Genomic DNA, 113,030 nt, shown 5'->3' with positions numbered 1-113,030 from the left:
ATTAAGTTAATATAGATAGTCATAAACAGTTATATATTATATTATGTATAGCCGCACAAGATATACAAATGTACACGATAAAAATCTCATGTATATTGTATATTAAGTATATATAACGCGATCATAATTTGTATATATACTTTTTATATAGACTTGTTTAAGTTAATTTTATCCAAAATCAAATGTTATAGGTTTGAACTTATGAGTTATAACTTTAAATTTGAAGGAAAGTTTCACCTGCATATATTGTCTCTGTCAAACCTTTGCGTTCAGCTAAACCAATTTTCTATTATTAATTTTAATGTGAATATTAGACTAATATAAATATGACCTATTACTATTAAACTTGATAAAATTCAAGTCTAAATCCGAACCTTTAAAATCATAACTCGATATATGCATAAAACAAGACATGTTTTCTATAAATTGTATTTATTTATTTATTTTTTTATTTTATAAATAAGCAAAAACTTAAAATTATAAGGAATTTAAATAATTAATGATCTTCTATTTGTCATCAAGTCTTTTATATAAGTATAAATAACAATAGTTATCGAAACGAATTAATTACTTAGTGATTAAACTGTTTTAATTTTTATTTCTATGCATACATCTTAAAACCAAATAAATTAATTTAACGACTTAACTTTTTTTACCTCTTTATTCATTTGTAATTTACTTACTACTTAGATTTTTATTTAAAAAAATAAGTAATTAGCTATTTATTTTTTCTTGGGTTTTAAGACTCGATAATAATCAATATCCTTTTAGAAAGCTTTCATAAATCATAACTATAGATATTATTATTATATAATCATATTTTTTGTTGGTAAATACTTATAACTTAGTATAGTGATAGTTAGTGACTTATGAAATTTTAAAATAAGTGGAGACTGTAGACTGGAAAAATTGATACATTATATTCGAATATAAACTATGTAATACAAAAATTGAAAAATTAAATTTCTGTTTCAACATTTTAAATTCTTAAAAATACTACAAGAATAACTACATTAAACAATTATAATTTTTTTGTTTTAGAATTAGCATGATTAAAAATATCATCATTTTAGATATAATTAACTATTAAGTAAAAAAAAATGAATTATTTTATAGAAAAAGTGAAAGAAGATCCGTAAGGCCATCCCAACCATCAAATAAAATTAACCCTATAATATAGACTTTGGCTTAAACCAGAGATTCCCAATGTATGCCGTGATATGCCGATATATTATCTGATATAATAAGAAATTGGAGACTATAAAAAGATAAAAAATGCTGCGAGTTTTTTATGATTAATAATTCTTTGGTTTAAAAAAACGTTTGGGAAGCGTTTAATGTAATAATTTATGCTACTTGTATTTTTAATCATTGTGCAAAGATTAAATTATTATCTACATATTAGATATTTCTAAATTATTTAGTTTAAACTTTTAAGTTAGGTATCAAAATTTACGATAAAAATTAAATTAATAATTTAATGATAGTTTAAAGTTTGAACTTAAAAGCTATTATATAGGTTAATAATGTAAGTACAAGTTATAATAAGGAACAAGTTTATTAGAAAGGTTCATTATTTAGGTATTTTAATTTATTTTAATACTGTGAATCCAAAGAGATTAATATTTAATACAATCTTTAAACAACAGAATTATTAGCTTTAATTTTTATATAGATTTTAAGTTTTAACTATTGAAGTCTTTTAAGTATATCTAATATTTCATCAATATACACAGCTAAAAAAATTATTTTTTCATAGATATGTTTCTTTCTAAACCAAGCTTCTTTCAAATAATTCTACAGAAACATTTAAAATATATAAATTAATATAAAAAGGGGGAGGGAAAGTAGGTAATCGTTCTGTTGTAGGTTACTATAACTAGTCGACACCTAGTCGATTGTAACTCGTCATTGAGTAAATCACTATAACGTATGTGTGAAATTTGAATTTAATATTTGTGTGCGAAGACGGTCTGTCAGGCTATAATACTGAGTATTTAATGATGTGTTTTTTGATATTACTATATAAGTAATTTTTTTCCTATTAGTATTACAGTAAAATACTTCTAATACAGTATAACAGTAGGCTAATTAAATTTTTGCCGAAAACAGCATAAAATCTTTAATTATTATAATGTTATATATATATATATAGGTACCTAATTATTGTTGTTATTAGCTTTTAAGTCAATACTACCTTACCGTAAAACAGTACGAATAGGTACGTGATATAGGCAATAGCTTAAAATTAATCTTAATACTCATATTTTTAAAACGACTTTGTGTATAGAAAATATAATAATGTATGTAAAAATTGCAAGTTAACATGAATAATATTTTACAGTAAATTAATTAAAATTGTTATTCTTCAATTAAATATTTAATATCGTCAAAATTTAAACTTTAAATGCCTATAAAAAAACGCGCCTGTTTATTTGAAATATTTTTGAATAAATAAAATAACATTGTATTAAATTTTCAAGATTTTCGACCAAACGGAATTTTTTTTTATCGATATTTAAAAAATGTCAAATATATTAAAAAGAGCAAAAAGTATTTTGAAAACTATAGTATGTATAGAAAATACTAAAATAAAAATTTGATAATAATGTCAAAGCTTATACAATTATTGTTTTAAGTTACTTAATTAGATACAAAAAAAAAAATCGATACTGTCAAAATTTACATTTGTTTAAAATTATCATTTTCTTGTCATTTGATATTTTTATTTTCATTTTTATCGAGTATTAAGAAATATACTGGACATTTTTAGAGTTTTACTGTCCCCCTCCAAAAAAAAAAATTGAAATTAATTGAAAATCCAGCTTTTTACTGTCAAAAGGTGATGATAGGCATCACATGAAGATGACACATCATTGTAAAATCAATACATTCATAGCTTTTCCCAAACTCTAAAATTATTAAAAAAAATTCTTGTTTTTTTTTTTACAGATAATACAACTTATTAAAAGATATCCTGCATTTAAGAAACTTAGTACAAATCAAATTATATAATTTATTATAATTCTATATGCATTGTCTACACTACAACACGTCTTTATAATTTATTTACAAATGCAGAATGCTTACACAAAAGACACTAAAATAATTATAACAACTTTTGATATTATTCTGTCTTATATTAGAGGTACACAAAATACAAATAATAATTAAGTTCTTTTTTTCTCTTTTAGGTTAATTGAAATAGGTATGATAATTTAAAGAACTAAATTTATGTTTTTTTTTTTTTTACTTACAAATGACCTAATTACATTATTTAATTATTTCTATTATATACTGTACGTCTGAAGTATATATTGTACAAGTTTATTAATTCTACGATTATTGTTATTAAAATTCTAGAATAATAATATCTACTACCATTTGTTATATTTTTAATCTCGATTCTCAGCGTCTACAGTTTGCGAAATTATTATGAATTTTACTTGCTATTTTACTTGACTAACTACGTCCGAGGAGGGTATATTTGTATCTGTATAGAGTGCATTATAACGCTCTCGAAAAATGTTTTATTGCCATTTTAACGATCCTCGCGGTCATAACGATGCATTTCACATATAGTATGGTTATAATTTCACACATATATAATGGTGCATAGTTCTTATGGACCAACTCGTCGAGTATACAGAGTGTTTGTCAATTGGTGGAATTGAATTTCAAGTAAATCGACACCATCGGAGTAGCTGCAGGTTATAAAGGTATACTATATATATTATATTAACGTTTCGAAATAATCGTCACAGCTTATAATATATTACGATATTATTATGCGCGCGTATATAACCACGTCCAAACAACGAAGTCGTATTCGGCGCGCACAGCAAACTAGGGGTTAAAACGAATTCACCACAATCGTGATACATAATATTAAAATAATTAATATGTAGGTATGCTAAGAAAAAAAAAATGCAGCACATAATAATAATTGTATTATTATAATGCATGGCATACATTAAGAAGTAAAAATGAATTAAACCCGTCATATTATACACATATACATATTATATTGCACTGTATCATAGCGTAATAGTATAATAATATATGTATATATAGCTAGTGCCTATACGACGTTCGATTGTACTTTGTCGTTTTTTAATTATTATTATTATTATTATAATAAAGATGATTTACATAATATCAATTATAAACGTGTACCCGACTGTCGACGGCGGCGACGTAATTATTATTCGTTTTAATTGTGCGCACAATTGGTTTGCGTGAATTGTGAATATTTTATTATTATTATTATTATTATTATAGATCGGCGTGCGGACGTCATCGAAGAAAACCATCAAACGACACACGCTACTCGACGTTCATACGGTGCGCGTTTACTCTTTCAAAACGCACGCGCACGCACTGCGCGGTATATCACGCGCGTAGCAGTATGGACTTGGGGCGGCCGTCGCGCGCCGGATTATCGGCCGTACGAGACGGCCGGACACGTATAATCCGTACCGTTTAGAGTTGTTGAATATAATAATATTCGACTTGTACACACATAGTTAACGCGTTACCAACATTTTATTACCCATACGGAACACGGCATCACGGTGCAGGGCGAACCGGACTTTACCGATATCAGTTGTTGTATAGTATATTGATGTATATTATATAATTGTTAAGTACCAATATGATCATAGGCGTAACTAGGGGGTCATCACCCCCCCCCCCCAGAATTGTTGGGTAAATTTACGTGTTTATAAACATGTTAGTATTGACTTTATTTTTGCCTACAATAAGAAAATATATATATGAACTAATAATCATTCAAGTCAGTTGTAAACACCATTAGAAACAATATAAATATTCATTTAATAATAAAAAAAATTTGCTATAAAACATTTTTAGGAATCTAGCCCCCCCTCCCTTAACTTAAAAGACTATATTTTACGCCTATGAATATGATTATTACTACAGCCTGCGGTGTTCAAAGGTCCTGCAGGCGCGTCATTCGAGAGACAGTACAACAGCAGACGGTGTGCATTTGAACGTGTTTTGTAAAAATCCTTTTTGGCCCGCCGAAAATGAAATCAAAACGCCGATATTATGACGCGTCTTAAATCTGATAGTCAGTCGGTATAGGTTCATGTTTTTTTCTAAACATCTTTGCTGTAGTTGAACAATTTTGCGCGCAATTGCCAAGATAAAATTGTTAACACTATAGTCACTAAGTCAGTATAATAATGACTAATCGATGACATATTATAAAGAATAAATAATAATAATAAGATAGCCGTCCACAACGTTTTCGCTTGTACTACGACTTCAATTTTACAGAGAGCGGACTAAAAGGTCTTAATGATTAAGTCGTGATAACAAAAAATCACAACGGTTTTTAAAATTTTCCATCAAATTTTGGCGTCAACAATATTGAAAAAACTGAAATGTTGACTGCCCGGGTTCACACCTCATCGTACCGTGTTCCGAATTCGTACACGGGTTACAAAATGTTGGTAACACGTTTTACCTATACAACTAATGCAAGTAGAACACATTTTTCGATTCCTACACGCGCTACGACACGGTGTAGTGAGAACCCGACTCGCTTGTTTTTTCTGTTGCGTACACGAAATACGACGTATTTTCGACAAACGCCAAACACTATAATAATATGATCATCTATTGCCGGCCACGACACTAAAATATCATTATTATTATTATATTATGTTACAATAACAGACGCACACGAGAGAATTTCCGACACACAAACAGTTCAACGGTAGCGAAAAACAAAACAATTCACGGTCTTAGCTGCTCGGCGGTGAGGACGTGAGGTCATTTCAATACGGTATACAGTATTGTATAGGTATATTATGTGTTTCAATGCAAATAAAACCGAGTCATACGAGGTTGGTTAAAATCGATAACACAATATGATTATACTATATTATGCGTCGTCGTTCGCGATGGATACAATATTTAATAACATTTTCTCGCGTGTAAATATACTACACGTTCATAAACAAGGACTGAGACGAGTCGTTTAATGACGTGTGATGTGTACTACAGCCCGAGACTCGTTCGCGTATTATTAATTATTATTTAACTTAACCTACGGCGCACGTGTACCACGACCATACACGTATATGGTATAATCCAATATCATACCTACCTATATATGTATATATATATACATATGAGGTACGAGCGAGTTGGCAAAGTAGGTACCCACCGTAGTTGTCCGCGACAAGAAACCCGAAATAGTAAGATACACTGAATACTAAATGGATCGGTTATACTACAGTATTTTACTAAACACATTTTTCAAATATGATAATAATATTAAATACAATTAATTAGTGTTTAATAGGGGATATTTACAAATATATTTGTATTAAAATATTTAAAAATCTATATTTTTCAACTTCGAAATGCTTGCAAATGTCTATGAACAATTCACGCATAAGTAGCAGTAGTCGATTCGAAAATTATTGACAGGTTTGCGCTCTTTAAATAAAAAGTGTTTTTATGGTATTATATAAGGAAAAAAGTACAGACTGTTAGAATTAACATTGTTTTAAAATAATAACTATGTTATATATATTTTGTTTCAAATAATGGACCTGATTGTTTCCCAGCGCATAATATTCATTTTATTTGTTCTTGTTATGTCTATCAGACACCAATTACCATTGTATGAGCTCTTATATGTCATTTGTGATTTATCTCAATCAGTTAGTTGTTAGATGGACCCCTTTGCAGCAGCACGCCGTGAAGTAACCATATTTATGCTATATTGTCGATCGTTTTACATTAAATAATAGGTACAGAAATTATACACGGACGACATGCTATCCAAACTGATGGAAATAATTAATTTTTTTCAAAATATATGCTTACAAAAATTTTACGAAAAAGGTACCGAGTTAGCACGAATATACAATAAATTGTCCATCATCTCTACATCAAATAATTTTACTATCACCGAACAGTAATAATAAAGTAGTATAACGGGCCATTTTTACTCTGATATATTTTTTTCCACAGTGAAATTGGTATGCCAGTAAGCTACTATTACTCATTGGTGGTAAGAGTTATTGAGAAGTTAGCTACAACTGCTACAAGGTAGCGATCTTTCACCATTACTCAGAATACAATTCAATTCAATACGACATTCCCAAAATACTACTTAAGCTACCTACGCCGACCTACGATATAGTAATCTTGGTGTAATAATGATCTCTTTATTGTAACTGAACAAATACAACACCACCTCGATTTGATATTCTCCAGGACTATGAAATATAAAATTTAACTAAACGAAGCCAAATAAACTCAAGCTGCACACACTTCACTGTAAATCAAAAATAATGTTTTAAACATTAATTATCACTCGCTAAACTCGAACTTAATAAAATAACTTAGAATAACTATCGACAAAAGACTCAGTTGAAAAGATTTTTGTACTAAAAATAAAAGAAAACAATATTATTCATGCCTTTATATTCTCTGTCCAACCCTTAAGTCTAAATTTAGCATCAAAAACAAAATGCTTATCTAACAGCTAATTCGCATATAGCTTCCATTTGATTATATGACAGTCAACTCTATAGGGACAAGAAAACGACCCAACATTCGCCCATTAGAATAAGCATTTTGGTGATAAGTATACGACTAACTACAAGATGCTGATAATAGGTATGTCTTTGACTTTAATTTACACAATAGCCTATACAATCCTCACACTCAAAAAACTAACCCGCAAACACTATAATAGATTTCACAACAAACTTAGTACTTACTAATCACAAAAATTCTTTTATCTCCCAAATGACATTCTAGCTATTTGAAAAAACACATTAGAAAGCTAAAAAGAATTTTGTCACTCTTCAATAAAAAACAAAATATGAATGCTACTTAAAGGTTTTCCCCCTTCTTTTATGTCTTTATGTACTTATATTATTCTCTGTTTATTATTCATCTAATTTACCTCACTATATTATTAGTATAGATTGTAAATATTCTTTAAAAAAAATTATTATTACTTATTTTAACTGTTTAATAATTCACGACACCAGGCTCTTCTCTTTAGACAACGCCGAGGGTGGGTATGAATTGGATATAATATAATATTGGGAAAAGAAGTGCAAGTGACTTTTTAAGCAAATGCGTTGACATTTAACAACAGATAATGTATAAATTCGCACAATGGCTTTGCGGGTAATTAAAATGATTATTATTATTATTTTAATTGTTCGATATTTTTTTTCAAAAATAAGACTAGAAATATCCATATCTTAGAAATGAAAAAAAAATTTGAACATATCCTATTTGGGTTAGGAACATCACTGTCCACTGTACGTACGTCGTATCGCATGTACAAAAAGTAAGTCGCGCGTCTTCTTCCTTTAACATGACTCTCATTGCCACGAATGACGAATACTGTTTCGACTGACTATATTAGGTCCGACAATTATTTTTTTAAATTTCGAGTATGACATCAATACGCATCACATGAATATTCTCAGCCACCAATGCGATTATAGGAACATATTATTACAAATGCCTTTACATTTATAGGCCTCAGCGTAATCTCCATATAATAATATAATAGGCACATAGCTTCTGCTTCTGCAAGTATTACAGTCGTATCAAGATTCATGATTTCGGTCAAATCGTTCTGGTGATAGAACATAATATAATGCGCATCTGCATCTGCCTGCCCGTAATATATAAATATAAATATTTTTTTTTTCTATGTACCTATACCTACATAATATTCCAAATATTTGTGCGACTGTACGGGGTCCTGGTGGCCGGTGCGTGCTGCGGAACAACTACAGTAGTGACAAATGATAACTGGTAACAACTCAAGTCGTAGCGTTTGTCCATATAGGTACTCACGAGATGCGAAAAATAATAAAAAAAAACTGCAAATAAACAATAATAAAAATCAAGTTTAAAGGGTCCGATTACTCCAATTTACGATAAATTTTATTGTATCAAAATAATATTATTGACCGAATATTGATTATGTTTAAGGTATATTCGGTTAATATATTAAAAATATCAAAGTAGTTTTGATATTTTTTTGATACCATAACATTTTTTATCGTCAATATATATTTACATTGTATACGTTTATAAATTATTTTGGTGTTTTTAATGTTTTTATAGTAAAATTAATAATTATTTATCTGGAAAATCCATATCAACAAAAACTAACGTAAAATTATACCAAAATAGAAACCATCTACCTCATAATAAACTACAAATCAACACCAAATAAATTCTTAACTCATGTTACACAATAACTCAATAATCTGAGCGTTAAATCACCTATGCCGCCCAGACAGCCTTTCCCGTAAAAATTTAAAAATCTAAACCCTTCAAAACAAATTCTCACGGGATAAGTTTAACGGGTCCCACCGTGGTTCATGATCATATTCAACGATATGGCAATTCCATTTATTCGAGAATGGATTAAAACCCAATTGGAAATTTCCATAAAAGACTCAAAACGCTAGAAGGAGCATGGCACTATATACGCACTGGGAAATAATACAAAAAATAGATATGTATGACCCAGGCTGACACAGGACGTAGGTACTCCTGGAAGACTTCTAAAACTCACGACGATGAATAAAAAAAAAAAATATATTTGCACACAAAACCTATTGTATTTGTATATTTATTAATCTCATATCTATTGTCACGTATAATCAATACTGCAGAGGCGTTATTTCGATTTTTTTTGTCGGGTGTGTGAGCTTTTAGGCAGGCCAATTATTTTACGATTTCACCAGGTCATTTAATAATTAATATAGGTGTATATAATTATAGGCGCGTAAATATTGTATATCAAACAGATGTACCTACGTCATATGCATCGATAATAATACCAATACGACACGATTAATTAGGTGTTCGTGACATTTGGTGCGCGAACCGCGTATATATAAATGTATTTATATAATAATATTATAAATATTTAAATTCATAGATACTTTCATATTATTACCATTCTACTCTGTGATATTGTATTAAGTGTTAATATTCGCTGTGATTTCGTTTTGATAACGTTTAGGTACATAAATAATAACTGTTGTGGAGCCGTGTAGGTATTATTATTTGTATTTTACAATAATATTATTGCGTATTTGCTCGCAACAGAGCATCGCGTACGGGAAACACTTGTGACATATTTAATTCATCGTTTCCGCCAGCGTATCTGTACAGTATTATATCATAATATTATACCGATCGGAAAAAATAAATTGTTCCAAAGTATTCAATATTCATAGCCCATAAGTATTACATTTAATAATAACGTTATATTTTGATAACCGTCTTACACTCCTACCCTACCACAACCACCATCAGAATTATTGGGAAAATTGTTGGCAATCGCGGCTGCGGCGGCCGACTCGACAGTGTCAAGATGCATTATGCGCGATATTATACTGTTATTCATAATATAATTTTAGTACGTGGGAAATTACGTGTAAAATATACCTGCGTTATGGTAATCGTTCCAACGGTCATTAATATAGCCAGTACCGGCCAGAATTTTTACGAGTTACAACATTTCACATATTTATACGAGTCCCGACTTGACAAAACTACGCGTCTAATTAGCGTACGATTCCAATGAAGTGGATACGAAAAATAAAAATAAAAGAAATTTATTAAAAATATGATACCAAACGATATTCTCGATCAAACAAGAATAATATTATGAATAATTACTGCTGCCAACAACTCTATCTTGGTTTACAATCATTATAGATACCTACGTTTATGAATATACGATATTATCATATTATAATTAATAAATATAGATTATAGCTAACGATTATAACATTTATAACGTATGCCATCTATTCAGTACTCACTTGATCCGTTGCTGTAACGAGTACGGATCTTTGGTCGATCGGTCGGTAATTAATCGATTCGTTAAAATATGCAAATAATAATAAAACATAATATTATATTATATTATTTATTTATAATTATTTTAATGGTTGGCCTTTTTTTTACACGGATGTGTTTAATTTGTTATTAGTTTAATTAAAAACAGCAACCTTAATATAATATAATATGGTTAAATTAATATTTACAAACATGCTGTAAAATAAGTAAAACAGTATTTAAATAATCATAATAATATAATTAAAAACAGAATTTTAAGTTTGAAAATTAAAATTATAATAACTTTAAGTATTAATAAACGTAAGCAAACGTTTAATTAAAACGTAAGTAATATGTATGGAATATAGTATTTTATGGTATGTTTAAAACATTGACTAACAAAAAAGTTGAAAACATGTTAAAGGCTCTATTGTAGAGATGCGATGCTGAAAAAAACGAATAAAATAAAATTGAATCGAAATAATGACAAACTAAGAAGTGATATGTTCAGTAAAAGAAAAATTAACTCTGTTCAACAGTATAAGATTAAGATGATGACGTACGATAGGTCATACGCTGAGATACGTTCGACTAGGAACTCCACAACATCATAGCAGTCTAGAAGCCTTTTAGTAGAAAATGTGGTATGATAGTACTATGATTGAAGTCTGAAAGACAACGTGGAAAAGGATGACCGAGACACGTTAAAATGTTCAATATTTTAAAAGTCGAATAATTAAAGATATACGAGTCGACTCGTTCAGACAACTTAAGGATAAGGTATACGCGAGTAAATTTTGGTGAGATCATATTTTTATTGTAAATCAATCTACGGATTAAAACCTAAAACATTAACATAATATGTATTATTATGTATTTATGTTTATGATATATTGAATTTGAACACAATCGGCATTCTATGGCGAACAGATCATTGACAAATTATGTCAAACGCAATGTACGTTTTTTCTAACTTATACAGATCGTTATTAAACGTGATATTATTTACAACATTGTACACGATTAAAGCAACATACAAAAAAGAAACAAATGACAAAAGCATTATGTTTTTCTGTGTATTTTGAAAATTATTTAAGCCAATGCCATCCTATTATTTGCACAATTGATAATAATATAATATCATTATTATTATTTTATGTGTTGGTAAAATACCTACTAAAATAGCGTTTGGTAAAATAACAAATGATATGGAAATGATGTTGCATAAAATTCGAAAAATAAGAGAACAAGACCTTCGTTTCGTTGGTGTCAAAAAAGTAAATAAGAATTACTAAAGATAATAACGACGAACGGAAAACGATTAGGACGCTACAACTACGAGTACTGTGATTGCTGATTGTTCATTATTATTATCTGAAACCTTTTGAAAAATAATTAAACTACACGTATCAATGTAATAATTATTATGGAAATTGTTTGTGTAATGACTGGTCCCTGGTGTGAACTGCGAAGCTGGGAAAATGTATCATTATAAATTAAAATACTAGTTTTTTTTTTTTGTCAATGTCAAATTTTATACCGCAAGATTAAAATCCTTGATTTGAATATTTATAAATAATATTATAAACAAGAAAAATAGTCAACTGAAGTAAACTTTCTTCTGAATATAAAGTACAGTTATAAGTATGTATATGTGTAAAAAAAAATACCTAAAAAAATTGAAATACATATAAAAATGAAGTAAATAATAAAATCATTAAAATCTCTGCATAAAAAATAGACATACTTATAATTATTCAGATATAACTAGTATGCTTATTTTATTTAAAATCCAAAAATACTTATAAAGATTATTCCTTTCCCTATCAGCTGTATTATTGGTATGTTTTAAAATGTATTCAACTTTTGCATTACAGTTTACATTGAAAAATGAACTTTTATAACTACTATAGGTATAGGTATACCTAAATATATTCTCATAATATAAACAGTATGTTACTGCACATATATTTTAAAAAATGTATTGATAATAGTGATACGGTTTTATTGTTAGAATTTTGTTTCAACAAATAACATTAGGTAATAACAACAATGGTCAAAATTATTTTTTTACGCATCCTTTATTATATTAACACAAACCAATAAGCAATAAAGAATTAACACACGAGCATGAATACAATTTTAAAATTCTATAATATTATAATATTATAAGCATAAGCACCTATATATTTCTAGTGGTAACAATGGTTTATTATATTTTAAAATTAAGTCTATATTGTTTTAGGTGTATTGCAATGGTTGGTATGCCTACAAAATACAAAGGGTTGGTATAAAGGAACTGATGCATCTTTTTTTAAATAAAAATGGTAACCAAACGATAAAAGTAATCCTAAATGAACATATGTTTATTGTTCTTATGATTATGATTATTATTATTATTGTAGTTTTTTTTTTTTTAGGGTAAACTGATGACCTATTTGAATAATTTCCATAATAATGCGGATGTGGTTAAGCCAACATTAGAAAAAAATAACGTTGACATTATAATATACTGCTCACACAGTCATATCTCAAATGAGTTTATTACTACAGGACTTAAACATAATATTATTCCCGTTTTAAATTAACTCATAAATCCTTCCACTTATTATATAGATGTGCATGAGTATGGTTTATAAGTTATAACAGGGGGGCCAGAATTTAAACATCCGTTTCAGTATACAATATTTTCTTTAAGACCGTTCAACGTTTTAGTAAGGATTTAAGATTTGTAGTTATCATATTACACAAATTCATTAGATGGATTTACAAAATAATGTAACTATAATAAACTTTAAAAATTGTTTCGTTTAGAATAAATTCAATAAAAACTTTTATATTTATTTAAATTGTTTTTTTCAAACACAATTGTTTGAATTGGTTTGCTTGTTTTAAGCTTGGCATACAACTATATTTAGAGAAAGCTACAAACATACACATATTATATAGTTATTTATGTTAATAACAAATACCTACATGGCAAAAATAAAATTAATTTTATTATTAAACATAATAATTAAACGAATAATGGCTGTACATACAGTTTATTTAATAATTATTTTATTTATATAGTATGTTAGGATATTAAAATATAAAAAAATTTAATACGTTTTTATTTTTAATTTTTTAAATGTTTTCTTTTAAAATCTAATTGCATTCCTCTGTAAGTATCTATAGTCTATACATTTTATACTAGATGATATTGTACAGCGTTGTCCATGAAAAATTAAATGCCCATGGATTTACTCCTTCTTATACTCCATTAAATGTAAACCGCAGAGATTTTTAACACAGTTATTTGAGTTGTCTTAACAAATATAAGTATACAAATTAAAATTATATCCGATTATAATAATTAAGTATTTTTTTTTTTTGTAATCAATGGTGACAATGTATAGATTAAATAAGAAAGATAGTTTTTGGTCTTAAATATTTTCAAATTTGAAGTGTTGAAAATTAAAAAGTATAAGTAGTACTTATTCTTTCATAACCTAACCTATGACATTGTGGATCTTGTTAAATCTATTGACAAAAATGTTATGAATATTAGTCGAAAATTGTTGATTTATGAGGTTTTAATTTGAAAATGATTAAGTATGTAATGATACTACTCGTATTTCTTAGATATTATTTTGAATCTTATATTTTTTCTACTATTTAAAATTTTTTCTTTGATAATGATTACTTTTTTGTCTTTCAGCAATAAAAATTATTATAATTTAATACAAGAATTCTCATGACTTGTTTTTATTGCAATAATAATTAATAAATATCGAAAATACATAGTAACAATTTTGTTAATAAGCGTTTAAAATTATAATATTTACGAAATTCATCAAAATCAAGAAAATATGTAAATTATTTTGTTGCTGAAACTTCAAACAATTTTTAATTCTATTTCAATCTTGAAAACAGAACAAAGTTCATCATAAGTTTCTCTTACGTCGACCAAAACATCTTAAAGATAATATTATATAATACATAAAATATATGTATACAATTTTTTTTATAGAAATTTCAGTTCAAATTTACGGAATTCGGTATAGTCAAATAATAATTAATTGTATAAAATGTTTTTATGTAATTTAAAAATAATTTCAAGAAATTTATTTTAATTATTTCTTATTACGTATATTATTATTTACTAAAGGTATAGAATGATATTTTCAAAATATTTAAGTAAAATTTTAAAACAATTTAAAAATATTATTCATTTATTATTATAGTTATATACCTATACTTACCTACTACTATCAAAACGAAACAATTTAAAATTAAAAAATATATATAACTGGTATAATTTTTAAAGAGATTAAAATAAAAAGATAAATATATAATATAGTTGTGAAAAATTACATTTTTAATATTAAATAACAAAATATCATCGAGACTTTGGTGTGATAGTCAATTAAAAAGACATGTTTGTAGATTAAAAATGTATTATTCAATGATTGTTTTATAAATTATTAAAATGACGATACTTGTCTTGAAATGACATTTCGCATAGAACCTATTAATTTTGTCGAATACATTTAATTACAAAATATACCTTTTAAATAAATTATATGATATAATATGGTACCTATATTATAATCGATATTTAGATATCATATATAGAATATACATATACAATTTACATCAACGTTATAAATAGTTTGGTAAAATATTAACTAATAATATTATTACATAATACAAGTGTGGAAGACTGTGTTTAAGACCCTACGTGACCCTTATTATTCTGCAGAAATAAGGAATTTGATGAAAAACGGAATGTATACACATCCTATTGTTGCAGACATTGAATAAAGAAACCATACGCATTGAATAGTGCTGCTGTCTGCGGGAGTGCGGGACTCTTATAGGTTCCTACAATCGTCGCAACCCTATCCGTATGCGATACCATTACCTACCATCATGAGCAGGTGTATTGAGGTCACTATATACAACAACGACCCTGTTTTTGTGTTTGCTTAGAAAAATGTGATGTTACTCTAAATTTTATTTACAAATAAAATGTTTAAAGATGAGTGGTGTTCAAATATTCATTTTTTATGCAGAATTCCAGAACGTATTTCTTTTCTTTTACTCAACAACTTAGGTGTTTAAGTTATGATGTCATTCATTCGGCGTAGTCATAAACGATAGATTATAAACATAGGTAAAATTATAATTTTGTTTCAACACGACAAGAAAGCGACGTTTTATAAAAAAAAAAAAAAAATACATTACATAATTATGAGTTATCTATAAGAAACTTGAAACAGTTTCCTAGTAGTCAATTAGTAATTTTGTCTACATGTCTGTTTTTTATATCAATAATTAATAATAATATGCGATTTACAAACAATAACATAAAAACGTTTTAATTTTTAAATGTAATATTTCGAAACTAATATTTTTTCAAACCTAACTATATTAAATATGTTAATGCGAGACGCTTATATTCAGTTATCCCGTGTACACAATGTACAGCGACGTACTACCCGATTTCTTTATTGTGTTCTTACCGTCTTCGACGATGTGATCATATTATTTGATTTTTATATTAGAATAATTAGCATAAAAAAGAATATTGAACAACAACTGTATTGCTATCAATATGATTTTGAGAACGCAATAATTTAATCAATATATCGTAACATTTTAGGTATATTTTTAGGGACATTCTATTGTAATGAGAAACGTCAGTCTAACATGTAATATATATTAGTAATTTAGAACTCATTGATTTATTAATTACTATGCAATTACTTTTAGATCAATAGGCGTTCACTGTACACTATCCTACGACTTGAGTCGACAGACTCGATTATAATTTAAAATATAATATAGAAAAAATTAAAATAATTATTTCAAAGCGTTTGAAAGTTTAACCTATAAGTATTGTTTTATAATGTTTAACGCATGTATCGATGTTAAGTGATAATATCATATTAAATTGCTGTTAAAAACTAAAATATTCTAACTGTCTTTTATTAAACAAAACATTTAAACTAACGTCGTCATATTTTTTTTTCATTGATAGTTATTGTTTACAAGAATATAGTTAGAATTTAATAAAATTTTAAATATTAAATTAAAATAAACATAGCTACTTTATATTTTTGTTTTATGTCATTTGTTATTCATAATTTGAATATTTCACTGGAAAAATGTATTTTTAAAAAAAAATTCAACAAGAAAATGTCCAAAAAATGTACATAATTGCACTATATTATTATATTATTTAAGCGTTTAGTATTTATTATTGACGTATTATTTTTATTTTTATCGTAAATTAACATTTTGAGTATTGTTCCAAAACCTAATTATAGAAGTGGAGGTCATCATAGTTTTGAATAGGTAGGCACGGTCGTTAAGGACATTTTCTATCAAATTGTTTATTGTTTTTATTCCAATAGAATTATTAATAATAAGCCTAATGATTAAAATCAGGTAATCAGTCATTGTCTCGTTTTAAAATAAATAATTAATTGTGTTTAAAACGCTTATTTGTGTATTTTAAAGTGAACTATTGTAATATTGTCAGATATTTAAAATCGTTAAATTCAAAGCCATTAAACATCTCAAATTGTTCAATCACTCAAGTGCTGTAATTAAATATATTCAAAAATAATATATTAAGTACAATTTAATATTTGATAATGTTTGATTATGAATCATTGTGTTTTTAATATTCACATAGTTAATATAGATTTAATACAATAATCACAACACCTAAACACCAATTAAATACATTATACATAATGTTCACGAATACAGACGCGGGTATAGGGACGCATACCAGGTAGATACAATTATACAAAATATTACGCGTATACAACGCACGCGGATAGAGTTAGACCGTATACCTGCGCGTAACAACACGGTAATTATCAACAATTATTAATTACGTTTAAACCCGATGACAGGTGTGTTTTTATTATTATTTTTTTTTTAAAATAAAAATCGTTTAACGTTTGAAGTTCGACACTTATACTTATTATACCACCGTACCGTCCGTTGCAATGAGATACAATAACATGACGTACCATATACTCGGGTACCATAAAAAATGTGATATTATGAAAGCAGCGTGGCATAGCAACTATGTAATACGCACGGCGAGCACAATATTACTTTTTGTAGTATCACGGCAGCTATTATAACATTATAATAACGTCTGTTTGCTCACACAGAGTGCGCCGTGTTATCGCTTCTGCGCTCCCGGTCGCGATGGTTTTTACTTTATTTTTTTATGCTTCGATCGGTTGCCGGGCGGGCAGTAATGAATAACGATATCATGTACGGGTGTACCGTGCACGTCATAACGTTATTACAACGTCGGTGTTTCGGCTGGAAGAAGCAAATTTTCGACAAAACCAAAAGTCGTTCGCTACAAACTGCCTCCGCGCGTAGGCGGTGTTGTTCCGTGTATGCAATACACAACGTATTATACCGCTCAGTTGATTCGGGTCGGCGGAATTCGTACACGTTTAGTATAACAGTATTGCAAACAATAACGGACGGCAGAGAGTTGTTTTAAAACAAAATGCGTATCTCTATTCTCTCCGCTCTAAACCCATACGCGAACAGATGACATACGCCTATACCGTGTAGTGTGCACCACGACGGTTCGCCGCCGTCATCGATTCGTCCAGTATACGTGTACATTATAATAACGTAAAATATTCTATCCAATAATACCATATCATGTGAATTGAGTTTGCAGGCGTTGTCGTGAAAAATATGAAATCGCACGGAACGTCGTCGCCAGAAGACAATAAAAACGAATATTAGTCTTATCGTCTTATAACATTAATAATAACGCAATACTTATAAAACACACCGTACAGTGTCCGATGTACGATATTATTCTTCCTATCATAACCTATTGCATTACGTTGTTATTATATCGTAATACCAGTTACAAAGAATAATATTAGTCATTCTTTGTGTTTGTATAATAATGTTTGTATAATGGGCGCCGCCTCTCGACGATATAAGGAATACGCACCACACGACGTATGTCATATCATTATTTTGTGTGCAGCGTAGAGACTTTGTCCAATGATTTTTGACCCTTTGGAGCGGAAGCAATCAATATCGCTAGCTCGACACAGTCGGTCGTTATCTATAATAATTGGTTACGAATAAACGAATAACGCGATACTATGCAGTATAATATTATACACCGTTGCAGTCGATAAGAAATAATCAAATACCGACGAGTATATTGATTGTCGCTTTGCAGGGTCAGGTAACCCGCACGTAGAAACACACGAAAAATTCAAAATCCGCGAATAAGATTCAACGACCCGTCGTGGGGTAACCAAAATCGACGGTAATATATCCGGAGGCTCTCCGGAGTCGAACGAATGAGACATGATGTGTAGGCGGGTAATGGACGCGTATACATCATTATAGTATACGATAGCCGAACACATCGCATACGAATATTACGAGTATATAATAGTCGTGCGTAAATGCGTAATAATAGACGAATGACATGCTGAAAATTGAGATTTCCATCATTGCAGTAAGCAGAGTGTGACGTACTGACGTGGTTATTACAGTTTATTACGATTTAGTATTTACAACCGTCGCCTGCCTGCCTATAATATAATATTATATACACACTCACGACGGACAATAATTATTACGACACACATATTATTATTATTGTTGTACGCAGTGTAGATCGTACCGGTAGGGTACAGCAATAAATGAGTGAGAATAATATACGATTTGCGCAACGATGCCATGCCGGTTCGTCCGAGATGATTGAGTGGCAGAGTTTCCGCTGATTTTTATTTATATAGGTTGATTGTTATTATCGCCGAGCCGACATAAATAATTCGAAATATCGTTTGGGATTTGGCGCGATACGAATACGTGTATTATGACGTACGGTATTTTGTTATTGTAATTTTGTGGAGCTCCGCAACATTATGTTATGACAATTATCGTTGTACTACTTGTACTATTAACACATATTATAGATTGTAGCTGGGGACCGGGATTTTATAGTTTTACATATTATTTTTAGTGAGACTATGCGATATCACTTATTGGGTGAGGTTTCTCGAAGTTTCATTCTACGACAAAATATGTACAAACAATATTATATATTTTGCATAAAAATGCAGTTGACGTTAGAGAATATTTTTTACATAATGACGTGTTTTAGAAACACTTCTCCTATTCTAACAATAAAACTAAATAACAAGGCAATTTTAAGAAAAATATTGTAAAGGAAATAGACATTTTTTATTACGTTTTAAAAGTAGTATTTAGTAGTATTGGTGCGAACGTCTTTGCTTTCACGACAGTTCGTGGTCATTGATCAAAATACATAATGTTAAAAGTTTAAGTCGAAGTTATCGTGAAGACTGAATTTTGTAAAAGAGATGCATGTAAATAAAATTGTTTTCTTTTAGTTGGATTTTTTTATAAAACATGTGATTAAACTGTTAATTTTTAGATTCTGAATGGAGCAATGGATGTATTGATTTTAAAATTTTATTCGGTGATTGTTTTTTGTATTTGTCAACACCTTTTGGAGCAGTGAAAATGTAACTTTAATATTTTTTCTGGTAGGAAAGTGGATCTAGTCGGTACTTCGAGAGGGTCACATTAATTAGGACATACATTTTCGTTCTCCGTTTATAACACTATATAACACTCGTAATTCTATAACATAGAAAACGAACGGACAACTATATAATAATATTATAAGTATACGTTCCTTCGCTTCGGGCACGCGCGCCTAACACGTCGCGGTAGTCAACTATACGTATAAATAATGTACCTATGTGAGATATTTAAATGTTATATATTATGTACAAGTATGGTATTACTTTCAACAGATTTCAAGTTTTCGACCGACAAAATATTCAATACAAAACGCATAGTCAACATTATCATTACGATTTTGTAATAATATTGATAATATTATATCATCCGCGGTGGTGACTGACCGGAATAAGTCGGATTATACATGCCTATCTAAAACTATAAAATTAAATGCAAGTAAGGGCGCAATAAGGCTCGGTTGTTAGAATTCTATATAGCCAACTGCAGAGGTGAATTATCAATCGAACATAAGTAACTATAAAGCTACTCAGTGGCGGTTTTAAGGAAGGGGGCCAAAGGGCCTCGCCCCCCCCCCCTATTGGCATAAGTTAAATACGCATTTAAAATTATTGTCTATTTGTATGTATTTGGTAATTACTGAAAAAATTTAAGATTTGCGTTTTGGACTATGCCCCCCTCCCCAAATTAAATCCTGGATCCGCCGCTGAAGCTATTTTATAATTATCATTAGAGCGCGGATTTCAATGCAATTGCATATTTTTTTTCTTTTAATATTTTTGGATTTTTGTCAGTTATTTCCACGTATCATAATTTGAAGCTATTGGTGAATTTTTTCTGCATATTTCTGCATATTTAAAGGTTATTGAATGTTTTTACATATTTTGGCGAAATTCAAAATTTATTGCATATTGAAGCGAAAATTTAAAAAAATGTCTACAATAATATTTTGTGAAGTAGAAAAATTAAAACTAAATTTCATAGTCACTAAATAATAATTTATGTATATTTAGTTATAAGATAAATAAACGATTACGACGTAAACTTCTAATATGTCCCAATAACTTCGGTTGACGTCGAACGTTCGTTCTCAGTCTTTAAAAATATGTCAATCGATAAACGACACAGCTTCACAGAAGAAAAACTTGAAATGCATATGATTATTCATTTCATTAATAAATACAATTTTAAAAATAAATTAAGTTCAGAAAATGTCTTAAATTTTTTTTATTAAGTAATTAATTATTATAAGTTTTACTGTAAATTTTAAATAAATAAAAAATTCTTGCATATTTTTGCATATTTTCATGATTTTTACTGCATATTATATGGCACATTTCGATACTTTTAAGTACATAAAAATCCGCGCTCTAGTTATCATGCATTGTAGCTCAGCTTCTTAAAATACAATCACGGAAAATTATGCTGTTATAATAATATCCTATCTACTAGATGGAAAGGATAAAAAAAAAAAAAAATCTGCATAAAAACGCATCCTAACAATGTACTCGTTTAAATTCAATCAAAAAACGGTAAACGCGTATCGTATAGTTATCAGTTTATCACGGGTCAGGAGCACGGCCTCTGCGACGGAGACAACATAATAAATAGGATATCTGTTAGAAACGCTGTGTCCGACGACGAGGCCGTCCGGCCGTTGGTTATCTATCCGACGGGTCGTCCGAGTAGTGCGAAATGACACGATGCCCACTGTCGCAGTGTCGTGTAATAATAATAGTACTTTAAAGTAGGTAACGGTCGTCGCCTTATAGGCTGTGGTAGCTACACAATTACACCGTCACAATAGCGCATAATATTATACCGTACCCACACATAGTGGTTATCTATTATTATTATTGTTTTTATAATTATTAACTTATTATGATATTCATAATATACGTTAATACATTATTACGTGTACGTTATTCGGGTATGGTATTTTCACATGTCTTCCGTCACCGTATATTTCCATTATTATTATTGACGCCGAAACTTTATCGGAATACTACGTCATCGCGATCCACGTCGGAGGTTAATGAATCATTATACTGTATTACGAGTACACGACGTAGCCACGTAGGTATACCCACCAGTCTCATATGGGTGTTATTTTCGTTGGACGGACAGGCAGTTATTTATGATGGACATCTTACTATCTGAGTATGGGTGTTTTACTGAGTAAGGTCGTTCGTTAAGTCGATTTTGAAATTTAAAGTGATGGACAGTAATTCTTTACCTGTAAATTCGTTATCTGTATATTATTATATAACATTTTTACGATATATTTTACTACAATTTTAGATTATTGGAAACACGTAGCGTACAACGATAGTACGTTTTAAAATAACACTGCGAGATTCGAAACGGACTGTTTTTCATGCTACAAAAAAAACTTATTTACAATCTATATAACGTTCTGAATGCAGAATGCTAATCAATTTAATTGAACGATATGGATTTTGAAAACAAACCCGGATTCATCATCTTGTTTTATTTAGATTTTACTAAAGATTACTATTTTTTTTTTTTTTACTGATTTTTAAACAACTTTACTAATGAACATTTGATTTTAAAAATGTACAAAAGTAGTGTATACATTTTTGTATATTATTCAACAATTACAACGAAGCTTTTTAGGACGAAAACGGAATAAGTTGTTCATTGGATCTAAACCATATTAAGACGTTTAAATCCGTTTTCAATATAAAAATGCATAAAATGTTTAATTTTAATATCTAAGGCTTGACAATGTAACGCAAGATTCCTCTATTTGATCTTACTGGAATTTAAAAAAACTTTAACCTAAGCCTTAAAGCAACACGGCATGCTTGTCATATTATATCGTGGGTGGCAATTGCAGGTTGTCCCCGTACACTGTATACTGCAAGTATAGTGGTAACCATCCGCTTCCCCTAAAATCCGACGTGTTGACGGCAATTGACCTAGATTCTACATTATCGTCGATCGTTTATTCAAACATAATAATTTCTAACCTACCCGTGTACCAAGTACCTACGACTTGCCTATTAATAGCTATTATCGTGTAAAACGGTATGTCGCTCCGAACCGTACGTTTGCATGACAATACATCTAATTTATTAGTGGATGTTCGCAATCAATAGTCATTATCGAAATTGATCGTCAATGTACGATGGGGACCATAAAAAATATTGTTGTCAATCGAGTGAATAGTTCAAAACGAACACATCCATGTTGTGACCGCATATTTTGTCGTGGTTGGTGCTGCAGTACCTATTATATATACGGAACAGTCGTGTGGCAGTTCTGGATTGATTGACAAATGCTTCTCGCATTTGAAAAGTGTTCGAGTTCACGTTTAAAACTGTAACTACGGTATAAAACATAACGTTTGTGCGAGGAAATCGCAACGCGCGAATCCTGTGAGAAAGAAATGAATAAATCATTGTTTTATACAAAAATTAATGCGACGGATGGCATTTCATGATATCTTACCTGTATAGATCGATTTGTACAAAAACGACTGTTGCGGACGAGACCTTTAATATATAGAGGTCGGGGAAAAAATAATAATTTAAAATTATTATACAAAAGAAAAAATACGAATAAAACCTATACACCTTGCAGTCGTTGTGGTTCGGAAAACACTGGACGCAAATCTTCCGAATGTCACAACAGCATGTCGTCGCGATGAAACTTATACGATTCGCCTTTCATATTACATTATTGCATGTAAGTATATTGCTCGTACACCTGATGGCAAGCCGTACGTTACGGCGAGATTTCAATATACCTAGGTAATATTGTAAATAAATACAAATCTATACAAATACGATGCAATATTTTCTATGACTCATATGAGGTTTATCGAATACAGGGCCGTAGCAAAAACTAGTAGCGCTCCCGGCAGAATGCCAAATCTGCGCCACCTCATCCAATTTTTTTTTCTTTTATCACAAAAAATATAAAATTCTCATTTTCTCACGAGAAGCGTATTGCGTTTACGCTAAAAACAAATGACATATATTTATTTTTGTAAGCTATCATATTTGAATTGATAATGCCACTCGATGAAATTGAGCCTTTTGTAAAATTAAGACCCTGGAAAATGCCCTCTTGCCAGTGCCTAGCTACGGCCCTGATCGAACACCTCCGAGACGGGGATCACATGCCCGCTGGAGCTAATGCTGACTGCGTGTTGACTGAGCATTAAGAGGTATTCTTGTTATCACACACAGGCGCAGTATAAATTGTAAATTTACACAGATAGGTATTGTTTCCTGAGTGTATTTCAGATATTATTCGACAACTATATATCTTTTATTCTGAATGAAAAACATCAATTAAAATAATGAAAATAAAAGTTAAAAAAAGTTAAAAAAAACTAGATCACTGCTAGCATTGGGCCAACGGGAAGATTTATTGATTTTAAAATTAAAATAAAGTCTTGCCAATAATCTATAGATTTAAATTATCGCATATTGTAAATCTGACGAGATTTCAAGTTTATTTAACAAATATATTATTTGTTAAATCAAAAACTCTTATCCTGATTGTATTTTTTCTATTGTAATTAATTATGTTAATCTTACACAGGTAATACTAGAAGTACATACACGATTATACAAAGCAAATTTAACAAATTTTAATCAGATTAAGATAAGAGTACGAAATAATCAATTTCATAAAAATAATACATGCATTATGCACTATGGCCCACGGGTCATATTATTTTTGAAATGCATTTTTGTTGACTGTTGTTTATTATGTATTTGTATATTTTATTTAACGTAGATAAATTATTGTTAATTAGTTATTAAATATTATGCAAAATACGTACCTAATGAGTATCTACTACAGAATATGATCAACTCTAAATCTAAATCAATGCCCAACACTACGCACGTAGATTCTAACATCACGTATACATGATGGAATGGTACGGCCAATGGCTGTTACATCGGTAGACATCCGAAATCCCCATCACGATAAGGATAACCACCAGATGTCGATAAAAAGATCGTTTTTGATTATCCGAATTCCGGTGTTTTTAAAACAGTAGTCATCACTATCGAAATAGTCTGGCGATCGTAAAATCGTAAAAATGTGTTCGGTCAAACTAGTTTTCGCAGATTATAGAATAGAACGCCAAGAAAATCTCCTTGTACGGTATAATCGCATAACAATATTGTCGGTATATTATTATATACATAACTTTCAACTCGCCCACCGCTTTTAAGATCAAAAACGCCAACGTCAATTCGTTTATCGTTTATTCTTCACCACAGGCTGGTGTTCGTCGGTTCTAATAAGTTGGTAATTCTCGCAACATTGTTATTATATACTGTTTAAATACTTAGAATTTAAAATAATATAAGTTTAATATTAATATTATATTAATACGATATTATTACTTATTATATTTTATTTTATATTACTAGCGATCAGTGGCCTTGGTTAGGTCCTACACACAGTAGTCAATGTGGTTGTGGGTTTGAGGGAAGGGGGTAATTGCATTCCACTACTTTTTAATTTTAATTTTCCATCCTACCACTTATTTTATCATAAACAACGCATTTACATTAAAAAAATTGTACTTTTTAAGTGTGTGTATACTGTATTGTAGTAGTTTTAATCAAAACAGTATATTAAAATTGATATTATTATTATTATTATTGACTTGAAAAACAATACATTGTTAATGATTATACAATTTTCAATTTTCTTACAATCTGATTCTATATATTTTATATCCATTATCAAAGTATTATGTAATTTTATGTACAATCATTTATCTTATATTTGTTTTTATTATTCAGTTATTATTTTTAAGATATAATATTATAAGTTTAAAAATGTATTTGTATTATCATTCATCAGAATATATGAATATTTTTTTATCTATTAAACCTATATTAACTTAACTATAAATTTACAAATAATATATTCCCAGCGTTTGTAATATTATACCACAGTTCATGATTGTAGATGTATTTATATTTTAATTTATTATTAAATAAATTTATAGTTACGAAATGAATGTTTTTAAATAAACTTTGATGACGATTTATTAGATATAATTTTATATAGAATAAAATTAAAGTAGATAATATGTTATATATCAACATATATTGTTATGTATAAACAAGTTTTTTTTGGAGTTCATTTTTTTTTATACTTAACATATGTAACGGTGCCATTTTGGAAGAAGGGCATAATAAATGGACATAAATGAGGGCTTTCAAGGCTTAGCTTCTCCAAAAATTTCGGATTACGGACCATGTAAATTGTAAGTATGGTATAGGGGCTGTTGAGGTTAGTTGAGAGGCTGGCCATTTTTCTTTGAATAATGCTACTTAGTGAGGTTTTGCTAGCCCATCCAAAAATACAATAAAGTTCGTACATTGGGTCTCGGGAGAGAGGAAAGCTCGGGTTTATGCTCCAGATATGAAGTCTATAAATAGTATAATACTATTTCATTTTCATAATGCATGGCGTTTATAGTTAATTATTTCTTATGAAGGTATTTATAAATAAATACATATAGATAATAGATACTATAACTCTATTCAGGATAAGAACGATTTTGCGCAGTGACCAGTTTTAACCTAAATAAAGGCTTCCAGCGAAATAATTAGTAGCTATTATATCAGTGGTAAAATTTCATCATATAGGTATTCGAAAAATGATTCGCACCAAAAGTATAATTCTTAAATATTGCTATTTATACTTAATAAGCTCAAAATGCACATATGACATATCAATCGTTGAAAAATGTTTAGTAAAATTTAAATAATAATTTTATATATAAAGCTGTAGTGTCGTGATACTTAGATTCTTGAGAGTATGATTTTAAATATTTGGGGTATTTTGTACCACTAAATTTTATTCTTTTAAAGACTTATTTGAGAACAATCCTTTTGATTAGAACGTCTGTATAGAACATAGTATAAGAATATATTTCGTTTTCTGTTTGCTTTTTTATTAATAAAACAGAGAAAAATATCAACTAAAATATAAAAATATTCATGCAAATATACAGTTTTATAAAAGAAATAAATAGTTTTTTGTATTATCATATTCAAAATCTTGAAATAAAATTAGATTCTTAATTCACGAGGTCAATAAATTGAAACGAAAAAAAGGTTAGAGTTTAAAAAATATATCAGCTAGAGAATTGGGGTGCGTGTATAAAATAAAAAATGTAAAAGTAAGTTGGGTTGTAGTTCATATTTATGAATAATTTACTAATCATATAAAAATCACCTATGTTAAACCTAAGAAAGATAAGTCATCCGCTAAACGAATGCCTTCTATTCAATTTATTATTGCCCTATAGGTACATCATAAATATTAAATTATTTGTTCGTTATACAGAACAAGGCGAAGCCTGAAATTTGCAATAATTTACTTTACATAACTTAAATTGCTATAATAACAGAACTTAATCTGAAAAACAATAGTAATTTAGATAAAGTTAGAGAATAGCGGGGCGTTCGTTGGCAAGATGCACCATATAGTACGGATTGTGGATTGGATGGTTATACGGACCAAGTTCGTGGTATGTTTGGCGTAACAAAGGGAGCATTGACTAGTAAGGAGCACGGAATACCCTAAAATGTAGTTGTAAAAAGAGTAACGGTTTAGTAGTGGTCATACGCTGTGCAATGTGCGTGCTTATTGCTTATATACACTTCGAAATCTTAATTTTATTATTATACATTGAATATAATATAATGAACAATACTGTTTTATGGCACTATTGGTGCCAACTATCAATTTCCAATGATTGTTTAAGATATGGTTTTGCTTTGATTTTATATTATACAAATTAGTTTATGTTGCAATAACACTCGTCTAGGTAGCATATAGCTATCGATATTCAATATTATATAACATCTGTTTAATAACCTATAAAACATCTGCAGTATGCATTTTTGTGTTCGTATACACGTATATGCAATATGTGATTTAGGTCGGTAGTCGATTTAAAATATTTCTTATCGTTAAATAATTGCAACCAGGACGTAATATAGAATGCTCGTTGATTCGTCGTGTGTTCATGACTATAGTGTATGTGGAGTGCGAGTTCAATATTTCATAGGTACGCTATCTACCGCCCACACATTGGTTAGGTTACGACCGCGTATTACATCGTATTATTTTAAGAATGTAATTTTTGAAAATGGTGTTGTAGAGGGTCGATTTTTTGTATTGAAAATACTCAACGCGCATATGAAGGATGGTGCATGAATAAAACCATTGATCCAATTTGTCCAAACATTTTAAGCTAGCGGACACCTTTCTATTTGCTGACGTACTTTAATCTAATGTAGCTTATAGTTGTGCTGAGGGTAGTCGATGTCAAAAAAGAGAAAAACCACTTGTACTTGTATAATAATTAGTATATTTTAATCCAACTCAGATATACTGAGTGAGTGAAGGGGTCCCATAGTAGAGATAAAAACTAAAATTTTACATACCAATGGAACTTTAGTGGATAATAAGATTATATATTTATTTAAACGTTTATTGCATATATACAATGGCTATTTTGTTATATTTTCCGAATTTCAGATGTAAACTTCAAAGTGATTACCTAAAGGCACATAGGCTTTATGCTTTAATGTAAAAAGTAAGCAATGTTGTATTTGAATTGTATATTTTATTTATTTTAATATCAGTAAAGATTACAGCTGGTCTCGCTGAGTTTATAACTCGTGTGGAGGTCCAGGAGTTATCCCGTTTATAACATGTTTTCAATTAATATAGAAAATAAAATAAAATTAAAATTAAAAATATAATGTTATAACAGCAAAAATTAAATAAACAGTTAAATACGATTGATAATTTATAATGTAAGCATTTAAGCATGATATATAGGTTTTGTTGTATCGTATTCACGGAGAAGCCAGAGGGAATTTTATTTTTTGAACATTGGTAGGGACATATTATAGCCACTTCATAAGTCATTAAATTATGTATCCGAATTCCAACGAAATCGAACATCTTGCGACATCCTATTATTTTAAGTCATTTTAAGGAAAAGTTGTTAGCTACTACATACCTAGTTTTGACATAATGTTTTATAGGGCAGGGGTGGCCAACTTTAATAGACTTGCGATCGACCTCCGAGATTTTCTAGGTTGTCGACCATATAAAAAAAAAGGTTGTCAATAACCAAAAAATATATTATATATGTACATGTGTGTTACACTTTATATTCGCAATCTGTGTATAATCTATATTCGTGAGATGTACAAACATATACAAATATACAAACGAGGTAATTAGATAAAAAAAAAAAACGACTTCTCATCGACTATCTTCAACGATCGAGTACAGGGAGAATTAGATATGTAGTTAGTGGAAGATAAAGGAATACGAAAAGGAGCAGTGTTTCTAGTTGAACGTGTAGAAACTCTGAAGCTAATTTTCGCAAGTTGACTTGGGGAATCAAGAATGTTATGGACAGTAGTTTTGAAAGAAATTAATGGTTAGCCGAGAGTCATGGATCCGCGAGACTATTTAGGCGTTTTATCTAATGGTGTGTATAGTCATAGGGTGGGCATGGGATATTTAAAATGAAGAAAGCTCTACGAAAAAGTATTCTCCGGACAAAATAAATTATAAGTAGGTCATAAGAGATATGCGGATCCCAAATTACGAAACCATTCTCTAGTAAAGGTCTGATTAGAGCGCAGTAAAGGATTTTAAGAGAGGCAGTATAAGCTTAAATTGACGTGCGATTTTTAATACAAAGCCAAGCATTTTCAATGCCTAGAAGCAAACATCTTAGATGTACAGACTATAGAATTGAAATTATACTTCAATGGTGAAACCCGAGATCCCGAACACAATGTTATAAAATGAATGGTATAACGAAACTAGGGCAACATTAAGCTGTAAGTGCTTTACCTCAGTTTACCAAATATTCTTAACGGATTATTATGATTTTAATAGCAAAATCGTGTATATATAAATATTAATATGAAAAAAAAAAAATGGGAAGTCAATCTGCTATATAGTAAGTTTTAACTGTTTTGAGTGTTCCCTACGTTATTAAAATATATGTATAAATAATACGAGTAAATTCATAAATACGAAAAACGATTCTGAACGGAGATGATGTTTCACTGTATAAGGATATTTTATAAATTATTTATAATATATATTAGTATATTGCTCTTAATAATTTAGTAGGTGAAATACATTTTTGATAAAAACATCGTATGTATAAATATTATAACATAATAATAGTTACATAAGTTTGCTAAGTTTACTATTTATTATTGATACTAACTTTTGAGTCAATATCGTACAAAGGTGTTTGTCGTATAATAATAGTGCAATTTGTGTAAATAGCTTAAAACTATTAGAGATGTTTTGAAAATGTCATTGTTTAGAGAAAATTATTATTAGAGTAATAGCGAAAGGTTTTGATTGTTTCAAAGTTCCTACGACTTATAAAACTAATGAAAATCGTTTGAATAAAAATCATTATTATTAAAACTAAAACAAGTCAATAACTATAAATGTTTTTATAAAAAACACAAAAGAAACCAATATATTGTATCATATATAGAAAATTCTATAATTATTAAGCATTAGGTGAAATTTCGAGTTTCTATAGTTACTTATTAGTTATTCATCGTTTTTTAATTACAACAAAAACACAAAATCGATTTTGTCAAAAACCAATTTCGCGTAAAAATGTTAGTTATTCCCTATATTCCCCCCACTCTTTTATTAAAAGAAGTATTTTACTTTTTACTTTTGACTCTATGTATTAACTAGATACAATTTGTAACCAGAAATCATCTTCAAAAGGTCATAATAATAGACAAAAAATTGTATTACATAGTTTATTATAATTTATCGTTGCCATGATATATGATGGACGGTAATTTTAACACACACTAATAATTGCCAATTAATTATTATTTTTATTTTTTATAACATGCTTATTGGTGTTTGTACATAATTTTCTGTAGAGATTGAGCTTGTTTTATTTTTTAAACGATAGAAAAAGGTTGAATAAATTATAATCGATTTAGAAATGTTTATAAAAAAGTATGTGTTTGAAAATTCTAGATATACCTCAAAGTGAACATGATTTTAAATAATACATTTATGTTGGGCATACTATTTGTTATTTTCAAGAAAAATTTATCAAGTATAGATAAGTGCAAAGTTAAGTTATATATGACGTGTGACCTTATAACTATATTTCTGTCTGCATGCGAGTAGTTAAACATTTATTAAGTGGCTGTACTCTCATGTACACTACCGATATATATATGCATACTACTTGTTATTATTATATTTATATCAATGATCACTACGTTGCTTTTATTCGAGTGAGTTATTAAAAAACAAAAACAATTTGTATGTATTGTATTGTATAATTTGTCTGGTATATATATGCAATTAGTGAATGTCAGATTGTGTAACAAAAATGTTTATAATTTAATCTGACTATAACAGCTGATACCTGTTTAACTCATAATGTAGGCAACTGCTAATTATTTATTATCATTTTGAAATCGACAATAATATAATCCTACTGCAGTGTAAACGCTTTCTATGTCAAAGTGCATAGAACTAATGATACGTGTATGCTTAACATTATGCTGTATTGTTATATAATATAAAATTGGTGCATGTTCTAACAAAAGACTAATATCTAACTATCAAATATTTCCAGATATTATGTTACAGAGTAAAGTTTGTTATAAAAAAAGTTATTCGAAACTAGTGGTTTATTATTTGATAATCATTTTATATATTTATGATTATTGTGATTTATGAATATTAAACTGTAAAAATAACGAATATCTATACAAATTAAAAATGGTTGAATAATGCACATGCCATTTTCATCAAGTTTAAATTAGTAAAATAATATTCGTGGGAGTTTTATACCCACTGTATAAACACACGTGTTAAGGATTTAGTACTTTGATAATAAGTTTTCCAATTCGAAAATCTCTTTATGTATGAACTAATTTTATATATATTACTATATCGTTGCTAACTTATATTTATTAACACACATTACATAATTTAATAATAATCCAATATTTCAGCCATATTGCTTAAGAAAAAGAAAAAAATTAAATTTTATCAACATAAAAAATCACGAATAGGTGACCTAAACGGACAGACCTATTTCATAAAAAATGTATACAGAATGATCACTTCACACTTACAAGTTACAATACTTATTAGTTAACATGCATATACAATTATAGGGCAATAAGTCCAATTGTCCAAGTGTTCAATTAAGTGTTAAAAAAAATGTTTTATTGTATCATACTAGATTAATGTCGATTGTTGGTATATCGGAAACTTTATCTTGTAATAATATTCATTACATTAGTTTGTTATGCATCGTCACATATATACTACAAATACCATCATGTTTAATTTATTATTTGGCATTGAAAATATCAAGTATATAAAAATAATCCATTTCTATTGTTATTAAAATAAATACTAAAATTGCAATAATTGCAAAATGTACTAACTACTTACAATAATGTTTAATGTAAACTTCCTCATAAGCAGTTTTTACTGAAACCTAAAAATATAATGTCATAGTTTTTTTTATAAACATTTGAAGTTTATATTTTGACATTGCCAGGATATAAAACAATGAATAATTATTTTAGTTATTTTGCTGGAATTCCAATAATCTATTCGTCGGGATCTAAAATGCTACTTTATTGTTATTAAATTATATTTTTCTATAAGCAATGGCATTTTTAAAATATTTTAGATTATTTTATTGCCTATTTATACCATATTGCTAATAGTTAAATATATTTTGTAATGACAATATAAATAAAATATACCTAGCAATATAGGCTAACAGCGGCAGTCTGTTTCTACTCTGATCAGAATCGTTTTTCGTACGCAATGATGATTTATTATTGAATTGAAATATACTATTCCAGTGTATTTTAAGTGTATAGCAGAAGTTACCTACTTGCCATTTTCATTTTTTAAATCGTGTCCAATTTTTTAAGAAAAGTTGGTTTTAATTTTCGTAATAATTAAAAGTAGTCGGAACAATATTTTTACTCGTGGAATATGATGTAAAATTCATGATCAAAATAAATTTTACCAAAAAATATTTTTTTGATTCAGGTGTTTTCAAAATGTTTAAAAACTATCCATTTTTTTAATTAAGATTTTATCGATTTTATTGTTTAAAATGCGTTTTATCCAGAATATAATTTTTTTGTATTTTCGATATTTTTTAATTTTCCATGAATGTGATTTACGTAAATATATACGTTATATACTCATATGGTATAGTAACTATGTATTTATAATACTTATATATATATATATATATATATATATATATATATATATATATATAATCAAGGATTAGAATTCTTAGAATCAATTTTTGTTGTAAGAATTATATTATTTCTTGAATTGTTAGTATTAATATTTAATATTCAAAAGAATGTTAATGAACTGTTTCCGTTAAATTTAAAATTTAGATAAGTTTTATGTCGTATTTACTTGTACATCAGTATTAAAATTTAAAACTGTAAGAAGATCCGAAATCAATGAAAAAAAAATATAATCGATCCATTCCTAATAAAAATGAAATTAATCATATTTCTTTTTAATTAATAATAACTTATTCCTAATTATGTTTTTAAGTATGATGTATTTATATAGTTTAATTTAAATGTTTTATTAATCTTCATAGTTAAAACATTATTGAATATTCTATATATGCATTATGTATTTTAAATAAAAATATACATCCTTACGATTTACATTAATAGCTTTAACAAAATGAAGTAAAATGTAATTATATGTATTTATAGGTATATATAGTTTAAGAAATAATTAAATCAACGTCATCACTATTGTAATTTAATTAACTTATTTAGCCGGACGTGTTATGATTGGTGGAGGGGGATGTTAGTTCAATGTTAAAAAGTTACGACAATAGGTATAAGAAATTTGAACGGGCTGAGACTTTAGATATCAAAGTTCACCAAACATAATAATTATATATTATGTATTACCGTTCTTGCCATAAACTTTGAATTTAGCTAGTGGTAAATTAAAACAGACATATTATAACAATGCTGAATATATTCAATAGTAATATAAACATATCAGTGGCGTCCCTACAAAGTCAATGGATCAATTTTAAGGGTAGATTGACTTAATGTATACATTATACATGAATTATTTACCAAAAACAAAAGGGATCATAAGAAGTGGGACGATGCCTACTTAACTCATTCCCCTAGTAAGCTTCTGGATATAATACGGTGGATATATTATTATGGCTAATTATTGAACGTAGTTCAACATTTCTGGACGGATGCCGTCTATGAAGTCCAGTGAGGTATAGAAGTTTGTCAATCGTCATGTTTATACGTGTAATTCAGTATTTCACCTTGGTCTTAGATGTTGAAAATTGGATTTTATAAGGCACCTCCGCTCGATTTACGTAATCATCTAGGACCTATAGATTCTAGGTATACAAATACATTTCGCGCAGGCGTATCATTGTTTTGAAATCAAATGTGACATTTATTGAATTCTATAAATAATCTCGTATGAAATTAGATTAGATACTTACAAATTGTTAAGGCTAAAAACATGCGAGTTGGTTAATTGGTTTATATCCCTGTATAACATTTTCCCAGTTTTATTCAACAATGAGATTTCAGAATGATGATACTCCCTGAAAATTCCCTGTTGTAAACTGAAGAATCGAAAATAAGTTATTGTAGATTGGAAGGGGAGGGGCGGTTCACTCAAATAGTCAAATTCCATTATTGACTTCCACGTTGGTTTCTATGAAAAAAATTATTTATTTAATGATTAAATTCAATATTTACGTTTAATATAATATATGTTACAATCCCGAGTGTCGTTAATGGATGACTGCTCTATCATGTTTAGGTGAAAAAAAAAAAGTATAAACATTGTTTGTTTTCATATCATTAAATTGTAAAATAAATTTATAATGTGTATATACGTACTGCATTTAACACATTAACTTATTGTGCCAATAAGTATAGATTGTACAACACAAATAAAGAAAAAAAATGTATAAAATATTATTTTACATTATTGACGTTTATTCCTAATTCCTGAGTTTAATTTTTTTGCCAAATAGTTCTTACTAATATTTTTTTTTAAACAAATAACCAAAATGTGTTCAAAATTTTTAAAACGATAGGGTATAAAACTGACATAGCTTCCTGACATCTTTAAGAATCCACAGTGCATGTACAATAAATTGGTTTTAACTCTCTCCGTCATCGTAGTATTTAACAACATAATCGAGAAAGTCCTATTAGAAACATGAATGATATGTGTGCATCTGAGAAACGGTATTGCTTTCAACCGGAAGCCTAACCTCGATATCTAGACACTATTATTAATATAATTTACATACATTGTTTCTATTGACAACCATGTTCAAAATAGTCTATGGAGCACATATATACCACAACGCGACATAACAGTTAACACTTTATTTCATGATTTTCCATCGTGAATAGAAGTTTGTTATTATTGTTATTTAAAAATGTATAATAATAGATGTATTATAAAAGTTGTTACTAATTACCAACCTTGGTGTGTCTGGTAATAAACTCAATTGTAATTTCCGCTTAGCGGTTGTCCTTCTTCATATTCTGAGTAAAATGATTAATTATTGCCCAAACTGCCATAATACGGCATTGTTTATTATCCGATCCATTGAATTTTCCACGGATCAATATAAAAAAAAATGTCGAATATCGAGACGTCACCGTCAGTACTTTAGTTTGTAATCATTGGATAAGCATTTTTTTTTTTTTACAAAATTTAAATCTAACTAGAGTTAATGTGGACATTTAGCAGTTTATATCTATATATTCTAAACTTTAGATAAACGTTGCCAAAAACAAAAAAAATTCAAATATATTATTGTAATACTAAAGTATTTAGGTTAATTGCATTGTATTATGTGCTCACGTCCTTGTAGAGTAATCGAGAATAAAAAAAAAAATTAATGTTGTATTTAAGCATTATAGATACTTATAGGGTGAACAGCAGTGACAGAGATAATTTGCTTACTATGCATACAAACACAATTCAGAACCCAAAAGTATCTTCAATGTAAACCGAAAAAATAAATATTTCCTATAAAAATATGATTAATAACATCACACTTGCCTCTTATAGTATAATGCTTTATTTTGTGACGCATGAGTTGTATAGTTGTAGTCATTATTATTAATTAAAAATAAACAGCGGTCAAAATAAATCTTTTTTTAGGTATCTTAAATTTTATAAAATAATAATTGTAAAAAATGTTCAAGACTTGAAGTAAAATATTAAAATGTTCATCATAAAAACCAATCGTTTGCAATTTTTATCAGTCAAATATCAGTCATTAGACTAAACACAAACCATCGTTGGAACAAAAATAATTGTTCATCGGAACCCATCAAAGTTCTGCAGTCACCAAAGTAATACTTAGTTCAGATAACCTTTGAAGTTAGATGTTTTTAGGATTTTTTTTACGCTCGGATTTAATAATAATTCAGTAATATGTTCTTTGCCCCCGTTAATTCTGATTTTTTTTTTCTAATATCACGACAGTATGATATACCTATACAATTTTTTACGCACCGTGTACGTCTGGCTAAGGTTCCGAGTATTATGTAAACAGTGGCGATGAACAGATACAGAATGTAGATACCAATGGTAATTTCAAAAAATTTATGTGTGGGAAAAACCTATTAATGAGAAATAATAAAGCATTTCACAAATGACATTGAACGGCGGCGTTTGTCTTTTGTGTAATATTTTAATATTTACACGTTTAACTGAACTGGTCGTGCCTCGTACAGTCATACCTGATGTATACAAGACGAGTTACGACCAAATATTAATGATCACAAAGCATTTCGTCAGCACATTTTTTTAAACTCAGTCTACGGTTTATAATAAGGTGTAGCTGTACTATAGGCAATAGCTACAGTAGGTAGGCATAAACATTATGTTAAACAGATATTACAATTTATTATGTTTCTTAAACGAAATAATATTTTGAGGCATCACGTCCTATGCCATTTTTCCCAGCACATTTCAGTTTTAAAATATTTCAATGATCGTTATTACGTAATATTATAATATATACATAATTACTGTGCAAACAAAATGCATACACATTTTTATTTTACAGTTGTTCGTGAAAAAAAAAGTGTTTTAGCTTAAATTAATATAAGTTTACGCCGATTATATCATTAACTGCCGGTAGGTACAAATTCAGTAAATATTACTATTACGTACAGTGTGTACCTACTATACTGTGTCTTGTGTCTACTCAACGAATATGTCATACATTCATGCCCATTAAATGTTTAATAAGTATTATATTATGTGCAATGGCACAGGCTTAAAATTAAATGGAGACGCAGTGACGCAAATGTTATAATATAGGCGCTACACCGAAAATTCACCTTTATAGCACAGACCCCAATTATCTTATAGTTGTATAATATCAATATAGGTACAACTCGTCCATTTGCGCTACAGTGTTTCCCAACTTATTGGGTCACGACCCAAAATTGAGTCGTAAAATATTTTTGATTGGTCACTGTTCACGAAGTACGAGTAGTAACGAGTCGAAAAATATTAGTTAAAAAAAATAAAAAAATAAAATTAATGTATACTATATTATAAAACGAATTTTTGCAGTGAATCGATTAAAAATTCTTAAGTAACGCCTTATTCGAGACATCTAGGTATAGATATAATAATGTGAAATATATAACTAGCGTAGGGCATAGGTATCAATTATATGTATAATAACATTTAATTTATTTAAGGAAATTTGTTGCTTTATGGGTAAATACACTATAGTGACTCGATGGATCGTTGTGTCATAGGTGTTCATATATAGCCACATTAATGTCGATTGTCCATACAGAGCTCGAGTAGTACACCGAGACTACAAGTGACTTAGCTAAATTAAATTACGCCAAAATATTTAAATTTAAAAAACATTTTTATGTTTAACTAACACAATAAAGTATTTATATTATTTATATTATATTTATATTGCATTATAATACAATAAAATATGATAATATTAATATGATAAAAGTGATTATAACCGTTACTATGTTATGGTTTATTTAATTTTTTTTATGAGGAAAGGGTGTGATTATCCAATAAAGAGTAAATTTGTTTATAAATTTTAAAATTTCGTTAACTACTCTAGATTGAAAGGGTATCAATTGAAACGTTTTGTTAACACTACTGTAGTACCTAAATACAATGTTGACGTTTACACATTAAAGACATACTAAACAGTTGAGTATAGAAACTTAAATAATAACCGTGTTAGTTGGTAGAACTAAAATTTATTTAATCTGATAAAGTTCTAAGCATAAAATCTGGTTCAAATGCCAATATTTGTCAATACAATAGAAAATTTAATACATTTTACCTATATTCTATTTTAATGCTTAAATTATCATAAAATACGTTAAATCTTTTTTCAATTTCAATTTTATCTATACTAAAAATACTAATTATTAATTAATAATTAATATTCATAAACGCGGTAAATATGTGTTTAAGCGTTTCAAAATCGATTGAAACAGCATTTCCAGTTATATTTAAAATAAGGTTTAAATATATTTTCTATGACTTCTGAGAGAGAAAATCAATCGTCGAGTTCATTTTTACTAAAAAGTCAAAAAGTCAAACAATTTTCGAACAAAAATATTGATCATGTACTCACAGACACAGTGATGTATTATACATTTATACATATATGCGTTATTATAGCTTATATATTTTATAAGGTTTAAAAACATATAGCTTTATATTATAAGTTGAGTGGTACTACTGAATACCTTCCCACTCTGCAATTTCCCGTTTTTAAGCTATTATAAAGTTACTTATTGCACAAACATTAATGTATAGATTGTAATTACGCTTTTTAATAAAATAAATAAAATAAAAATACCTATACATTAGACAAGTACCTATTTATTTCGATTATTATTATTAAAACTTATGTAAACATTTAGAATTATTGTTATTATTATAATTCATTACAGAAAAAAATTAAAATCTTATAATATTTGAAACAAGAATCAAACTCTGCAGCTAATCGTTTAGTAATTCAATACATGAATAAAAAAACCAGTCAGAATTGTAAGACCTCGGCTCGGGACGGTGGTGCATTCTTATTTCTCACCAGCATTTGAAAATTCAAAATAAAAAACATGAACTATTGTTGATAGTAACGGTACGAAAAATGATTTTGAACGGACGCGGAGTTGGATTAACATCGTAATTAATTGTTAATATTTTTCAAGTTTTTTAATAAATATCAATGGTTATATTATAGTCGTGTTACAGGCTTAGAGAAACTACTTAGAAAACTGAAGAACACCTCTTTTAAGTACTTACCATCTTCATAAGGTGTGGCCAACCGGCGTTCCGCTTTGGATAATTTTACGGCATGCAAGATTTATCACTCTTACAGTTTTACAAAATATGTTTATTTTTAAAAGAGATAGTTATATATAATATAAATATTAAATATACATATATATTTTAATTAATTAGCAATTAAATCTTGCCTACATTCAGAAATTAAACTGTCAGCTATTTGACAAAAAACTATAATAGTTAAAAAAAAAAAATATGAAATGTAATAATTAATAATACTATAAAATTCTTGGAAAAAGGAAAATATTTTTTTCAATCAAAGTTCAGATTTACTTATATACAATGTGATGGTTCTCTAAAATCATAATGGAAAAATATTTTTTTATTTATTATATTTTTTTTTTTAAATATTGACAAAGTTAAGCATTAACTAGTTAGTTTTAATACATGATAATTTTCCAACTTAATAGTTATATAATAATTATTAAATTATTTTCATAATAATATTGTGTACAATATTATTGTAATACATTATACATAATAATGCATGGACGGTAACAACGGCTTTACCGTGTACATATAATTGGTATTCGGAAAAAAAAGCACCGTACCAACTAAATACATTATTCGTTATTTTATTATGATTTACATAATTAAATATACGTAATAATTATTACATTTATCTATGTACACTTCATTTTTCTATAACATATTTAAAAGTTTAGCTGTAACTTAATTTAACTTTGTTGATAATTATCATTTGACATTTGTACCTACATAATTCAAAAAATGTTTAAGGTAAAAATTTAAAATAAATCCAGTGTTTGGAAGCCGCCTTCGAGTTGGTTGAGTGAAAATTGTTTCACTGGAAATTAGGTCAGAAGTAATAATTGGGTGTCCAAAGATTGGATTATTATTTACATATGAACAAACAAGTTTTTAAACTATAACTTGTATCTTTATCATGGTAATTTTCCTGTAATATAATAAACAATTTAAATTAATAAAACTTTATAAAATAATTATACAATAAATAGTAACATATTTATATTATCTCTTATAGTTAAAAAATTAACACTCAAATGCATTTAAAATTTAAAAGTAAATACGATACGGCGTATTATCAATAAAGACAGAGATAGATACACCTAAAGTATTCGCTATCTCTTTCTAACAGACCCGCTCGGTTTCATTTACATTAGTCATATGGGCTGTGAGCGTTCCAGTTATCATATAGTTCAATGTTACCACGGCGACTGCTGTAACCATAGATAATACATATTTATGTATTTATATATTTAAGTGTCTGGGTAGGACGTTCGAGGTTATTTGAAGTTTATCTTTTGGGCGCTAATTTTACTGTCACTTTTTTAACGTACAATTTCATTACCAATTTTGTACGTTTATAATCTTAATGTATGCCTGGGTCCATCATAAACACCATCATGAACAACGTGCGTCTGTTACGAAACTTAAACAGGAATACAGTGAAAACAATTACTACTAAATGTCCCATCAAAGTTATTCAAGCATATAGGTAATTAATTCATTATTTACCTTGAGATACTAAAGTGGATAATAATTTTTTTTAGGGGGGGGGGTGTATTTAGGTGCCAAAGTTCCATTCACTGGCGCACTGGCAGACGTCCGCCAGTAAAAAATGTCGGCTATCGTTTCTATGCCACAGATTTTCCAAGTCATATTAAAGTTTCTCTCCCAGCTCTGTCTCCTACAATGGAAAAATACAATTGTTAATTGGTCTAAAAAAGGATGTAAACTATATTAAAACTTTTAGAAAAAATATCAAACTATTCATGATCATTTTGTTGGAAAGAGGTTGAATGAAGGAGATACACTAGCTGAAATTGAAACGGACAAGGCCATTATGGACTTTGAAATTCCTGAAAAAGGATATCTTGCTAAGATCATGATATCTGCTGGTCAAAAAGATGTTACAGTTAGAAAGGTCTAATATTTTTAAGTATTTTATGTTTCTATCAATTATGCAATAGGGTCATCTAAGGGATACAGTGAAAATTGTGACCTTGCATTAGGGTAAAAGATATTAATAATTGGTATATTAAAAATAAATAGTAATTTTATTTTTATTATCTATCATACTTTAAACATTATAGCTTCAAGAGTGTTTTATTTTTAATAAAAAAATTGTTAATAATTTTAATTTAAATTGACAACATATTTCAAATTAAATATTGATAAATTGATGGTTAAATAACTAATAAAGTAATAATATAAGGTATTTTATAAAATTAAAACATAATATTTAATAATATAGGTACTTCAAAAATTTAAATATTTTATTTTTTTAATTTCAGCTTGTGTGTATTATTGTAGAAAATGAATCTGATGTTGCTGCTGTTAAAGACTTTGTGGATAATATTCCCGCAGGTGCTCCTGCTCCTGCAGCACCATCGCCCAAACCATCTACTTCTGCACCGGTTCCCCCACCTCGCACACCTGCAGCTCCTAAAGCTCCAGCGCCAGCAGCAGTACCAATTCCAATCGGATCTCGTATACTTGCTAGTCCTTTAGCCAAACGTTTAGCTAATGAATAAGGATTGGATTTAAGTGTAAGAATACATGTATTTAATTATCTGAAAAATAAATATATAATTATAAGATATTTAAATTGTAGACAATTGCCCAAGCTTCTGGTTTGTTTGGTTCAATAAAATCTACAGATCTGAATAAAGCTTCTATAGCCAGTAGTAAAAAAACTGCTGTTGCTGATGGAACTCGCGGTGATGGATTTGTTGATAAACCTGTGACAAATGTTCGAAATATTATAGCAAAACGTTTGCTCGAGTCAAAACAAGTAATATAAGAATTACTCATTTGTCTATCATCAACACAACTCATATATTTTATGTTTATTTACAGACTATATCCCATTATTATTTGACAGTTGATTTGGGTCTAGATAATATTGTTTCATTGAGAAAGTGTATAAACGAACTTTTGGAAAAGGAAGGAGTTAAATTATCTATAAATGATTTCATTATTAAAGCTGCAGCTTTAGCATGTAAGAAAGTTCCAGAAGCCAATTCATCTTGGATGGATAGTTACATTAGACAGTAAATTAAATTGAAAACTCTTGAGACTTACACTAAAGAATTAAATACAAATATTGTTAGTTATAGATATGACGCAGTTGATGTAAATGTGGCTGTAAGTACTGAAACAGGACTGATAACACCAATTGTATTTAATGCAGATACTAAAGGTTTAATTGCAATAAGCACTGATGTTAAAGAAGTTGCCGCTAAAGCCCGCCAAGGTAAACTGCAACCTCAAGAATATCAGGTATTTATTATTTCTTGTTGAATTTCAGAATTTCTATAATAATTTTGTAACTTTCAAACTTTTCTCTATCACAGGAAGGTACATTTAGCGTTTCATATTTGGGAATGTTTGGTGTTAAAAGCGTATCCTCGATAATAAATTCTCCTCAATCGTGCATACTTGGTATTGGTGCAATGATTCAACGGCTAGTACCAGATAAGACAAATTTTTACCGATTTGTGATACAATCATTGTATGTTTAAATGAAAGAAATATGGCATATATCGAGATAAATACGGTGTTTGGTTTTTTTTTTAAATATAGAGGGAATTGACAATGATATTTTACGTGAAAAATCAAAACAATTAGTAGCTATTTATAGTGAAGATTTAGAACTTGAACTAGAGAATGAGATTATTCAATTTAAAACAATAGTAAAACATTTTTCAGAAGGAGAAGAAAAATTATCTATGCACAGTTTGCTTGAAGCATTAACAAAATCAAGGTTAAATGATTAATTTCCTTATGTGGAAATAGCTTTAAAACTTTTTGTATCTATACCATGCTCAAACGCTAGCGGGGAGAGGTCTCTCTCAATTTTAAAGAGAGTTAAGAACTCATTATCTAATGAAAAGATGTCATCATTGGCTCTAATGTCTATTGAAAATAATTTGCTACAATGTATGGATTGGAATAATTTTATTAAAAAATTTGCTTCACAGAAAGCTAGAAAAAAGTTTTGAATTTCAACTTGTATTTAAATGTTTATACTTAGTACTAATAGTTATATATTATATTAAAACTACCAATGTTATGATATGTTTATAAATGTATATCAATTAATAAATTAAACTATTTTAACACTATTTTTATTCAAATGTTTATTTTTTTATTTTTTGTATTGGGTACAAATATAATAAGGGAATATATAATTTCCTGTTATATTCTATAATATCTTTATGTTTTATTATTATAGTATAATGCATTTTCAAAATGGCCCATAAGATTATTTGGGATTGGGTTGGACACTCCTAATCTAGATTTTAATAACTAAAACTATAGATTTCCAAAAGTGTACATAGAAAACAAAATAAAACATTGCTGTTAAACAAAATGGACATTTATATCTTTGCTTAGAATCTCAACGTCAAATTTATTAAATTCAAGATAAATTAATAAAAATACCTATACCTATCTATGAAATTTCGTCTTAGATGAAAAAGTATGTATTATTATTTTTTGGCGTATCACATTAGGTGTACTGCATACATATATGCAATATGCAAAATATATAAACACGCAAAATTTCATTTCAAACTGTATGGATATATTTATCAACTATATGTTGACATCATAAACTACATCAATGGCTGAAATGACTAAAATTGTATTCAACGAGGACAGGTGGAAATTATAATAACTTATATTTTATTGTTGTTGGTTTGTAATCGAATTATTGCTACTTTTTTACGGATCCTTTTCCGTTAGTATGGATCGTATATTTAAAACTTGATATCAAGTTATAAAGTAAATATTATAAGTAATATTATAAAGTAGTTATAATAAAGTAAGTGACCGAACATGTAAAAATAGCTACAACAAAAAAAAAAAAAAAATTCAATCCAGATAACCGGCGTTCTGCAATAGATGACAATCACAATTTTACCAACGGTGGACAAAAAATGGATGGTTCATATACTCTTTACACTGAAGATTTTTGTATAGTATAAATAACACGAGGAAAGAAAATCATTAATCCCTTTGCCCAGTTACACATATATTGTCGCATACAAAAGAGTAAATTAAAGTATAGTCAGATTGAAGAAGTATTGCACGTAATTGAAAGTCCTTTAAATTATAGGTTCTACTGTGTTGGTGCCAAAGTTTGTAATTTTTTTCACTGTAATTCGCAAGTACGTATCATGTAAAAGCTATTTGTGTGTATATTAATCAAAACGCGATTCACTATTTACAATATAATGTGGCTTGGGACGTTTAGCGAGCTCTAGTTCAAATAAACTATGTGTGTAAGCTGAACATTTGTTTTGGCAACAAGTCGATTTAGGTTAGATATAACACGGTAATGGTGTGGGTTGTGTTGGTAAATTTGTTGGAGGGTAATAAAAAAGAAAAAACAGTCTCTGGGCGCAAAATAAGCAAATATACGTCACTGGCATTAATAATATATATATATCAAAATAATAGGTATTCTTAATACAGTGAAAATCGAAAAGTCAATACATCAACTTCGAAGTAGTATAATATTAGAGCATTGGGAATGTTTCATTAAAGTTTTATTTGTACGGAGAAATGTATAGAAGATAAGATATTTGTAATATTTTGTATTTTATTTTATCACTGCATTTCATCAAAATTCAAATCATATCCGGACATATTACACATTATTATACATTAATATATAAATATGTATCTATTGTATCTATAAAGATACTTTGTATAATTACAGATAAATTACTTACTGAGTTAGGTTATATTGTAACTTGAAATTAATATAAAAAGCAAATTCAGTAACAATAATAGAATTAGTTACCTGTATAATATACTAATATTAATGCACTTACTCCAAGTGTAGGTACCTTAGGAATATAATCTAAAATTAATTTAACTCCTTTCTCAGTTTAGGCAAAAGGATCTTCTTTTCAATGTAACACTAATTACCTATTGAGTTTGGATCACGTATAAGCAAAATGCACATTAAATTTCGTTGTTTCAAATTTTCAATTAACTAATCAACGTATTCTTTAGTACGAATAAAGATTATGTATAACGATCAGTAAAGTTAAAGATTCGCACAATAGTATGTCTATGATGTGCACAAAGTATGTATCTACTTGCTTGGTGAATAAACAGCGCCATCTATAGGTGTACGAATGTGTTATTTCAAAATTTCACAAATCATTCACAACATTCAGCATTCTATAATAATTTATAATAATTCTATCACAAAAGTATAAAACAATATTTTACAATATTATATAATATAATAATGTATAGGTATAATCATATATTTTTCATTAAACCTATTTTACATTTAGATCTCTTAAATTTTGTATTTTTTTATAATCAATACCTATATATTAATGTAAATACTTATTAGTATTAATATAAATGGTAATGTAATTGTCACAATATAAATTATTATTTATGAAATATAATCAGTAAGTTGTAAAATTTAAAAAAAAGATTTTTTTGTTCAAAAATAATTCGTTAAAATATATTTTCTGAATGCTTGAAATAATTAAAAATCAATTTATTGGTAAAATAACAATTGAACCCCCATGTGCATTGTCTCCATCTTACGAATGTACAAAAAACTGAAAAAAGATAGAAAAACTGTTTACCTTTAATATAAGAGTGCATTGGCCTATGGGCTATAATCTAACTTAAAGGTGAGAATATTATTTGTGTTTCAATATTTTAAACAAATTATGAATTTATGAGTATGGAGGCTATTCTGGCTATTGCAATTTAAAACTTCTATCAAAACTCGAATGAAAATTAGAATATTGTAAAAATAAACCTCTTTTTCAAACACAGTTAATATTCTAACCTACGTACTATATTAAAGCTAATAACAATATAAAATTGGTTCTACTGAACGGAAATTTACTGTGTTGACATGTTGTGTATATTATATATTATACTGTCTTGTTCAAATCATCTTTAAACGATTATCCTAATCACACCTTTTGAATAAGTTTCAAAATTAGAAATACCTTATACTTAATATAAACTAATAAAATTTATTTATCGACTTCTTCTTGTTATTTATTTTGGAGAATTTTTGAATTATAGCGTTCTATTTTTCATTGTTTTGTTATTTAGTTATTATTTCATAAAATAACTGAAATATTATAATATTGTATATAACATTTCATAAATATAATATAATATATATGCATTCTGTAAAATATACTAATTTATAAATATATAAGTGTGGATAAGATATTATAATTATAAATAAGATAACATAAGAGTATAAGACGATATATTTTGGCGTGATTGGAAACAAAAATTTGATAATTATGTAAATTGTTTCTCTACTATACACATTACGTATAGAAAATTTGATATGATGTAACACCTTTATGAAAGCCTCAAGAGATTGGTAGGAGGCCCCCTTGTAAATTCTCGCCCCAATGCTCCAAATAACTTGACACGGCTCTGGTTTAATTAATACATCTATAATTTAAATTATATCAAGCGATTTAAACATCGTATTGACAATTTATCGAATTTTTCGATACTTCAACGTTTTTAAATGTATATATATATATACTCGTATTTTCGAGGTGATCCTATGCTGGCAAATTCATATTATACATAGATACTAATTATTATGCACAGGCGACGATGTCATTATTATTTTATAGTCAATTCGTATTTAAAGTATCAGTATCACAGCGGTGTGATATTATTGTTATTGCTATTATACATGAATATGTACGATAACAGGGCTTGTAGCAGGTACTGGATCGGGATGGATTGCACGAGTAAGAGGGCTACGGTATTAGGACTGAGGAGTCGCGTTGTCGTTACAACCGCGTCTCCTGTGTGCATGCGACGTATTGCATGTGTAAGTCGTGTGTAGATACATTTCCGATATTATTACATCTGCGGTCGCGATCGCCATTGAATCGGGTTACTAGGTCGGGCGGCAGTCATCTAATACATGGCGGCCCCCGTAGTAAAAATAATATATTATAATTTGTATTTTACGTCTTCTGGTGCTGCTCGTTTTAACAGCGGCGTCTCGGCGTGGTAAATTGTTTCGACCTAGTTCGGCATCGACCCCGACAACGCGATACGACCGTTCGTTTTCCGGCACATCTACCAAGGAATATTTTGTAAAATATAATATACTTAAGCGTGTAATATAATGTATAGGTAGTTAAAATATAATATTATGTTCAAACGAATACGTTATTCGAAAAACTATAAAAACTGCCCTGATCAAAATAACACATCGTTATTTTTTTTTTTTTTACCGGAGAAACTTTTGTATTTTTTATGTAATCATTATTACGTCGCATGTGTACATAGAAATATATAATACGCTCTGTATTATAAATATATCATAATAATTTTCAAGTAAAACTAACAAAACGTTAACAGGAAAAAATTGTTTTTCAAAAGTTGTTTTCTTCGAGGTGAACCCGATTTTTTTCATAAAACACTTGTCGAATTTAAACATTTGAACGGCAACAATTGATTTATGAATTTGTTTTGATTGTCATTTTTATGAACGCGTGTGAAAACATTGATTTTTATAAAGTTTGTTGGTTTCTAAGCGGCGAGCACTGAGTTTAATTTATAATTTACGACAGATAACGCAAGGTTATCACTAATTAGTAATTATCTATTGTTAGTTGTTGTTGGTACTGTGTGATGATAAATGTTATTGTAAATAATTTGTATAATATACAGGTACCAAATATAATATAATATAACTACTGTAATTTTCACATTTTAAGTTTAAAATAAAAAAAAATAGTTTATCATTTAATTTAGAATTATTACTGGTTAGATATGCTATACTCAAAGTAACTTTCTATTTATAATTAGTGAAACTTATTCGATACATTTTTAAATTATTAATTTTATAACAGATATCTAATAGGATAATAATTTTTAAATAATTCAAATAATTAAATATATTAATTGATTGTACCTCGATAAATTTCTTTCAGCATTATTAAACAGAAATGGCACAGTCCATTTTTCATAGTTGTATCAATATTGAACACAAATTTAACACTTTTTAGAGAAACCAATAAAATTGTTTTTCTTTTCACAATATTTCTTTACATATTTTTACATTTTTATTAATATTAATTGCAACCATAAACAAATTATGCACATCATTAGTAATTTTTTATGAGGTATGTCAATGGATAGATAAATTTGAATTAAAAAAAAAAGTCCTTTAAAGTTGTTACAATTGTACACTCAAAAAGAACCTTCAAACATGCTGACCTACGGTATAAATATATCAAATCTTGTTTAAATTATAAAAAATATTTATAGGATGTAGGTCGATAAAATTGATTTTAAATTAAAACTCACTCATAAGCAATAACAACTCTCAATTTTATTGTATACATTTTTTTTTTTATATATAAATTTATGATTTCCAAATTATTTTAAAACGTTGGTAACTGATATTAACTTTATTCAGTTAAAATAATAAATGTATAGAAAATGGTTAAAAAAAATTAAAAATGAATATCTGCATAAAATATATCTTAATACACTGGTTCTTATTTTACTGTATCTATCACAGAAAATGTTTTTATAATTTTACTAAAGCTGGTATCGAAATTATGATATGATATTTATATAATAGTTTGTAGGTACATCCTAAAAAAACGTAACCAGTGCACATGTGGACAACAGGTATGTATTATCTCTCTTAGCATTTACTACAATACACATCTGACTATACATGCAATGCCCAACACACATTGAACACATGTTGTACATCATACCAGTAATAACAGAATGGCCACTATTGCAATGGTTCAATAATCATATTATTATAGGTATTCTGAAAAACTTAAAACAATATTTTGTTTGTTTGAAGAAATCATAGACTGCGATAGTAACAAAGAAAAATAAAGTTACTCCTCTTTTCTAACAGCATTAAAATATAATAATGTGATAATACTTACAACTAGTAACTATACAGACTGTAGGACGAGTAAAGTATTATACTTAAACTGTATATGACTTATTGCCTTCATTCGGTTTTCAATATTTAGTAACCTTATTGTTTATTTTTCGTCACATATTCACTTATTCTGACTACTGTTCAATAATGAAAAAAATAAAATATTAATTTCCAAATAGAAAATTAATACGTTAAAAAAAAAATTAGTATAGTAATTTACATATAACAAGCATGTAAACAAACAAAATCAATAAAATCAATACGCAATAATTTATAATATTGGTAAGTTTTTAAATTTTTAATCATAAAGTATACAATTAAGAATGATATAGTGTATAGTTATTTTCATACTAAATAAGTTATTAAAACACAATATTTCAAAGCTTACAATAATGTAAAATAATATTATATTATGTTGAACATAAAAAAGTTGTTAAACTTATTATGCATTATAATATGTGTGTACAATGAGTATCTACCTACATATTACAATAATCATGAAGTTATTATTATTAACTAAGTAGTTCATTTAGATAAAATACAATTTGATCATTTTAGTGTACATCCAGTCCTTAAATACCATGTTATAATATTATATTTCATGTGCATTATAGACTATAGGTATCTGACTTTGATCATGTGTTTTAATGAAAAATTACACCAATATTAACACGATATAAGATAACAATAAGAATATATTTTTATTGTTTTAATTTTAATACTTACATTTCGGGTTCACCTTTATATGTACAAAAGCTATACAATAATACATTTAAATATTTCTTATGGTTTTTGTAATATTATAATAGTAAATAAATATATCATATCATTTTAAATATATTATATAGTTTATAGTTATATATAACTATTTTAGAATTGTAAAATAATAAGTGTATTGTTGAAATGTAAAAATAGATATGGTTAACGAGAAAATTCATGTTTTGAATTATGGAATGGAAGAGCGCTTGTGTACTTAACAAAATAGTAATAGCAGTTAACATTATAATTTGAATCTTTTTTTGTACTCAGCATTACGATAGATTATAAAATTGAAGCCAACTACATGAGTCTAAGGAAATCAATTTAAAGTTTCATAATATTCTTTATATTTAAACTCATAATGATGTATAAGTTGGGAGGTTAAGGTGTTGGATACGCAATATAATATACACGAATGACTAAATTTAAAATTATTAACGCTCAACTATGTATAGACAAAATCTAATTTTTTTGTCAACAAACACATATTTCATAAGATCAGGAAGCACCCAAAATGTTTGCAAATAAAATGGTATTTTTTTTATATATTAATTTTTACAATACAACGTAGTAAGTAATATAAAGTATAATATTAATAGTCTTTAGTTAATCTTAGTGGTAACAAAAATAATTTACCATGATAATATTTTAGGTACCTTAAGTATTGGCGAAAAATCTATAATATGCAAAAAAAAATATTAACGTACAATAATAATTTATAAACACCAAATAGTATTTAAATTCGATTTTATGTAAACCGAAGATATTTTATATTAAAACGCAGAAAATAGCGTATAAGTATAACTTACATAATTTATCAAAAATGATAAAACAATAATTAGAATTATAATTAAAAAAAACCTGCTCAATTTGAAGGTAGGTAATAGTATATACAAGTTAAAAATAGCATACACTAGTTAAATAGAAGTATATTATATACATAAAGATAAATATTGCGTTGATTAATTAGTTTTTGTTCAATGATCAGTGGATACGAAAAACAAATAGTCTTATAAAATAATATTTCCGTAATGTAACATCGGCGGAATCGTTTAACAAATTTCGTATCAGACAGTAACAGGACAATATATTTAAAAATATTATTATCCGCCAACCGTTATGTTCCGCATAACGATGGACACTGTAGTTTGTAGAACGTTAACCATAATTTTTCTTAATGATTGCCACTGGACTCGGGTATTTTTGGCAAAGTGGTGGTCATCATTTTGCAAATGTCGTTAAAGCTGATTGTTCCTTTTTCTTCCAGATCCTTCCAATATTGATAATTGCTTCTCATGTAATACAACATTTCCGGCATGTCTATGAACGCTGAAAAATATGATAATAGATACATTGTAACTATTGAACTATAAAAATATATGACCGAATGGAATTATTATCGGATTGGATGCCACTTACAGTCCCACGTTTCAAACATGTCATTTATGATGTAGTCCATAAAGCCGATTTGCGATTTTGGTATGGAGCACGACACTCGGTCAAACATTGGCATCACCACTGGCAAATGATTGAGTTTCTCTTCGTCAGTCTGAAAATAATACACGTCAAAAAGATTTTTGCCGTTTTGAAAGTAACGCATTAAAAATATTTATTTTATTTTGTTTGTTTTTACGTATAAGATATTTTTCAAAATACAGTTTGTTTAAAAATATCAAGGCAATAAACATTATATGTATTCGTATTTTATAATAAATTTATGTTACTCAAAAGTTAATTACTATGTTATAATTATTGTATAATAATGTTTCATATTATAAAATCGCTTTAACTAGAGGTCAATACTGACATACTTGAGAATAGTGTGAATAGGAACGTGGTATCAATAGCTTAAAATTAGTCTTAACTCTTAATATTTTATTTTAATTTAAATTTGTTTTCAATTTTCAAGTTTTTTTGACCTAGAAAAATTGTTTTATCAAAATTTAGAGAAAAAAAATATACATTAATTGAACATACATAAATATAATTATTATTGTAAATAAGAAAGTATATTAAATTATTTATATGGTGTTAAAATATTGCCAATTTTATTTAAAAAAATTATACTATATGCTTCTTATATACATCATTCATTCTTGTAAGGGTGGGAGACAGAGATGAAAATTTATAAACCCTTTTTAGAAGATTTATGGCTATATATTTTAAATTCATGCTACACATTTGCGTTTTTGTACTGCACGCTATATTGTGATACAAATATTTTTTCTGTAAATTTGTATATCTTTATATCAACGAATATAAAAATTATATTTAGAAAATGCAATAAATAACTATGAAAAACGAGATTATACACAGATACCGAATAAAAGAAGTTGTAACACGCATGCACATATACATAATTTTTTTATTGACAACCTTTTTTTTTTTTTTGGTTGATCGCGACAACTTAGAAAATCTAAATCTTGGAAGCCGATCACAAGTCTATTAAAGTTGTTCACCCCTGGGCTAGGATATATCGTGTAAACGTATTTAGGTATATACTAAGACATCATTAAATTCATATTATATTAAATATATTGTTTTTATACAAAATATTATCTTTAAATAAAAATACATTTTTAAGATACAGAAAGAGTGCTTGCTCTCTTACTTGATTAAAGTATTCCTCGGCAATCCGTTTTGCCCATTCTACGCACATTTTTAATGGTCTAGTCGGATTGGACACGTCTGCGCATTTAATTAGCATTCTCTTCACCAAATTTATTTCCTCAGCACTGGTAGGCATTATAGTCTCAGGACTTACTTCGCTAGGAGTCTAAAATAATTATATCGTATTAGCGTTTCAATGTCGTAAAGATAAATAATTCAGTTGTAAATATTATGATTTTAAGAGGGTTTGTTTTACTCACTAATCCGTCGACGGGCGCTTCGTCAAGTGTCGATGGTTTGTTACAGACGCTCACGAATTTGGCTAAATGTTCGAAATGCTTCGTCATCTCGGTGGCCAATATCATGTCGATAATGTTCTGTCTTACCACTTTGTAAGTGTCTTTTTCCAGACCTAAATGAATTTTTATTTTTCTGAGTAAACTAAATTTGGACATCGGCCAAAATACGTACCTTTAAAAATGTTCAATCGTTCGTCCTTGGTAGTGAGCTTAAACGTTAAAGCGGCGTGGTGAGATTCCAAAACGCTTATGTCGTTGTACAAAATGGCCAAATCGTTTTTAGAATTACATAAGAACGCACTAATGAAAAAATAATACATCATTACCATTTTGCAAGGTTTAAGTTTAGTTTTGATGTGGTTTAACCTTGATTTTCCGGGATGATCGATGTCGTGTGTGATCGCTGCAATCAGACAGCAGGCCTCGTCCAATTGATCCAAAAGCCTTTTTATGCGATCTTTTTCTAAAAACATGGCGGTTGCTTGGAGAACATCGGCGGCATGTGTGGAGTTGTGATAAGTATTTTTAGCGTGATAATGACCTTCGATCACAGTTAACCATGCGTGCAATGTTCGTTCATCACAACCTAATGTTTTGTGTACTTCAAAGTGTGTCAGTAGATTCATTCCCAGATGTACCAAAGGCCTAAAAGAAAGAATAACTAATGTTTTTTTTTTATTTAAATTGAAAATAAAAATACAAAGAAATATAATTGATACCTACTGTTTTGGAAAAAATAAATATAATGAGAAAAATATGATATAGTAAAAGCACTATTTGGTAACTTGGTTGCATACTATTTGTATCATTATAACGTTAAACATATTAAAAAAAATATAAGTATTGTTTATATTTTATTTATTTTTATAGTGGGGAAGGGTCTTTTGTTTTATTATATAATATAAGACTTAAAAATAAAACTATTTTTTGATCATTAAATAGCAGATGATAAATGAATAAATTTTATGAAAATAACGGTTGAAATTGTTATAATTGTAATTAAAAACATTTAGATATCCGTCACCTTTTCATAGTAAGTTCTTCGAGCTTAAACACATTAAAATCCCAATATAGAGACATGTCTAAGAGTTCTTTGATTTGAGGAGTTACACTTGTCATAAAATTCATTTTAGCAACACCCAAACCGTAAGGCTGACTCTTAACAGTGGCTGAATCATTAGAGCTTCTTCGAGTAGATGTCACGTGCACAGGCCCTTGCTAAAATAAAACAAAACACAATATATATAGTATTACATGGACGTTAACATAATAATTATGTTGTTGAAAAATAGTACCGTAATAAGAGCTCCAATTAGATCTGACGTAACGGGATCATCGTATTTGATATTTTCGGTCTTTAAATGTGACGAGTATAGTTCAGTAACTCGCAATATATCAACAACCTACAATATTATATAATTTGTATTTTTCTTGACATATTATATTTGTTAATAACGCAACATAAATTTGAGGCTCATACTTTATCCAAAATTTGTACGACTTGGTCGTTTGAGTTTTCTTGAGCTGTACATATCAATGAAATTACTTTTGTTATTGGTGCTTCAAGTGGTAAATTGTGTAGTTTTGCCAAACTTTGTCTTCGAGCTGATTGTGCGCCTATTATAGAAAAATCTAATAAATTAAATTGAGAAATGATAAAAATTATTTCACAAATTTAACAATAATTTTTAATATTTTAAATTGAGGCAGATGTATTATAATAATATACCAACAGATAAATTGTAATTTTATCTAATTATATAGATAAATTAAAAATAAACACAAATATAAAGTGAATGTGATTTTATTATAAACATGCAAAATTATTATTATTTTTTTTCAACGCACTTAATAAAATTGTTAAATAACGATTGTACGGCGTTATGAGCAGGCAATTAAAACTACACTACTGTCTACTTTTACACATCAAATAATAAATTATTATAATTATAATATTTTTTAAAATTCTAATGTATATTAATCATTAATTTATTGTGATTTAATTTTTCAACTGAAATGTTGATAAAAAAAAAAAATGATATACATTAGATTTAGACATTTCAAAAACGATTATATTAGACCATTCTTGTACGAAATGTAATTTACAAAAATTCAATTGACTAGAAAGATAATACAGTTTGGTTTTTGTAAATGTTGTGTAATCAAAAATAATACAACTTTTATAATAATAGACACAGCTAACTCCATATTGACAATTTATTGATGAAATATCTAGGGATAATATGAAACTATATAATTAAATATAAAATACATTTATAGTGTTGTATTTTAGACACAGTTTAATAATATTAATTTAGTTGCAATTACTGCCGGGAAATATTTTTTTTTTTATTATTTGTTTTTGCCCTTTAACATTTATATGGTTTATTTTCGGTATTCTTCTATACTTCAATTATGTTTTTTGATGTGCCTATCTAAAAGGTTACAATTAGTATTAAAATACTTATAAATTATATTTGACTCAGGAATGCTTTAAAAAGTAATTTTTGCCTATTACACGGGTACAATGTTTGGTCGTAATCAAGAGGTTTTGAGTAAACAGGGTTCAGGCGACATTTATGTGTAAATTTAATTAATGATAGCTGAACATGATAAAAGTTATTTTTCAAACCATGTGCGATTTATGTATAGGTGCAATACTGTGTAATGTATTGTGTATGTAATATATTTACCTGGTTATTTTAAACAAAATTATAAAATATATACTGATAACCTGATTATTTTTCAAATGTTTATTATTTACATACTTCAAATTAACAATAAATATCGTTACGTTAATCTACAAAATTAATTTCATTCTTATTATTTCTAGTTATTAACAATTCAGTTGAATAATATATTAAGTTATGATACATATGTTTTAATGACGGGAATGACAAAAGTTCTTGTATAGAGATTTACGCAAAGTCTTCGTAAAATTGTTATTAATTATTGTACAACAGACGGAATTATTTCTATAAAAGTTAAAGTTTATGTTATTAATCTATATAGCAGAGTTTCTGGTTGACTGATTTTCATGAATTTATGTAAGGGAAGTTTGTTTTAAAATATTAAATTAGATAACGCCACGTAATAATGATGATTAAATAGTATTTTAGATTTTGAATCAAGCAAGAAAGTTAATGTTCGTATAAAATAATATAAAATATTTTATTTATTTTTTTTTAATATTTACAAGCCTTTTAGGTTTAAGATTTAGGAATAATGTTGAGTTAAAGCTTAGTTTAATTAAAAATTGAGTATAATTTTCAGTTCACAAAACTAACATAAGAATCGTACATAGTTGTTGAATTTAAACTTAAAACCTTGCAAGTAAGCGTAATATATGGGTAGTTTTATAAAAATAATTATTTTGCATGATATCCTAACTATAATATTATTATTAATCAGAAGAATTTGAAAACATTAGAACGCGTGTCGTTTATTTATCATGTTAAAAAAGTCGTTTTTAAACTTTATAACTTATGTATGATTTTAATTACTTACCATCACTGTTAATAGACTTGAGGTCATATGATCCTTTACGAATGGATGGGACACTTCCTCTAGGAAAACCATGTACATCAACAATACTTTCTTGAATGTAGATGTAATTCGTTGTATCTCTGAAAAGCAATACGATTTAATGAGCATTTATGAGTTATTCAAATAATCAAATAAAACTAAAAAATTAATAGTTAATTTTGTTTTTGTAATGATATTTATACCTGTAATACGTGATGTGAAAATCATATTCGTTATATTTTATATTCATATAAATTCTTGATTTTGAGAAAATATAATAAATTTACAGTACAGTTAAAATTAAAATAAGGAATTGTTTTTTAAAATATAATTAAATGTTAAATATATAAAATAAAATGTACACATTACTTTTACGTATAACATGTATTATGTATATTAATCAAAACACAGTAGCAAATAGTTTTCCTTTTGAATTAACTTTCATTAATATAGTCTTTTTTCTTATTTAGAAAATTAAATATTTATTTATATTATTTTTCTAGACTATTTGCTTGAATTTTTAATTGAAAAATCCTTAATTTTAGAATTTTACCGTGGGTCATTTACAACATTTTAACTCGAAAACTTACTTGCCAAACGGTCGAAACGGAGAAGCTCGGCAATGAAGGTACACGTGTTCGCCGCTTTTGCATTTCCACGATACTTTACCATCCCATTCGATGTTTTTCTCTAGCTTTTTGGTAATTTGGTCGATATCACCCAGCTGGTGGAATACAGCCAGCGGTTTGTTTATCATGTCTTCGGCGCCATATCCCAAAATCACAGAGCCCGACTTATTCATGTACTGCAAGGTTAAATATCGGTATTACAACGTGATATATTGGTAAGAAATGGTTTGATAAATAGTTAAATAATTGTAATAACAGTATTTATGTAGGCACATAGTTTTGTAAATATTAGTTTTAATAGTAAACGGAGAATTAACCTAGAAAGGTTCTATTGGGATAAGGTTTTCCTGATTGGATTTTAAATTTGTTTCGTTGCAGCGTAGCAATTAGAGATAAAAAAAGAAAAACAGCTTATTCCATTTACTACATAAAATAATGTTAGACCACAAAGTATATATTGACTAGCATACTAAAATGCAACATTTCACTTTAAAATCATATTATAGGGTAGAAAAAAATTCTTAAGTAATTTATACTAAATATCTATTAAAGATTTTACATTATTATTATCCATGAAATAACAATAGTAAATGTAATATTCAAATGTTAAACTGCCTAATAATATAAACTACATACATTTTTTTTATCTTATTATACGGAAAAATTATTATTTTGAAATTAAAATAATGCGACACTGTATTATGGCATATAAAAAATAAATTATATGACTAGTGCTTACAAAGCATCATGTTCATTAAGAAAAAATATTTGGACTTTTATGCAATAAATAATAAGTGATATAATCGATACACTATATATTTTTTTGAATAGCATTTTAATTGTTAACATAATTTATCTTACAAATTAGAAGCCATTATTTCAGTATTTTTTTTTTTTTTGTCTCGTTAAAACTATTATTCACTTAAATTGTTGATAATTAATACAAATATAAAACATTATATTTAAGAATTAATAGTAAAATATCAATCATATTATCGATTAGAAATATTATTATTGTTAGAATTGAACAGGATATGATGCGGATTTAGTAGTTATCAATATTTAGTAAATTATTTTATATTATAGTTATCATTTTATAGGTTGGGTGTAAAAGAAAGTGTGGTACATTTATTATTATTAGTTTTTGTTTTTTATCGATATTATTATTTAAATAAGATAAATCTATGGGTGTGTTTTTTTATATTATTAAAATTAGTTTATCCATCAAGATGACAATGGTAATTTTTTCACTAAAACTTATCGAGTACAAAAATTAATTGAAAATTAAATTATTTATTTTTTTTTTTTTAATTATTTGCCTGTATAGTTATGAATATTATGTAATTAAATTTCAGAATTTATTACGATGTGAGTAAACTGACTATACTTCAGTTTGTGTTTATTCTAATAATAATAAAACAGTTTATATACCGTATAAACTATGAAGGGATATTGACAACTGACATAAAATAAAATAATGTAAAATTATATTATAAATTTGGAAAAAATTGATAAGTACATTACGTACTATAATATACAATATATCTGCATAGTAAACGTAGTTCCTACTAATAATGCTGTGTAGTTATCATATATTATAAACCAATTACTTAAGGGAAACAAACGGAACAAAAATATTACATTTTTACATATTCACTACGACAGCAAAATATAGTACAGATAATAGTAATCTTATTTAACAAATGTTTTTTTTTAAATTATGGGTTTAAAATAAAGTGTAATAATTCTAGTATTTTTATTTTTATTATTTTTAATAAACTCAATTTTTTCCTTAAATCTGATTATTTCTAAGACCTTAATTTGTTTTTAGTTGTAATAATATACAATTTATAATTTATATACTATGGTATTTTAAAATATATATTTTTTATTTAAATTGGTTTACCTACTTAACTAAGTGTACAAATAAGTGTCTATTGTCTACAATTAATAATTTGGTTGAATTAATTTTATGAAAAGTAAACGAGTGTTTTATATTTTTAAGTCTTATAAAAAATATAAAAATAGTATTGTGTTGTATAAGTTTGTATTGATTCAATTATCATTTATAATATAGTTTTTACAACATATATTTTTTTACATAAACTAAATTAACCGACAAAAGAAATTATGGTTTAGAACTTTAATTTTAAGTATAATATGTTGTAAAGTGCAAAACGGTTATCTAAAATCGAAATAAAATCAAATTGGTGATGCAAAAGAGCAGATTTTTAAAATATTTACACAATTTACTATCATGCATCACTGAACCTTACCATAAGTCAAAACTTCAAACAAGAGTACATGCAACATTATTATTTTATTTTTATTTTGACACCAGTCCAGTACAAATTGGTGGAAATTGGATTTTTCTTGAGAGAAATAGTGGTCGTACTATTTCAATATCAAAAGTAATACAAACAAAATCGTTGAACCTTCTCGAAAACGTTAAAGTAAATACTGTCGACAGTTTGGTAAATTCGTTTATTATTTCATCAAATAAAATTGGTTTAAATTCAAACTTTTGTTCTACTTAGGTAGTAAAATATCTTGTTACAATATTATTTTCTAATACATTTATTTTATTTTAACTTAATGAGTATTATATTGGTTTTTTCCAAAATTGATTATTAAAATCATTTGAATTAAATTTAGAATTTTTATTATACATTTTTCTAATTCTTATTAAAAATTTATATTAAATAGGTTATTTACATTGAATAAATGTTCATGTATAACATGCATTGTATAATTTCAGTTGACTAAATTTTTGCATTTGAAAACTTTGAACAAAATACTATTCTTTAAATAAAATTGGGTTAACTGGGAGAAGTTTGTATGGTGTTCTATACAACACAGTACTATGAATAAAACATAATACTATAAATGTAGGCATTAAACACTGAAACGTAAATTTCCTTAATGCCGAATTTAAAATGTATAACAATAATAAACATATAGTATCCCCCTCTTTAAATGTTATAATAATGTATTTTTTACTAAGCATATAAGCAGATGTCAAAATTAATTGAGTCAACATTTTATAATTCTATATTTTGACTTATAAAGATAATATTTTGCAGTTAAATTACTTAATACTTATATTTATGAACTAATTGAATATTAATCTAACAAGAGGTAGTAATAATATTATAACTTTAGTTGGTCAGTTCTATTTTTTGTTTGTATCATTTAATTATTATTCGAATAATTTATAAAACATTTATTTTTTGGTTATAATAATTATTTTAAGCATTTAATGGAATTTACCCCATTTTACAAAATGGATTTGAACACATTACTATTACAACAGTCAGGAAATGTTAAATAGTAAAGTGTTTTTGTAATGTGGTTATTGGTGTTTGGATGAGGTAATTTAATTTTGTGGTTTTACCTAAAACCTCTCGCTCCCAAATCGTTTTTTATTCATTCACATTTTTCGGTTTACCTAGAACAACATTGATCCAAATGCAAACAAATAAGTTATGCACCCAAGGGATGTTATGCTCGTCGGTATATTTACCGAACCAATGAAGTTATTGATCATTTAAAAGCTCAAGAGAGAGGAAGAAGGGTTTGAAGTTTTAAAAAATTAATCTTTCAATTCGATAAATGTTTACTTGAATGTTGTGTTTTAGGTCGGTAATGATAACAAGATCTTTGGTCTTGTCCAATGCAGCTAAAACTGCGTCTTGTTGTGCTAACATTGAACGCATCGCTACATCTTCTTTTTCTAGCTGTTGCAACTCTTTGATCCATACGTTTTTGTTGCATGTTTCTACTATTATCTGTAATAATTTTGTTTTCAATAAATTAAATTAAACCATTGGTTATACTTAAATAAGTTTATCATAAAATATTAACTAAAAATATGAAACATTGATTTATGAATATTATAGATGCAAAAAATATTCTATAAACAATAGGTAGCCAGCCATTTTTGATATTATAAAACTTATTAACTTTATTATGATAGTACTATAAGCTATTAGAAAAAGGTGAAACAGAGTGGTTGCTCTAGATAAATCTTGAAAGCTTAACTGTATTATTATAGATTATACAATTTAAATAACTACAATAATAATATTTATACAAAGGATCATTTTTTCTCTAGATATAAAATGAAATATTTATATAGTAAGAAAATAAATAGTTGATACAATGTATATATGCAATATAAACTTAATGATAATAACATAACATTTACTGGGTAGGCATTTCAATATTTTGAAACTTCCTTTAAATTTATAGCTTAACCATTGAACTAACTTTTCCTGGTTGATATTTGTTTTATCATAGTATCAGATAATGAAAAGAAACAAAATTAAATGAAGGTGTCTGATTGTTACGAGTTATCTTTGCTTCTTTGAAAGGTTCAAAATGACCATAATAATATTTTCTTCTCGGGTCAGCAGTTAGAACATCTAAAATATTTGAAGCCATACTATTTATTTAACATTTTATTTATATTCATAAGAAAATTGATGAAATTTGGGAAGTAGATTGTTTTATACTAAATAAGTATCTTGATAAAATCTATTTTATTTATACATTTATACATTTATAAAATATAATAGGAAGTAATAGTTTTGGTGCAAAATAATATACGATAAAATAAAAATATCAATGATAATTTTTATTTATTAGAACGATCTACGGTATTTGTATGCAATGGTATTAATTTAATAAATAAATTGACTAATCACACCAAAAGAAAAAATATGATTCACTACAAATTTCCGTTCTTTACTTCATTATTTATGGCACACATCTTTTTTCAGTATTTCTTTTTCCCAGTCAATAAATTAACTATCGAAAATAACTGGGCGTATCGACAAGAACTTCTAAAATATATTGAAAAAAGTGTAGATACTTATAAAATAATGAAGTAATTACAGATAAAAATATTTGAACGATCAAAGAAATAATAAAAATATGTCATTATACTTATCATATTGTTATTTCTTATTAGAAACCAAGAAATTGATACTTCATAATTTATTTAAATCATTTGAAATAACATTTTCTTACTAAAAAAAAAATATTGGTCAGAATTTAAAACTTATTATCTAGAATAATAAATGACATTTCACTAAACCGAACACTTTAACAATGTATTTATAGAACATTTTTTGAGCTTTTAAATTTAATGTAGGTAGGTAGGTAGTAGTGAACACTTATTTTTAATTTTAACATCGATAGTTATTATAATTTTTAATGAAACAATTATTTGTTTTTTTTTTTTTTTTTGAGACCAATTAATTATGTTTATGAACAAAATTATGAATGGAATTTTCTTCAAAGTACTCAATAGTAAAAGTATGTATGTTCAAAATTGTAAAACGGAAGTTTTTCGCTAGCAGACTGTACATAAAATGTTTTTAAATTTCATCTCAATAGGTAAGGTACTATAAGAAAAAAAACAAGCACAATCTTTGAGTTATTTTAAAAATGTTTATGTAAATATACACTAATTAGATTATTCAAATGTTTTGTATATGACCCAATCAATATGAACCAAATAATTGTGTACTACGTTAAGCTATATATGTGCATTCTACATACACAAGAAAACAAAAAAAAATATCTAAATGAAAAGTTAATAATGTATTGCTGGGCGTTATTGATATAACATAAAATATTTAATTAAAAATTAAAATTACAATGTTATTTGTTTTTATGAGTTAAACTACTTTAACGTTGTAAACATAATTAAATTATGAAAAAGATATAAAAGTAAAATCATATAAACATTTAAGAGTAATCTCTAAATAAAATTATATTTTTTGAACTTACATTTTTAAATATAATGTTTATTTTAAATATCGTAATAAATAATATTATATATGTTACATTCCCTTTACAATTAAATGTTAAAATATATACTCGTTATTACTGTACCTAATAAAACCTGATTGTTTGGAAAGGAGATAAAGCACTTTTACAAGATACAAAATACAAAAATATAGTATTATTAAATAATAATATAAAGCGATGATGAGAATGTATATTGATAATGTGTGATAATGAATTATGAATAATATATCTATGTATTAAAGATAATATTTGAAGAAAAGAAAAATAAAACCCTTTACCTATCGTATATGTAATATATATAAAGTAACTTATGACATATAGATAAAATTGCTTATAAATAAACTTAAGATTATTATACAGAATTGTATTTAAAAATGGATATTCTACATAAGATATTGTATTAATCGTGTACAATGCAATTGAGCAATAGATTAAATAAAAATAAAAAAATAATACCTTATTAAATCCACTGGTTAAAATGGACGTAACGTCTTTTTCGTTTCTCAACACAAGGCTGAAAAAAACATATACGTTATACTTTATCAACCAATGAGGTTTCGCATCATTGCCTGTCGAATTACTGTATAAGTGTAAAGAAATTGATTACCTTTTCCTTACTAAAGCGACAAGTACAACGTGAGCATTCTTTCTAATCGAACGTAACGACCTAGGAACAAAAAAAACATTCAATCAATACTATTATACTATTTTTATAATGTATACCTATTTAAAACAGCACGATGAGATTTTCAATTTATTATTTTAATATTTATTGTTTATATATTTATATTGAGTATGCTTTAGTAAGAGAATAACGTTATTAAAATATAGCAGAAGCTTTTTAACTGATTTGCATATTATATTAGATACTTGTTTTTAAGATGGATGTATAATTTAAAATGCATTAACTTTTTTTAACCTATAAAAAATTCATCATTTATCTATATAATATCAATGTTTAAAATTTTTCATTGATTTAGGAATATAAATATTTTTGGTATAATATTTCAAGTGTAGACGTTTGAAATGTTGAAAACTTTCAACAATTTTGTTGGTTTTACATCGTAATGTGTTCAAAGTATTATTATTTAATTTCGACCAAAAGACCGATACCTTCGGCCTAAAAACAGAGAAGCAAAAGTTAGTTCTCAAAAAATCTTATACCTTTGAGATATTTATTCGTGTTACATAATAATATATAAATATATACTTATTCATTATTTGGATATTGATTAAAAAAGTTGTACACAAATATTTATAAATAATATTAATAAAAAAAATAATGTATATCCACATCAATTATTATTTTATGGATTTATAAAAAAATATTAAATTAAAAATTGTTGAATACATTTTTTAAATTTAAAATAGAGAAAATAGTCTATTAATACACACATTTATTGTAGTAGTATTTATATAATAATAAAAAATAACAATTGAAGTTTTTAAGTGTATAAATTAAGTGAAGTTAAAGTATACTATTAAATATTACAATTGCATATAAGTCGTTCTTGTTTGTATACGTATTACTACTATACTAATAAATGAGTAAAAAAGATTTATCACGGGGGTTGTTGATATTTTTTACAAATGCTTAGGGTACAATGGAGCGAAAAATACGATTAAAATCATTTACTCTAAGGCGAATGAACCGAAAAACGTGTCGTAACATAATGTTAGTATTTGGATCATTAGGCACACTAGTAAAAAGTGAATCAAATGTCTGCTTGACGATGATGGGCTACCACAAGTGTTCTTTATCTACCGTGACAAGCGCAAATTTAAAGCCACCGCACCGCCTCTTTCGATTTTATGCCATGATAACATCCTCTGAGATTCTATTTAAGGTTGTTTTTAATTCTGTGAGAAAAATATATTCCAGTAAAGTTCTGTCCTTTTATAATTTAGTATATTCAGTACATTAGTAGCTCCCTAAAAGTATTTTTTTAACGTATATTTTAAAAAACACTCGATTGTTAAATACGTATAATGTGATTTTATATTTCCTATAGGATAAAACATATTATGTGTAATTATGATAGTACATAAAAGTTATATTTTATATTTTTTTATATACCTAAAATATCTAAAATAATGCTTAAAAATTAAATTTCCCTTATAAATTTTAATGAAAAAAAGGGAGAAATATTTTCTTATGCAATTTTTTTTTCTAATAATATTAGTTTTTGACTTTAACAACATTATACGGTAAAAGAATTTATACATTATTTATAGTAATTCCCTTGCTTAAATTGTATTTATCATCAATATTTATTATTTAAATAATTAGTATATTTTAAAATGCAATATTTTCAAATATTATATGATTTTAATGTGATTTATATGATTATAGTATGATAAATGTTATACATTTTTATCATACTTAAAACTAAAACAAAAACACAAAAATCTTTTCATTAATATAATTTCAAAATAGAATATATTATAAACAGTACAGATAAAATACAGATACATATTTATCGTTATCATCTACATAATCCGTACTGTTAACTAAATTACTCACACGAGGCTTAAGATTAACAGTAGGTCAACGCCAACAGAGAATTAACAAGGACTCGAGATTTAGTGAATCTGAAGCCCTAGGCTGTTCTTTTAGAATACATACCTTAGGGATGCTATATATATATATATATAGAAGACTTTTACTCACCCCTCAATTGACTATACCATTTACGAACTAACTTTAAAGTAAATGAACATTCTAAATATTAGCTTATATTATAACCCTGAGGTATAGTTGATAGCGAGAGAAGTTTTAGTGACTTCGAAGTGGTTGTAAAACATTTCAATACCTACTATTTGACATCTTAACAAAATAAAAGTGTATTTATTTTTCATGCTCGTATTTTGAGTAAACAAGTTTTAAATACGTGGACATCATTTTTAGTTACTAAGGTTTTTATTAATATACACATTTTACGTATTTAACACCTTCACATCAATTAAATTAAGTAATATCTAAAACGTGTTAGGATTACAACAATGTTAAATTGATTTTTAGTTAATTTAATGTTAAATTTGTTTTTTTGAAGCCAGATAAAGTATACATATCTATAGACATTAGGTTAATTTTTATTTTTAGTAAACACTATTTTACATAAAAACCTTTCAGTTATTATCCATATACTTTCATTAAAAATATTACTATAATATTTTTCTTAAAGGTTATATCAAGTTTTTTTTTCAACTGAAAGATAATATGATGATTATGATGTACATCATTCGTTTTTAAAACGATTTTAGCTACGTCAGTTTATATAAAAAAAATATATAGAATTTGAGTGGTAATATGGGGCAGGAGGTGGGAATTCAGGATAAAATAGAAGTAGAACATAACCAAAACTAAAAATGAGTAAAATGGGCTGGTCTTTTTAAGAAAGAAACAGATAATCAAAAAGGATGTGGCATATGTCACTTTTGGTTGTTATAAAAGATACATAAAGGAGATAAATTAAGAGAACGATAGAGAGAGTTAAAATAAAATAAAAAAAAGAAACAATAATACATTTATGAGGAGGTTGTATCACAAAATTATAAACATATAAAAGGTAATTAGAAACGAAGAAGAAATAGCTTGTTACCAAGTGTCGCAGTTTTAGGTTACGCATAAAAATCTAATTAAGATGTTAAATACGTTATCTATTAATACAAACATTTAATTTAATTTTCAAACGTTAAACAAAAGCTTTTATGAAAACTTATTTTTTAAACAAAATGATATAAAAGTTCACGATAAAATATTTTTCTAAAGAAATATATATACTCCATAATTGTTTTTACTTGAAAATTATAAACAATCAAAATTTACTTTTTACATAAATAAAAACAAGATAAATAGTTAATACACTTTAATTGTTCTTGAATATAAAATTGGTTAGATAATTATGAATGTAATTTGTTTATTTACCTTTTTTTGGTATGTATTTCATAAATTATTTTCGATAACATCGCTTTATTATATTAATTAATATTTTAAACCGTTCATCTTATACTCTTATCCTTATTTTTTAGTTTTTAATAATTTTACTATGATATATACATTCACATATATAAGTAAATTATCAAATTACTAATTATTATTATATTTATTATAATATAGCATATTTTTTAGTTTTTACTATAGAAATTATTCTATATAAAAAACAATTATGTTTCATATATTAAATACTAAACGGTTCAATAAATCAATTAATTATACAAATATTGTTAAAATCATGAAAATTTTCAAATTATTATATATCCCTAGTTATAAATTCATAAACATTTTAATATTCATTTTTAAGTTTTGAAAATAATACAACTACATTCCTCGTAAGTAATTATAATTAAAAAAAGTCGAGTGTAATTCCATAAATATTCTTTAGATTTTCTTATTTCTTTGTAATTCATAAAAGAATAACCGCAGAGAATTACATTTTTCACTTAATATTTATATTATATTTTTTTGTATAGCGATTTTAGAGTTATTTTGTTGTAATTCAAAAATATTTTTAGAAGAGATTTGAAACTTTTATGTATATTACTTTATTTTATAAACAATGACATTTTCTCTAACCCATTCTTTCCTCATTAACAAAGATCCACCACCCACTTGTAACGAATACCTCACCAACCTTTCAGTTCAACACATTATCATTGATTGCATCAAGTATCGGAACATAAGAGGCAACTTAACAATACTACCTAATATGAATGAAGCACTCAACCAAAACAACATCTCCAAAATTATTTCATTTCTAACCATAATCAATCTTATAAGCAAATTTTAATAATGTACAATTTTTTTTTCCGTAGTCTTTAAGTTCAAATACTCTTTTTAAACTTACCTTTGTTTTTCTACTATTTATTAGTTATAATTTATACTAGGCTAATAACCTGTGTAGTTGAAGCCTTACTTCTAATAATAAAAAAAAAAATGACACTTTCAAAACATATAAATTCATTTTACGCTATTACCTATTTATAATATGAATGCATTCATATCGTTCAATAGTAAGTTGTTATTAACTCAAAAGTTGATAACAATAACATTTAATACAAATATATACTGTTATAATTAAATATTAATAATATAGTAATACAGTGTTTTCGGAAAAAGTTAATTCAAAATATCATCATATTAGTAATACCTAGTAAAATAAATTATAATTATAGCAACATCAATACTTAGTAAAATTGGCTGATAGATTCTTTTTTAGAATCGTTCTTCGTATGCAATAATATTTTATTATTTTACCCACATTTAATACATAGGTTCATTACAGTATTTTACTAAATTAAGGGGTTAACTCGATACCTAATGTACAGCAGAACAATTACATACTTTCCCCCTTTTTAGAGTCAATTTAATATAGCACAAATTAATTCGTAGTTTTGTATAATTAACTATTTATATCATTGATGTATTATATTTTTACTAGGATTAAGAAATAATTCTTTAACATCGCGTGGAACAGAGTTGAGATCTAACTTTGAGGCTCATTTTCATTAAGTTCACTTCAGCGGTTTTTCAATTTACACTACATCTTTTGCTAAATGAAAATAACATTCTTAGAAGTATCGGATTACAAGATGGAATAATATTACAATATCAGAGTTTAAATAGTCTAAATAACATTTATAATGTCTTAATCTTATTCATGTAACTTCTTTATTATTATAGAATATTGTTTTTAGAGTGATGAAATTCATTACTATTTTTCAATACTTACATTTTTGTAATATATATTTTTAAATTTTAACTAATTTTATTAACTCTGTGAACACGAAAAACAAGTCATGGTTCTTATTGTGAGTTTTTAGATTTTGAGTAGAGCTTTTACGGTTGTACTTTGATGTTTTTTGTTCGATACATTTTCTTTTACTTATATTAAATATCTTTTTTTATTAGAAACTGGAACAAAGACGTAATGTGTAGTAGTTTTTAAGAATACCACAAAAAAAAAAGATAAAAACTGCATGTAAATGAAAAATGAATAGGTACGCCTGTTAAAAAAATAATTTGGAAATTATATTTGTATATGTATACTTAACGCAGCCGCGTATACAGCCTCACCCCCCCCCCCCCCCCCAAAAAAAATAATTTTGATTAACGAGGAAAAAATTGTTTTATTATGTTGCAGCACAATTTGTATTGCTAAATTTTGTAAACTCTCCGAAATTTTTTTTTGTGTACGTGCCTCTATATACGAATAGAATAAATTCAATAATGTTATAAATGACTTTGAAAATACTCAATTATCTTTCATATTACAAATTGTAATGATAATTATAATATAATTATTGGATATAAACATTTTCTTTTTATAATTATAATTATGTTTATCTAAAATATACAATCTATGCAATTAAACACAATTAGTTTTTATGAGATAGAGAATAAAATTGACAATGCAAAATTGTAATAATGTATCATAACCAATTTTAAATTATTAGATTAGAGTAGGCATAAGACTTTTATTATCAAATCCAATTTTACTCAAAACGTATAACTTAACAGTTTAGTTAAAAAAAGGCTTAAAATCTAAAATTTTAATCAGATAAATTAGTTGACAGTTATTGAGTATTATTATGAATGATACATAATACATATTGTTATGCAAAACTGTTTACCAAATAAGAAATTAGCAATTTATGAATTTGTATTGTTATATTTTTCTTATATAAGATCAACTTGTTACATTTATCACTTTGTTAATGATATTACAATTATATTTTTATACTTAAATAATTTTTAATGGGCCAAATTATAAATTAATGATAATAAATTTAGAATTTATAAATATTTATATCAAAATATCTATATGTGTACTAGGTTTACTGGCTGATAGTAATTAAAGTATGATTTTAAAATGGTAAGTCAAATTATAAAAAATACATTTATAATTGAACAAATTACTAAAACTAACTTAATAACTTTAAGTTATAAACTAATAACTCAAAACAGCTCAATAACTAAAATATTTAAATAAATAAATATTAGGTACATTATATTGAAATTGTGAAAAAAAATAATTTACATTTATTATTATAAAATTGAAATTAATAATTATTATTATTATATAATAAATAAATTCGTATGTTACATATAATTTACGTCTTACATAATATATTTATGAATTATGACGATTCAAAACAAATGAACACCTATAATTCAATTAAAAGTTGTGAATAATGTATAAATTAAAAAAGCATTATGAAATTGTTTAAACAACAAGAGAATTCTATGGAGTATAGGTTGATACTAGTTTAAATAAAATAACCGCACTCAAAAACATTGATTTTCTGTCATCTTGTAGTTAACGTTTATTTTTTGATACAAAGCTTATTGTATCCATAAATTATAAATATTAATATAGATAAGTATTCAAAGTAAATACTGAAGTAAGATTAAAAATCAAAATTATCTTTATCTCATATTATAGGTATTTATTTATTTTATGGAAAATTATTTCCAATTTATAACTAACATAATTGTAATTTGTAATTACGTATAATATAATGTACTACTACGTTATGTCTATAAAATAAAATTTCGAAAACTGATAATTTAATGTTATTTGAACCATTGGATCATTAAAGTAATACCATAAATATTTTTAAAAATAAGAAGAAACGTTACCAAAAATATCAATTAAATACACCGTATTGACTTGAATTTTTCAAATTATTTTATTTCATTAACATTATTATTATGTTTGTGTTTACATATTTTATCTAACAGTATGTCAAAATACCTCGGTAAATATTTAACATAGGTTGAAGTTTGTATTTTCCTCAATCCAAGTATATATTTTCAAATCCGCCGGGTTGTTTGAATTTTGGAAAACCACACAGTGTTGTCTAATACTTAATGTTTATTACTATTTACTCTTAGTAATGAGTATGATTTTATACAGTCATAACCTGTGTCATAGCTATATTATAATGTAGTAGTATTATAGTACACAAAGTATACTATAAATAAGTATTGATGGTCGAATTGATAAGTTATTCTCCCTTACTCTTCTTAGGTGCTTCATCATTATATCACCACGACGACAAGGACGAGATGTATTAGTCTTCTAAAACGAGAAGAAGCAGTGTGATTTGGTAATAAATAACCGAACGAGTTGGAAAGTTCTAGACTTGCCGTAATTAAAAACATACCAACGGCGTGAGTTATGTCGATTGAAACGATGTCGGCACAGGATCATTATATAATACCCTCCCGTTTGCGTAGTTCACCGTCAGAGGACGAGGTCGTGAGTCGTGACACGCACAAAAAGCCGATCGCAGGCAATATTGTTGATAGGTAGCTTTTCAATAAATTCATAATACTCTTTTGTCTAAAAATGAGTTCTGAGTCGCTATCAATGGTTGTAATCATCATTATGTTATACTACCTAATAAGAATGAGAATAAGGGTCTTCTGTTACGAATTCATTTCATGACCAGGCCGATAAGGGAGAATCTGATTGAGCAAGAGAGACAGAGACAGATAGACAGATAGATTGACATAGTGGGAGAGGGTAGAGTAGTGGCTTCTGTATACTGTCATTGGAATTTTGATAAATTATCTGACGCTTAGCACTAGCAATCATCACGACAGCGGTAGGTTCGATACTTCAATTCTGTCATAAGTAACGATTAAAGTAGGTAGTATCGTGGTCATTTGAGAGTTTGAGATGAGTTAAAGGATGTAGAATGGAAGAATTTAATTAGTGATCAGATCCAGCTTAAGACACGTTATTGCCTAGTTCGATATGTTTGTTATATGAACAGTATTTATGCAATTTGTTTTAATATTTATAGAAACGTATAACCAAACTTTTCAATTAATTTTTCTGTTTTTGACAGAATAATTTTTAGCAATACTATGATACATTCATTGATTCAATGGAAATTGTCTATCTGTCATTTGAATAAGCATCTGTGCGAGATTACTTACCGGTTTGAGCATTTGTTTGGAAAATACTTAAGTATATATTATTATTATATAACTATATGACCACTACAAGCAATGTTTATTTTATCTCAAAATTTTAAAAAACTTTGCTTTTAAAAACACATTTTTTTATATTTGTCTCATTTAAAAAATTCTATATTACGTAGCATGAGGTAGTATCAACATACAGTATTTAAATGTTTTTTCAGTAGATTATTTATTTTTAGATTGGATGCATCAGTAACATAGCTAGATTCTTATATTTTTATTTTTAATTGTTTTTGATTTATCAATAGATTTTGTCTTTTATAACAACTTTAAGTAGACGTTGATATTTGATTTATACTATTAAAATCGTACAGTATAATTATTTAATTTCTCTAAAAATATACTATATTATATTACACGTTTCAATAATCAGCGAAATGCTACCTGAGAGAGTAACAGTTATGATAATATGGTATTATTATGGGTTAAGCAATTTATATTAATAACTAATTAATGATACCAGTAGTTTAAGATGAAAATATAACTAATAGTAATTTAGAAAAAAAAGATGTATATGAATATTATGAATATTGAATATAATATATTATTATACGTACAGAATTACATAAAGTTTATACATGGTTTTTTTTTTTTTTAATGTAATATTCATCTTATGTATTGAATATTATATTCATTTTTCAAAATATTAAATTGTTAAATAAATAAATATTATGTTATGTTATGTTTTGAGTTATCCAGACTTTTTTAATGTTTAACTGCATAATATACAGTTTCTTTAGTATTTGAAAATTGAAAGTGAAAACAAAACCACTTCAATGTAAAAACTTTAAATAGTACAAAATTATATTCAATAAGGGTTAACAACTCCAAAATGATTGTAGAATAGATTTATATTATACGTACATGTTTGAATACACAATTAAAAAAATGAAACTGGGAATAGTGTCCCAACAATTCTTATCTGAGTTTTATCTATGACGTTATACTAAATTAACGATTATAAAAATTAAATTCATACGAAATGAAATACTATTACACCATATTCATAGAAACATAATAAAACACAGGAAATATGATACGTATTTTGCAAAATATGTCAATACAATATCAAACACAGCAAAAAATTGATTAAATAACAATCTGTGCAAATAGGTCATTAATTTATAAATTTCAAGACATAAATAATTGAGTATAATGAAAATTGGTAACAGTATTTAAACATATTATACATGGTTATTTTTAAGTTTATACAATAAACTAGTTTTGTTTTAAATTAACCTTTTTCTTTTTCTTATTAAATTATAGTTACATATTATATTTTATGATTTTTAAAAATACTTGAAGTTATAAATATTTAATTGTATCTATATAATTTTGTTCATATTCACAAGAAAAATTAAAAGAAGCAATACAATTTTCTTCTATAGTAGAATTTATACACATATTTTTTTAAAATTTAAATTGATATATTAGTTAGTTTAAACATTGCTTAATTTATTTAAATTATAAATGATTTTTAATTTACTATTATAACATATTGATTACATTATAATGTTATCCTTATTAAAATATACTTTTTATTTTTTTTTTATGAAAACTTAACTAATTATTTACATTATTTTTAATTAAATATCCAATTAGATATAAAGACTATATAGTACAAAAACATCTATAATACATTTTTCAACAAAAAAACTATGTGTTTTTTTTTTTTTTATTCAAATTTAATACAATGTATTAAAAAATATATTTTGTTTATAATTGATATTTAGGGAATCGGACATTTTGGCACAGCCATTTCGGTACGGCTGTTTCGGCGCGAAAATATATCGGCGCTGGAAATTTCGGAGCGGCCTTTTTTTTTTTTTAAATTAACTATTACTATTATAAAAAATAATCGTAATAAAATCGTCAATAGTAAAATCCTACCACATATAGCTGTTATCGTGTAACGTAAAAACCGATTATATAGGTAAGATAAAGGTGTAGGTTATTAACCCACATAAATTTAAAATTGCAAAAAAAATTAATAATATATTAATAATTCATCATTATTCCAATATTACAATATATTTTAAAAAGACAAAATAAATAATATAACAATAAAGTTGTATATGTTTAATAATACATGATTATATGGTTAATATATGTATATATTATGATACCTAATGATTTTATAATTATTTAAAAAAAATGAATTAATAATACTTTAAAAATGTTACGGTTAGTTTGACCTATATAATTATTTTCTAAAGATTATCTGAAGATAAAGATTCTGGATTACACTGATTGCTTTATAGTTGATACACTATATACATATTCATCACTTTATCTTAACTGCTGTGGGTTATTAACCTATACCTTTATCTTACCTATATAGATGTATAGTCGGTTTTTACGTTACACTATAACAACTATATTTGGTAGGATTGAACTATTGACGATTTTATTACGATTATTTTTCATAAAAGTAATAGTTAATTTAAAAAAAAAAAACGCTACACTGAAATTTCCTCGCGTCGAAACACCCGTACCGAAACGGCCGTGCCAAAATGGCTGTGCCGAAATGTCCTAGACCTGATATTTAAACTATACATTATTCTATCTACCTATACAATTGTTTACATTGATTGTTTTATTATTTAAAAACTGATATTTTACCACCTCTTTTATTTAATTATAGAATATATAATTATATACCTACAGTAAAATAATTGTATTATGTTTAATATTTTTCTTTGCAATTATTTATACAGTTGATTTTTTATTATTTTATTAAAGTGAATATGAATTTGTTTATATTGTTTTTTATTTCAGATAATTTTAAACACGTTTTTACATGATGATTTAAAATTCAATTTGTCATGACAAAATAATGATTAATATTATATCAACATATTATAAAATACTATAAGTGTGAAATTAATATTATAATAAAGATTGTATATATGTTTATTAAATTATATTTAATTAAATGGTTTTCAAGAGTAAATTACTCAAAGAAAAAAGTTTTTACGAGCAATGAAAGCAATAAATGTTTATACATGTCTCAAAAAACATTTAATTTTCATTACTTATGAAAGTACATTTCCTTGTTATTGCGATAATCACTTCTTAGTTATAGAATAGTATTGAGATTTATCCATAAGTGACACATTTTAAAGCTACAGCCAAAAATATCAAAATTAAATACACTTAAACAGGAAAATATTTGTTACGAATTACAAAATGTAATTCTGTTATCTAAAAAAATATTAACTGGTACTACAAGTAATAAATTATTATGTAAATTAATCTATATTTCCAAGTTTTAAAATTACTAAATAAATGGTTGAGATATAATGATTTTTGTCTTTAATAAAAAACTGAACAATAATTTTAATATTAACGATTTAATACGTCGTCAAAGAATTAGTTTTTATCGAATTTAAGATTTTTTGTGTATTTTTCATTTAAATGTTAATATTGAAAACTAATTTTTAGATTTTTCATTAGGTTGTCAATGTTATAAATTCTTCATGTGTCAGCTATAAACAAGATATATCCTAACAAAGAGTATTGGAAAAAGGCTATAAAGTTTACCGAAATTGTATGATTCAGAGGTAGTCTAAATACGTGATAAACCTTGTAGGTAAAGTTAGAGATGGTGATAACATTTTAAGAATTTCTCCAAAATGACCAAGTTCCAAAATATATAAAAAAAGACCGGGGTTGCTATGACACACGATCATTAGGAATTCCTCTACGTCATATTTCTTAGCATTGCATTTTCATAGTTTTCTTGTCATTTTAAAATAAAATATTTATGAGGATTTCAATATAATTGAAAAATTATGGAAGTTAGTTGTCTTTACAAGAATAAAACATAATAGCCAGAAAAAAAAATGATTAGGTACCTTATTAAGGGTATTAAATTATAACCAACAGTAAAACTCTTCCGAGATCGTATAATATAACATAACAAAGGTGGTTTAATGTATTAATTTAAGAAATAATAATAATATTGATTAAAGTGTGAATACTCAAGGATTTAAATTAAACATTTAATAAAAATGTTAGTATCAATGTTCTATAATATTTATTATAGAATTAATAAATGTTTTACATACAGTTAGAATCATTCAAACAACTTTCTTCATTTGGAATATAATATATATATTATACAATCTATTTAAGATTTAAATGAGGTAGGTATATTAATTTGTATTAAACAACATTATTTAAAACAGCAAATACGGTTGAGTGAAAGTGAACAGTAATTTTGGCGTTCATGTTTAACAGTGGTTTAACTCGTCTCTCATCTCTCCAAAATGTTTTTATACGCTTATAAATTGTTTTCTTTGTTATAAAAGACAATGTATTTATAAGTAAATTATTCCCTGTTATATCGAATATTATATTACAAAATGATACATTCCTACTAACCAATAAGTTTATTCACTTTATTGTTGGCTTTATTTGTATTGCAATGGTAGGTCATTTATATTCAATACATTGTGTTTATCAATTAGTTGACTGGTCCGTGTATTGAATAATAAGAAAATAAAAACAAATAAGGTTAAAAAATATACTTTGTTGATTGTTATTTAAATTAAATATTAAGTGAGTACCGTGGTAATTATAAATTTTAAGTAAGCAAGTTAGGTATACTTATAATTATAATAAACAATTGTGTTTAACTATTCAAGTTCAAATATATTTTATTTTTACAAAGATTCAGATTTAATCTGTTTGTATCTGATTATTTCAATAATCGTTGTTTAAACTTTAAAAATTGTATTATGTATACTAAATGACATGCCATGTTATATTTTTTATAGTCCAACTTTAATTATATGTATTAGGATTTTATTGGTTTTAAAAATTGTAATTTTAATTTAGAATATAATCTTAATTAATATAATAATATATTTAAAAATTATATTATTTAATTTTAACAAATACGGACTAATAATTAGTCTAATTTTTATTTATTAGAATTATTATAATCTTTACAAATAATTACAAAGGTTTCTTTGTAAAATTACTTATGCTTATTTAAATATTTAAATTACCTTTAAAAATTTTAATTATAACCAAAGGTAAATAATGCTAGAAATTTCATCATACCTCGCTATTTGATGTGCGTCTACAGCCTTGTCATTTTGAAATCTGCAATCAACAAATGCTACTGTTGGTACTCCATTACCCTTATGAAAACACTCTAGCGCTTCTTCCGTAATAGTAACACGATTCACAGTCCATTCCAGATTTCTGGCTGTTGTTGTTATAGATTGCCATACTGAATCATCTTTAGATGTTACTACCAGTATCTATAAAATATTATAAATTATATTTTAATTTATAAGTTTAAAATTTGGAATAAACAACACAAATATAAAAATAATTTTTATTAAGGTCTAGTATACGGTATGACAGAATACTGTGCAGCTGTGTGAACCGAAGTTCTGAAGTGCGCACTGCAAGAAATTTAATTTACAATTGAATAACACCACGAAGATTATCGTAGGTACTATGAGATAAACGCAATTATATATATAAGCCCCTCCCTTAGATCTATACAGACAAGCCCAAACGGAATCAATTTTGTTGAAATTAACCATCCTGACCTACCTACAGTTTCAAAAGGATATAGTAAATTAGTAACTCATTCACCTAAGAAACTAAAATCCAAAAACCCTATACGGTACTCTTAAATGAGAAAACAGAGGAGATGCGGGAAATAGATGGACAAACACTAAATTCAAAATCATTCCTTCGTTAGCGCTTCTACTAGTTGAGTACCATTTGACCTAAATCGAGCATAGTGGACAGCCTAAAGTGTATAAAAACTGAGTAAGGTAGTTGTATATTTTTGGTACACAAACGGGGTATGACCGATTCTTTACTCTTTGAATATGAGGTAATATGCATACAACTACATGTTACATCGTTAAGGAATGGTAAAGATCAATAGTGGAAGGTGTGATAACAGCGTTACACGAATATAGACCAGCGGTGGTCAAATGGTTTGAGGAACTTGATTCTAATATAACTAAAGAGGAAGAAGAACGTATCTCATCCTTTTAATATTTTAATGTATTAATTTTTTTCATGTTTATATTACCGTTAATGGATTTAAATACGTTATTGTAATATTATTCACCAAGTGTCATATATTTAAATAAAGAATAATGAGTTATTTAAAAAGAAATCACGATCCAAGTATTATGTTCTAAGCCCTAGTCAAATGAATGTATCGTGATTAATGAAAAAATAAATATGATACAAATAAAGTGAATATAAGCAGTGTAATAAAAATTCCATGATTGATGTATTAAAAATATATATATTTATTATTTATACATAGGTATGGGTGAAACGACAACAATAAAATTATACTTTTATGCAAAATAAAAATAAATACAAATCTAAAATTCATTAAAATGATTAATACCTATCGGCGAAAAAAAAATAAAAAAAAAATAAAAATTTCAAGTTTAAAAATAGGATAAAAGTTTGAAAATATTAATAATTTTAATTTTGCTTTTTTACATTACGATCAGTTAAATTTTGATTTTTGGCAAAATATTTGAGTTATAATAAAACTGATACATATGTTCTTTTGTGAAGCCAATAAAATTGTAAATAAAGTAGATAATAATTTAATTAAACAATTAAAAGTTTAAGCTGATTATTTTGATAATGTTAATAAAAAATTAAGATAGAGATGGTATGAATATCAAAGTTCTTATGTATGAGTATGTCAATATAATATGTCACACATATGCGATAGATGTTCGACTATACAGTAACTCACTAACACACGGAATTGTATAATAGGAAGATTTTAAACACACAAATTAAGGCTTATTATAATATTTACACTTATTTTACATACAATATACATATTAATTATAATAATATGGTATAATTAGTATTTTTTTTTAAATATTTAAATATTTTATTACTTATTTATTATAACATTTCAAATCAAATTTCATGAAATTGCGTACCTTTTTTAACGAAGAATTTGAACGCAGGTCTTGAATATATTTTGAGCAACCAAACATGAAGTTGTTAAAATTGTCAGGTGTCTAAACAAATACAATAATAATAATAGTATTATTTTTTAACTTCATAATTATGATCGTTCAATTAGCTAAAATTAAAATGTAAGAACCACGTGAAATAAACATTTATATAATCATAATTTAGAAATTAGGAATGGTATAAAGCTATAATTTTAATGTCTTATAACATAGTTTTTTTTAACTTACCGATATTCGTTAAATAATATTCAAATTCATTAAGAAGGGATATTATATAATATATGAACAATAAGTATATAATATAATTATTGTAAATTAACTTAATTATATAAATGAAAATATATATGTTAAAATCAATAAGTATAATTACATTAAAAATTTAATCGAATTATTTCATTCAAAAATGAAGAAAATGACTCGATTACGGTTATGAAACAAATTACGCTTAAATGCTTTGATAATATGTAAATACATAGGTTATTAAAACGAATGGTTTAAATTATAATTAAGAGTATTTATTAAAAATAAGTACTTTTAATTGTATAATAGGCTCATTGTAATAATAGGTAATCATGAATTATCTAAATAATTAGTATTAAAATTATTTTAAAAAGCTACAAATATACTGAATATTTGAAGTAGTTAATAGTTGTTTAAAACTGTGCAGAGAGAAAAATATGTATATTTCTATTAAAATATTAATTTAAAAAAAAAACATCCGAGTAAGTCGTTTTGCTGTTTAATTGGCGTTTGAATACTTCTTCATTGAATTTGTTACTATAATCGATGTGTTTAGTTTAAAATGTTAGATTTTAATGATAAATTAATAATCTTTAAAACAGAATTTATTTCTAGAATATTTTATGATTTATTAATATTACTATCCTAGTAATTTATTTTTTTTATTATTAATAGGTTTATAATGAACTAATTTTAGTAAAAAAAACCTCGCATATATATATTATAAAGTTTATAATATAACAATATTTTTATAGTAATATATCTTTTATCATTGCCATTTAACTTATAAGTCAATATAGGCATATCGTGTATTGATGTGAATAGGTTCATGATATTAATTTCGTAGAATTAATCTAAATATTTTTAAAATTATATTACATAGGGGCGTACGCATAGAAAATAATATTATATATTAATCAAGCGGGAAAGTTTCATGTAGTATCTGTTGAAATAGCCACAATAAATTTATCGCCGTTAAATTGGTCAATATGTTGACAAAATTAAACTATAAAATACTTGTCACATACCAGTTTATAAACTAAATGCTGTATCTGTATAACTCAACAAGATATAACTGAAATAAAATTATGGTTACAAATGTAGACATTATTATAACCAACGATAATTTCGATAAGCTACGGTCGTCATCGTCATCTGTAATCTAAACTCTATAAATTATTACCAATTCAGTTGAAGGATGGCATAATGGCATTGTATTTATAGGTAAAACTTATCCTATTCAACTAAATAGAAATAAATAGAGATTAATTAAAAAAATTGGATAGTCTTATACGGTACAGATAAAATAAAATATAATTGCGTGAAATAAAATAGGTGTTTAAAGCAAGTAAAAGATCACACGAAATGAATTACAAAACTATGTGTATGTGTTGTATATGATAAGAGAAATAAAGTACATTTTTCAAAAGAAATATTCCATAATTTCTAACATCAATTTTAATGATATTAATTTACATATAAGATTTTAAAAACTCAATTGATTATAACATTACTTTTAAAATATAACAACACAGTATCATTTTAAATTTTAAATCATAAAAAAATTTACATAAAAGACTGTATTTTAATATTATAAAGTACAAAATAATTTTAAAACGAAATATAATATAGTATAATGACTAATAATAAATAAATAAAAAAGTATTATAAAATAATTTACGACGTTCAATCATCCTGTTATCCAATATTATACCCGTGATCAATTGTTTGCGATTAATTACCAAGGTCTATTTCAAGTCCCTACGGTTAATAATTAAAAATAATAGTTACAAGTAAATATTCTTGTTTTTTAGTAATTTTTTTTTCTAGTCTTCTGATTATTTCGAAAAGCAATGAATAGTTATTATTTTTTATCAACGAAATCAATTTGCTTCAAAGCGTCCTAAATGTATTATATTTAGAATGTGGATTTCTATGTAATTGCATATTTTTTTCCTTTTCATATTTTTGGATTTTTATCAGTAATTTTTACAAATCATAAAATTTTGAAGTTAATAGCCAATATTTCTTTGCAATTAATTATCGCAATTAAATTTTTGCATATTTTTACAAAATTCAATATGTATTGCATTGAATTAAAGTAAAATTTTAAAAAAAGGTATAAAATAAAATTGTATCAAGTAGAAAAATTTAAAAAGTTCTAGGTATAATTTGATATGGTTGTTTCAAATATGACCCAACTACTTGGGTTGACGTTGAATAATCGTTCTCATTTGTATTTAAAAATATATTGACAGAAAACATCACAGCTTCATTGAAGAAAAATTAGAAATACATGTTTATTCATTTTATTAATAAATAAAATATAATGAAATAAATAAATTTTTAAATTTATAATACCTTTTTTACAATATTTAAATATAAGTACAAATGTTAATATTTTTATTGATATTGTAAAAAATTGTCATATATATAATTAAAATTTTGTTGCATATTTATTGTATGTTTTCCGCGTATTTACATGTTTGTTGCATATTTTTACGATTTTGACTGCATATTGTATGAAATATATTGATACCTTCTAGTGCATAAAAATCCGCGCTCTAATTACCTATAATATATTGCTCCAAAGATGATGTCAGACACACAATTAATAAAACAAAACTCACTATTTCAAAACGTATTAGCTTAGAATCTAAAATTATTTTTCCATTTATATCTTAAATTATAGATTATTTATTATACCATACGCATTACGCTAGAATAAAGATATAATTGTAATTTGTGGTGGTTTCAAAAAGATAACATTTTTGGACAGGCCTTTTTCAATCTAATGGGTACACTAATTGATTTATAGTAGTTTAAATCTGGTCGAATTTATATTGGTATTTAGTTACAGAAAGCCAAATAGAAAGGCAACAAATCCCAATCTACGTCAGTAATTAAGAGAAAAAAGTCAGTACGATTAAATTTGATACTCAAAGTAATTTGATCAACAATATATTACATGTATATATATATTTTTTTTTGTAAAAAGAAAATCGACGGATAATCGTTATATTGCTAGAAGCTTATAATTTATAATCGTTTAATGATTTATAAACAGATGATAAAATAATTATGGTTTTTGATTGGCTTTAATTATATACACATAGAAATGTGATTCATACCTTTAGTTATTTTACAAAATGTATACGTGTATATAATTTAATTGTTTTAAATATAATTATATAAACATGTATAAAGTGGTATTACAGCTATCCTTACATTATTTTTATAATTATACTTTTAGTACCAACATAATCAGTGTTAAAATATAGAATAAATAAGATTATAATTTAATCATTAAATGTATTCAAAAATTGTTTTTCTTTTTAAAGATTTGTTTTAAATACTTTTCCGAGTGACATTTCGTTACATTTTTCCATTTTCAGTCAGAGGGTAGGGCACATATTGTATTTAAATGTTTTACTTTTTCGTCTAAACTTTCGTATAATTTTACGATGTTTTTTTATAGAGTTCTCTCAAATACTGTTACCATTTTTTCTGTATTTTGGTCAGAGGAGGACACATTGTAGCGTAATTGAATATTCAACTTTTTTGGTAAGTCAGTTAGATACTTTTCCAATTTTTTTATTACATTTTTTCTATAAATATCCCATTGTATTACCACGTCCATTTTCTTCATATATTGAATTTTGAGCATACATTTCGCATTAATAGTACACGCATTTAAGTAATTTAAGTTGTTTCCGAAAAACAAACAATGTACAGTAATATAATATAAAGAAAATTACAATAAAATGTAATAAAGCGATTTAAAGTAAAAAAACCTGATAATTTACACGTGTATGCGCCAGAAATTCTTAAAATTGTTTTTTATAATAATATCTTTAATTCTAATTTATTTGTATACATAGATAGCTTAATTATTGATAATAAATAGAAAAATTATGTAAATAACTTCTATCTAAATACTCAGTTGGAATAAAATAAATAAATTATAGCTATAGAAGATAAATAATTTAAAAGTCTTATAGATCGCGATAACCTAAATCAGTATTTTACTGTACAGCCGTACAAAATAGATACAATTTAAGCTTCTTAGTTTTTAAAAATTATTTAAGTATTAATAGTTTTATATTTTGAATGTATTTAGCTACCACTTGAAGTATTTTTTAAATTATTATGAAGATTTTATAACAGTTTTTATTCCGTTAATAAATAAAAAAAAATTATTGTTCTTCTGACCTAATTCACATATTTTTACATGGTAAAAATGGTTATTTTATTTAAAGTTACATTGAAACGTTGACGGATGATGAATAATATTAAGTCTTACTTTTATTATTTTTTGAATGGATTTTATATTTACTTGTGCTAGTGGTGAATCACTCCGGTTTATTGGTGAATATGCATCTACTGTATCCCTTGACAAGTCGGACGCAGATCCACTCCTTCGACAACAATTGTCCCACATTTCTGGCAGGTTATTCAGTAACTATAAAATTACAGTTAAAAGAATTATAATAAAAACTATTATAATTCGAATCACCAAGCTAACTTAATTAATAAATAAAAATTTTCAAGTGTTATGCAAATGACAATCATTTAGTACATTTAAATTTATTTTTACTTTAATTGTTTTACCACCAGTTGAACAGTAATTTCAGATTTATATGTAATTGCACTGAACTTTTAATTAACTTTTTATGTCGTTATTATCAAATCAATATTCGAGCGAAAAAAAAGACAACTTTTGATCTTTAAACCGCGATTTTCATCTTTTAAAATTTATTTAAAGGTTTAATTCAGTGGCATTATTATTTTCTTTGACTTGGACAACCATTTACTGATTTACTGCTTCAACGTTTTTTACACTACTTTATGTACATGGTAAGGGAGTATATATGTAAGAATACAGAGAAAGTAGCTCGACAAATTTATAAGTGCTAAACATCAACAAATTCTACAAAACATAATTTGAAGAAAGTAAAATGATTGAACAAATTAAAAATGTGTAAATAAGCCTTTTAATAGTAATTTACAATTCACATGTTGATAAATCACCATTATTCTACGGAATTACAAAATCATCAAACTATTATACTCTGTTTTACGTATATTATTTAGTAGTCTGTGTAAGTGTGGGCGTCCAGTTTTTTATTGATAATTTACAGATTTCTAAAATTTTATTAACATGAATGTCATTGGTTTAAAAATAAAATGTATTTATATTTTTCAAATGTGCCGATTAAGCTAAACACTAAACTGGGTCAATTGCAAGAGCTGCAACCTCCCTAAATTACACCACTGGGGTTTAGTTTTATGATACGTGAACAAAATTAATCTATTCGTTTTAAGGTACCTAAAATAAATAAAATAAATTAATACATTATTTAATATATATATATATTTAGTAAAAAAAATGACTATGTAATATACTTTATTTTTTTAAGAACCCATTTTAAAAATATTGTTAATTATTGTATAACATAGTGCTTATTCAATATTTATATAATGCTTGAGCGATGACAAAACTCGTTTGAAACTTTAAAGTTCCGTGTTTTAGGGCAATATTACTTTCAATTATTTACAATTGATTAACTTATACTTTACTACTTTCTAATTAATCACTATAGTATATGTGGCATTATAATCACTTGAAATTTTGTATTGATTTTATTTTCATTATTGAATCAAATTGAATATATACAATATACATAATTGTATCTTGTTAAAGCATACTTAATACAAATAAATATATTTCTAACTAGTGGATTCATACAATAATATGTAGATATGATTCAACATATTATATTATATAGATATTTCCAATAAAGTATAATTTTACATTAAAAAGATTTCCGAAATAATGTTCTTTATATGTATTAAATATTAATACAAATAAATAATGATTTTTTATATATTACAGACAAAATAATATTACGTTTTTTTGTTCACGTATTGATATGCACGTAAGTAACTTTGAAACACGATACATAAAAAAAAATTAAATATAGTTATAAATAAAATGTATTCTACTTTAATTTTAATATAAACATGTTGTTATTTGACACGCGTTCATAAAAACTCATAAAATAACAAATACAACCTAAAAAGTTATCAAGTTTCACTGATTATAATCAATAAAAAAAATTTAATAGGTGTAAATTGCTACTTGCTAAACTAGAGTAAATCATATACTACGTAAAAAATAATACTAGTAAACTTCAGTTCAATTGTATTGCCTTTTATTGTTTATGTATAGATAAAGGGTACATTTGTTAGATGTTATTTAATAACCAATAATAAATAAACAAATAATTAATTAATTTAAAGATCCTATCAGTTATATAATATATTCATACTTCAATATTATAAAAATGGATTACAAATCATTTTTTGTTTTTATTAATGCACCTATATTTTAAAGTTATAGTTTTGGTCTTTTAGTTAAAATTATATTTCTGTTATATCACACAAAACCAAACTTGTCTTGTTGTGTATAAAATAATATATTAATATTTAATATTCTTCAAACAAAAGCAAATGTTTTTTCTCAGACTTGATATTTATTTTAAAATTGAGTACACAACACAATGCTACTAGCTTTATTTGATATATAAAGTTGTATACGAGTCCATTGGTTACACTCGCTTCTTATTGTCCTTAATAGAATGGTCATAATGTATAAAAGTTGATGCGGATAAGTCATGTTTCAAAACTAGTAAAGTGTATTATGGAGAAGATAATTCAAGTTTTATCTACAGGTGTGTGATTAAGATACCAATATTTTGAAGGCATGAACTATAAGTTTCCCTGGGGAGGTAAAAATGTATTACCAAAAATCCACTAGGGAAATTGAGAATTCGATACATTTATTGTTCTTACATTACAGATACACAGATACACCGAAGGCACCAGTATAATATATTAATAGAATCTAAAATTAATCTCGTTTTAAATCATGGACTCTATTTTATGTAAATTTAAAATCATGAAAAATAGTACAAGGTTTTTTATAATTTTTAACACGATTGATTAATTTATACTAATGAAAGGAGTATTATTTAAATCGATATTTGTGTATTCAAAGTAATACGTAGCTATGATATCATAGAAATATAATTCGAAATCGTCTTTAAAAGTTAACACGTATTTTAAAATACCTTATTCAATAATATTAGATAATATAAGTTGTATGTAGTACAATAAAATTAAAAAGTGAACTTATTTTGTTTATATAAATAGGTATTTAAAAAAAAAAAACAAAAAATAAATTATGTATATTAATGAAAAATTTTAAATTGCTTTCTTTAATAGACTTGAAGAAAAAAGAAAAATTAAAAATACAATACGAAAATTTAATAAATTTCTCAACTCATTAAAATTAAATTGATTAATAACGTATTACTATTTGATTTTTAAGAAATTTTTAAGAGATTTTTAAGAGATTATTAAATATTTTATCATCAGTTATAAATTAATTTGGATACTTTAGAAGAAACTTGGCGTAGGCATTAAAAGAGTATTCAATTCCTCATTCACTTGATATTATTTTTCATATTATTCTAATAATTACGTGTTTACTATTTGACGTCTGGATTTTCCCTAGACTTTTTGTTTTTTTTTTGTTTTGGTGATTATAATAATAATATATGTTGAGTATAATAAGTGAAATATAAATATTTTTAAAATTATTATTAGGTACTGGTAAATTGTAATAACTAAAATGCTTGGATGTTGTAAATTGACGATATTAAATTTTCTATATCATACATAAAATATTGATAGTATTCCTTTAATGATATTTTTCATAAAATGAAGTTCATGTTTAGAAAAATTTTTTCAAAAAGTTGTTCTGCCTTACTCTTTATTGCTCGATTTTGATACATGTGAAATTCAAATTATTTGATTTATAGAGTTAATTATTGCAGTGTTTTGAAATAAGATAAAGCTAAGACTAACTATAACTTAAATAGAATAAAACATTTTCAGTTATTTTCTGTATTTAATAATCATATGTTTTGAAGATAAATAAAGATAAAGCAAAATCAAATAAAACATTAGGTTTACAAAATAAATAAAAGATTTTTTTTCTAAAACAAAATAATAGATGAGAATAATTTTGTTTAAATTTTAAACTATAAAAATAACATGATAAATAAACATATTTATTTGTTCATGAAAATATTTATTGAATAAATAGTACTTATATATAAAGTACAAGTTTTGTACGATATGAAAGGTTAAATATATATAATATTGATAATATCACATTAATTTTAATTATATTTTAAACTTCATAATTGCACTCATAAATGGAATCATTTTTCTATTGTTATATTTGTATATCTTATAAAGGAAAAATATTGTATTAACTATAAAAAGTATGAATAAGTACTCTTATTTTCGCCTACAAACATTAGAAAATATATTAATGTACCTACAATATATGTACCATATTAGTTTAAAAATTTAAGCTATTATTGGTATTTTTCCATTACTATACACACTACAAACTAACAATTAAAAGCAATATATACATGAATATTATGTATAAAGTACTCATTTACTTGTAAGCTTATATTATTGTTGACTGAATACCAAAATGTTGTAACTTTTAGAAATTTGTAGATATTTTTTTCCCCGAAAATGATAGTTTTTTAGATATAAATATAATTTATTTCTATCTATATTTCTACGTTTTATTTGTATTCATTGTAATATTATGACAATTTTTTAAAAAATTGTTTTAAATCCGTAATTTGTAATAACATACAATCAATGCGATAAAAAATTAAAATTATAAATAACTACATATACGATAAGACCATTAAGAATGATCCAAAAAAAAATTATATTAAAATTATAATAAATTGTATATAAAAAAATTAGAAAATGAATAATACTTACTCTACTCCTACTCGCTATGTCGTTATTGCTCACTGTATGTTCTGCATTCCATAATTCTGTATTGGCTAAGAACAAAAATAAAACAGAGGTTAGAACAAAATTTAAACAGTATTGTAGTATTTTAATTAAATATTATGTACTATATTATTTCTATACAAACTCAATTATTAAAAGAATTTTCAAAATAAAAATATACCTATCTTAACAATTATCTATTTTTAATCTATACCAAATTACAAAAATAATTTGTGTCTTACTATTCATTATAATAATTTAATAGACGTTATGAGTTTATGACAGTGTTTAAATAATTAAATGATTACTTACCATGGTAATCGAATTATTTCTAATTTTAAATATATCAAGTAAATATCTATAATATTTGTATAATACACGGTTTGAAATGTTCTTATAAAGTTCCTCATAAGTTTTTATTGCAGCCATTAATCAAAACATTTTTAATTTTAATAAATGTAAAATATCGAAATCCATTATAATTAATTAGAAATAATAAATATGTGAAAAATTATTATAAATAACGAGAAAAACTAAATAATTTTATGATAATGATACAGGAGAGTAGTTTCTTTAAAGACGATTTAACCAAGAAAAACATCATTGGTAAATTAGGTGATAGAAACATTTGTAAATTAATAACAATAATATTCTATAAGTGATGTTTTTCAAAAATAAATTTATCCTAATGCAATACTTAAATCAGTATATTAAAATACATAATAAAATGTCTTTAAAAATAGAACCTTACATATCGTTTTTTCTTTGAATCCTTTTACGCAAGCAATAATTTATCATTGAATTCAAATTTAACAAATCCAGTAACATACAATGACCTACTTAAAAATGAAATACACTCAAAACCTACTATACACTATACAGTATAGCAATTTTCTCGAGTTTTAGTTTTAAACTATCAAATAAGTGTAAATACTCTGTCCATCCCTTATAACCCGTATAAGTAGAATAAGTGCATGTTAAATGATATTATTGTTTTATTGAATTCAAAGTTATGATTAATGAAAATTCATTATTTATAACATAAATAAGCAATGCGTACAGTAACATATACAAAATTATATTTAACTTAATTTTAAATTTAATTTACTTATAATAATAAAAAATAAATTAGATTTATGTTACTAATTTAAATAAATAGTTGTTTACTAAAATATCTTTTAATTAACTAAATGTTTTGCATTTAGTATATTTTTTATATTTAATAGTTATAGAACACGCGTTTATAATATTATCATTTTTATTTTTAATTTATATAGTTATTCAATAAACAAATTTTTATTATTAATATTCCAAACTTTCGAGGATCTAGGTCATTTCATAAAAAAATGCATTGTATTACATTAATAAATCAATAAACTGTATTGACAATGTTCTAAATATTAAAGTTTAATGATCAAACATATATTATTATTACGATTATTCATGAAAAAATAATAAAATAATTGTCAATATAAAATATTATATAAGTTATTACCTATACTAGAATCAAATAGAAAAGTGGGTAAGAATGTCAGAAAGCCTATAGATTATGAAGTATGGGTACGAAACAAAAAGTGCTTTTAAAAACATAATATATATGTCAGCTTGAAATATAATATGTCAATTTTATATAAAAGGTATGTCAAAATGTCTAACATGATCACATACATCTTACTACAGAAGGTCTTCCTGACCATTACTGCAGATATAAATAAGTCTAGTAAAATACTAGTTTTAGTTTTTTAGCTATTTAGAAAATTTTGGTTACGTTATATTTTTATATTGGTAAGCATATAGTATGCATAGAGTGGGTTTACGCAATAATATTTACATCAAATTCACTACAAAACTACACAAATAATAATAATAAAACCGATAGTACTATTTCTGATTTCGTATGTGTTCGAAAAATAATATTATTTAGTTATAATTTTTTACATATAAAAATCAACGCTGAAAAACCTTATAAAAATATATTATATTTCATAGCACCATCTACTAATTTTTTAATCCAGTATCATCAGTAATATTTAAAAATATATTGAGGCCATAACACACGCTTTTGTCCCTTTGTGGATCACTTAATACAAATAAATAACTTTACTAAAAAATTATCCTTTTTTAACAAAATTCACTTTATGTAATATGTGTCATAAATTATAATCCATAATTTTTCACTATGACTATTAACGACCCAATACTCAAACAAATACGAATTTCTCATTGGTAGTTAATATAGTATTTTATAATAATATTGATAATTTGTCTTTTGACTGTATTTATAATAATTGTAATAGTATGGTTTTTTATACTCATACGGAGTTTCAAGGAGTAAAACTTGTGTAAATAAAAAAAAAATGAATAATAGTGAGTTTTGCCAAATATGTTAATTTTGAGATATTTTATGAGTAGTAAATTGTGACATAAATAGTATCAGTAGAATAAAAATTATAATTAGTGGTAAATTATGCCGGCTAACTATTTTCATTTCTTGACTAAAATCAACTTCAGTATTAAAGTAATGAGTATATATTACAATACAGCTAACTTTTATAAAATTTTTACAAAAACGTAATAACTAATTAAAAATGAATAAAAATATCGTTGTTCTGGCAAACTTTCAAATGGTGAAGAAAAATGGAGATGTTCAATAAAAATTTGAACTCCATACTAAAAAAAAAAAAATAGTATTTTTGAATGGTTTTATCTTAAGTATGAGAATAAATTACTTGAGCGGCGAAAATTGAACGCACAATACGATATGAATAGTCCATCCGTCAATCATACTACTACAGTGTATAACATACGTAAGTTATACTCCAAATAAAATGTTAAAATTGTATAAATGTACAATTGGTAAAATCTAGTTCAATTTTTTTTTATTATTATTTTTGTACAATTTACTTACTGTTATTAAAGATGAGATCAAATTGTTGCACTATTTACTAGCTTCTTTTTTGGTTAGTGTGATAAATTTACTTTGCAATATTTTTAAAATTGTGAAAAATTATTCCAAATGATCTACAATTACCTTACCCAAAAATAAGCCGGTTGCAATGTATCATATAGTAGAAAAGGAAGATATTAAATGTATAACAAAATATCAAATTTCTCACTGTTTATATCACCCTTGTTATGCGTGTCCGTCGAAAATTGAACAAACATTATCGTGGCTATAAGACTAATAAAGGGAAATCTCGTTTTAGGGAAATAATTAGCGACGCACGTTTGTTTTAAGCCTCTCCTACTGACGGCACATCACGTACTCGACACCAGCTGCACAATGCAACTACTAGTTTGCTATCTTTCGACAAAAAAAAATAATAGAATTATTATTTTATTATTACGATTATAACTAATATTCTGGCAGTAAAATGAGAATTTTAAAATTAATTTAATTAAATTGAGAATTTACTAAAAAATAAAATTGTGTACAAGTATTGAAAGATAAATAATTCATTGTATTTGTATATCATCATCATACATATTGTAAAGAAACTTTACTATGAAATATTGCCATAGGTATCTAGTATCTACTTTGTATGAACTTACATTTATTATATTACTATTCATAACAAAATATAAACATATGAAAAAAATAACGTTGAAGAGAAACAAAACTATTAATAATTAATATCAAGGTAGGTTTTTAAATCCAACCCACCACAAACCATAATTCAAATTTTAACTATAGGTACTAATGCGACTTATATCTTGTCCAAATCAGCTACACGCTATAAATAAATTTAAATTTCATAGTAATTTAACGTATACCGATTCAGTTGTTGTATAATAAGTATAGCGAAAGTTTAATGACTAGTTCATAGCATAGTACTTAGAATATTAGAAAATACTTGTATGGATTATTTTTTAAAGTCTAAATAATTTCTGTAATTTTATCACTGTATATAATTAAGTGAAATTATTATAACTAAATTTACAATTTATTTAATGTAAAATATAAAGTTGTATGTACTTAAAATACTTTTCATGTTTATTACCATTAGAAATTAACTAAGAAATAATTAAAAGTTTCAAATTTTTCTTTTTTTTTTTCTCTACTGTTATATTTATATTAACTGCCTCCTTCTTGAATTTCTACGATTCCTGCTACAATAATGCAATATATCTATCAATAATTAGATTACTATATTATCATATAAAAACTTACGCTGGCAATAACAACCATTTTTATTATAATTCGATATTAGTGATTATTATATATTAATAATATTTAGACATATTTCTCAATAAGCCACTAATTAACACAATAATATTTGTTTTATCAAAGTAAAAAAAGAAAAACAAAGAGACGAGTACATCAAAAATACACAAAGATGGTGAAAAATATTCGTGTAATTCGTAATACGTTAGTAAAATTAATAATAAAACTACTATACTTAAATTCTAGTTAGTTAAATGAATCAGAAAGTTAGGAGTTCGTTTTTTTACATATTAAATACATCTAAATTAAGTCGTTCAAACACAATTTACATGTGTACATTATTAATTGAGTATGAATTCTTCTTAATAGGAAAAATATGCATAACAGACGAAACAAAGTAGAAAACAGAAAAAATCTTTATTGAATATTTCGGGATAAGCAATAACGATATTGATTATAATTGTATAGTAATGTCTAATACCTAGAAAATGAATAGGTATTAAAAACAGATGAAACGATTTTTAATACTATGATATAATAATTATACATTATTTATAATGAAAACATTATAATTTATATGTTATAAAATATACCAAAGAGAACAAGAAATTTAAAATAACACTTAACAATTTGAGTGTTTACAAAAAATATACTCGTAAAGTATTAACAAATAGACATAATGAGAAATTAAATAATAATAAATTCTTTAAAAGTTGCTTCATTTCACAACATCTCATAATAATAAATATTAAAATATTAAATTTTATCTTTTGTTATTTAATTAGTAACAAGAATAACGTTGTCTTTCAGTTACTTATCTGTGTTACTTTAGAATGAGAGTTCAAAGGCCGCAATAAATATTATGATTGTAAGCTATTTATCTTAGAAAATTTAGAAAATGTAAATATTAAATAATATAACACTTAAATTATTTTTTTTTTAAGCCGAAGATGAGGTTAACTTCTGATATATTTTGAAATAAATATAACTCGGTATTCAATAAAATATATAGCATTGTAACTGAAGAAGTTAAAACTTTGTTTAAAAATGTACTTCTGTATATTTTTTAAAATGTCATTGTTATTAAAATTTAATTAATTAATCTTTAACCAATACATTATTAATGCGTATTTATAAAAAATTAATTTATCATTTATAAATTATACATAGGTATTATATAAAGCCTAAACACCATAAAAGTGTTTTTTATTAAATCTAATTAATGTTACTTCAGCGGTTTTTATTTAATACAAAAATATATTTAATATTTCCAATTTTTGAAATATGTCGAGAGTATTCCTGAATAAGTGGAGTTCCAGGGAAAATATTAAAAATTCACGACCTAATTCCTTTTAACACTACACGTTTTCTTTTTTCTACCTGTTGTGGCAACTACTTTATAAATTACCTATGTATTATTTTTTATCTTTCTCTCTTCAACCGTTTAATAAGTCGGTCAATGTGATTTACCCGGTCCAAGGTCATTTCGGTGTCTTAGTTGCGTCACAAAATACTACATTATTTTATATATTTATATTATACATACAGGATGATACATTTGATTATTTGCTCAATTGAACAAATTCTATAAATTATTTTTAAATAATACGTCACATAACTTTTTATAACAATATTCTGTTTCAATATGAACTTAAGTAAAGATAGTTAATAGTTTATGTAACTTTGAATATTTACGAATAAAATTTAAAGAACAATATTCTGTTCTGTTTCTAGGCGTAAAAAACTGTTAACAATACACGTGAAAAAAAGTTAATTAATTATCTAAAATACATTTTAATCAACATTTTTATATTATTACAATGTTTAAATCACATTAAAACAAGTACGAAATAAAAAGTACTTAAAAAAAATACTTCTTATCATATCTAATTAATGTATTACATGTTAAATTGATCACCCTATACAGTTATATACATTATAAATTTACTTCATTTATATATAATACGAATGTACATACTACATGTGACTATAATACATGTATGCTGGTATGGTTACCAGTCATATCTTGTCTGTGGGCTAATTCATCATGTGGATTATCGTATGTCCCCTTAACCACCCTAGTATGTGTAAAGGCTTAAACATGCGATAATCCACAAACATGTTCTACGTGTAAGCAATATTGTACTTTTCCACTGATCGCGAACGAAATGCTAATTAAGCTTTAAGTATATCTTCTACATATGATATTAGATTTGAGAACATATTATAAATTCTCTTATTTTATACTTACCAAGCCCTTAGGTAATATGGAAGAAGTTAAACATTTTTCGAGGTCAATTTTAATAAAGTTTAACATTTCATCAAAAAATTACAAAATGCATTTTATATTTTACAAATTGATTAATATAATATTAAAGGTTTGTTCAAAATGTAATCCCTATATTATGATTTTAATATTTTGAATAACTCTCAAATCTATAAAAATAATCATACTAAATTAATTTACAAAAAAATGTGATTGTTTTATCGTAGATATTCAAAAATTATAAAAATATCGTACTTTAGCTTTAAGTAATTTCAGTAAAAGAATATATAGTTTTTTAAATTTATATTAAACGTTTAGATATTCTTTTTTATCATAATGACTAGTGACAACATACATTTCTATATTCGCTCGAAATCTAATAAATATCACTTTTATAACAAGTAACATTTGAATTATTCTTTAATAGGTAATATACGTGATATCACGTACCTATATTTATAATACATCTGAATTTTATAATGTAATATATATTATCTTAGATCATTATATAATATATTTTTAGTTTGAATATTATTTTGTGAATATTGATTAAATTTAAAATTTATTTTTGTTTAGAAACAATGAAGTTTATATGTTTGTAAAATACATTAAGTTTATAGAGTTAAATGTAAAAATTATTAATTTTCAACTTAAATTGTATTTTATTTTTAGTGTAATATTATAATTTTTTTATATTAGCAATATTTATTACCATTATAATTTAATTTAAGTATAAATACAAATTTTTAACTTGAAACAATAATATTATTCAAGTTACGTTATCTTCTTAACTATAAAATACAAACTACTTATATAAATTATTATAATAGTACTCTCGTTTTTCTGTATATTAATTGCACAATAAATGTATATTATACTGTTATAGTTTGCATTTAGATTTTTTACATGTTGTATATAATTAATAATTACATCTAATATTTATAAAATTAATAGTAATAAATACCTGTTTGATCACGTAAAAGACGGTCCAATGTAACAGTATTATTTTTTTCAATCGCGTTATGACGATATTTGAAGACGTCTTTACTACTAGACGCGCAACCCATGTGCACCCCATTCGCACTTTCATTTAACAGCCATTACTTTGATCACCATCTGGATGGCGTGTTTAACTAATCTTCAAAATTCTCCACTCCACTAACGACAGACAGAGCTATAAATAAAATTATCATGATAAAGTATGATTCAAACTTATAGTGATTTAATTAATATATTTAATAAAATGAGGGGTATCATTAAAATTCCGTAGATAATTATTAAATTTGTAAAAGAAATACAGTGGTTAAATTTAAATATTTCATTAAAATAGTGGAGTATTTTCTGTTTTTGGTAACTAGGTTGTTATTTTTATTTTTAAATCACGTGTTATTATTTATTAAAAAATATCTTCGGTTAATTATTTTTCTTTTAATTAAAACTAAGTGCTTAAAAAAGGTTAAGTAAAAAGTAGATAATCTAAATTTAAGATATTTTTAATTGATAATAGTTGAAACTAGGAATGTTTTATATAACTATAATAGTTCGATAAATATGTAAGTAAAAAAAAAAAAAATAATTTCATTATTATTAAGAATAGTTTAATGGTACGGTTTCCTCTTTATAGTGAAATATTTAGAAATTAATAAGCAGGATTATTAGCCAACAAAGCTACCTTATCTCATTATTCAACAAAAATGGACTTAACTACAATAATTGAGACACTTAATATTATTAAAAGAAAAACAATGGAATATTGTTGAATTAATTGGAGTAACATACCTTTACATATCTATTTATTTCAAATTTATTCAGAAATATATAACTCGATATAAAAAAAATTATAATAAATTCTATCCTGATATTAAAAAAGGAGAAGAAAAATAATTACAGGATTGGTGAAAAACTTAATTCATTTAAATCACTTTGTACTTTATCTATAAAGAAAAAGTACTTAAATGCTGTAAATATTTTTATTCAGATGCACAATCTATTCTTTCATGTAAATAAAATCTTACGAACAAACACATAATAATCAACTGCCATAAATGCACTGAAGCACGTAAATTCATCAACAAACCATTTTCAATGCAACAGGTACTTAATTAAAAAATACCCAAGCATTAATTTGTTCAAGATAAATTTGAACGAAAAATTATTATTAGATTCAGGATGTTATAACTTAAATCATAAATGTAGAAAATTTAACAAATATATTATATATAAAAAGAAAAACGTATTGGTAGTCTTAATTAAATTATCTATTTGTAATAGATATACTATTATAAACATGTATATTTAAACTACATACATAGTTTATACCTATATATATAAATATATGATTCTACTAATAAAAAAAGTTTTCAATAAATTGCATATCATTTTGGGTGAAAAATAATAAATTAAGTTTAAACAATAACATGAAGTAATAAAAATTAGAATGTTTAATATTATAGTATGTTAATCTATAAATTATTATCGTGTAAAAAATTTGATATCAAATCTTGTTAAAAAATTTAAAGAAATTTTTACAGAATATTTAAAAATCGGCTATAGTATAGTCATAATAGTGTTGGTATAAATATTTGTTTTTTATTCAACATGACAATAAAAAGACGAATGATAGCAAGGACTTCCGATTAGGAATAAAAAAAATTTATCTTGATTTCATAAAATCGGCAAATACTATTGTGAAAAGACATGTTGTAATATAACAACTATAACTTTTCCATGACTCCGTGTAGATATAGATACATTGTACACATAAACAAGTAGTATAATCCTACTCGTATAAATACCACTTTAAAACCAAGATATTAAAGACCATGACCTATAGTTAGGTTATTACCTATTTTCTAGTAATTACTAGTTAACATTGTGCTTTGATCAAGAGTGATAATAATATCTAGGAACAAATTAAATACTTTGAAAGTAGGTAATAAATAAAAATAATAATGATAATAATAAAAATAATATTATTTATATTTTTAATAAAAAAAAACAGCAAATTCTAAAATTCAAAAATAACTGGAATACAAATTTGATTTTTCACATTGCTATTCTAAATATTAACTACTTCGCATATTATTGACGAAAGTGAATATAATTCATATCATAACTTTTTTTATTCTATATTTGAGAAAAATAACGAATTTGACATTTTTTAAATTTAATCTTATTAATTAATACTGTTTAAGACATAATATTATGAATTCATTATACAAAGATGATTAAATTTATTGTTTAGAAATTGTTGCCACATATTTATCTACTCTTTGAGTACTAAGTGCATTTTTGGGTTTTAGTGCTTTAAATCATATTAATTCCATCGATTCATCAATTGATATAGGTACAGGAAACAATTTAATTCATTTTAATTAAGTTAATCCTTAGGATTCTTTTCAGTAGAAATTTAACTTAGTTCACTTGCTGGATTTCCCACAAGATTGCGGTTTCTCGGTATATTTTCACGAATTTTTTATAAAACTATAGAGGAATCCCTAAAATTTCCCTTAAAACATCTGTATCTAATTTAACTTTAGAGAGTCTATATCAAACTTTTGGAACACTTTTTAGTTAAAATAGTGATTATACAGTTTTTTTAGAATCTAAAATTAATATAACTTGACTAATTAATACAACTCCGTTTAACATAGTTAGTCACAAGTACCTACTACCTACAATTATAAGCGTGTATATTTTACATCTAAATGAATGAATATAAAATAAAAATGTAGTAAATTATACAAAACATAACAATATTTATTGTTGGTTTAGTCAACTTAACGTTTAATACATACAAAATGTATTTATAGAACAATAAACAGTCATGTTTTCATTTTATTATTTATGTTTAACTTTTAAATATATTAAGAATTAAATACCAATGATAAATAGTTGAGTAATGAGGTTATTGTAAATACTTTTATTTTTAGGGTTCATAATTTTGTCCTGGTTTGATATAAATTAAACAAAGCAATAACTATATTCATTGAAAATAAACTTTCAAGACTGTAACAATTTAAAGGTAACAACACTAACAAGTACTAAAATATTGGAACACTGCATAAACATTAAGATGTTTTAACTTCTGACACCAAATTCAAATATAATATGCATATATTATATTAGGTATCCATATATGTATTTCACGACTTTGACATGTGGGTTTATTTATTAGGTTCTTCATTTATATGTTATCACAGTATATCTAATAGAGGTCTACACTTACCTATAATATATAAATATTAAAGTAAGATTCATTGATATAGACATTACTAGTAAACCACGAATATTACTATCATATAAAGGGAAGTATTTTAAATTTAAACATGAGCTGAATACATTATTAAATATGTACGTGATATTACGTGCACAAGTATTTCATAACGACAGTTATTATTAACAATGATGATAGTCACCATATTACGATGAATTTACTATTACGTAGGTATATATTTTACGATTTAGTGTACCTACCTATATAAAATATAACGTAAACGTAAAAGATCGAGATTGAACAGAAACATAATCGTTAATATTATTATTATAAAATGTATGCTAAGATTGTAGTGATTTATTTGTCATATTGATTATCTATTATAAAATGTACAATTTTCAGAACAAAAAGTTTTCGTTTAATAATAATTTACTTATAGCTTATAAGTATAAGAAAATATTATAATTTTTACTTTTTGAGAATAATTGAGCTATTGATGTATGGTTATGATGTTACAACATTTTTATGAATATTATTTTTTATTTATAATAAAAGGTACTAAATTAAAATAACTAATTATTTAATCAATGAATGAAAACACCGAATATTTGATATTACCAGTAATAAGTATTATGTGTGATTATTAGTCGACATTCGATAGTTAATATAATAAGTATTTATTTCTAATGTGCAATCGTGATTCAACAACAGTTTAGTAACAGTTATGCAATGTATTTAAAACTACTGTTGTTAAACATTTATTAGGTGTACAATATATTATAATCATGATTTATTGATATGAAGTTCAAAAAAATTAACCTTAATATTTATATGAGCGTAATTAACTATTAAAAATAGATAAAAGTCAAAATATTATATAAAATCATTTAAACTGAATAATTTATATGTAATTAATATGTTTACTCTTAAAATGAACTCTATTAGTTTCATTATGTTACACAAAATGCATAAGTGTACTGAGTTCAATTTTTACAAAATACATCAAAATTATGAAAATTTATAAATTCTTTGTATGTAAAAATAGGTATACTAAGTTTTAAAATTAAAATTTTTTTTATTATTATTTATTGATAAGTAGGTAGTGTATTATTTTTAGTTTAATATGCATATTATTGGTAATACATATTTCGTATTAAATATTAATATAAGTATCATGGAATATATTTATTAATTTTGATAATTATGTAAGTATGTAGATTTAAGTAATAACTTTTCAATTTGTGTCAATAGCTAAATTATAAAATAAAAATTTTTTATAACAAGACTAAAAATTTCTTCTTTTTCATTAGCTTAAAAGTAAAAATAAATATTTATTTATCTCAACATTTTGAAGTAATCAATCATAGTATCATGTGGTATTATCATTATAATTATTTTTTTATTGAGATTAAGCCTTAGCAGATTAGCCACTGAGAATAAAATTATTATCTTTTTTTAATATTACGTATTTATATAATAAAAATTATGGAAACCTCACAGGATCGATTTAAACGATACTAAAATTAACAATTAAACAAAAAATATATTTAAATGGGAAATAATTATTATTTATGTTAATCACTGTTATGTATCACTATAGTCAATAAATATATTATTTCTCAGAGAAAATAGAAATATAGGGATAGTTTGCCTATGTCCAAATGTATAAAATTAAAAACAAGTACTGTACATTTATTAACATATTATATTGTAAATATATTATAGAAATACAATTTACATTTCCCACGTGCCAAAATTTAATTGTACTCCTATATGTTTTAAATTGTATTACGGTAAGACTTTAAAGCACTCTGATAAGAATATATCATATTAATATTTGTGATTGTCGTTTTTAAACTATCCATATGGATAATATTTTAATAAAATATATCAAAAACATGTTTAAAAAGATTCATTCAATTTAAAGCATTGTTTTTTTTTTAATGAATGAACCACGTTTGCATTCATTCTGTTTACAAATGTGAAAAAAACGAATTCGCACTTTAATCCAAATATAAAATTTATATTATTCTCCTCTTGAATATTTTTCATCGACATAAAATTTAGTAATAGTATGTCATTTGTTAGAAGTACTGCGTTACTGCATTATTTACTATTAAATTTGATATAAACAATAATAGTTTTTATAGATTAATAAACTCTTTTATTTTTTAATTTAAAAATACACAAACTATAAAGTAACAATAGTTTTAGTAAAAATTATTTTGATCATTTTAATTAATAGAGCCGTATAAATCCATGAAACAATACGTAAAAATAACAAATTAAATTTAGATATCAATTAATTAATCACTATGGTGGGTCTTACTCTAATGACATTAATAATAAAATAAAATAGATTTAAAAATATGTAGGATTTTAATTAAAAACATTTTTTAAAAATTACCTTAAAATTTAGAAGAACATAATTAAAATATGTTATTACATTTTTTTTTTATTTTACTTTATTATTAAATCAGACAATTAAATGATTTACAATTATAATAATTATCACCATTAAGAAATGGTGGTGGTAGAGTTACAATTGTTTTACAATTAGATTAAAATAACAATTAGAATATATAACTATGAATACATATAAATACATTTTTTAATTAAGTAATTATTCATTTAACATTATTATTCCATATATATAACTTACAATATACAAACAAACTATTTTAATGATGAAAGTAACCAATTAACAATTATTATATTTATATTAGACTTTTTTAAATTCCTGAAATTATGAAATATTTTTTTTATATTAAGTAGCATAAGTTAAAATTAGATTATATTGCTTTTTTAAATCTTATTTAGATTTTAGCTAAATAAATTATTATAATATTTAATATTTTTAGGAAAATATTCAATGTAGTTTTAAATATAAATCATAAATATTATTTGATTTACTTGGTTAGTTTTTCAATAGGTACAATATCTAGGAAAATATTAAAAATACATATGTATAATATTAAAATTATAGAAATGTAGTTAATTGTTAGCTATTAACAATAGTAAATACTATCTATTTTATAAATAATGAGTTTACAATAAATTACTTTACATAAAAAAAAAATAGCTGTAAAATTTTCATTTTTTATTCGTATGTATTGTACCATAACTATAACAAATTATATGAGTAAATAAATATATTTATTTATTTTTCAAAACATTTCAGTATCATTAATTAGTATTTTCTTAAATTATTTTGTGTTAAGAAAATGCATTCTAAGATAATGAAAATGGAGTTCACTATTCAAGGTTTAGTGCTATAAATTTAAACAGTTTCTTATGTTTTCTCTATTCTAGTTTTTTTTTTTTTTTTACTTTTACTATTATTTGTAATACTCTCGGGAGAAAAAATATCGAGTAAAGGGCTGCTGAAAAACAGTTTCATTTCATGGCCGTATTTTTTTCATAATATACAAAAAAACGATAAGATCGATAATAAGCACAAACAAATGTATACTAATGTAATACTTTCGATTTTAGTAAAATAAATTTGATTTAATCACCATGCAATTGTTATAAGTCTATAAAATTATACTTTATTGTATTATTTAAATCAAAATTAAATGTTTTATTAAATTTAGTTAAAAAACGTGTCAATTAACTAACATTTATCAAACTAATATTATAATTTACAATACAGAGTGTGACAAAACAAACAGTGCAGTTTTGAAAGGCTATTAAAAAGAAATTACGGAACTTGCAGAAATGAGGTTTATTTTGTTTTATTCGGTACGTCATACCCGTTTTATACATTAAAATTTAAAATGATGATCAAAAAGATGATAACCCCCAGCAGTAATACATTGTTGAATGTAGTTTTCCTTCCGAATTCAATCTTTGAGTTCTTTCAAGGTGTGAGGCAGATGTTTAAAGATATTTTCTTTCGGATAACCCCAAAGAAAGAATTCGCAAATGCTCAAATCGAGTAAGCGTACTATCTTACTGACTTATCATCGGTGATCAAACTTCAAAAATTGCCTTCAACAATGAATTACTGTTGGCTGTTAGGGTCATCATTTTTCTAATGTCGTTTTCAAAAATTAATGTATAATGTACCGAATAAAATAGAATATAAAATAACCTCAATTCTGTAAGTTGAGTAATTTTTTTTTTAGCTTTTCAAAACTGCAATATTTGGTTCACCATTCTCTGTACATATTATTTCCAAAATAGATACATACAATATGTATTTTTAAATAAAACAAACTACTATATAACTATTTTCAATGAACAGTCAATAAAAACATATGTATTATTTTTTTAAATTTATTACTCTCAAACCTACCAAAATAGTTTTATAATCTGTACAATTTTTTTTAAAAATTGAGTCTTGGCAACTGGTCCATTGACTAGACACTATGGTCTATGGTATTTGAACATACAGCAAATAATATAATCGAAATTTAAATAAAAATTTGTGAATTTTTCATGGAGACATGAGTAGGGAAACCGTTCAAAAATACAACACCTCACATTTTAATTTATATTGAAATATATATATATACAAGATTATCCGTTGGCTACTTTATTTTGAATAAAATATTTACTATTCTACGCATAAATCAAATAGAATTTACGTCTTCAACTAGTTAATTAAAAATTATTTTTAATACTGGTTAATTTAAAATGTATTGGATTAAATTATAACTCAAATTCAAGTTAACTTTAATGTACAACAATACAATTAGGCTTAAAATATAATGATGTAAATTATTTAACAATTACATAAGTATTTGAATATGGTTCAATCGTTAAAATAAATAAGGGTTTATCAACTATTAATTAGTTTGTACTAAAATCAGCTAGTTAAAATAAAAAATAAATAAATTCTTCACGTTAACATATTTTTTACTAAAAGTTAACAACCTATAAAACATTTAAGTATTTAAATTATAGTTTTCTGGCAAATAATTAATAATTGTTTAAATTTGTATTAATTGAAATTGCAATCTAAAATTATTATTGAATATGTACACCGTATTATCATACTATAAGTAATTGATGTAAATTGTAAATACTTACACAAAAATAAACATAACAGTATAAGTTTAAAATACGATTTACACACAAAAAAATTTTACAATATTTTTCATAAATATTAATATAAAACTATAATTTGAGTAATAAGTATAATCCAGAATGTATACCTACTATATTATATAGCATATATTATTAACTTTTTTTTTGAATCGGCCAAAGAAGTTTGTATCTCTACAAGATACTTCTTAAATTCCATAATAAATTTAATTATTTAAATGTATGGTCTTTAAATATACTTGCTTAATAATTTCTAAAATCAGAATTTGAATAAATGCAGAATTAAGGTAAAAAGTTGGAATGAAAGTACTTGTTAAATTACCCTGTATAATAAGTATGTGCATCAAAAATAATACACTCTGTCCAGCGAGAGAATGCGCTAATTATGAGCATAACCTTCGCATCACACAGATATCGAAACTGGTTCCTCTATGGCGGGGTGTCATTTAAGGATATTCAGAAAAATACGCATTTTGGTGGGTCCGCGAGCCCCCAATATAAATTATAACAATTATAAACATTAAAATACTCAACTTGGTGATAATATTTAGAATAAAATGTTAAATTAATTCAATATTATTCATAATATAAACGATAGATTTATGAAATAATATGGAAAATCAATTAATTAATTTTTAATTGAAAAATATGGTTTGTTTTAAGTACATATGAAATAAATATGATATATTATATAAGTATCTTGTACTTCTAGTCCATCTATTATTACCCAGCAATGAGTTATTTATCAATATCATAAATTAATAATAAATGTTCTCGAAATAAAATACCTAAGATTAAAATGCATAGATTCCTATAGCATTTAAAAATCATATTTAAAACATGACTCACTCTTTCCGTAAAAAAATATAAAAATTTTAGTAATAATTTGTTTTAGGGCTAAATATATGTGTGATATAAGTTATTGTTATGATACCATAAATTGATTATGATTCATTGACCTCTACGTTCAATCAAGAGTAGTAACGTTATAAATAATTCAGGACATAATTTAATTACAGTGTTTACTGTTTACTATACATATTATATATTATACATATATATACTTAAGTATTTAGGAATTGTCGTTATTTAAAAATTAAAATAAATACTTTTAGACTAATACTCGCTTATAAAAATATATGAATACCTAACATAGATCCCTTTACAATATATAATTTGTAACGATAGAAATTAATTATTTTTACTAAATAAAGTTATGTGAAAATAATCAATACATTTTATACTTAAATTGAATGCAAAATGTATGAATCCAAGATATTATTCAAGATTAATTTAATTTATATGACTAATTAGATCTCATTAAAAACAATACTTATTTGAATCTGGAATATTTTTTTTAATTTTAAATTCTTATTTTAAAAAATGGGTACTCTTGTACTATTAAGTAAGCAGGTCATGACACCACGGATTTCTATTATTTTTTTTTAGGATTAATCTGTAAGTTTATTTATAGATACAAGTATTTTAATTGAAGGATTTATAACTGACCTAACCTGGACAACTATTTAATTTAAATTGTTCGTAATTGTAATACGCTCAAGTTACATCGAAGACTGAAGATATGGCAAGATCATTGTGTATAGAATAATTTTGATAAATATAATGTGCTTTGATTAAAGTTCAAAGAATTTTGGTTTAAAAACGTTAAATACAATATGTGTTTGAAAGTGGAATATGAATATTAATTGCATCTACCTATATACAATTCAGTAGATAGAAAATCGTTTTCTGAGTTACTTAAATGTGTTTAGATTATTTTAATATTAAGCGTATCCCAATTGCTCACTAAATAAATAAAGCACAGATCGGATTGTTTTTTTTAGATAACAAGCCACTACACAAACAGTAGCCTACCCACCATCAGTAATCGGTTGTTTTTTAGAGATAAAATTAAATTACTGGTATACTGTTGGTGTCAACAACATAAATGTAATAAGAGCCAAAAACGTATAGTATATAATATATATCTATAGTATTCAGAACAAAGTTAAATTATTAGAAAATCTGTCGATATCACCTTAAGTATTTTAATATTAATTGGTATTATAGTATTGGGAATATTTTTCGATCTGATAGCTGAATTTATCAAAACCTAGTTTCTAAAATATTAAAAATAATTAAGTAATATTAGGATCTCATATATTCTTAAAATAACAAAACTTGAATACTAAATGTATACAGGTGACCTTTTATAAGTGACAACTAAATAAGAACTTTTAAGAAGATTGTTTTGAAATTATTTAACTTAAATTTAACCATAATACACCATACCTTAATATATAAAATATATACAGAGTGATTCTTTTAACATTTATCATCTCAAATATATTAACATTTTTGGAAACATTTTTTTTTTTGAGAACTTAATTCTAAGTCATAATAAATAAACGTTAAAATTGTGTTTTTTAGAAAAAAATATATTTTTATTATAGTTTTTTTTTTAATTTTTTTAATGCTGGCACACATTTCCCATGTTACTTTTATTCATGAGCAGAATATTTTTTCAATAGTTGCAATATTGAATTTTGATTAATTATTAATTAGTTATAAGTTTATAAGTACCTATTCAAAATTATAGTATAGTGAATCAACATTTTGTGGATACCTACTATCCAGATACTATTCCTAATAACTTAAAATATCTACAACTAATTATTTATTACCTACTCATTAAAAATTCTCGGAAAATATTATATTACAAATCATTTATTTAAAAATGTACACTGTCATTCAAAAATGTAAAGAATTTAAAAAATATTACAAAATATAATTTTGTTTTTAAGAATGTTGATTTATAATTACTCGCATTTGAATAAACTTAAAATATACATTCAACATAATATATAAATTTCATTATCTTCAAGTATAGTTAAAATTAAAAAAAAAAGTTTACAATACTGATTACATTTAACAATATAATATGATGAATATATATTTCAATTACTTACGATTACAACAGTACCTAAATAAAATATTAAAAATCAATTTATTTTTATTTTTCATATAGCTAATAAGCTTAGGTTATTAATTTATGATTTGTAATATTATTTGAATTATAACTTGTATGTATACATTCATTTAAATTCATATTATATTTAGAATCGGTTAAAAAAAAAAAAAAACGGAGAAGTTTCGCTCTATTGTATTACTTTGTAATTGATTAATCTGAAAATAAACTGCAATGGAGATCTTATAGGTAGCAAGTTTTATTTATATTGATACTTTTGGGAAGTTAAAATTGAAAATTCTCAATATTTTTTAAACAATCGTGAGGGATTACTTGATAAAATGTTAATATTATTATTAAAATAATTGTTTGATAACCTTGGTAATTAACACAAAAATTAGCAAAAATTTAAAAAAAAGTTAAAACAACAATATATCAAATTATATTATACTTAGAAAACACATTTGGTAAAAAATTTAAGCATCTAAGGTTATTTATTTTTGAATTATTACAATAAAATAAAACTTATTTGATCGAAAACCAGGTTTACCGTAAATTTTTTTTTAGTTTTCTCTATTTATTAATAAAAGTACCGGAAAACATTTTATTTTTGACTCACTAAAGCACCAACTTCGTCCATTTTAATGATCAAAGTATGTTTACTATTAAAAAAAGTGTCTTCACAAATAAAAAAAATCTAAAATTTATACAATAAAAGTATATCAACAAAGCCAAAGTATGTAATATACTATAACTATAAAGCAAGTAATATTAATATACTATACAAGCGCACCCTGAAGATTTGGGTCCTCCTTGAAAGTCTACTTAATTCTGATAAAAATATAATTTGAAAAAGTATTTGGAGTTATAATGTATTACACAATTAGATAAGTAGATTACGTCATTATACCTATATATCCTTCTTTATCATATTTTTATTTTTATTATTATTAGTAGAATATCTGTATTTGGAAGTGTTAAAGAATATTTTCAGTATAAATCCATATGTTATTATACACAATTTAACTTTATTATCCATATAGTACCCAAAATATTCTAGTTAAAACACAATTTTTTTTTTGATCAGGTGTAACCTTTCTTTATCTTATTTTCATATTTATGGTTATACAATAGGTATATAAAATTTAAATAACTGTATCCGTGTTTCAGTATATGCCAACTACTATGCATTTTATAATTGTTTGATTTATTTATTATAAAGCTCTTAAATGTTAAATTAAATTGTTAGAATTAGTCAGTTTAAATATTATTATTACAATTATATTATACTATATTTTAACTATGTAGTATGTTTGTAATTTTATAAATGCTGATACGAAAAGAAAACTGAATGATTTTACAATAATTTATTTAACTATACATTTAATAATTAAAAGAATAAAAAGTTATCCATTTTTATAAACAAGTGTTGGTCTAAGCACAATATATTTTTGGTTACCTACTACAAATTGTGCAACATTAGTTCCCAGATACTTAATGTAATTCGTGTACAAATTGAGATTTTTGCAATATTTTATTAAAGTTATTAACATAATAGGTAGGCACATAATATAATATTATTTAGGCGAGATCTTAAAATTATATTGATATTATACTTGTATAAACTCGATATTTAAAACCACAAACAGTTATTGTTAAAAATACACATAACTATACATTTACTTCAAACTTATGATATTGATATATAAAAAAAACTTTGTTTAACTCAATAATATTACGCACCTATATAGATAAGATATCCTACTTTCAATCTTTTTAGTTTGTACCTAGATATTTTATTTAGGTATGTTTATATTTAATACATATATTATTAATAATTGTACACGGTTAGATATTTTATGGTCCGTAAACAAATTAATACTATAAGAATACCTAATACTTACAATACTGAATAATTTATTATTTGGTAAAAGTTATCAATAAGCATTCATGTATTATGTTTTCATATGTTCCTATATATTTCTAATAAATATGATAATATTCAAATATAAAATTACTAATAACTAATAAGTTGATATTTTCAAGATAAATTAGTTCTTAGAACGAACTTTATAAAAACAAACGAACTTTTAATAGCTAAATGTTATATAAATCTTTTGCTGAATAGATAATCCAAACATATATGTAGAATGATAGACCATATATTATATCAATGTAATATAAATTAATATAATATATCCTTTTCAATAAACAATCTAATATTATTTTGAACAGAGTTTAGTTTATTAAGTACCAAAACAATTATCAAGATTTAATAATAAAACTAGTTTTTTGATATTTTTTGATTACATTCTTGTATAATTTTTAAGATTTTCTTTGAACAATGGAACTAAATGGAAGACAAATTACCACCTTAAATTACTTACAAATTACAAGCTTTTTTTAATTGAAATTCATGTCACATAATACATAATCTGTTTTTATTGTAATTTAACCTCTTTAATTAGAATAAAACGATAAACATTATGTTTAGCTATTATAGCTATTATTCTATTAAACAAACAGTGAACATGATTTATCAATTTTATTAAATATAGTAAATTTAGTATATTTCAGTGATGAGTTATAAATCCAAATTTATTAAAATATTCATATTTAATAAAACAAATATATTAATTGTATCTTTTTTAGTTAAATTGCAAATTTTTTTTAAAGTTTTAAAAATCTTATAATTCTGATAAAATCAAAATATTATTCAAGTTCAACTTCATTAAATTGAGATCTTTGGAGTATTTGTATTATTTACTACAACTAACAAGTGTTTTCCCGTGACGAAAAAATAATTATATATATTTTAAAACCAATATAATATAGCTTTGACGGTCCTTATCAACATCTAAAATAACCAATAATAAATGTAGTAATTCAAATTGAAAAATACAGAAATTAAATTATATAAACCAACAAATTTAATATGAAATATAAATTCTGCAAAGTGAAAGACGTTTAGAGCATTTGCTTCGTCACGATAACATTGGATTATACCTAAAATTAATTATCGCGATCGTCATTGCAAAAATAATTTTGAACATAGCATATTATAATAAAAATGTGTTAGTTATTTTTTAAATTGTAAAGGCTAATTATTAGTGAAAATCTTTGTGATTTATTAGAAAATAGCAATAAGTAGGTAGATACTAAAGTTAATGAAATATGTTCATCCAAGTATTATTTAAAAGTGATTTAATAAAAAGGCAAGAACAACAGAAAGAACTAATCTTCTTAATATAGAATTTGTATATTAACAATTTAATTAAAATTATTGCTTTTAGGTATATTCTGGGAAAATATTTCTATTATTGGATTTTTTTTAACGATTTGTTTAATGTTTTGAGCCAACATTAAATGTTTTATTACCAAAAAATAAGATTTCAGAATTAAAACACGTCATGGATATTAAAAGCTATGAATAAAGTTTTGAGTTTTATAACTTTTGAAGTTTTATATGTACTAATACAATAATACCATTGGGTAATAAGGATACATACGAATTCAGACACGAAACCACAGATAGTGATCATTTGAAACTATTTATTTGAATTCAAAGTTGTAACGTACTAATTGCCGAGAAATTCAAGTCAAATATAACATGAGTTTATAACAGGTAATCAAATCACAAATTTAACATGAAAAGATTTGTGTACCGTATTTCTTGTAAACATAACTTATTAATTGATTCAACTCAGGGATTGAGTTTACCTGTGGTATGGTATGAAAATGTGAATAATTCTGGTGATTGGATTATAGCCAATGTACCTAAATATTTACCTACTGTGTTGAATAGCGATTTTATATTATATTATCTTAATTTTTTTTTATTCATATTTTGTTAATAGGTATATGTATAGGTTAATAGGTACATGGTATATTTGTTATTCGTGAATGTCACATTATTATAATTTCTATGTAAACTTTACTATTTTGATAAAAAGAAGTAAAGTGTAAAGTAACATTTTTTGAATCGAATATTTTAACAAATACACATTTTTGCTCTTTAATTAATATTATCAATAGACATGTTATTATGTCATACAACAATATATTATGTGTATTTAGAATAAAAATAAAAATTTAAGAAGATGGGTGGTACAAATATTGCCCTTAAGAGACGTAAATATGACTCTATTATAGTTGGTAATATAAATCTGACTATAGACATTAGTTTAAAAGTTTCAAGTAAATATAAAATATAATTCTCGGTGGTAACATAATTTAAATTTGAAAATAATATAATGCGAAAACTAAAATTAAATTAAACTAATTAAAGTCGATTTCTATCAAAACTTTTTGATACATTATATTAGTATTGAGTTAAGACTGTTCTTAAACCTAATATAAATGTATGCACGAAGAGACGTCTAAAAAGTTAAAACTAGGTTCACAGTGTAACAAACAGATACCAAAGTAGAACATATTTTATATAATAGGTACTTAAAAAAAAAAAATAATTGATTAGGTACCTAAGTAAATAACGCAACGACGCTACGTGTTTAATACACCCAATACCAATGCCGTAGTATAGCAATATAATATGATACTATATTATATATATGGTCTTAAATAACTCAATCCGAATACTTTAGTGTACCTATGTAATCATATTCAATACAATAAAATCAGTGTTTATTTATATTGTTTCGAATAATAATAATAATAATATAAAAAAAAGTGTACGACAAATAAATGCATATTGAAATTTTAGACTTACCGAGGTTTTCATTATCCGGGCAACGACGTGGAGGCAGACGAATATTATCCGCACATGGGGCGACGGTTCGAGCGTAAGTATAGGTATGTCCCTGTGCCTAGATGTATTTATATATATTATACATTCGACGGTGTTACGCGAGCACTGGGGAGACGGAACCCGCGAAAACGGATAAATAAATCGCTTCGAATTGGGGAGGGGTGGAGTGATAGGAATGAAAAAAAACAAAACGGTTAAATTTATCACAAAGGGCGTCGGGTGAAACTTTGGCGCGCGCGAACTTACGGCGCGGCACGTTCACTCGTCGTCAAATTCGCGGCGGCAGACACACACTTACACACACTGATATCACTGACACATGCGATCGCGAAACGCGTACTCGAGAGAGACTCGTATACACGACGCACGCGATCGTCCGTCCGCCGGTCACCGGTGATCTGCGGCGCGGTCGCGTAACGCGTCGTCTACATGTATGATATTCTATCGTAATAGCGGTCGCGCCGGCCGGCGACGACGGCTTCCGTGGAACAGCGGACCGCCCGCCCGCGCGTCCGACAGTGGCGCGCCCGCGGCGGCGGCGCAAAGCTCGCGTCGCGGACGTCGCGCCCGCCCGCTATCCCGTGAGATAGTCTGGGCAGCCTGTTCGAGACGGCAAAGTTGGCGGGAAACCCTGGACCCCTCTGCACCGGTCCCCGCTACCGGGGTCAACATTATATAATACCACTGTAAGAGTTCAGTGCTTTACTTATTTGATGGGTTGGGGAAGGGGGGGGGGGGTGACGGAGAAACGCAGGAAGACTGAGTACATCAGTTCGATATTTAGATATTTTAGCATACCGCTATTTTTTTTTTTTTTTTTAATTTAGATTACAGTGGGTAACTAATTTTGGGGTTTTCTGCAAAATTATGAAGTTTTAACATTAAATAAAAAAAACTGCAGTAGTACACTATGTATTAAAGTATTGGTAATTGATAGTGTAATAAATGATAATTATGTAAT

At 25.5% G+C, this 113,030-nt stretch overlaps 1 protein-coding gene and 1 pseudogene across 2 annotated transcripts; one reads left to right on the top strand and one right to left on the bottom strand.

Moving 5' to 3' along the window:
* Positions 1 to 41,749: 41,749 nt before the first annotated feature.
* Positions 41,750 to 50,884, top strand: LOC113553406 (annotated as a pseudogene).
* A 661-nt stretch (positions 50,885 to 51,545) lies between these two features.
* On the bottom strand, positions 51,546 to 112,499 carry LOC113551191 (high affinity cAMP-specific and IBMX-insensitive 3',5'-cyclic phosphodiesterase 8-like). 2 transcript variants are annotated; one of them, XM_026953283.1, is made up of 20 exons: positions 112,031 to 112,499; positions 96,030 to 96,239; positions 88,620 to 88,684; positions 84,076 to 84,201; positions 79,464 to 79,544; positions 77,578 to 77,780; positions 64,120 to 64,179; positions 63,969 to 64,026; positions 61,316 to 61,483; positions 57,657 to 57,871; positions 57,049 to 57,167; positions 55,022 to 55,173; positions 54,837 to 54,944; positions 54,566 to 54,759; positions 53,908 to 54,186; positions 53,714 to 53,841; positions 53,503 to 53,654; positions 53,244 to 53,408; positions 52,052 to 52,181; positions 51,546 to 51,961 (listed from the first exon to the last, which is right to left on the bottom strand). In XM_026953283.1, exons 2-20 carry the CDS (start codon positions 96,130 to 96,132, stop codon positions 51,807 to 51,809), a joined length of 2,661 nt encoding a protein of 886 aa, XP_026809084.1. In that variant the 5' UTR covers positions 96,133 to 96,239; positions 112,031 to 112,499; the 3' UTR covers positions 51,546 to 51,806. The 2 variants fall into 2 exon arrangements, with proteins under 2 accessions (XP_026809084.1, XP_026809085.1); XM_026953284.1 differs by having other exon boundaries at positions 55,022 to 55,158.
* Between the last annotated feature and the right edge of the window lie 531 nt (positions 112,500 to 113,030).

Source organism: Rhopalosiphum maidis, chromosome 2 (assembly GCF_003676215.2).
Source record: "Rhopalosiphum maidis isolate BTI-1 chromosome 2, ASM367621v3, whole genome shotgun sequence".
Lineage (NCBI taxonomy): Eukaryota > Metazoa > Arthropoda > Insecta > Hemiptera > Aphididae > Rhopalosiphum > Rhopalosiphum maidis.
The sequence above is the reverse complement of the archived record's forward strand: the minus strand, read 5'-3'. Positions and strand labels throughout refer to the sequence as shown.

Coding starts and splice junctions, on each gene's coding strand:
- LOC113551191 (XM_026953283.1), bottom strand. CDS start 96,132: ATGGGTTGCGCGTCTAGTAGTAAAGACGTCTTCAAATATCGTCATAAC. Junction 79,545..84,075: donor GTGATTCACCACTAGCACAA/GTAAATATAAAA, acceptor GTATTTGTTTAG/ACACCTGACAATTTTAACAA. Junction 64,027..64,119: donor GTCGCTTTAGTAAGGAAAAG/GTAATCAATTTC, acceptor TGTTTTTTTCAG/CCTTGTGTTGAGAAACGAAA.